At 42.0% G+C, this 144,179-nt stretch overlaps 1 long non-coding RNA gene across 1 annotated transcript; it reads left to right on the forward strand.

Moving 5' to 3' along the window:
* The first annotated feature begins 42,265 nt into the window (after window positions 1–42,265).
* LOC139076128 (uncharacterized) lies at window positions 42,266–43,529 on the forward strand. Its single transcript, XR_011527409.1, has 2 exons — window positions 42,266–42,468; window positions 43,078–43,529. It is a non-coding gene; the product is annotated as an uncharacterized lncRNA (long non-coding RNA).
* The last annotated feature ends 100,650 nt before the right edge of the window (window positions 43,530–144,179 follow it).

Genomic DNA, 144,179 nt, shown 5'->3' on the forward strand with positions numbered 1-144,179 from the left:
GCGTGTGTGGGCATTTTGTGTGCCCACGTGGCTCAGTTCAGCTGGGTGCAGTTTTCTGAGTTCACCTAGTATTCCTCGCAGACATAAGCAGACACCACATCTGTGTTATGCTCTCATCATTCCTCAATATATCAATGGCATTGCAACAAATTCACATTTTCAAAATAAGCATTATAGTGGAACTGACTATATAATGCAAGCCACAAATGTGAGCCATATATGTGATTTTGTTTCCTATTAGCCACGTTTTAAAAACTTAAAAGAAACAGGTGAAATCAATAATACGTTTAACCCAGAAGATTCAACATATTATATCAATGTGTAATCAATTTAAACAATTATTAACGAAATTGTGTTCTTTTTTTATACTAAGTCTTTGAAATCATGTTTCTATTTTACACTCACAGCACATCTTAATTCAGAGTGGTCACATTTCAAGGCCTCCATGACCACACATGGCTCGTGGCTACCATATTGGACAGAGAAGGTATAGAAAATAAAAATGTTGGGCGGTGAGACTATAGAGAATTCGAAGAATCTGCAGGGGCACGTGGAAATCCGTGGGAGGATGTAGGATCTCCTTCTTTCTGTTGACCAAAACTAAAGATTAGGCCCAAACTCCAGATCTTAAAACAAACAAACAAATACATATATATTTGAGAGAGAGACTGAGACTATGTTAGGAAAAAGATCCCTATGCTTCATCCACATTACGAATCTACTTTATTTATGCCTCACTTTGGAAAATAGTCATTTAAGTGTCAATCACAGTCTTTGATGGTCATACAAATGTCACTTGCCTTTGTGAGTTTCTCCAGGGCAAAAGCCAGATCTACAGATCTACTGTGAATGCTTAACGTGTGCTTGGTATGTAGTAAGTACTCGATAAATGTTTCCTCAGTTGCGTTTAACTCATTTGTCGAGTTGTCATCTACTATATAGTTTAAGTTCTGGAATGGCAATACTAAAGGACTCCACGTGTTAGATTCGAATTGTCTTCCTTTTGGCTTGTGTCTCCCAGCACCCATTCATTCATTCACTCATTTATTCAATAAGCGTTAATTGGCCACTTAAACCTCCTCTCTCACCACCTCCATTCTCATACCCCATGCTTTGGCCAGACCCAGAGTTTCATTCCCCAAACACACCATGCCCTTTTCTCTTTGGCCTTTGCACATGAACTTCTGTATCTGCCTAATCCCTACTTCCCCCCAGGCCTCAGCCTACACATTTCTTCCCCTGGAGAGTCCTCCCCGGCCTCCTCCAGGTTTGAGTTTCCAGTCTCTCCGCCGCATCAATAGCATCCTCCACCCTCAATGCACTGTGTTCTCTCTACCACTTACTCTTCTGTCCCTGGATTATCTTCTGAGCTCTGCAAAGGCACAGATCATAGTGGTTGTGTTTTGCCTGCAGCTTGCACACCTTCAAGGGGAGATTTGGACTCTCTGATAACACTATGGGCAAGAGATGACGTGAGTCGGAATGAAGACTGAGTGGGAAGACAGGTCAGAGTCCAAGAACCTCTGGGCTTCCACTCTTGCAGGTTCCAAAATATTCTTTAAATAGCAGTCAGGGTGAATTTTAAAAACCCAAATCATACCATGTCACACTCTTGCTTAAATCCTTTCAGTGGGTCTCATGGTTCTTAGAAGAAAATCCAAACCCCCAACCATCGCACAGAAAGCCTTCCATAGTCTGGCTCCTGCCCACCTTGCCCCCTTTGTCGTATACATTGTCCCTGTACTTCACCTGCTCTGATTTCCTTTCCTGTCCTTGGACACACATGCTCCTTCCCACCTCCAGGCCTTTGCCTGTGCTGTTTCCTCTGCCTGCAACGCTCTTCCTCCGCCCCCGAATCTTCATATATTTGTCTTATTCTCCAGCTCCCAGCTCAAGTGTTGCCCCTAGCCCTGACCACTCCGCCTAAAATGGCCCTTCCTAGTTTCTCTAGCTCGTTATGCTGTTTTATTTCCCTCGTGAAACTCGTCTCTACAGACAATGCTATCATTTATGAGTTTCTCTACCTTTCTGTCTCTCTTGCTCATTCAAATGTCAGCTCCTGGAGCCTGGGGTCCTGCCTGTTTCATCCACAGCTGTATCCCTGGAACCTAGCGTCTTAGTTCTGGATAATATTTTTGAATGAATGAGTAAAGTACTATTTGTGTGTGTGTGTGTGTGTGTGTGTGTGTGTGCGTGCATGCACGATCTATTAGACATGGGTGTAAAAGAGAGGGAGTTAAAGATTTCAAGCTGAGGGTGAGTAGTCACTTTGTCTCCGTTTGGGTTCCTGCATAAGCAGCCCTGAAATAAGAGTTCCTGTCCGAGTAGATTACTTGGAGGGTGATACCAGGAAACACTGGCAGGGTTGTGGAAAAGCGAGTCAGGCTAGGGAAGCCAGCCAGTTATCAAGCCCCCTCCCATTGTGGAAACTGGAGCTACCGCTGGGAACTCTGGGAGTTAGAACATGTGCCTCCATGGGATCCCCTAGGAGGGTGAGGGAGCTGGGGACGTGCCGACAAATCTTCTACAGCCATTGTTGGAGGTCTGAGCCTTGGGGAGTTAATTCTCTGGCACTTCTGGCCTGTGGGGTGGAGTGGGCTTCAGCTGCCACAGCAGCACGTGGGCCGCTGGAAGTCTGCAGAGTCACCTATACAGGTAACACCTGAGGGAGTATAGACAAGACGCCACCAGTGTCCACTACACATGTCATTCCCCAAAATAGGGCCCACAGAGAGGGAACATCTGGATGGCAGATCATGACTCGGGCTTGGGGAATTTGAGCAGGAATCACCTGCTGGATATCCAGGTGAAGCTATCCAACAGGCAGTTGCAAATGTGGGTGCAGAGCTTAGGAGAAAGGACAGGCTTTATAGTGTATTTAACAATCATTGGCAGAAGAGGGCGTGCTAAAGCTATGGGTTTGGATGATGTGGCCCCTGCTTCCTGAGCCCACATGGCAGGAATTGCCATAGTTGACCATTTCATTCTTCTTGGAGCAGCCTTTTCATATGTCCTTCATGACCTTACCAGAGGCTGGGGCTGGCTGGGTGGGTAGGTCCACCCTACTTGTCTCTCATCCTCCTCCTGGGACCTTTGGGCTGGCCTGGGTGGCTTCGGAAGCCCAAGAGAACGTGCCCAATCTCACAAGTGCTCTTTGAGCTGTTGGTCACGTCGTATCGGTCAACATCCCATTGGTCAAAGCAAGTTACATGGCCAAACCCAAAGTCAAGAGGTTCCCACTCTATCTAGGGAAATGATGGGGGTAGAAAGTGAATATTTCTGTGCTATATTCTAATCTACCACACAAGAATAAGGGTCCGAAAGAAAAGAAATCCAGGGAGTCCCCATCTCACTTCTTTCCTGCATTATTTTTCTCTTATTCTTCACTTTTCCAAGCCCTAGCAAGTGGCTGTTGACTTAGCCAGCATCACTGGTGAGAGTGGCTTGGACAGAACTGACAACAAGGCTTGGCTGGGCCTCTTCAGAAGTATCATGATAGGGACTTGGGGGTCCCCACCTCACAAGAGATATTCGCTCTGAGCACTGAGCTTTCTCATACCAGCATCGTGACTATAATTTGAGGAGGCCTTGCAACGTCTGACTATAATCTCACCCTCCCCATGGCTGAATGGTTAAGAGAGAAGATACGGGAAGGTGGAGAATTACGGTGAATCGATGACTTTGAACAGTTGTATCTCCTCTTTGATCACTAAGGTTCACAATTTTGTATCTTCTGAATCTTAAGTTTATTCATCAGCATGAGACAAGGAGATAAAAACACATTGCTGCAATTACAGGGGGTGAGCCAGTAATTATCATCGAGGAGTACAATTGAAAACACATTTTATTTAAATATTTCTCTTAGAGAATTGCGGTTTGCAAGTTTACAGCGCTTCTAGTCAGCACAGCGGTTTGGGAGCCAGTGACCTCTCGTTTCTGGTTCTTTTGATGACTGTCAGAGCCCGGAAGGTTTCTTCCTGGACTCCATTTTCCCCATCAGTGCCAGGCACATGGGGATGACTCAATACGTTTTCATGGAGCGCATAAACTATAAAATTGTAGCAGAACAGCCCATGGAGATATGAAGGATATGAATGAAATGACATTTAAAAGAATCTTGAGTCTTAAAGACAAAAAACTCTGGATTATCCCCACTTTAGATGGAGTATAAATTCAAGAGTATGTGATTTTGTGCAGTGTAGGGATTGTAAATATCCCCAAATTACATAAATATGCTTTCTTCCCCTACAACCTCAGGTACAGAATTTTGTAGGCTCTTCAAAATAGAGCATGTTCTATGGACAAAGGGCTTTGTGCTTGGTATTATCTTTTTTTATTGACAGCTGGGGTGATGCAGGGCCGATTCCTAGGTTAAGAGAGTGTCAATTACTTAGCTAATTGCATTTATCACCCAGGATTCTTTATCTGTTGATAGCAACTGAGAATTTGGAGTTTTTGTGTGCTCTGCATACATTTCTTGAGCTGCAGTGAATATGGTTTTTATATTTATGTGAAACTGCTAATGTGTTGCTCGCTAGATCATGAGCAATGGGCTTCTGACAGCTCTGTTCATTAGTCAGCTTGGGGGAAAAACTACAAGAAAACACATTGGTATAGAAACAGAGTGTGAGCCAGCAATTACCATCAGAGAGCACAATTGAAGCCACATTTTATTTAAATATTTTTCTTGTGAATTGATTCATACAAAGCAAGAAGCCGTTTTTTCCTTTATGAATGACTTCACTGCTGAAATTTGAAGAGCAAGATGGCTATTTGGGATTTGTTGCAGTCCACGGCTTACAGTACGAAGAGTTAAATAACATCAAATTATTCATTGTGATGTATCATTAAGATTGCTATGTGTGAATGTGCAGAAAGATGATAACGCTGTGCAGCTGTTCACTTCGGAATCCCAACTTTGCATAGTAAGAAGAAGAAGAGGAAAGCTTACAGATAACTTTTAGTACCAGTAATAATAATAGCAAATGCTGACAGATGCTAACTATCGGCCAGTCGCGCTTCTCAGGGCGTTAGATGTACTAACTCTGTGAGGTGAGTCCTGTTCTTGCTCCCACTTTACACATGAGGAAACAGGCCCACAGTGAGATTGAAGGGCGTAGCCAAGTTCACCCCAGAGCAAACGATGCAGCTTGTAGGACAGGACTTCTGGAGGTCCCACTGAGAGACACGACTCCTTGCTGGTCTCACTTCCTGTTTGGTACCTCTTGATGGACATTGCCCACTATGGCTTATACATCAATGGGGCCAAAACTGGGTCCTGTGTCTTCCTGGGACATCCAGGGATGGCAATTCCAGGAATCTTCCAATTAGGTGGCATCCATTTTATTAGCCCTTCTAGGAGGTTTGGGCCATAACTGATGACGCGGGGACCCACCATCCCTCTCTCTCCTTCCCAAAACAGGACTGTTGGCTATTTTCCCACCTGACCTCCCCCACCACCCCCTACTCAACACGCAAGGAAGGAAATTCAGCTCAGCTCTGTTCGAGAGCGAGATTGAGGACCAGAGTTCATTTGCCAGTTGCATTATGTAGGAATTTGCATTATTGTAGGTATTTGCTGGACTATAGGTTTTTTTTTCACTGATCCTCTATCATTGGACCTGGGGGTTATTTACAATTTGCCAACATTATAAACGCTGCAAGCATCTTTGATCAGACAGCTTTGCATACTTGTCTTACTGCTGTTTTATTCTGGCTGCCGTTGATCTTTCCTTGCTGTTTTTGTTTGACAAATGCCTGGATGCATCATTGTTGGCCGAAGGTTCCTTACACACATGGCTTTTGCCCTCCAAAGAGTCCGAACCTGTTTAAATTCCAACCAGCAGGGCGTGTGAATGCTGCTCCTGTTGCTTTTCCAGGTAATGGAGTGAAGCACGCAGCCCAGGGAGTGTATAGATTTAGGAATAAATACCTAGGGAGGGGTGTTGTTCAGATGATGGGTGTCAACGGCAGCAATTAACTTGGGTAAACTGAGAACTCTGGAAAGAAACGGCATCATTTCGGCGAGTTGTATGTAGAGGTGAATGCGATGCAGCAGCAGATCAAGAGGCTTCAAGCACCGTTTACGTGAGACCCGGGGACCGGGGAGAGCAACCTGAAACAAAGTCTTACAAAGAAATACGGGCTTAGGGAGGGGCCGGTGAAAAAAGAACACCGACTGTAGATAGTTTATAGATCATAGGAGAGGGAGGACAAGGAACAAAAAGAGATAAGCCTGATGTAAATAAATGAAGTTACAAATGGAAGGAAAGGAAAAGTCCAACTTTCTATTACATGTGTTGGAAGGAGATCTATAGACCAGCTGTTTAACCACTTTGGCTATTTGAAGAAGTCCTGCCTGAAAATAGTAAGGTATGGGTATGACATCACTTCATTCCAGGGACTGGTTTGGATATTTAGTTTGCTAAGTATACCCAGATATGTGAAAACCTGGACGCTGTCTCACAGGAACCAAACTCACAAGAGACTGATGTATAAAGCCAGAATGCAATTCACTTATAACGCTATCCATTGCTACAAAAAGGACATAGTCTCATGTCACTGAGCTCTATATTGTCTCCCTGTGGACAGAGCTTCATGGAAAGCCACATTAGCATTAAAAGGTTGCTTCATGAAAATAGTGACAGGGAGGAAAATTAAGTCTTGTGACCTTAAGGGTGCTGTGTTAGTTGAGACTCTCTCAGACACATGATTAGAAATCAAACTTAAACTGTCTTAAGCAATGACAGACCTTATTTGCTCACTTGGTGGGGAAGTCAAAGGGTTTGGACACAGCTGGGTCCAGGAGTTCACACCATGTCATCCAGACTCTGCTTCTCTACCATGCACTGTTGCACTGTTAGGCTGTGAGCTCTAGGCTGGTAAAGAAAACCTGTGCTTGTGGCCACTTGTCCCCAGGCCAGTGCTCAATGAGGATTTGTTGAGTATTCAGAGAACGAGTTATTGAGCCAAGACGTCCTTTCCCCAGGCAGTTCTGGAAAGTAACTGCTAAATTTTGTACCTCTGTAGAAACACCGTAGAGTTTCTAAACTTTCCTGATCATCAGAATCACTTTAAAATAGCAGTTCCCAGACCTGCCTCCTGGAGAGTCGAAGCGGCAGGGTTGGTGGAACCGAATGATCCATGAGGTTTTTTGTTTGTTTTTTTCCTCCCCAAAGCCCCAGTGCATAGTTGTATATTCTAGTTTTAAGTTCTTCTGTGTGAGCCACTGCCACGGCATGGCTCCTGACAGACAAGTGGTGTGATTCCACCCCTGGGAACTGAACCCAGGCCGACAAAGCAGAGTGCACCAAACGTTAACTGCTAGGCCATCAGGGCTGGCTCGATAACCTGTGTTTTCAACTAAAGTTGCAAGGATTCCTGTGTTTAGGGGAGGATGGAAGAGCCACTGATATAGAGCAGTGCTGCTCAAATTTTAATGTAAATATGAACCCTTGGGGATCTTGTTAAACTAGAGGATCTGATTCAGCAGTTCTGAGAAGGGGCCCAGATTCTGTATTTCTAACAAGCTCCCAGGTGATGTTGATGCTGCTGGTCTGGGGAACACACACTGGGAACCACTGATCTACAGATTGGTGGTCCTTAAGCGGAGTCATTTGCACACCAGGGGACATTTGGCAATGTCTAGAGGGATTTTTGATTATCAGAACTGAGAGCAGTGCCCTACTGCATCTAGCGGGTAGAGGCCAACAATACTGCTAAAAATCCTACTGTGTGCAGCACTCCCCCCTCCCATGACACAGAATTATCCAGCCCTGAATGCAACACTGCTGCTGTTGAGAAACGCTGCTGAAGAGCATCTCCTTTGTGTAGCTCATAAGATACTTGATTAGGTACAAGCTTTTTTTTTTGAGGAAGATTAGCCCTGAGCTAACATCTGCTGCCAGTCCTCCTCTTTCTGCTGAGGAAGCCTGGCCCTGAGCTAACATCTGTGCCCATCTTCCTCTACTTTATGTGTGGGATGCCTACCACAGCATGGCTTGCCAAATTGTGCCATGTCTGTACCCCGGATCCAAACCAGCGAACCCCGGGCCACCAAAGCAGAGTGTGTGAACTTAACCACTGCGCCACTGGGCTGTTCCCAGGTACAAGCTTTATTAGCTGCCACCACAATCTAGTCTGACCTCCCCAGGCTTCCACTCATGATTCCTTGTTTGTATTTTAACTAGTGTGGAAGCACTTTAATGATATACTAGCCATGAAAACAACAGCCGGTGCAATCACTCCTGAGAACTTTCTGTGCCAGACACTGTTCCCAGCACTTCCTGCATTGTATGTAAGGATCATGCAGTATGCGGAAGGGAGTTACTGTCATTATCCCCATTTTCTGGATGTAAAGTCGGAGACTCCAAGAGGTTAAGCAATTTTCCTGGGTCATTTCTTTCTTTCTTTTTTTTCTTAGTAAAGATTGGCACCTGAGCTAACATCTGTTGCCAATCTTCTTTTTTTTCCTTCTTCTTCTCCCCAAAGCCCCTCAGGACATAGTTGTATATTCTAGTTGTAGGTCCTTCTGGTTGTGCTATATGGGACGCCACCTCAGCGTGGCCTGATGAGCAGTGCCATGTCTACACCTGGGATCCGAACCGGTGAAACCCTGGACTGCCAAAGCAGAGGACGCAAACTTAACCACTCGGCCACGGGGCCAGCCCATCTTGGGTCATTTCTGCAGCTGACCCACACTATATTTTAAAAATGACAATAATTGTAAAACCGCCAATTTTTTAATAGCATGTGAATGTAGTACAAAAGTCAAAAAGTACAAAAAAGCATGCAGTGAAAAATAAATCTCTTCCTCCCCTCGCTTCCAGCCAGCCTCTTCTCATTCCCAGAGGCCATGGTCGTTCTCAGTCTCTTGGATCTCTATTCTTTCAGAAGGAGTCTCTGTATTAATAGATAGGTGGGGAGGTAGGTATTTCCACAAAATGATAGGCTCCTGTATTAGTTTCCAGGGCTGCCATAACAAATCACCATAAACTGGGTGGGTTGAAGCAACAGAAATTGATGTGCTCACAGTTCTGGAGGCTGAAAGTCCGAAATGCACTTGTTGGCAGGGTTGGTTCTTTGCAGAGGTTCTGAGGGAGCGTTTATTCAGTGCCTCTCTCTTACTGCTGTGCAATCCTTGGTGATCCTCAGCTTGTGGATACTGCATCACTCCAATCTCGGCCTCCGTCTTAAACGGCGTTCTGTGTCTCTGTCCCAATTTCCCTCCTCATGTAAGGGCACCCGTCACTGGATTAGCGCCAACTCCACTGTGGTGGGAACTCATCTCAACTTGATTACTTTTGCAAATAAGGTCACATTCAAAGGTACCAGGGGTAAGGACTTCAATGTATCTTTTGGGGAAATACAATTCAACCCACAACAGCAACCAAACTGTTTTGTGTCTTCCTTTTCTTACTTATCAATATGTCTTGCTTGTAGGTCTATGTCTGTACATAGAGAGCTGCCCTATCAGTGGCTGTATAAGATCCCAATGCATGGACGCACCATAATTATTTAACCAATCCTCTGTCCATGGATGTTTAGGTTTAACCAACTTTCTGCTATTTCATCCTCATTTCAACTTGTTCCCTTTTCTTCATTTTTGGAGAATAACCAACCAACATGGGAAAATAAAAGACTCCTCATATATTCATCTATCTAGATTCCTCAGAGTCAGGACTGACCTGGAAGAACCTAGTCTAGATAATCCAGAAATCTCTTCTGTTTCCCAGCATGGATGGGCATCGTTTCACGAACTGTGAATGATGTATTGAGCGATGACTGTAATGGTTTTCAACCCTTACTGGACATGAGCACCACTTGGGGGGCTGCTTAAAAATGCAGATTGTGGGGGCCGGCCCAGTGGCACAGTGGTTAAGTGCGCACGTTCCGCTTCTCAGCGGCCTGGGGTTCGCCGGTTCAGATCCCAGGTGTGGACACGGCACCGTTTGGCAAGCCATGCTGTGGTAGGCATCCCACTTATAAAGTAGAGGAAGATGGGCACGGATGTTAGCTCAGGGCCAGTCTTCCTCAGCAAAAAGAGGGATATTGACAGTACTTAGCTCAGGGCTAATCTTCTTCTTCTTCAAAAAAAATGTAGATTGTGGGGCCCCATCCCAAACCATCTCCAAAGGTGGTGTGGCCCTGGGAGGCTTCTTTTGAAGAACTTGCCAGTGGTTCTAGCAGATAATTAGGATTGAGAGCCCCCAGACTGTGTGCCTTGAACTGTGCCAAGTGTTGGGAAGATGGCAATAAGTACAGCTGAGTCCTTGCCCTCAAGGAGCTTGTGGTTTCTTAAGGAAAACAGACCCTCGAACAGATCACTGCAATCCGAATCAACACGAGGAGGCATCCACACAGCCCAGGTGTAGGAGTTGGACAAGATGCAAGGGAGGGAGGTAACGCCTCCGTTGAAAGTGATAACGTGAGTAGCAATTAGCTGAGCCAAGAAGCAGGAGAAGGGCAACCTAGGCAGCAGGCACAGCAAAAGCAAAGATGCAGAGCAGAGCAACACGTGATGTGTGTGGGAGAAGCTCCAGCCTCCGGGTGTTGTTGAAACGCAGCGACGGAGGTGGGAAGGGAGGCGGCGAGTCTAGGGAAGCCCGCCAATGTTACATCACAGTGGTCTTTTGTATTCTTCCTGGTCCTCTAATGCCTAAAATTAAGTTGCAAGCTGATAAATGCTTTGTCCCCAAGGTCTTCTCAGGCAAACGCTCACCCAGCAAGACAAACCTAGTGGTCTGAAGAGGCTGATGGAGTGACTCTCAGCCTTACCCCGGGCAACCTGAGAGCAGGGACCAAGATGGTGACAGAGGAGGAGCCCCGAGGACCTAGAGCCAATAAATGTTAGTGGACAAACAACTCGGTTGCCACTGAGAAGAGAAAAGGAACGAACATGGGAACACTGCTCCTTACAATCCCATCCTTGTATTTTAAGAAAACTGATGATGCAAAACTTGGGAAGAGGCTGGGGGAAGGTGAGAAGAAATCTGAACCATGGCTGCATGGAGGCTGGCCATCTGGAGCCGGGCCTGCCTCATCTAACAATCCCTAATTGTTTTTAATAAGGTGCGTAAGTTATGTTTGGCTTCCTCCGCTCCTTGCAGTCTCCCTGTTGAGACTGTTTTTTATTTTCTTATGAAACAATAAGACCAATATAATTAAAAAGCAGGGAACATGTTCACCTCCCAGTGACTGGGGCAGGTAATTCTGAGCTCCTTCTTGGAGGAAGCATTGTTGTTTTGCTTTCTTATGTTGCAGTTTTCATAAAGAAGGAGACGGCAGGGGAAGAAGAACACTGGTGCAGTTCCAGTCTTCGTTTCCCTTCCATTTGCAGAAAAGGAACTGTCTCAGACTTGAGGGTGAGAGCAGAAACATGTGTCTGCTTGGTTCACTGAATGTCTTCAAGCCCAGCACAGTCCCTGGTACGTTGAAGGCACTAGATAAATATTTGTTGACTGACTGACAGCAAGAGAAGGAAGGACACAAATCTTGGATTGCCCACTCGGCCCCAGGCACCATGGAAGGGTTCTCACAAATGTTGTCCCACTGAACTTTCTCCAAAATCCTGTAGAGTTGGATACGCTTTTTAAATGACCAAGATTGGCAAGTGGGGAATAAAAAGAGGAAAGTTGGGTGCCCCAGGACAGCATGCTCAGGGTGAGCATTATGGGGTAAAGGAAGTAAAAGGATGATAGAGAAATATTTTAAATATTCATTTTCAGAAAGAAACAAGGGAGCAGTATAGTCGCCTGAGATGGAGAACTGACATTTCCAGACCTAGGAAGAGATGAAAAACAACTAAGCCCTTGGTAATGTAATCCTCAAGACTAGGAGGACTGGCGAAATGGGAGGGGCAGGAGAGAATCGTCGGGCACAGGACACAGGGTCTCAGACATTTCCCTTTGGCTGCTGCTTCCTGCACACATACGACATGTCACATCGTGAGTTCAGTGCTTCGCATATGCTGGAATACTGACACCTCTGGGGCACCCTGTGACATGTGTTCTAGGAACCCCCTTTTACCAATGAGGAAACAGATTTGGGAGGCTGAGAGACTGGCCCAAGACCCCACAACAGCTGCAAAGCCAGAATCTGAACCCAAAATGGGTTGTCTCCAAATACCGGGCCCCGATCTCTGTGCTATGTTTACATGCCATTTCACCCAAACTTCCCACTGCATCTCAGATGCCGGCAAAGTGGGGCCTTTTAACCGAGTCTGTGCATCCATGTCTTCATTTCCCTATTGGCAACATAAAAACGGATGTTGTTTTTAATAAGATAATAGCAAAATATCCATATGTACTTATTCATTCAACAACATATGTTTTCAGTGCTACAAGGGAAATAGGGATGAACGGGGCATACACCCTCAAAAGACTGACACTTTAGTCGCTGGACTGAGGAGATGGGCATAGAGAACCAAGTCATGTGTCACTATACTTGTGATGGTAGCATGTTCTCGAATGCCTGCTGTAGGTCTCCGTGGTGCACCACACTTCCCTGTGCACAGACGTGTCCAGGCAACGAGGTACAGGCGCTCAGACAAGGAAGACTGTCATTGAGCCAGTGATATCACAGAAGACTTGATGGGAGGGGTAACATTTGAGTGGAGACTGGAAGACTGGTGAGACCCTAGGATGGAGGAGAGGATGGACGAGGCCATGAGGGGGCGGAGAGGGGATTCTGAAGAGGGCATGGGCAAGGGTATGATACCGGAAGGGAGGGAGTGGGGAAAGGGTGGCCAAGGTGACTCACACCAGGTTACAGCAAGCTGGAACTGTCAGGCTAAGGAGATTTGAATTTAATGGGTGACAAGAGGCTATGGAAATCTGTAACTATCTTTTATAGGAACCCAAAGAAAAGGATGTTCGGAAATATCCAGTGAACTGGTGAACCGCAAATGGTTGATTATCAGAGGCAGCCCCGTATCTCCTGGGGCTCGTCGGAACTGCTTCAATGGCCGGTGACAGGAGCTTACCCCAAATTGGTTTCAGCATAAAGGGATTAACTGGTTACAGGAAGTCAAGAGTCCAGAATAAGCTTGGCAGCTTAGGACAGGCCTGGATTGGAAGTTCAAGCCGGGCTGTGGGGTGTAGGTCACTCTGTCTCCACCTCTTGGTTCCTCTCTCTCTTCTGCAGGCTTCTTAGGTGGCTCCTCTGGCCCAGCCTGAGCCCTATCCTCTCAGCAATATCTGTTGCAGGAATCAGTCTCTTTCAACAAAAACGCCAACCCTCCTGGAATCCAGCCTCTTGGCCCGGATAGGCTCATTGGCCCATCTTTGAACCAATCTCTGAAGCCAGAGAGACACAGGGCTCCACTGAGCCAGGCCTGAATTCTAATCCCACACTTGGGGTTGGGGGAGGAGTCAGCCCCACCTGGACCTTGAAGACTGGGCTTAGGGAGGAGTGGTTCCTTAGGAAAAAAGCAAAAAACGAGGGTGTTGTTACCAGAAGGAGGAGGAACGTGGGCCTGGCAGACAAAAACAACAGATGTCCACTACAACACCTTGGAGAAACCAGGCAGAAGGACGATTGGGAATGCATGGTGATGGTGTAAGTTCTCTGGGGCTCAAGGATCAGACGCGTCCTCCACGGTCCCTTACGTTCTGCCTGCTGTACTCAGGTGATGGGGCCCACGGTGGGAGTTGTGGTTGCTGAGAGGAGTCCTCAGAAAGAGGGAAGGCAGGGCGCTGAGTGGGCGGGGGAAGTGAAAAGCCGCTTGCAGGAAGCAGGAGTTCTGGTTTCTCTCAGGGTTTAGGAGCTGAAAGCCAGAGGAAATGGTTGATGTATTCATTTCTGTGGTGTTAGGCCTGCAGTTGCCAGCTCAAGGTTAAATTTGCATGCCCAATTTTCCATGCAAAATGTTGTTCTCATGCAAATAGAGTCGCTACCAACACACATCTGCCCAGCTTATGAATAAATCCTCTATTTCAGCCAGTCTGCTGCTGTTAGGCACTAGGATCACCCAGGCCGCCTCCTAAGGGTGCACCGAGAAGGGAAGGATGGGGGCTCTTTGCTTGACCCAAGGTATCTTAGAGAGCCAGGGACTGGCTTTGTGATAATGATCTTTTCACCCTTGGGAAAGGAAGTGGCCCCTCTCGGTCACAGACAGATCTTGGTGAGTAGTTCTTCCTAGAAGTCATCCACACAGGCTCTGGGGCCACCAGCAGGTCTTCAAGGCTCTAGTCTGTAGTGCGTGTCCCCCCAGATCCATCTCTAGCCCAGCCCCGGCTACTTCTAGTTGCAGCTGGGGAGTACTTTTGAAAACAGTACCAGAGCCCATGCCTCCTCTCCAGAGATTCTGTTCAGTTGGTTGGAGGTGAAACCCAGGCTTGAGTTTGTTTTCTTCTTTAAATCTTCTCAATTGACTCTAAAATGCAGCTGGGCTGAGAGCTATGGCTTTCATTGGAGTGTGTGTGTTTGCTCCTCCTGAACCACATCTCAACACAACTGTGCTTCAGGTCATTGTTCATTCCCTCTCTCCTCCACCCGTACCTCTTTCCCCCGCTCCCTCACACATCACCCTTTCTCTGGCTGCTGTTAAATGGAGTAGTTGGGTTAGGCAGTTTCTCAGCTTGGGGCCTCAGTTTCCTGATCTATAACATTGATGTGGCTAGGCTACCTAATTCCTCTTGGTCCTCTCTGTGTATAAGTTTCCTGAGATTTGCATTTCTAAAGTGTAGCCAACCCATCTACAGGATCCCAAGAAGTCTGTGAGGCTGAACTAATGGAACCATCACTGAGCATCATATATAATCCAAACTCATGCCTTGGGTCAGAAGTTCTCGTCTGGGAGTGATTTTGCCCCCAGGGGACACTTCACAACATCTGGAGACATTTTTGGTTACCACAAATGGAGAGCTATGGGTGTCTAGTAGGTAGAGGCCAGGGATGCTGCTAAGCATCCTACACCACCATAGAAGGGCCCCTGCACAAGAATTATCCAGCTTGAAATGTCAGTACTGTCGAGGTTGAGAACACTTGCTTTTGGGTGTTCAAGTTTGACCTCCAAGGTCAAAACCCCAAACAGCTTGACATGTTATCCTCAGTCTAGTCATCTAAGGCTCATGCCTACTTGGTTCAGCTGGGAAGCTTCTAGAAGTTGTTTTCTGACTTGTTGATGCTCGTGAACCAGCTACATATTTTCTGGCTTTTCATTTTGACTTTCCCTTAATATATGAACCACTTTCTATACTGTGACACATGGTTCCCAAAGCTTTTTTTCCTTTCTTCTCTCTTGTGTTTCTTCTTGCCACACCAGTTTGAAGTGGGGGCGAGAGGGACATCTGTTTGGGCCTGAGCCTCTGGAGGAGGCCCTAAAAATGTCTTGAGAAGAGCTGAGTTGGAGACCAAAGAGGCGGCTATGTGTGAAGGCCCTGGGCAGCCCTCTCCGCTCCAGAAAGATGATGCTGAAAGAAGTGTTAAGTGCTTCCATCTTGTGTTTATACTGTTCCTATTTCATAAAGTGGGAAAAATTAAATTAAGAGGTGCTTACCAGCATTTAGGAGTTGGAGATTTAGATGTAATTTTTCAGAGCCAATTGGCCAACTGGAGGGCTGTGTCATTTACCAGATGAACACCATGTACATGTGGACTGATGGTGTTTGAATTACTAAGATATTTGTTTGATTGAAGTTTTCCCTATTTCCTCCAGATGATAAAATGTTCATGCATCACTTATCTTGAGTGTGGTTTGACAAAGTCTGTGTGTGGATAGAGAAGGAAGGAAGGAAGGAAGGAGAAAAACAATCGATGAGACAGAGGGCTAGATCTACAAATAAACCACCTCCCAGCCTGTGATTTTAGGAGGTTTGCATCTGTAAAAAGAGGTGGTGAGGGGCTGGCCTGGTGGCATAGTGGTTAAGTTCACATGCTCTGCTTCAGCGGCCCAGGGTTCACGGGTTCAGATCCTGGGCATGGACCTATACACCGCTCATCAAGCCATGCTGTGGTGGCATCCCATATACAAAATAGAGGAAGATTGGCATGGATGTTAGCTCAGCAACAATCTTCCTCAAGCAAAAAGAGGAGGATTGGCAAAAGATGTTAGCTCAGGGCCAATCTTCCTCACAACTACAACAAAAAGAGGTGGTGATATTGCAACTTTAGTTTAAATACACTTTGGAGAGATTATGTGAAGTAAAGAGATTTTCTCTAATGGACAAATAGAAGCACCTTGTAACTTCAGCTTCTGTGACTATTCAAGAAAAAAATTTCTAAGCTTTTCTAACAAGAAGTATGTATGCCAAATCAAGCTCTCTGTGGAGAGCTTGTTAGATAAAATAACTAAGAATTTGAAGGACTCTAGAAGGAATATAATTGCTGGGAACCATTCTGAAATCAAGACATAAAGTGAGAATTCGTTTTCTGTTTTTTAGAGTAACATACAGTCTCTGCATCGACAGATCCCTAGTGTAACTTGCCTTTACTGTCGTGGAGGCAGGAAGGAGGGAGTTTGGCAGAGATGCCAAAGCCCCTAGATGCCCAGGTTATTCTGGATGAATGAGTGGGGATTCCAACTTATTCATTTATCTGAAACAGCCAACCACCCAAGACCTCTGCTCGCTTCCCTCACAAACCACAAAGGCAACAAGCCCAGTCTGCCCATCTCAAGAGACACTGGCTCCTTCTTAATGGATTTCTTTCTGTGCACTCTCTTAACCAACAGTTTTTGATAAAACCCCAATTTTGAAGGTGTCTGGTCCCACAACCACATGATTTCCAAGTCAAATATAAGTGACATCTATCCTGATCAATTTGCCTAAGCGAATGACTCGTCCCGGACTGGTGACAGTATTTGCTTAAGTATTTGGGAGGGCTTTCTCCAGAAGAAATCTAAATAGGAAGCGGAAAATTTTCTTTTAGAAGGAAATGAGGGGAAAAAAGTGAAAGAAGTAAAAGAGACGAAGTAAACGCATAATTGAAATTTGGCCAGTCAGTGGGTGAGCAACAAACATCAGTTAAAGTGTTGGGTATGTTAGAGATGTAGGAAGGTGCTTAAGAAATCAAAGATAGAAAAATTGTTGGGAGATGTTGAACTTGATGTTTGGGATCAGACTGGCCTGGATTCAAGTTCCCACTGTGGCAAATGGCACAACCTCTCAGAACTAGAGTTTCCTCATGTGCAGAATAGGAATAAGAGGAGGAACCTCATGGTGTTGTGATGGGAAAATGCACAGAAAGCCCCTAGTGTGTACTTGGTGTATTGTAGATGCTCAGGGAATGGGAGCTGCTGCTGTGGCTACAGTTATTTTTAATATATAATACTACCACTCACAATATCATGTATTATTGTTTTTAATAGTGTTTGTGATAGGAAGAAGAATGCCCCATCCCCATCATGTCCACACCCTAACCCTGGAACCTGTGAATATATTACCTCACTGTGCAAAAAGGACTTTGCAGATGTGATTAAGGCTAGGGACCTTGAGGTAGGGAGATGATCCTGGATTCTCTGTGTGGCCCCAATCTAATCACGTGGGTCCTTAAGAGCAGAGAATCTTATTTAGGTGAGATGAGAGGGAGATGTGATGACAAAGAAAAGGTCGGAGAGATTTGAGGTTCCTGGCTTTGCAGATGGAGGAAAGAGGTCATGAGCCAAGGAATGCAGGTGGACACAAGAAGCAAGGAAAGGGATCCCCCCTAGGGCCTCCAGGAGCTGACATCATGATTCTAGCCCACTAACACCTGTGTTGGACTTCTAACTTGCAGCAATGTAAGATAATAAGTTCATGTTGTTTTAAGCCACCAAGTCTGTGGAATTTGTTACAGCAGCAATAACAAACTAATACACTGATATTGACACCGTTAATAATGTTACTTTTTTTTTTGCTTATTTATTACTAATGTGCCTGGAGTTCAATTGAAAAGGTGACTTTGCTCTTGAGAGATGAAAGGGCAACCCAGCCCTAGAAACAATTTCCAAACATGATAAATATAATCCAGCATCCTTAAGAACTCAGGAAAGAGAGAACTTTTATTGAGTTTTTACTTTATATCATGTAAAATTACAAAATTACAAACATCAGAAATGTAGAGAGATGAGTAAACCCATCACCTAGATTTAACAGTTAACTTTTCCCCAAATTTGTTACTTTTCCTTTCTTTCTCTTTATTTCTTTTTCATTTTTGGTTAAAGTGTTTTAAAATAAATTACAGTCATTGTTACATTTTAACCCTAAATACTTTACTATGTATCCCTAAAAACGACATAACCACAATATTATCAAAGCTCACAGAATTCGTATTAATTCTCTAATATTATCTAATACCCAGTCCATATTTAAATTTTTCAGATGTCCCCCAAAGTTCTTTTTTAGCCTATTTATTCAAACCAGAATCCAGTCAAGGACAGTGCATTGCATTAGGTCATTTTGTTTCCTGAGTCTCTTTTAATGAAGAACATTCACCCGCCACACCCGACCCCACTGCTTTATTTCACTGCATTGACTGTTGAAGAGAGTCAGTCCTCTTATATATGGTCTCACAGTCAGGATTTGTCTAATTTAATCCTACTTGGTGACAGTTTCTTCAGAAAGAGTGCAAAGGAAAAATATCACACTCCAACTTCAGATTTTTTTCTGACTCTGCACTATTTTTGATCCTTTCAACCATACACTCATTTATCAAAACAAATCAACCAACTTTTATTGACCACTTGGCACAATTTCCTGAGTACCTACATGGAAGAGACTCACTCTTCATCCCCTGGAATAAGTAACTGGCTCTTAAAGAAGGGAATTGTCTATGTTTCTCCTGAACCTACCTTTGAAACATCAAGAATCCTAGAATCATTTTTCTTGTCAAAGAAAATCTAAGAGAGAGAAAATGTGCTGGGCAGCAAAGTTTAAATCTACATGATGCCGTTATTATTACCACCATGAAGACTACTGGCTGCATCTTTATAGAGCTTCTATTAAGTGCCAGATGCTTGGCATACATTATCTCTGAGCCTCAGCATAACACCTGCAGGGTAGGTATCATTATTCACTTAATAACGTTACCGTTTTATAGATGATGCAACTGCGCCATAACAGTCAGGTACTCGTCCTAATGCCTCACATCTGGGGGTGGCAGAGGTGACATTCTAACACAAGTGTGTCTGCTGCGGATTCTGAGTCCCTTCACAAAACCACTATTGGGCTATTGCTTGGCTTGTTTAGTATTCACGTTGATTATTCTGTTTGTGATGACAAAACAACCAATTTTGGTTTTTTATTGGTCTGTATGTGGTACAAAGAGGCCAGTGAAAGTTGTTTCAGGCTCTCCCTTCTTCTTTCATTTAACAAAGTTGGCCAGCTGGTCTGCCGAGAATGATCAGAGATCCTGGGAGAGTCTATCAGTTTCAAGACCTAAAACAAGGACCAGCAAACGTTTTCTGTAAAGGATGAGATACCAAATATTTTAGGCTTTGTGGACCATATGCTCTCAGACACAGCTATACTCAACTCTGCTGTTATTAGTGTGAAAGGAGCAGAAGACAGTAGGTAAATGAATGGAGGTGGTTATGTTCCAGTAAAACTTTATTTACAAAAATGGACAGAGGCTGGATTTGGCCTAAGGACTGTGGTTTGCCAACCCCTGCCTTAAAGTAGAGACAGCAAAGTGGTCCCCAATAAGCCAAACTTGGCCAAAGATGTCTATGATCAGCTTGCACAGTGTTCAGCTTTTTAAAAAGTTAAATGTCAACATTTAAAAATCAGGATAATTCATGCAAGGAGCCAGATGTTTCGGACTCTGTTGAGAAATTAGAAGACCTGGTTTTAGGTTCTCAATCCCATGATGGGAAGGAGGTGGACACCTGCTCCCTTGAAGTGGTCACGGTCTGCCCAGCATGCCACAGTCCTTACCCTTCTCTATTACTTTCCTGATGCCTACTGTTTGTTTTCCTTGATCACCTTTAACCTGGCCTTGTTTTCTCATTGCTCTCATCTGCCCAGTCTCTCTGCACACTTGCACTTTCAACTACCACAATGGGAAAAGATAAGGAAAGGTATTTGATGGTAAGAGGGTCTTATTATAAACAGTCTTGGAAAGTAAAGGCAGAATGATAAAACCTGGCTGTAATATATGCTTGACGTTTTTTAAGTACAATGACTTGCCCATTATCAGACAGTGAAGGATAATTTGCATCTAGCATAGCTTCCCTTGGAAGATGCAAATCACTTAGCCATTTAACACTGAAATGATGTGAACAGGAGTGGCTCTAGGCCTAAGTGTAGAGTGTGTCAAGGTGGCTTTGTATTGCCTCCAGCAACATTTCCCTCATATTCCCTCCTTCCCACCTTAATAACTCAGTGTCCTTACTGCTTAATCCTCATCCACCCATCTTGGGTGTAACTGTTTTTTTAATGATCTTTCTCTAAATTTAAATGACACCATTAAAGAAAGATTTTTTACTGGAAGGTATCTAATAATATCCTTCATACTTAGAGAGACAAGACTTAAATCATCTCCTGTTGCCTCTATCCAAGGATATTAACATTTTAATTCAAAGGAGAGACCTAAAGCTTACTGGAAGTGTAACTGTGGAAGTTGGGGATGGAGAGGGGCAGTAAGGACCGTTCGGCAGGGGTGTTGGAGCCTTTCAAATATGTGAAACCATCCAGGTAGCCACCGATTCTTAAAGTTGTCCCTCATTGTTGCTTGAGCCCAAACGTGGAGCCATATTTGACCAGTGCAGATTAATTACAGTGCATCTGAACTGGGGTCTTTTTCAAGATTTTCTTTGACCAGTGGGGATAGTAAAAGCTTTGGTTTGCTAATCTGCCGAGTGGAGGGGTTGGGTTAGATACAGCATGACAGACTCAGGTACTTGTGCTGCTCAGCTCCAATCATTTGCTCATCTACCAGGTTTCCTTGCAAATCCCACCAGCTTTTCATCATAGACCTCCAGGCAGTCAATATCAATCCATCAGAGTTGGCAATTATGGTGAAGCAAATATTGCATTCCCGTGAGATAAATATAAAGGTCCCTGTCTGCTATTACATTCCATGAGTTCAAGGACCATATGTGGGTCATGTTGAATATTCAACAGGTAGAAAACATATGCACAGACGTGGGGCTCCTTCTGGAGACTACAGAAGTTTAAGCAATGCTTTTCCCTGAACACAGAAGAGGGATCTCTCATCTGAGGCGGTCTCACGCCCGAATGAAGTGGTCATGTTATTTGGATGGGGTTATTATGCTCACAGGGTGGGCACCATTAAGACCGGGTCTTTCTGACATCACAACTCAACAGTCTTGAAAATAGGGCAGAAACAGCCCTAAAGAGCTGGCTTATATTTGGGGTCCTTTTTAAGGCTGATGTGAACTGTTTGGGACAGCAATTGCCTCAAGAGACTCCAGCGAGGCAAAATCTTTGGGTGCTACCAGTGGTTGCTTGATGTTTAGAGCCCGTCACCTGGGGATTTCAGGGTGAACAGTGGCGACAGGGGTGTCTATGACAGAGAGATGTCAGTGAGTGATCCCTGAGCTGAAATCTGACACCCTGTAGCCTCCATCCCTGTGTTACTGGTCCAGACATTTCTCCTCAGAGTCAGGGAATGGCCCTGCACAAACAGGATTTCAGATACTGGAAGCACTGCTGGGTCTTCCTGAGAGCATTTTAAGATAGATATTCCCAGCTCTGTTTAGATTTCTCATTTAATGCATTTGCAAAAATTGTTGGACCTTGTCACTCTGTTGCTCAAATCCCTGCAGACACATCCGTCTCACTCCAAAGCCAAAGGTCTCCAATGGCCCACAAGGCGCTCCAGCATCTGGCCCTGGTCCCTTCGTCTTACCTCTTGCTGCCCTCTCTCTTGTTCCTTCTGCTCCAGGCGTACTAGCCTTTTGGCTGTACCTCTCACACAGCAGGCCTCAGGGCCTTTGTACTTGCTGTTCTCTCTGCCTAGAACGTTCTTCCCCCAGGTATTTTCATGGCTTGTCCCCTTGACTACTTCAATGAGGTCTCCCCAGACAAATACATTCTGTCCCCTTCCCACCTGTATTTTTTCTCTTGATTACTTTGTACCAGAATACAGATTTTTTTTCCTTTGTCTTATTCACTCTCTGTCTCCACGATTCCAATATAAGCTTCATTAGTGCAGGGATTTGTTTTGGGTTTTTTTGATGATTCACTGCTTTATTTCTAGCAGCTGGAACAGTGACTGGATACATAATAGGAGGCAAATAAGTATTTTTAGAATGAATGAACGATTTGGAATCCCTCAGGATCTTTCTCAATGACTTTTATAAGCTTTTTTTAGTTGCAAGGAACAAAACCCAATTCATACCAGTTTTAAGCAAAAGTAGGAATTCATGGGCTCCTGTTATCAAACCATAATAAAGGCGTGTTGCCTTGATTCTTCTCCTACTGTGGATGGGCATTCTCCATGGAGTATGGAGTATGTTTGTCAGCAGCTCTAAGCTTACGTGCTAGAGTTTTTATCCAGAGGGAATAAAGGGCTCATCTTCCAGCTAAAAATCAGTGGTCGAGGGACTTCTACAGATTGGCTCAGCCAGGACCACATGCCTTGGGTCAATCCCTGTGGGAGATGCTGAGCCCAGCCTGGGCCAAGGGCTTCCCTTACCGCCTGGAGGTTAGAGCTGCTTAACAGAAGAATGGAAGAAAGGCATGGTGTAGATGTGGTCACTGGGATATTGGGAGCTGGGTACCCACCCCATGTGTGTCTGCCATAGTCACTCTCTTCGTAACTTGTTCTAATTTGTTTACCTCTCTCCTAAAACAACCCAATATAGCCTTCCAGAAATGGGCTGAAGGGTACGTTCTCTATGCATGGTCTCCAGAGTATGGTGTACTCACCCCACAGGGCATACGGTATAATACATTGGGGTAGAGAAGGAAATATTAGAACTTCTCTTATTTGTATTTAATGTCATTCTTTGAAATATTCATTTTTATGCATGGTTTATAAGGCTCACATCAGCATGGTTGTTTATATGTATATATACATATATAATTTATAAATAAGTAAAAAGACATACATTTGAACAGGCTTGAAATATTTTAGTGTTGAGTGTACATGATCACAAAAGCTTTGGCCACTGTTCAATATGATACATTTTTCTAAATGGAGCCCAAGATCATAGTATCTTTCTTAAAAACTACAGTGTACTACTGGCCTTATAAATAATTTTTTAAAAAAGATAAAGCAATTTTATCTCTAAATTCTTTTTAAATGTCGCCAAATGCCTGCAGTAATGTGTTGTCCAAACGCCTGACAATGGGTGTGGGGGTCACAGGTTGAATCTTTTGTTGAAGCTCTCAGGGGTAACACTTTTCTTTTATGATTTTTCTCAAAGTATGAATGACAGCATTACAAACAAAGTCTTTCCAGATTAAGCCATGTATCTAGAATCCTTGAAATCCAAAAATATTTTTAAAGACAAATATAATAATATAGCAAAAGAGAAATTGTGGATGAGAAGAAGAACCAAATAAAAGGAGAAAAACAGCTAATGAAGGCCGAAAGCAGAAAGCAAGAAATAATTCCAGAAGGACAGCAAATGTGGTTAGAGAACTACCCCATATTCAAGTCAGGAATATATTCTGAATTATTGAAATCTGAATGACTCTCATATTCTATTAAAGAGGAAAAATGGTATTAGAATAAATATTAAAAGGAGTCAAGATCTAGGGGGCATTAATCTTGCCTGAATATTATTAGCTTCCTTCAGTGTGTGTATCCATCCTTTTCCCATAAACTCTTACATTATTCCCCATCCTCCCACCCACCGGCACTTTGCACAGAGTAAACTCCCAATAAGGATTCATAACAAACTGGTAAAAAAAATATACTCAAGGCTGAAGCTGTTGCTATAGCGCACCAGGACCACGGAGTGAAAAGTGAAAGTTAACCTGATATTTTATTAAGTTGGTACCACTTAGTCTAACTTCATTTCAGCAAATGTGATTTCGGTACTACTCAGTGCCAGGCAGTGTTTGGCACTGGAAATAGACGAGACCCAGCCCCTGTCCTCAAGCAGATGACCCTTTTGTGGGGAAATGGGTTGGGACATAACAGCCCCACAAGATGCTGAGTTTTACCCCCAGAAGAATGGAAAAAGTGCCAGGGGACTTTGAAACATTCTGCCTGGGAACATCAGGGAAGGTGACATTCGAACAATGCCTTAGCGGATGTAAAGAATGTTTTCAAATGAAAAAGAAAAGCTAAGAGAAGGGAACTGCATGAATAAGTGAGGAAGGGCAGGGCTAACTTGAGGTGTGAAGAGATCACTGTAGGAGGAAAATGGAGGCAGCATTTGGACTTTATCTTGGAGATGATGGCAAATCATGGTAGAATATTTTTAAAAAAATTTTTAAGTGAAAGATTGACACGCACAGATCTGATGACAATTCAGAGGACAAATTGAAACTGGGAACAGGGAAACCATTTAGGAAGCTACAGAAATAATTCAGACCACAACTCCTAAAGTATAGAACTGGGGAAGTCATAGAGGGTTTAGTAAGGAGAGAACCAATTCAAAAGACATTTCAGATTCAAAAATCAAGAGAAGTTGATGCCCTTAGGCTGAGATGGTAGAAGAGAACATGAACTCAAAATTGGCTATCAGTTTGGACTGGATTAATCATTATAGAATGCTGGGACAGATGGATGCGTTGTCTTTTGCTTTTGTTTTATTTTGGTGGTGGGGGTAGCTATTGTTAAGAAGATGATGGGTTTGATTTATTTCTATTTTATTAATTATCATTTCTATATTCATATACCATAAATTTGACTTTTGGGGGGACGTACCATTCTATGAGTTTTAACACATGTATAGATTCATTTCACCTCCACAATCAGGATACAGAGCGTTTTCATCACCCCAAAACACTCTCTGGGACTGCCCCTTTGTAGTCAAACTTTCTCCTCACTGCTAACGCCAGGCAACTAATGATCTGTTCACCATCCCAGCAATTTTGCTTTTTCCAAAATGTCACATAAATAAAATCATATAATATCTAACCTTTGAGATCAATTTCCTTCACTCAGCATAATGCCTTTAGGATTCAGCCCAACTGTTGCGTGTATCATTAGTTTGTTTTTTTTTTAAATTGTTGAGTAGTATTCTATACCATACCACAGGTAGTTCATCCTTTCACTGTTAAAGGACATTTAGATTGTTTCCAGTTTTTGGCATAGAGCTGTTATAAACATTTTTTTCCCCTCTCAGAAAGCAGAGGTGAGGTATTTTCATTATATTTTTATTGAGGTAAAATATACATAACATAAAATTAAACCCTTTTTAAGTGTACAGTTCAATGGCGTTAAGTTATAAACATGTTTGGACAGGTCTTTGTGTGAACATAAGTTTTTGCTAATCTAGGGTGAAAACACGGCAGCGAGGTCACTGGTCATTTGAGGGAGCATGTCTTTAAATATGTAAGAAACTCCTGAACTGTTTTCCACAGTGGCCGACTGCACCATTTTGCATTCCCACCATCAATGTGTGAGAGTTTCAGTTGCTCCATATCCTTGTGAGCACTTGGTATTGACACTTTTTATCCCCATTCTAATAGGTATGTAGTGGTGTCTCATTTTGGTTTTAATTTGCGTCTCTCCAATTGCCAATGATGTTGAGTATCTTTTCATGCTCTTTTGTGCCGTCAATATATCTTCTTTGTGAAGTGTCTGTTCAAATCTTTTGGCCATTGTAAAACTGGACTGTTTGCTTTCCATCTGTTGAGTTCTCATAATTGTTTATATATTTTGTATACAAGTCCTTCATTAGCTATGTGATTTCCAAATATTTTCTCCCGGTTAGTAGCTTGACTTTTCATGTCTTTTGCAAAGCAAATGTTTTAAATTTTGATGAAGTACGATTTATCCATTTTTCTTATATGGATTGGGTTTTTGGTGTCATAGCTAAGAACTCTTTGCCTAACACAAGGCCACAAAGACTTTCTCCTCTGTTTTTCTAAAAGTTTTATAATGTTACATTTATATATATGATCCATTTGAAATTAATTTTTGTATAAGATATGAGGTTTAAGTTGAAGTTCACTTTTTTTTACACATATACATTTATTTGTTCCAACATCAGTTGTTGAAAAGACTATCCTTTCTCCACTGAATTGCCTTTATACCTTTCTCAAAAATGAATTGGCCTCGTCTATTTTTGAACTCTATTCTGTCCTACTGATCTATGTGTCTGTCCCTCTGCCAATACAACATTGGCTCAAATGCTATAGTATTTTAAGAAGTCTTATAATTCATAGTGTGAGTCCTCCAACTTTTTTTTTCTTCAAAATTTTTTTTGCTATTTTAGTTGTTTGCCTTTCCATATAAATTTTAGAATAACCTTGTCTGTCTGCAAAAAAATCCTGCTGGAATTTTTATTGAAATTGCACTAAATTTATAGATCAATTTGTGAAGAATTTACATCTTAACTATATTTAGTATTTCAATCCATGAACATGGTATGTCTCTTTATTTATTTAGGTTTTCTATGATTACTTTGATCAGAATTCCATGGTTATCACCATATATATGATGTAAATACTTTAGTAGATTTATAACTAAGTACTTTTTGAGCTATTATAAATGGAATTTTTTTAAAAATTGGGTTCCAATTGTTAATTACTAGTTTATAAAAATACAATTGATTTTTTCCCTCTCTCTAACCATATTTATGTAGAGAATTGGTGAATTAAAATCAGCAAGAAATACAGTATTTTATCCATTCAGCTCTGTAGCCATCAGTTATATTATCTCTAAAAGCGTTACTATACCTGCCTTGTTTTTCTTTTTTTAATTGAGGTATAATTGACATATTAGTTTTGGGTGTACAACATAATGATTTGATATTTGTTTATATTGCAAAGTGATCACCCCAATAAATCTAGGTGACCTCCATCACCATACATAATTACAAAATTTTTTTCTTATGAAGAAAACTTTTAAGATTTTCTCTCTTAGCGACTTTCAAATATGTAATACAGTATTATTAACTGTAGTCACCATGCTGTATGTTACATCCCTAGTACTTATTTATTTTCTAACTGGAAGTTTGTACCTTTTAACTCTCTTCACTCATTTCACCGAGCTCCCCACCCCCCACCTCTGACAACTACCGATCTGTTCTTTGTACCCATGAGCTCAGGTTTTTGTTCTTTTGGTTTTTTTACATTCTACATATAAGTGAGATCATATGGTATTTGTCTTTCTCTATTTGACTTATTTCACTTAACGTAATGCCCTCAAGGTCCAACCATGCTGTCACAAATGGCAAGATTTCATTCTTTTTTATGGCTGAGTAGTTACTCTACTGTGTGCGTGTGTATCACATTTTCTTTATCCGTTCTTCCATCTATGGAGACTTAGGTTATTTCCATATCTTGACTATTGTAAATAATGCTGCAGTGAAAATGGGGGTGCATATATCTTTTCAAGTTAGTATTTTTGTTTTCTTCAAATAAATACACAGAAGTAGAATTGTTGGATCATGTGGTAGTTCTATTTTTAATTTTTTGAGGAACCTCCATACTCTTTTCCATAGTGGCTGTACCAATTTAAATTTCTACCAACAGTGCACAAGGGTTCCCTTTTCTCACATCCATGCCAACACTTGTTATTGTCTTTTTGATCATATCCATTCTAATATGTGTGGGGTGATATCTCATTGTGATTTTGATTTGCACCTCTCTGATGATTAGTGGCACTAAGAATCTTTTCATATGCCTCTTGGCCATTTGTACGTCTTCTTTGGAAAAGTATCTATTCATATCCTCTGCCCATTTTTTAATTGAATTGGTTTTTTGCGTAGTTGATTTGTTTATGCTGACCTTGACTCCTATAATCATATTCAACTCACTTATTAGTTCTAAGAGGGGTTTTTTTTGTAGATTTCCTGAGATTTTCTACATAGACAATCATATCCTCTGTAGGTAGGCACCGTTTTATTTCTTCCTTTCTGAGCTGATCTTTTATTTCTGCTTTTTGCTTTATTGCACTATCTAGAACTTCCAGTATGATGCTGAATAGGAGTGGTAAAAGTAGACATCCTTGCCTTGTGTCCAATCTTAGGACCAAAACATTCATTCTCTTACCATTAAGCATGATACCCTTTGTCAGGTTGATGAAGTTCCCTTCTATTTCTAGTTTCTTGAGTGTTTTTTATAATGAATAAATTTTTAATTTTATCAAATGTTTTTTGCATCAAGTGTATGATCATGTAGTATTTCTTCTCTAGATCTTTGATATGTGGTGTTTCTTCTCTAGAACTTTGATATGATAGATTACATTGACTATTTTTGAATATTTTAAATGGGCTTACATTCCTCGTATAAATGCTATTTGGTGGTGATGTCTTTTTCTTTTTATATATTGCTGGATTTGATTTGCTCGTATTTTGTTGAGAATTTTTGCAGCTATATTCATGAAGGATATTGGTCTGTAGTTTTCCTGTTCTGTCTTTTTCTGGTTTTGGTATCAGGGTAATGATGGCTTCACATAATAAGTTGGAAATTGTTTCCTCCTCTTCTGTTTTCTGGAAAAGATTGTTTAGAATTAGTTTCATTTCATCTTTAAGTGTTTGGTAGAATTTGCCAGTGAAACCATCTGACTGGAAGACATTTTTTGTTTGTTTGGGGGGCAGACTTTTAACTGTGAGTTCAATTTCTAGAAATAAATGTAAGATTATTCAGGTTCTTTCTTTCTTTTTGGGTGAATTTTGATAGTTGCTTTTAAGAAATTGGTCTATTACGTCTAAACTTTTTAATTTATTTGCATAGAATTGTTCATAGTATTCCTCATTGTTTCAATGTCTGTAGAGTCTGTAGTGATCTCCTCTTTCATTCTCGATGTTGGTAATTTGTGTCTTCTTTCTGTTTTTCTTTGTCAGTGTGGCTAGCAGTTTATCAATTTCATTGATCGTTTTAAAGAACCAGCTTTTCATTTCATTGGTTTTTTTCTGTTATTTTTGTTCTCAACTTATTAATTATTGTATTTATTAGGTCTCCCTTCTGCTTGCTTTGGGATTATTTGCTCTTATTTTTGTTGTTTCTTAAATTGGAGGCTTAAATTGTTCAGTCAAGACCTTTCTTTCTACCAGGCATTTAGTGCTATAAATTTCCATCTAAGTGCCACTTTAGCTGTATCCTACACATTTTGATATGTTGTATTTTATTTTTATTCAATTCAAAATATTTTCTAATTTCCCTTGGGACACTGTTACAATAACTCGTAATGCCTTTGCCTGATAATTCTAACATTAGTGTCAATTTTGGGTTGGTTTTGATTGATTTTTCTCCTCCTTAAGGGTCCTATTTTCTTGCGTCTTTACATGCCTAGTAATTTATGATAGGATGCCAGGCATTTTGAATTTTACCTTGTGGAGTACTGGAGATTTTTGTATTCCTATAAACGTTCTCACACTTCGTTCTGGGTTAAGTTTCTTGGAAACAGTGTGTTCTCTGTGGGTCTTGCTTTGGAACTTTTGTTGGGTGAGACCAGATCAGCATTTTGTTGGGGTTAGTTAGTCTGCATTCTTGTGGAAAGACCCTTCTGAGTACTCCACCCAATGCCCTGTGAATTAGGAGGTTTTCCACTCTGGCTGTCAAGATGATCTGCCATTCCTGGTAGTATGTGAGCTCTAAGAATTGTTCCTTTTAATCCTTTGGAGTGTCGTCCTCCCCCTGACCCCTGGTTTTTGGTAATTTCTTTAAATGCATGTCATATCCATTCTCAGCTGAATCATCAAGGGGACTCCAAATCTCTGGAGTCCCCTCTCCATGTGGCTCTCCCCTCTGGTACTCTGCCCTCAGCACCTTAGCCTCCTGTGCTTCCCTGGACTTCCACCTCTGTGTCCACAGCTAAGGGAGTCTGCCAGGCTCTGCCTCAGTTCCCCCTTCCTGTATCAGTGGCCTGGAATATTTCTCCAGAGAGTAAGCTGGGAGTGATCCTAAGGCTTATCTTGGTTCTTTGGATGATATAAAATACAGGTTTTATGATAAAAACACCTAGTAGGTGTTTGCAGAAGTGTTGGAAGGGAAGGGCAACTGAGTACGGGAGAACAAGGTTATACCAGGTTAACTCACCAATAAGGATTTCGCAGCCTCAGAGCATGATGGCGGCACGTGAAAACTGTGAGTCAAGTTCCAAAAACCTCAGTAAAATGGCAAGAGTGACATCATTGTCATCATCATCATCTTCTCTACCACTATTTTATAGAGCTCTTAGTCTGAGATGGAGACTGGAGCTTCATGTGCATTATGGAATTTGATCCTGGTGGTGGCCTTGAAGAAGCTCTTCTCAGATCCCCTACGGAGGGAAGCATTATTGACTAATGGTCCCACCTGCTGTCCTCTGAATTCACCGTTGTGTTCTCCGCATGTACTTCCCACAGCCTTTTCCCAACCAGTGACCCAGGGCAGCAGGGATACGAATGCAGGCCAGTTACTGTAAGACACAAGTGATTTTGGCTCCAGGACTCCTCAGTGACCCTGCTGAAACCTTCTTAGGACTATACCACAATCTAAGACTTTCTCTACCCAAACTCCCCTTTCTCCCCTTCTCCCGCAGCCTCAGTCAGACCTACTTTTTGGTCTGACAGCTCTTTTAGCCTCCTTCAGCTCCCCCATTTCCCTCAGGGCCTTTGTTTTGCCCAGTAAGTCTCTTGCACATGTAATCTGTCTTGGTGTCTGCTTCTTGCAAGATCTGAACTAGCACATTCTTCAAATAACTCTAGGAGGCAGGAATATTGTTTGTTATAAACTAAATTGTGTCCCCCTAAAATTCATGTGTTGAAGTCCCAATCCCCACTGTGAATGCATTTGGAGATAACAGCCTTTTTGGGAGGTAATTCAGGTTAAATGAGGTCATGAGATTGGGTCCTAACCTGGTGGGGTTGGTGCCCTCACAATAAAAGGAAGAGGGGCCGGCCCAGTAGTGCAGTGGTTAAGTTCGCACATTCTGCTTTGGTGGCCCGGGGTTCGCTGGTTCGGATCCCAGGTGCGGACATGGCACCGCTTGGTGCGCTATGCTGTGGCAGGCGTTCCATATACAAAGTAGAGGAAGGTGGGCACGGATGTTAGCTCAGGGCCAGTCTTCCTCAGCAAAAAGAGGAGGATTGGCAGCAGATGTTAGCTCAGGGCTAATCTTCCTCAAAAAAAGAGAAGAGGAAGAGACCCCAGAAATCTCCCTCTCATCGTATGCACAGAGGGGAGGCCATGTGAGCACACGGCGAGGAGGTGGCCGTCTGCAAGTCAGGAAGAGATTCTCACCAGAAACCAACCCTGCTGGCACCTTGATCTTGGACTTCTGGCCTCCAAAACTGTGAGAAAATGAATGTCTCGTTTAAGGCACCCAAGCACATGAATACAGTATTGTTGCATCCGTTTTACAGATGTGGAAACTGACGATTGGAGAGGGGAAGTCACCTACCCGAGGTCACACAAGTCATAATTGTGTGACAAGTCATAATACTGGCTGAACACAGTATCAGATCTCAGGGCAATGTGACTATAAATATAGCTTGTCATAACCATGCTGTCCTGTCACTCCTGGGCCATAGAGGATGGGGAGATGTTGGCCTCAGTGCTGATGGAGACTTCAAACAAGGATGAATTATTAAAAAAGGCTCTGGAAGAGGTGCAAGGGGGCATGGAGAACTCTCACTCTGCCTCCTGGCTGTTAAAGACTTGGGACCTGCGGGAGGAGCAGCCTTTCCTTACAACTGAAGCCACCTCTCTAGGTTAAGATGGGAAGAACATTTGGAGCAAAAGGAAAGGGTTTGGATATCCAGGTGATTTTTCTTCCTTAACCCTTAGAATTGTCATGGCAGAGTCATAGTCTTTGACTGAACAGAAAAAATAGTTTATCATTAAGGAAATCCCCAGAGACAAGAATTTGGTTCTATTCAAGTGCACCATTAGCTGTCAACAAGTAAGGGCAGAATAGACCAACAGAAGTAAGTTACCAAACGTGGCCATGTGGAGGCCTCCATGGAGCGCAGCGAGGAGCTCAGGAGGGCCAGGGGCCTGTGAGCTGACAGAGAGAAGTGGTGGGAAAAGCCCTGCTAGGGAACTTCTCAAAACGCTTAGAGAGAGGGAGCCAACGCTGAGGAAATTCCAGCTGCTGGTGACTAGACATAATATCTGAGCAATTACTGACCTTTTCTTTTCATCGCAAAGTTTTGGTGCCTTGTAGACACAACTGAGATGTCACGAATGTAAATAATTTAGTACAGTGTTGTCATTTCTTGCTGAGTTGCCTTAAGCTCGACATTAGCCAAATTCATCTTATTAAGTAGAGATTTCAATACTTACTTGCTTTTGAGTTAAAGGGATGGATTATTTTGCTTGTAAGACAATTTGATAAAAAGAGAGTTTCTTTCATAAGAAAAAATTGTGTATCATATGTTGTTTTATCTCCACATGCCTTGGAATCTTTCAGGCAGACAGAAATGTGATCCCTTAGAATCAGTTTTCTACTCCCAGGATAAAAGCTGCCCCAGTTCATCCAACAACGATAGAGGTGGTTTAGGAAGAAATTACGTTGCTTTTACTAAAGAAGTCCAAATGCTGTTTTATTTAAGTATCTAGCTTCCTGGAAAACTTGATGTGGGTAGTGTGTGTATGTGTGTGTGTCTGTGTACACTTGCGCACGCATATTATTGTTAGTAAACAGGAAGCCCTTGAAATGATGCACTACAAGGATAGAAATCCAGGTTTCTTTGTAGGCTTTTTTTGGATGGGTTTTATTTTGTTAATTTTCTTTTTTCCCTTCATTACAGAGTCCTATATTAATTACCCAGCTCTTTTTTTTTTCCGGAAAATATTCTGAAGTGGTACCCCACAGACATAATGTTATGACAATGGAATTTCAGTTTTTTGGTTGACTGCTTGCAAAGAGGTTTTATTTGGACAGGAATGCAGGACATTGGCTTTTTTTAACAGAGTATAGCTTTTCTTTCTTTTCTTTTCTTTTTCTCTTAAAGAAATTACTTGTGGGAAAATAGTTCAGAGTGTCTTATTAATGATTTTCCCCTTGGACTTTTGTTTATTTCCCAGCCCATCCCTCAGATCTTTGTAACTTAAAACGAGCTTCAGTTCCTCATCTTGGTTACAGCGGTTGAAATGTTTGTTGGTATGTGACTTTGTTTAGTAAAGTTTGTATGATTCCTTTTCTTTCTTTTTTTTTTTCCGCCTAGTGATCTCAGTTTGCTAAACATTGCATAATTTTTAAAAAATGTAGTAGATTATTATTTGGCCTCCCTACACTTCATAGATTTTTTTAAAAATGTTGTAGATTATTATTTGGCCTCCCTACACTTCATAGTCATTGCTGTTTTTTGCTTCAGTCACTCAGATTATTTTATGAAATCAGTCCAACCCCCAAATTTGTTTGTCCTTGGCTTTGACTCTGGGTGGAGGTGTGCTGTGATTTTCAGGAACTTTGATGTTTTCTGTCTCATGTAGGCTGGGACCTGAGAGTTTTCAGCAGTTAACTTGCAACCAGGGACAACTGTCTATTGAATAAGGCTCTTGCAATAGACTGCTCAGTCCTTGATTCTCTTTGATGTGCACAACTCTGCAAACGGCTCTTGGCCAAGAGCTATTGTGCTGTTCATGATGGGGAACAGAAAACATAGGAACATAGATGGTTGGCTCTTGGAAACACCTTAAATAAGATCATTTAGTCCAAAGATATCAGATACGTGGCACAAATATCACTACTCTTCCCTCCCACACCCATAGCAGATATCCTTAATTGATCTTGGCTTTCTTTCTCTTGAGCCATCCATGGCCACACAATCTTTCTTAACATGGTCCCAGGCTTCCATTAAAATGCCAGTGGAGTTGGAATCTCTATCAGTAAATCATAACATATCGCTACGAATGTCTAGAGATATGGAGAAGTTCAGAGTGAGGCAGAAGAGTGTTGGAGTTAAGAGTGAAATGACAGGAGCTCAAACTAAAGCCGTTCCACTTGTTAGCTATGTGATTTGGGGCAAAGTTCTTTTTTTGAAGAAGAAGAAGATTAGCCCTGAGCTAACATCCACCGCCAATCCTCCTCTTTTTGCTGAGCAAGACTGGCCCTGACTGTGCCCATCTTACTCTACATCATATGTGAGAAGCCTGCCACAGCATGGCTTAATAAGCAGTGCATACATAGGTCCACACCGGGGATCTGAACCAGCAAACCCTGGGCCGTCGGAGCAGAGCATGTGAACTTACCCACTACGCCACTGGGCCGGCCCCTGGGGCAAAGTTCTTAATCCTTCTTGGCCTGTTTCCTCCATGATAAAGAGTGGGTAATAATAGAGGCTACATCATAAGACTGTTGGGAAAGAAAAACCAGAATAATCCACATGAAGCATTTAGCACAGTGCTTGTCAGCAGTGCTCAACAAATGTGAGCTGTCATCAGCAGCAGCATCACTATTAGGGAAAGTCACTAGGTAGAGATTATAAAGCTAGTTAGGACTAGACAGGGTTTCTCAACTTCAGCACTACTGACATTAAATGGACAGATACTTCTTTGCTGTAGGGACTGTCCTGTGCATTGTAGGATGTTTAGCACGATCTCTGGCCTCTACCCATCAGATGCCAGTAACCCCATCCCCCAAATTGTGATGAATGTCTCCAGATATTGCCAAATGTCGCTTGGGGCAAAATTTCCCCTGGTTAAGAACCACTGGACTAGACACAACTTCACCTATAGAGCTTTTTAAATGTTTGTTTGATAAATTTATGCCTGAACCCACTGTCAAGGATGCCAATTCCGTTAGTTTTGTCACTGAGCTCCAAGGAACCTTTTTTTTTTTTAAATTCTTATCGGTAGCTTTGACATCTCTGCCTTCATATCAGGCTACAACCTTTTCTATTTACCAACCTATGGACAGTTTTGAGTAACAGAGTAGTAGCTCCAAGTATTAATTATGGTTTTGTAATAGAATTTAAAATAATGTCAAGGAAAATGCTCACAATATAATTTTCAGTGATAACAGCTACATTCCAAATTGTATAATAATAATAATAATATGGGTATAATGAATTTGAGTACTAATTATGTGCTAAATACTAGGCCACGAGCTTAATGTTCCTGATGCCATTTAATTGTTATGAGGCATGCGGCAAGCGTTAATATTCCCATTTTACAGATGCCGGTACGTTGCCCAAGCTCCCACAGTTACTAAGTGGCAGCATAGGCCCTCCACCCTAGACTATGTGTCTCTAGTGCACACAAGCTCATATGTACTAGAGAAAGATCTGCAAGGATAGATGCCCAGATGTTTACCTTGATTATTTATAGATGATGGGATTATGGGTGTTTGTTACTTATTACTTATACTTACCATTTTCCAAGTTTTCTGCTTTAAACATTCATTATTTTTTAAAAAGTATTAAAAAACAAAGTTATAATTATGCAATCCTGAGACTTTTATAAAACAAGTGATGAATTATGTTTACAACAGTCTACCTCCTATTCATTTAATCCTGTTTATGATTGATGGAAAAGCAACAGGAATTATATTTTAATCTTTCATGTTGGATACCAGACTGGAGACACACAGCCCCTTAAACGTAACACACAGCTCTTTAGAAGTGGGGGTTGTACACATTTGCAAGCTGCTTTTCCCATATAAGGTTGTTCTGTAAGTAATCATAAGGGATTTTTAAATAAACATATTACATGTTATAGATCCAAAAGAATGTTGTCCTTCAAGATTTCCTACCTTGGGAAATTATACGCTTGTTGTAATGATGCTACCAGTGAAACATCTTCTTTTGAGTTTCACTTTTGATTCTTGACTTTAAAGCTATTTTCTGAACCAGACAAGAAACCTAGGCTTCATTATTGCAGAAAAACACCAGGAATTACCCGCTTGGTTGCCGCCTCCCACCCCGAGGCATACTCTGAATTTCTCTTTGGTTATTTAAAAAAGTCAAACAGAGCCACGTGGATAAAATTTACCATAAGAGGCAATGTTTTAACCAGTGTCTTAATTTTCTCATGGAAATTCCTAAAAGGGAGATCCAAATGTGGTTTGATGAATGGAATCATTGTTGGACTAAGTACAGAGATCCTCAAGGTGACCACTTTTAAATGTACTGCACACATTTGGAACCATAAATTCAGATTCGTGTGTGTTCACTTGTATTATTTTATAGTTATGCATCATGTGTTTCGATTCTGAATGTGATATTTGCCTGGCTTTATTCCCTATGGCATACGTTTCCCATTTTAAATAACTTTGAAAGATCTCCTGTGTGTTTGCTCATACAATTAAGAGGTCTGGGTGATTCTGGGGTCCAGGTGAAACTTTAAGTCTAAAAGAACACATTTAGGGGCCGGCCCGGTGGCGTAGTGGTTAAGTTTGTGTGCTCTGCCTCTGTGGCCCGGGGTTCAGATCCCGGGTGTGGACCTACAGCCCACTCATCAGGCCATGCTGTGGCAGCATCCCACATAGAAAACAGAGGAAGATTGGCACAGATGTTAGCTCAGGGACAATCTTCCTCACCAAAAAAATAAAAAATAAATAAAAGGACACGTATAAATACGTATGTTGGACTAGGAGACATAAATGTCACCAGATGCCCAATGCCACACTCTTGTCTTCGGAGTCCCTGTAAAGAGAACCTTCATTTCCATTTGAATCTCTCTTTTCTGAGCTGGGTGTCATTATCACTATTTTACAATGGAGGAAGAAAAGGCCAAAAGAGATGGGGTCTCCTGATGGCAGAGCGATCTTGTCACCTGATCATTCACTCACTCAAATATTTAAGTGCCCCATATATGCCACTGATGAATTTCTAGTGAGAAAAAGAAGGAAGGTCCCTGGCCTCATGGAGCTTATTTCTAGGGAGGGAACCAGACAATAAATGAGTAAATAAGAAACAAGTCAGGATTTTAGATATTAATTTTGAAGGAAGAGGAGGGGAGGGCCGTATGGCTGGAAGAGGCCAGGAAGGTTTCTCCTAAGCCGTGACATTCCAACTGAGACTTGAAGATCTAGCCATGCAAAGAGCTTGAGGAAGAAGAGCGTGGCAGGTAGAGGGAACAGCAAAGAGAAGGCTGACAATGCCTCTGGCACAGCACTAAAGGCGCAGCATAATTGTATCATCAATACATAAAATGGGCATAAAATAATATTATCCTAAATAAGGCAATCCTGACAGAGGTGAATTTTAGAGAGAATTTGTAAGGACATTAGAGAGGATGGAATTCTAAACTATATTTTCTTTCGTTTTATTCGAGAAATGCCAATTTTAACATTGCCACATAACCAGGGAGCTGCTGTAATTTTTTTAACGTGTTACTCAGCACTCAGCCTGAGATGAAACTGTGCAAAAGCTATGGTCTTCCTCTTTAAGATTCTCCTTGCCCTAGAAAAATCTGGCTTTACTGGGCACAGGAGCAGAGTATTTTTGAGAACATGTATGTGTTTGTTCTACTCTCATTATTTCTTTTCCCCAGAAGGAGACCAAACTGTTTAGAGGGTAGATGGAAACAAACAAACAATGGGCTACACACTTCCAAACATCCAGAAACATGTGACCTTTCAGCCAGCCCAGAGATCCACCAGGCAAACAGCAGGGCAGCCATGCTTGATTCTTTTGGAACACAAATGCTGCTGCTTCCTTGGGGGTGACAATATAAATTATACAGACCATTATCATCTCTTCCTCAGAATTCTAACCCAGAAAATACACACTTTGTTCCCCTCGAGCATAAGATTCATGTTGCCCCAGCACCTGCTGGAACAACCAAAGAAGGTTTCATGGGCCTCCTCTGCCTTCTGCCATCCTGTGTCCTAAGACGAGCATCCAGAAGAGGCTATTTGCTGTTGCCTGGAGGAAAGACTGGTTTTGTTGTGCCAATTGGAGTCTTGTAGGTATGCCAGAATCATAATCTTCATCCCACCATTTCTCTCTGGGCCCTGAACTCTTTTCAATGGAATGCCACAGCTCACTTGCTAAAAGATGTGTTCTTTCTCTCTCTCTCTACCTCTCCCTCTCTCCTTCCATCCCTCTCTCCCTCCTAAAAACACAAATTTTGGCATCAGTCCATGCTCTGAATCTTTTTAGGGCCTGTGTCCTCCTTCTAGCTAAGCTGGGGCTCAGACGTGTTTTCAGAGTGGCCTGATCTTTCCACTGTTGGTAAATTAACCTTCAAACTTCTTTGTGGTAGGTTCTTAACCACCATTTTACCATTATGATTCATTTGTTTCTCTACTTTTATCCACTGCCTCAAAATCGACAGAAGGTTTATTTGTATTTCTTATAGTTTAAGTGATAACCTTAACAAAATACATCCTTTTTGCAGACGTGTTCAAGTTTACATTGGTGGCTACTGCCTCTAGTTTCTTGTTAAAAAAAAATGCTCAGCTGAAAAATTGTACTTAATTCACCGAGAAATTCACTAGACTGGAAGCTCCATGAGGGCAAAGACTTTTGTTTACTACTCTTCCCTAAAGTCTAAAACAGTGCCTGGTACACAGCAGCATGCAATGAATATTTGTTGAATGAATTATTGAATGAAATTGACATCAGGCTTGCTTGTGTGAGGGGCTGTGGCAGATGCCCACTTCTGCTTCTCATGAAGGTTCCTCCTAGAAAAAAGAACAAAGCTGGAGGTATCACACTCCCTGACTTCAAAATATACTATAAAGCCATAGTAATCAAAACAGCATGGTCCTGGCAGAAAAGCAGTGACACAGATCAATGGAACAGAATTGAGAGCCCAGATAAAACCATACATCTATGGAAAGCTAATGTTCAACAAAGGAGGCAAGAACATACAGTGGAGAAAGGAAAATCTCTTCAATAAATGGTATTAGAAAAATGGGACAGCCACATGCAAAAGAATGAAAATAGACCATTATCTCACACCATGCATAAAAATTAACCCAAAATGGATTAAAGACTTGAATGTAAGACCTGAAACCATAAAATTCCTAGAAGAAACCATAGGCAGTATGTTCTTTTACATTGGTCTTAGCAGTATATTTTTGAATACCATGTCCCCTCAGGCAAGCAAAACATAAGAAAAAATAAACAAATGGGACTACATCAGACTAAAAAGCTTCTGTACGGCAAAGGAAACCATCAACAAAATGAAAAGACAACCCACCAACTGGGAGAAAATATTCGCAAATCATATATATCTGATAAGGGGTTAATTTCCAAAATATATAAAGAACTCAGACAACTCAACAACAACAAAAAAACCCGATCAAAAAATGGGCTGAGGATTCTAACAGACATTTTTCCAAAGAAGATATGCACATGGCCAAGAGGAACATGAAAAGATGTTCAACATAATTAATTATTAGGGAAATGCAAATCAAAACTACAATGAGATATCATCTTACGCTCATCAGAATGGCTATTATTAAAAAGACAAGAAATAACAAGTGTCAGAGAGGATGTGGAGAAAGGGAACCCTTATACACTGCTTGTGGGAATGCAAACTGGTGCAGCCACTATGGAAAACAGTATGGAGATTTCTCAAAAAGTTAAAAATAGAAATACCATATGATCCAGCTATTCCAGTACTGGGTACTTATCCAAAGAACATGAAATCAACAATTCAAAGAGATCTATGCACCCCTATGTTCATCACAGCATTATTCACAATAGCTAAGATGTGGAAGCAACCCAAGTGCCTATCAATGGATAAATGGATAAAGAAGATGTGGTGTATATATACACACACACACACACACACACACACACACACACAATGGAATACTACTCAGCCATAAAAAAGAAAAAATCATGCCATTTACAACAACGTGGATAGAACTTGAGGGTATTATGCTAAGCGAAATAAGCCAGACAAAGACAAATACTATATGTTTTCACTCATATGTGGAAGATAAACACATAGATAACGAGAACAGATTAGTGGTTACCAGAGGGGAAGGGGGTGGGGGAAGGTGAAAGGGTAAAGAGGCACACAGGTATGGTGAGGGATCAAAACTAGGCTATTGGTGGTGAACACGATGCAGTCTATACAGAAAACTGATACATAATAATGTACACCTGAAATTTACACAGTTATAAGCCAGTATGTCCTCAAAAAAATAATTTTTAAAAAAGGAAGGTTCTTCCAAAGTGGAACTGAATCCTTAGAGTCATGTTAGAGGTAAAACCACCAAAATGCCAAGGTTAGCAAAAGTCTTGGAAACAAATAAATGCTTGTTTTTTCCAAATTGTTCTATCAATCATTCAGACATTTCCATTGTTCATCTTTAAAACAGCAACAACAAGCTGGGCTCCATAAGCTATTCAGGAGCCGCAGAGAGAATGGATGAGTTAGTACTGAGAAAGTGGAGTGAGTGACAGGCACTGACCCCTCCCCGTGATACACTGTCCAGTTAGTTCCAAAGCTTCCCACACCTGAGATGCAAATGCCCTTGGACTTCCCAGAAGAAGGGGAATTTTAATTAGAACATCCAGATGAAGTTTCTGCTTAATTTAAATCCCATGCGTCATCTTACAAGATGCAATATCCTAAAGTTCTGATTCTATTCGTTGCCATGTCCTTTATTGCATTTTGTTTTTAGACCGAGGGCTCTGAGGCTGACAACACATCTGACGTTGTTTATGGAGTCATGGACTCTAATAAAGTCTGCTTAATCATGATGGAACAAGCTTCGCTGCCAGGAGCCGCTTCAGAACTGAAAGGGGGTTGGTGGTGGCTGACCATGGTCGTGGAACCCATCTTGAGCTCTGTTCGACTTACAAACAGCCTCCTCTTAAGCCAGTATGTTTTGAAAAGAAAATGATTTGGTTACTGAGTTACAGATAGAAATGAGACTTATTTCTGTTTTTCCTAATGGGAGAAGTTATCAGATAAATACCAGTGGCAAGGAGAGGAATGTTGGGGGCTCAAGAGAGTTCTGCCTGCCTGCCCTGAGGGCATCTGGAGTCTTGATTCTCACCTGAGGGCAATTTTGCCTCCCAGGGGACATCTGGCAACACCTGGAGACATTTTTGGTGGTCATGACTGGGGAGTGGGTGGGTGTCACTGTCATCTAGTAGGCAGAGGCCAGGGATGCTGCTAAACATCCTACAGTGCATAGGACAGTCCCCCACAGCAAAGAATGATCTGGTCCCCAAAGTCAATAGTGCTCAGGTTGAGAAACCCTGATCTGAAGGAACCCTGCTCAGTTCATGAGAGTGTTCCTGCCTGGGAAGGCGATTCTTCTGTTGCTGTTTTCCAGCTCTGACTTAAAATAAGTATCCCCATCTTACTCTTGCATCAAGAATGAGTGAATTGGTTGGGGCCGGCCCAGTGGCGCAGTGGTTAGGTGTGCACTTTCTGCTTCCGCGGCCCAGGGTTCGCCGGGTCAGATCCCGGGTGCGGACAGGGCACCGCTTGGCAAGCCATGCTGTGGTAGGTGTCCCACATATAAAGTAGAGGAAGATGGGCACAGATGTTAGTTCAGGGCCAGTCTTCCTCAGCAAAAAAGAGGAGGATTGGCAGCAGATGTTAGCTCAGGGCTAATCTTCCTCAAAAAAAAAAAAAAGAATTAGTGAATTGGAGGCTGACCTGAGTTCAGAAGTGGGCAGGGCAGGCAGCTGAAGTGGAATGATTTGAAAGGCACTGAGAAAATCCAGACTTAAAATGTTCCTCTACCTCTGAGCTCCAAGGCCTAGAATTCCTGCAGTTGAAACCTGGAGGAGCCCTGAACAGAGAGTCAGGATTCCTGGATTTTTGAATCCAGCTCTGCTATTTCCAAATGCACTAAGATCTGTTGGACATTTACTCTGCGCTCAGGCCTGGGCTAAGCAATGCACGTGCATTCTCTCATTCCATCCTCCCAGCACGTGTGCTGTTCTATTGCTATTTTCCGAGGGGCAAATGGAGGCTTGGAAAGGGTCAGGAACTTGCCCAAAGTGACACGCTGGTAAGGGCCGTGCTGGGATTTCAACCAGTCATGTCTGATGCCCAAGACTGCCAGTAACCAAGACCTTACCCTGTGTGGCTCTGAGGCATTTCAGCCAACCTTTCTGTGCCTGTTTTCACCTGTGGAAAACAAGGAAGTTAAACCTCATGACTTCTAGGAAACTTTTACAATGCTGCGATGTCCTGATTTGTTCCTTTCTGTCTTGCCCTCTTTATTTTTTTACTGAATATATTTGACATAGAACATTGTGTAAATTTAAGGTGGACAACATGTTACTTTGATATGTTTACATATTGTGATTGCCTTTGTAGCTATATTTATCACATTACATAATTATAGTGCAATACTGTTGTCTATATTCATTATACTGTTCGTTTTGCCCTCATTAAAGGTCCCCTTTTTAAATGGAGAAAGTCCCAGGATAGGTAACAACTGGAACTCCCCATGGAAGGATTCCAGACCTCAACGTAGATCATAACCAGCTGCTGAGCTTCTAAAAATACCTGTTTCCACGGTCCCTCACCAACATTCTGATTCAGCAGGTTTGAAGTGGGACATCCTGGAACCCTGATGTGAACCACCCCCTCCATCCAGGTGATTCTGATGCACAGGGTCTGAGAACCACACTGAAGTATACTATTCTAGCCCCTTTGGGAGAACTAGAGTTTAATCCACTGGTTTCCTTCGAGGAAAGGATGCTGGCTGGCCACAGTGGAAGTCTGGAGTGTTTGGGGTGAATTGTGGCCCCTGAAACCTTTACCCTGGCAGAGCTCGTGGTGACTCCAGTCCTCAGACTCACCCCCGGTCAGGGGTTCCCAAACATTGCCGCACATTAGAATCAAACTGGAAAGCTTTTAAAAATCGCCACACCGGATTATATTCCAGGTCAATGAAATCACAATGTCTGAGACCGGGAACTCACCTCAGTACTTTTTTTTAAAGATCTCCAGATGATTCCCATGCACAGCAGTTTGGGAACCACTGTGGTGGGTGTTACAGACTCCACACCTTCGCAGCTGCTGAATTTTCACCTGTAAGGCAATTCAGCTATCTTAGCCCCAGGGGCCAAAAGCTTATCTACCCTGTAAGACGCATCTGCTCTTTTCCCTATTGTCTTTTCCAGAGGCTCCCTGCTCACTCCTGCTTTTTATGCTTGCTTTTAATGTATTCATCTTATCACCTTGTTTGTACTATATCTTCCAGTGAGCAAGATGGCATTTTCCTTGAGGGCAGGGACTCTGATGTATGTGGCCCTGGACTGATGGAAGCAAAAAGAATAGATGAGGGTGGATGCAGAAGAGACAAGACAAAAACCAACTGGACTCTCTGCCATGGCTTTCTTCATGACCAACCACATAGAGAGCAGTAGGAATGGTTATAGGAGGTCACCTGGTGTGGACTCCTTGAACAAGATCTCCTAGTAAAACTTCTGAACTCCCTCTTCTGGGGAAAAACAAAGAATCCTTCTAAATAACAGCACCTTTTAAACCATAATGTTTTGACTAATATCTTGAAAACGTGAATCTTTGCGGACAAACGATTCAGAATGTAGGAACGATTCAGAATGCAAACTAGCTTTCCTCACTAGGATGTTCGGGCTGACTTGTTAATGCTTGGGAAGGAATGTAAGCCTAAGTAAAAGTACTCTCCAAGTTTCCCTTCTTCTCTTTTGGTTGTTTGCACCCTGCTCACTTAAGAAACAAACCCTATCATCCTGGACTGGCATGGCGACTCAGTCTCCCCAAAGGCACGAGTCACAGATGCGCCGCCTGTGGCCTTGATATTCCCTGCAGCTCTGCTTTGATCAGCCCACCTAGAATTTTATTTTATTTATTTTATTTTTTATTTATTTTTTTAATTTTTATTTTTTTCCGATGTACATCATATTTCGAATTCTGTATACATTACATCATGTTCACCACCCGAACACTAATTATAGTGCATCCTCTCACATGTGAGCCTAATCACCCCTTTTGCCCTCCCCCCTCCCCCCTTCCCCAATGGTAACCACCAGTCCAATCTCCAATGCTATGTTTTGTTTTGTTTTGTTTTTCTGTCGTTTTTATCTTCTACTTATGAGTGAGATCATATGGTATTTGACTTTCTCCCTCTGACTTACTTCACTCAGCATAATACCCTCAAGGTCCATCCATGTTGTCACAAATGCCTGGATTTCGTCCTTTCTTATGGCTGAGTAGTAGTCCATCGTGTATAAATACCACATCTTCTTTATCCATTCGTCCCTTGATGGGCACCTAGGTTGCTTCCATGTCTTGGCTATTGTGTATAATGCCGCAATGAACATAGGGGCGCAGGTATCTTTATGCCTTTGTGTTTTCAAGTTCTTTGGATAAATACCCAGCAGTGGAATAGCTGGATCATATGGTAGAGCCATCCTTAATTTTCTGAGGATACTCCAAACTGCTTTCCATAGTGGCTGCACCAGTTTGCACTGCCACCAGCCGTGGACAAGGGTTCCCTTCTCTCCACACCCTCTCCAACATTTGTTGTTTCCTGTCTTGTTAATTCTAGCCATTCTGACCGGCGTGAGGTGATATCTCATTGTAGTTTTGATTTGCATTTCCCTGATAGCTAATGATGTGGAGCATCTTTTCATATGCCTGTTGGCCATCTGTATATCTTCTTTGGAGAAATCTCTGTTCAGATCTTTTGCCCATTTTCTAATTGGATTGTTGGGTTTTTTTGTTGCTGAGCTGTATGAGTTCTTTGTATATTTTGGATATTAACCCCTTATCTGATATGTGGTTTGCAAATATCTTCTCCCAATTGTTAGGTTGTCTTTTCGTTTTGTTGATGGTTTCCTTTGCTGTGCAGAAACTTTTTAGTTTGATGTAGTCCCATTTGTTCATTTTTTCTTTTGTTTCCCTTGCCCAGTCAGACATGGGACTTGAAAATATGCTGCTCAGACCAATGTCATAGAGCGTACTGCCTATGTTTTCTTCTAGAAGCCTCATGGTTTCGGGTCTTACATTCAAGTCTTTAATCCATTTTGAGTTGATTTTTGTGCATGGTGTAAGGGCACCTAGAATTTTAAAACAGAGGACTTTTTGGATAAAAATCTGGATTCCTTACCTCTCTTGAAAATTCAAAAGCTCTTCCTGCTGTGGGCTTGCTTTCTTGGTGACAGCAATCAGCATCTGCCCCTTTTAGTTGAGGCCTGTGTGTTGGAATTTGTTACAGTCCCCGCTGCTCCCTAGTTACACGCAATCCACATCAGAATTTAAGTTACTTGGTTGAGTTCTCCAGGCCGGGGCATCAGCATCACCTGTTAAAACACCAGTCCCTGGGCCCCACCAATCTTCTGTAAGGAAGAGTTGTTACTTCCCCATTTACTTATGTAGGTAGACGTATATACATATATGTGGGTGTGTATATATTTCTCAGCATGGACTTAAATATATTCATTTCATTCTTTGGGTTATAATCCAATTCTATTATTATTTCTTTTCTTGCTCAAGATGTCTTGACTTTGGGCACTGGGGAGCTCCTTCAGGTTGGGTCCTATTCCTTTTCAGTAAGTCTCTCCCCACCCCACCCATCTTTTTTTGTTTTTTTAGCACTTTCTGGCACCACAATATGCTCCAGGCTTATCTTGTATTTTCCCTACCCCACCCCTGGAATCAGCTAGTTCTCCAAGGATCTCTGATTTCTTTTACTGGAGAAAGGCATTTAGAAACCAAGATCTGAGTGCTAAGTGTGCTCAGTCGTGTTGGGTTGTCACTGCTTATAGCCCCTCTCAACAGACAAAGCTAGGAAATATATGTATGTATAGTAAGTCATGCATACACACATACACAGATGTATTTCTGTATCTATTTATGCATGTGTGTGTGTGTGTGTGTGTGTATGTATATATATATATCTCTTTAAAAACTGTCCATATGGATACTTTCAACTCTAATCCATTACCATAGGATTCATACGAGCCTTGGGGATATCAGACTTTTAATCTTTGTATGGCTTTTAAATTCTAACAGTGGCTCAAGAACATGCTGTCCTGGGGGAAAAAGAGAAGCTTCTCTTGATAGCTATTTTATAGATGTTACTAAAAAAAAAAAACAAATCCCAAGCATAGCATAACAAAAATGTCAGCATATCCCCAAGCTTAGTATCCTTCAGTCTCTTCTAAAATCTTCCACAATTTGGAACACACAGTCTCACTGTTCCTGAAGGTGGGCAGACCTGCCTCATTTCCCTTCTCATACAAACACAGTTTGTCTCCAGCCTTATGGAACAATGCCTATTGTAACTCTGAGTTGGCACTTGTGGGTTCTACATATAAGCCAAGACACTTTTCAGAGATTACAATCAGAACTTTGCTTTACATGTGAATCATATTTTGAATTCAGGTACTCAATTACTCACTCAGAGACTTAATTATACTGCCTTAGGATAGTATTAAAACAATAGTTTTAATTATTTTTGGGGGGTTACAAAAGTAACCTGCTGTCTTGTTAGGGAGGTGAAGTGACAACAGTCTTTTTGAGAACTTCACAGATACAAATTAACCATCGGCTGTGAGGTTTACCTGTGGTTCCTTCATGTTTATTCAGGAAGCAGCCATACTTGGATGGGGTCCCTCTTCCTCTCATTATCCTCAATGTAAATCTAGTGGTGCTTGGATGTGTCTTTATGAACTGGAAAGAACTGGAAAGAGAATCCAACCAGGATGGCTCATGGGCTGCTGGAGGTGTGGTCCCTCAGTGGTTTGGAAAACATTCTGGGTTTTAAACAGCAACACCTATAATTATGGAGGCGTCATCCCTTCCATAAAAAAGAAAACAAAACAAAGAAAGCAAAGCCCTTCTACTAACAAGGTGTAGTCATAGCATGTGTTCAGCCTTCCCAAAACCTGTCTGGCACTTCTATCTGGCCTGGTGGGGAAGATCTTCCATCTTTCTCTGAGCACTCATAAAACAATACAAAGGTAAACAATTGGAGGGCAATTAGCAGTCTCTTTGGGGCAACAGGAGAGAGAAGTCACCCTGCTATTAATGTTAAAGGGATTAATCATGGTTTACATAGGTGATTTAGTGGCTTAACTTTGCAAGTGGTTGAAAAACAAGGAACCAACAAAGTTTACAAAAGACGCCAGTTTGGAGAACCAGGTACAGCAGACAGCTTACAGGACGGTCTGTCTAGTAGTTTAAGGCTGTAAAGATGACTGAGATGGTGCCTGTTGTATAAGAGGCTGTGTGCACAGCGCATCTGTGTTTCTCAAACGTGGATGTGTGTGAGACTTAGCTGGGCAGTTGTGTTAAAATGCAGATTCTGATTCAGTAGGTCCAAGGAGCGGGCTGAGATTCCGCATTTTTCACATGCTCTCAGCAGGTGTCCATGCTGCAGGTCAGTACATCTTATTTTGCATAGCAAGGATGTAGACTGTGCTAGTACCTGTGCCTGACAGGATCGAGCCACTCATACTCCCTTTATGTAACGCCAAATTACGAACATGTTGCACTGTGAACTTTCAGGGGTTAGGGGACTAGAATAGCTTTTTGGAGTGGAGGTACTTGGCCAAATCCTTCCCTGTACATTGTAGTTTAAGAAGGATTACAATCCATTGGGGCCCAACAGGGCAAAGAGCTACAGAGCACAGTTATCAGCAACCTCTTTTCCAAGGACCAATTTACAAAAACATAAAAATATTTGCAGGCCATGTTTGTTTATGTTTATAGAACTGTGCTCTTGAAAGAAAAAAAGCAGGAAATGCAATCTCTGTAACGAAGGCCTGTCTCTGTGGTTAAAACATCAGAAAATGCACTATTGTCTCTAGTTTTAATACCGAGCCTCTGAACAAGTTTTGTTGTTGGGGAAAACCCTTTTAAAGCTGGAGTCTTTCACCATTCCTTGACTAGCTCTTCAAGCCACTCAATTATCAAAGTGGTTTGTCTCAGAGTGCCTGATAATGTTGTATACTTCAAAATAACGGAGATCCTCTGCTGATTTCCAGTGTGGACATACAGCAACATCAGAACACAGAGGACACAGGCTCCTCTTGCCACTTACTGTGAAACACATGACTTTCATTAGCCCTTTTTCTCTTCTGGGAAGGAAAGTTAGGAGTGTAAGTTTTCATTTAGAGACAAGTCTGCCCACTTTTACTAACCTCCTCCATCCCTCCCCCACTGCCCTCTCAACTCAGCTTCTCTCCTCTCAATTCTCCCCCACTTTCTTTGATGCTTCTACCCCAACCTGGATGTCTGCCACACTGAGGGGAAAGGAGAGGGCGAGTAGGGGGTTGAACTTGATCTTGACCCTTTGTGGCCTCAGTTTCTCCCCTGTCTGTAAAGGGATACATGGGTTGGCTGTTTCTGAGAAGCTAGGCAGGCCACATAATGTCGGAGGAAGATGGCACATCACTATTGTGAGTGGAAAGTGTGAGATGGACACAAAGGCGCCAAGTCAGGACACCTGGATCCTAATCCTTGTCCGGCCACTAACCAATTATTTGGCCTTGCAGGGCATTTTAACCTGCCTGGGACTCAGCTTCCTAGTCTGTAATTTGCTGTACTTGGTTATGCCCATTTTTCTCAAAGCGTAGGATCCTTGCCACTGGGATGGCATTAAATAACAGGGAATCACATATTGAGAACGGTACTCCCTCTGCAATCACTTTCAACCCCTTGTTGGTCACAAAGACAAAGAGAAAACAAAATTCTCCATCGACACTCAGTTCATTAACACTTCTCAACACATGCCACTCTCCTTTTTTAAAAAAATATTTTTAATTTTTTTTCCACCCTCCCTTTCTAACAAAGAGAAATCGATGACTTTGTTTTTGCTGTGCTTGTTTTTTAATTTCTTCTGGAGGGCAATACCAATTTCCCATTTAAGGCAGTAATAGAAAAGTAAATAAAAAGTAGACTGGTTTAAAGAAAAATATTTAGTGCAATTACCATAATAATTGTACTCCAATGAGTGCAGCATATCAATTATTCAGGAACTGTTATGTTATGTAGATATGGCATAAATTAGAAAGATGGTAGCTGTAGTTTAAGAAACACCGAATTAGGTGATTTTAAAGTTTCCATTTAATTCTAAACTTACAAGAGCATTCAAGTATCTCATTAAGTGGTAAATATCCACTCCAATTTCCATTCCCCAAAATTTGCATATGTTCATTGACACACGATTTTGGAACAAAGTTGGTATTTGACATATAGTTAATAGCATGCGACGGGGCACTAACAAGTTCTGATGCCTTTGGGGAAATTTTGGCCACAGTTTACCACAGTTTGCTAATTTTGCATTTACAGTTTTTTCCTTCTTTTTCTGTTACTTAAAATATAATGAAATGGGGACAAGCACCTTTGTCTTGGTGTAATTAAAAATGAAATTATGTCAGGAACATCTGTTTCAAAAGGGATTTCTATGTGTTTTACCACCAAAAGGTGGCGTCCTACCCCCATGCCCTTTATTTAAAAACCCTTCTTGCTTTAATTTAACAAAAAGAAACTTCCAGTTGATTACTGATAAAGAAATTAAAATGTGCTCCCTACGAATGTAACGTGACAGTGTTGAAAATGAACAATATGTTAAGCTGCACTTAAGTTTCCCTCTAATGTAAGCCAAATGGACATGGAGTTCTTTAATAAGGCGGCACATTAGACAGTATTATATACAAAATTGAGTACAATATATCATGGGATTTACAACCAGGATTTCCTTTTGTCTGCAAAACTTGTTGCCAATCTGACTTTGGCCCCCACTTTCAAGTGAATGTAGAATTTAAGGCACTTAAAAATGCAGAATAAGATCAGTGGCAAGCTAAAGATCTTGTTAGTATGGCAATACTAATAATTTTTTTTAAAACTCACCGTTCAATCTGAAAAACAAGACTAAAGCATGGATTGTGTTTTTTTTTTACAGACTATGAATAAATTTGTCACATTTAAATAAACTGCTATTCCCCTGAGTTACAATTCTGCAACCCAACATATACCATAAACCTGTTATATCTGGCATAAACATTTCATAAACGAAAAACAATTACCCCCCCCAACAGACTGGCTGCTTTGTAGATTTCCATTTAATTTCATGTGGCTTCAGCATATGGAACATCGAGCGATAGTAAAGAGTTGTGGGGAGCATTAACTGAGTTGTCATGAAGCTTTTACATCAGTGCCTACGTCACAGTAAGCATTCAATTAATATTAGATGTTATTCCTGACAGCTGTAGACTGTGAGCTCCTCAAGGGCAGGAATTTTATTTATATTTGCATCGCTCAGTGCCTACTATATGGTCTAGAGCATAGTCGGTGTGTTATTGATCTTATTGTCTTGAATCAAAGACAACATGAACCCTAGCCTCTAGGAAGCTAGGAAGTTCTACAAGAACTAAAATGCATTTTCTTTTCCTAGAGTCTAGTCTAAAAGATCCGATGGATGGCCTTGCCTGGATAGCGCGGAATCTTGCGCAGCATGCATTCAACATGAATTCTGCTATGCTGAAATTAGCACAGTCTCCCTTTCTTTGGCTTTAGTCTGTAGCACCAGTGAATGGCTTTATTTTTTTACTTGCAAAACAGATACAATTTTAAAGTGGTAGTCTTATGCTATTATTGAAATCGAGATTTAGAATTCTTCTTTAAATGAGTGTTTAACACTATCTGTAAAAAGACATTATCCAAAAGAATTTATGATAATCTTTTCAGGATATTTATTATCTACAACTGTGCTAGTCTCAAGACCAAAGGAACAGTACTCCCCCACCCCAACCCCAAAGTACTTTGTAGGAATCCACAGGGGTGGCTTTCAATATATTCTCATAAAGAGTCGGCCTGGTACACTATCCAGCCAGTAGCTGGAAATGCTGGCTTAGGAGTTTGGTAGCATCTGGGGTGATGGGTCTGAAAAAATTATTTGTTAACAACAACTGCAAGCCATAGAGTCTTATATCTTTCTAAGTCACATTTTGGACACAAAAAGTCTTCCTTCTCTCTTTGTGTTGATAAAAGCGAAAGAAACACTAGTGTCTTTTGTTTTATACATGTATATGTATATTTCAAAACGTTTCATTCAGGCTCCTAATTTACTCCTTCAAATTTCTAAATTCCACCAAACTTCAAAAAAGCAAAAAGGAAAAAAAATCCCTCACTTTTTCAAAGAATCGGACAAAGCTTTTTGCATGTGACTGATCTCTGGGACATCAGGTAATTTGTGTTAAACAACTGATTGACATGCTAGCCCCTGGGCGTTTTGCTAAGAGAAACCGTGGCAAGAACACAGCTCCTGTGCAGCCACTTTCCCCCAAAGTGGATCTAACTACACATTCCTGCAGTGACTCTGGCAAGGAACGGGGGGGAGAGCTTGTCCCACGTTACACTCTCCCGATTCAGAAATACAGGGGGAAAAACCCCTCGCTGGCGGGTTTCTGTTTCCTTGCAACCAGGGGTTTGTCCTTCTGCTGAACTTTCACCTCCCGAACTCGCCTTCTTTCATTGGACAAAGTGCAGAAAGAAAGAGGAGAGACCGGGGGAGGACGGGAGAGAAGGAGAAAAGGGGTTGAAAACACCACCCCCACCTCTCCCTCCTTCAACTGTCACTGATGGCAAAACACTTTCACTTTTAACTGGAGGAAACTCACATCCTTGCCTATCCTCTCCCCTTCCTTCTGTATTTTTAGCTCAGAAACCAAGCAAATAGCCATCGCATTCCCATCTTCGTCCCTAGTTGTTAACACTCTCCCTCTCGTTTTTTTTCTGGTGTCTGAAAGGGCCCCCCTTTCCCCATCTCCTGAGGAATCCCTCCTCCCCCATGCCCCTTATTTTCCAGGTCTTTCTTGCCAGATCCCTCTTTTGCCAGGGACCGCTCTGGCGTTCCCTTCCTCTCTCTGGTCTGCCGGGCTCTGCCTCCTTCTCCTCTTCCCCATCCAGGCTGGAAGCCCCTCACTCGACCCCCCCTCCCCACAGTTCGCGGCCCCCCCCACCTCGCTTTGGCAATTGCGTTTTTTTTTCCTGCGAGCCTTGTTGTTTACCCAGCAGGTGGATGTGACGTCAGGGACGCACAACAGCAAAAAATAACAACATCTCCCTCCGCGGCGTGTTGGCCTCTCTCGCGCGCCTTATTTATTTATTTGTTCCGGGAGGCCGGGGGGAGGGGGGGTGTGCGCCAGCACCCGAGTGGCCCGGGGAGTGGGGGGTGGCGGCTTGCGCTCTGGGGGCGCTGGCGGGCCTTGGGGGTGCGTGAGGCGGAGAGGGGGCCCTGGCAGGAGGCCGGGGGCGGGCTGGGGAGCGCCCCCGGCCCGGCTCTGTCCGCGCCCCTGCCGCCGCCACTGGCGCTGGCTGGGCTCCGGGAAGCTAGTCCGGAGCGGAGGAATCTATTGTTATTTATTGTGTGGCGGTTGCATGCTGTACTCGCGGCGGCCCGGCCCTCGCCCGGGAGTGCGTGTGTGCGCGCGTGTGTGCGCGAGTGTGTGTGAGCGAGTGAGTGTGTGCGCGGGGGTGCGCGCGCGGGCGGGAGTGGGCGCGCGCGGGGAAAGGCCCGAAAACACCTTAGTTTGCACCGAGAGACCATTTGCAGCGGGTGAGTTTGTATTTTTCCATTTCTGCTCCACTTTTTCCCAAGCCGCCTCCTGCCTTGTTTCCGCCACTTTAAACAACAACAACAACCAGCACAAAAAAAAAAGGAAAAACAAGAAAAAAAAAGGAAAAAAAAAAACTACTTTCCACCTCCAGGCTCCACGTGTACCTCCCCCAGCCCTCCCCTCTCAGCCTCTCTCCCCTGGGTCGGGGCCCAGGCTCTGGGGTGGGTGCGGGCTGCGGGCCGGCCCGGTCGGGGGCGGGGGTCGGGGGCTCCGGCGGCGCCCGCACTCTTGGGTTCATTTGCATAAGTCAAATGGGGGGGCGGCGGCGGCAGCGGGGCGGCGAGATCGCCTTCCCCTCGGCCCCTTCACGCCTCGCTCTGCGCTCTCCGCGATCGCCGCGGGGAGAGAAATCAATAAGCCCAGGCCGCCTGGCGCAACTTTCGGTGTCCGGCGTCGGGGTGCCTGCAGAGGAGCGGGGCGGGCGCGGGGCCCGGGGTCGGGTCTGCGGCGAGGGGGCGCGCTCCGGGCGTCTCTGGAGCCCAAAGTTTGGACTTGGAGCAAACTTTTTCCCTTCACTCTCCGCGAGTGTGTGCCCCCTCGGTCCCCCTGGGCTGTTCCGCGGGCCCTGGTGGAATGACTGGGGACGCCCTCGCCCTGGGCGCCGCGCCTGGGGACATCCCCGGTGCCACGCACGCCTTGCCCCCGAACCTGGCGGCGGGGGCAGTCCACCGCCGCCCCCCGGAGCCCGGAAAACTCAGACACACACCTTCGCACTCCCAGCTAGACACGCACCCCCACGCGCGCTCGGCCTGGTGAACCCAGCCTCCTCGCGACGGGCCCGCGACAGCCGTGGCCAGCTCCGCGGGTGGCAATGGGAGCAGGGTGCGCTGCGTGCAGTTTCCGCGCCCGGATCCCCCTTTCCTCCACCACACTTTCTGGTTTTACTGTCCTCTTAAGCTTGAGGAACGGGGGGATTTCCCAAACCCTCATCTGTCGGGAGACGCGCGCGAGTCGCCGCGTCCCTCCAGCCCCGTCCTGGCGGCCGATGGCTCTCTGTCCCTCGCCTGCGCGCCGCTTTCCTCCCGAGCTCTCCGCGCTCCATTCCCGTCCCGCAGAGAGGACTCAGCTGAGCCGGCGAGCCAGGACGGTGTGCGCTTCGGCTGGGGACCGCGGCGGCGGCGGCGCCGGGAGCCGAGGAGTTTGCCAGTTGCAGCGGGGTCGCGGTCATTCGCTGCCTCCGCCCTCCCTCGCCCCCGCCTCCTGCCCCCCTCCTCCCCAGATACTGCCGCGCTCGGAAACTTTGATTCCTTCTCCTTTTTGGCCCTCGGCGAGTCCCCCTCCCCACCTGTTGTCAGCTCCGCCTCGGTCTCCGGAGACTGGCGGCGATAACACGCGGGCGCCGGGGAGCTCCGCGCCCAGAAACAAAGTCGCATGCCCCCTCCCAAGTGTTTGCTTCGAAATCGCTGCAAGCAGCCCCCCCATTCCCGCGCAGCTCCCGCCCCCTGTGAGAATAAGGACTAAATAAACAGTTGTAACTCCAAACCTTGCGCCTGAGATCGTATCCCTTTCCCACCCCCTTCCTCCTTCCCTCCCCCTCCTTTTTTGTTGTTGCAACTTTGTAAGATCCCGGGGAAGGTGGTGAGACTTTGGCTCGGGGCGATTTCCCCATCTCGGGATCCTTGCAGGGATTCCCTGAGCCACATCCTCTCTTCCCTCCACGCGCCCTCGCGGGTACTCCGAGCCCGTTGTCCTCTCTGTCTTGGCCCCCCAACCTACTCACTCATCCCGTCTCCCTCAGTTCTCCCCAACCTGCACCGGGAAGACTTGCTGAGGGTCGCCCCGGTTTCTTGTCGACCGCAGAACCCGAAAGTTTGCAAGAGGAAGAGAGCGCGCGGCGAGCAAGCGGGCAAGGGGCAGCGGCAGTGGCGCCGGGGACCATGGTGCTGCCGGCGCCTCCTCCGCGGGCGTGAAGGCGGTGCTCCCACTGCCTCCCCGGACTCCGCGGGTAAGTCGAGGCGGCCGCGGGCGCCGGGGCGAGGACGCGGGCGGGGGCGCGAGGGCAAGGGACACCCTAGAGCCCTAGGCTGCACCCGGGGGCTCTCTGTGCCCAAAGCGCCAGCATGAGCGGTGCGAGCGCAGCGAAAAGGCGCCCGGAGCCAGGCGTGTGCCCATCCTCAAGCCGGTAGGTGCTTCGAAATAGTGGACTTTCGCTCCCCCCCCCCCTTTTTTTTTGCCCTTTCTTTCTTAAATCCAAAAATCTGGAGATCAAAGTTTAGCGTGGAGTGTAAAGTGCTCCGGTAAAATATGGTGACATCCCTCGCCCCCCTTCTCACCCCACTCCCCCCCTTATAACTATTAATTATTTCCAAGTCATTGTGTCCAAATACCCTTGCCGGGCCGATTACAAAGTGTATTGATTTAGTCTGGGCTCATCCTACGCGTTCGTTTTAATTCATTTTCCTTTTGCTCGACCAGAAAACCCGAAATGAAACTTACTTCTTCCTCTTCCCAAACTCCCCCACCCCTAGTCGTCCTCTGGGAGGCTTGGGCAGAATAATGAAATTAATATAAACATTTCATTTGGGTGCCTTTGAGCTTCTCCAGCCCACTTATGCGGGGCTGGTGTTGCTCTCGTGTCCGCTCACAGGTATTTTCTGAGTTCGGATTTCCTTTTTTGTTACTGCTCCTTAAGCAGGAATGCTGGCGGGGCGTTCTGTATTCCCTTTGAAAGGAGCCTAGACATACCTTGAAACCGTCTACACTTTACCTTTCATTGTCCGGAGGCTTCAGGATTTAGGGCTTGCACAATAGCGAAGTTGAGAAAACCTGAAAGATATTTAAGGGATTTTTCTACTGCTGAAAATATATTGAAGAATCTCTGCAAAATTTTTACCTTCCATCTCCCTGCCCTCTCGTTTTTCCACAGTGAGAATCAGTCTGGGGGGAGATGTCTTAGCTAGAATTTGAAGAGAAGTGGAAGAATTCAGGTGTTTTCTACCAAGGGTTATCCTGCATAATTCAGACAGGAGTTCCTGTCGTTTTCGGTTCCAGAGAGAAATGTATCAAATCTTTTTTAGAATTCCACTGGAGTTTTGATTCTCAAAGTGGAAATACCCATCTCTTTGAGTCCAGGAAAAGAAAACTGGGCTCACAGTTTCAGAGATTTGGAATGGATTTTTTCCTCTCTGACTTTTCTACTTGCAATGTCTCATAATTAAAGAGCATTAAAAATATAAAAAGGAACTCAACTAGTTACCATTCAAAAGGTGTCAGCTAAAACTCTCACTGCAAAGGGGGAAAAGGAGGTTTAACATCTTGCCACTGGCTGCATTTTCCCCCCTTAGACTTTGGATTAGTCATTGTATGAGAGAGCGAGAAAAAAAAAATCAGTTTTTTTTTTTTTTTTTGGAAAAAGTAAAGTAAACAGCCTCCAACTGCTGAACCTTGACAACCCAAATTAAGGAAGCAGGAGAGATCAAACAGAACTGCTGCTGGGTTGTTGTCAGGAGGTCTACATGGGGAACCCTGGACTATTCGATCAAGCAGCAAAGCTATATATTCACTAATGCAGAAATGGACCATTGCAAATGCTGATCTTTGTTGTGCAGGCGAAGGCTCTCTTAAGGAGATGGTCAGCCCCTTTCTAGGCTGCATTTGAGTTCCTTATGGATGCTGAGTTGCTAAAGAAGTTATTTTTTTTAATGCCTTCTTGTTTATAAAGAGAATGCACCCAGAAAGATATTAAAAGAATATTGGGTCTTCCAGAGGCTTTCTCGCTATCCAGATCTGTGCAGTGGAATTCTTTATACCAACATTAGACTCCTACACTAGAGTTAGATAACGTTTTCTCACATCAAGTTTAGAAGATCTGCCTTGTCAGGGGAGCCAAGGTTTTGTATGTGAGGGTTTAAATCTGATGTGAAGCTCAAAAAAAAAAAAACATCCCTGGTGATGAAGTTTTGTGTCAGCCCACTCTTGGAATTTAAAAAGGCAAGAGGGAGCATTCTCCAGATTAGACATAACCTCTTTTTTTAGATTGACATTCAACATGACCATGTTACTACTTTTATTCAAGTTCTCCGTAACTTGTCCTTGCTTGTTGTCTAGGAAAATTGAGCTGCTTTACATTTTTAAAGGGAGTAGTAACAGTAATTACTTTAGCATTTTGTTTTCACAGGTTTATCAAAGTATAATGAAAGAAACATCAACTATTCAAATTAACTGTCTCAAATTAAGGGGGTTATATTGCTGGAGATGTCTGTAAGATTTTGTGTTTATATTTAAATCCTGGAGTATAAACCATGTAGCGCTTTTTTTTTTTCTTTTTGCTATAAACTATCCCCAAATTAAATGTCATTTTTAATTAAGTAGAACAAAGTAGGAAATAGGACATGTAAACACACACAGAAGAATAAAAATAATTGTCATTTAAGGATTGCATTTTTAATGATCGAATGTTGATCACGTAGTAAGCACTTTGGTTTTTATAAGTCAGAGTTTTATAACCATAGTGCCCAACGTGTTTCAAAATCTGTAGCTTTTATTGGATATACCTTTTATTGTATAATTAAACAATGGGAGTTAAACATACACATGGATGCTATTAGGCAATTTTCTGCAATATGTAATGTTTTTTAAAAAGCTATAAATATTTTCTAGTTAAATCATTTGTACCAACAATAAGAAAAGTTAACTGGGTTAATATTGAGCCTGGGCATGGTTTTCTGTTACTAAGTTTTTCCTTGCTCCTCTTACAACTATGCTTCTCTTCATAGGCTCTATTGAAGGATATGTCTGTTTTCAGCAGATGTTTAAATTAACAGAAGAATTGTGCGATTTCCTAAACAAATGTATTTATACCACAGCACGTCAATGCCAACATTAAGAAAGAGAAGGGAGAGCGTGACAGATCTAACAACTTCTGAACCCAGCCTCCTCTTTGCAGCCAATCTTATTGTGCTGTTTATTTAGTTTTCGTGTTTTACTTAAGACTCAAACTCGCTTTTGAAATGTTATCTTGTAAGATTCCACATCACAAAAAAATCTGTGTTTTCAGGCCCAAGTTAGGTGTTACAGTACTGATTACATTTCACTGGGTATGCCAAGAATATTTACAGGGCATTGCAAGAGTTCTGTCTTTTAAAAATAATTTTAGGCACACGTTAATAAAATTTAAATAGATTGCAGGCTGTCAGAAAATAGTATAAATTTTGTTTATGATTCAGTTACTTTAAGGTACTTACATTAAAGAAACTCATTTAACCCCTGACTGAAGAGCATTAAGTGGGGGGGGAGGCCCTCCGAAGAGCTCCCAGTGCCCTTTGCTCTCCCGATAATCTTAAATTACTACAATTTAATTGCAACTTCAAGGCATCGAGCATGAGCTGTTTCTCTATGGCTGAGAAAGGGTTTCCAGAGCTTAGCTGGATTTGCACAGGTGGTATTTTTGTTTTTCAAACAAATTTTTTTGCTAAGGGCTTTTTCTTTTCTTATCCTGTTAGGTGTCATAGTCCTTTTATAGAATTCAGTCATAGTAAATGCCATTTTTGCTAAGCCAGCAGTATTGCCTTTTTATTTTCTAAGTATGGTTTTTGGACCCAGAGTGTATAAAGGTCATAAGCAAGTAGGGGTTTGTTTTCTGAAGAAAATAACCTTAAGAGAGGCATCGGCTGAATAGACAGGTGAACTTTATACATGAGCCAACATATACTTTTACTGTTTGCTGGGGATTTTTTTTTTCTGTAGTTGATGGTAGTAATCCCACCAGGTGATCAAACACTGAGTTTGTGAGTCAAGCCGGCAAGCCAAGTAAGTCTGCAGTTGGGCCCATGTATTTTCTACACGATCTTTCTCATGACCTGTTACACTGGTCTGCGGGCCACTTTGCCCTACTATCCAAGGAGCCATCTTCAACTGATTTTTCAAAATATTTCTCTTCCATGGTGCTTGGATGAATTAAGATTACAGGTGCCAAAAACTAGAACCTCAGCAGGCCATGAGATAGACAAATTCCTGAAACAGGGGAAAACCTGGCCAAATATGGAGTGTCTTATGCATGACAGTTGGGTCCCTGGACACTTCCCCCCCGCCCCCCCGGGGACCTATATAGTTTATTTCAATGTGCATGTGATGATGTGGTTAATGGAAATTAAGCAGATTTGGCTTGTTTTGCCAACCTAAAAATAAATGTCGTAAGGAATGTTTGATTTCAAGAAGTGCCTTTGGTTTTGCATCCCATAGATAATGTTCTTGCAATTATGGCTACAAGGCTGGTATTCTGGAAAAAGGAAATACAGTGGGGTAAAGTGTATGGCAGTCGGGAAAGACAATTAGACAGTGTTCTTTGTTTCTTTAATAAATTATTCTTATTAATTACAGTCAGTTTGTGCTAAGGCATTTTTCGGGCCTTATTTAGAAGTCAGCTCCCATTCATGAGAAGGTTCCGCCAGAAGCTGTATCCTTTTCCTCGTTCTGTTTTCCCCACTCATGAAATCTATTGACCAAATTAGCTTGTGGATGTCTCTGCGAGGCTTGTTTTTCTTTTTGAAACCCCCTGACACCAGTGTTGAATATATGCCCTGCCTTGTGCACAGCAGGTGCTTGTTTGGTAGTTATTTTATGGGATTTAAAGTGAGAAAAACATTTCCTACCTAGCCAGCCACTGGGAGAACGGGCTGCCTGAAAGAAAGAACTGGCCACCTGAACAAGTGTAGATGACCTTTTTCCTTATGAGCCTCCCCACACGATTTTGTCTTAAAAAAGTGGGCAGGGGGAGCTCAGTTTAGTGCCTTGATATTTGCAATTAAGTTGTGTTAATTTAAGATGATTGGGAAGGTGTAAAGGGCAGTGGGGGATTTTTAGTGTTTTCATCATGATGCTTAAAGCTGCTCAGTCGTGGGGTTAAATTAGTTTCTTCAATCCGAGTACTTAAAGTAACTAAATCGTAAACAAAATTTATATTAGATCCTGACAACTAATAATCTATTTAAATTACATTAAAGTATCTGGGCAAAAATTTAATTAAACACAGAAGTACTGTCAAGCCCGGTAAATATCTTGACAGGTCTACTCAAATGGAACCGATATCACGAAATATTTACATATGTCTGCTGTGTTCGGGAACATCTCCACAGTGCCTGTGCAAAGCTAATTGCACTTTCTTTCCAAATCACATTTTTAATAAAATAGTTTTTTTTTTTTTTAAAAAAAGGAACATGAATCCATACAAAATTGTGTTCAGTGCTCTGTTTACTGTTTCGTTCTCTCTGCTCAGGACCATTCTGTGATGGGTTTATTTCCTCCAACTGCTGCGAATTCAGACACACGGCTGAAATGGAGGGATCATTGACTAGAAAGCTCATGTCATTCTGTTTTATTTCAACAGCTTGAAGATATCGGAGGCTAGTGAGTTATAGGACAATTGACTGAGGGGAAAAAAATGGATCTGAGGATGGCATTATTGGGTCCCTGTTTATATTATAAATGGAACAGATTCAGTGAGGATGGGACAAAGATTTTATCCTGAATTTTATATTTCGATACGTATTTGTTTATTAGTAGTAAGTCAGGTGGACATCCACATTTTGCCAGATTCTCTGATTTCAGCTAATTTTGTGATCAGCTTTCTTTATTAGGACATGGAATAATATTTCTAGCATCAAACTCAAAAACTAAATTCCTGAGGTTTCTTTTTCTCCCTCCCAGCTCTGCAGTTGAGTCATAATGTGACTTTCCTTGCTCCAGGTTCTCTGCCCATGAATTAAGGGTAGTATTTTAAGGTATGTTCTTCGAGCCTAGCAGTCTAATGGCACAGGTGGTGTGTTGTTACACTTTTCCCCTGTTCTTGGTGCTCTCAGGACAGTGACCGGAGCTTTTGGGGGGAGGATGTGGTGTGAGTTTTGCTTGAGCTTCTCCTGTCCCAGAGCCCCTCCCCTGAGCTGGCGATGCATGATCAGAGGGGTTGGCGTCCTCCTCCCCTGGGGATAGGTGAGCACAGAGATGGAACACAGATGCTCACATGCGAAGTGGAAAAAGGTTGCAGTTGATCCTAATTCAGCATGAATCCGAGTGAGGTCCCTTGCTTACCTGCTTCCAGATCATTGTATGCGTTTGTATGTGTGTGTGTGTCTGGGGATTTATTAAAATACAGATTCTTGGATCAGAATTTTTGCGGACTGATGCGAGAATGTACATTTTTAACAAACTTCCCCTGGTAATTGTGATGCACACTGAACAGAGACCCAGGGACGAAGTGATTTATGGTGCTAGAGATTCCGAAACTGAAATCTTTATCTTCACTTGGATTTTACTGATTCATTTTTTGTTTTATCTCGAGGCCTGTATTGTTTTTAATATGCTTGGATTTCTATTAAGAACCATAGCCGGTGGTTTTTAAGTGAGCACGAGTGTTGGAATCACAGCGGAGCTGTTCTTCCAAACCTGGACATAGTTGCTCTGCTCCCAGCTGTGCCATATCCGGGGTGGGGCCAGATTTTGCATTTTTAAAGAGCTCCCCACATGATTCTGACACCCACCAAAATGGGAGAACTGGACTTCTTAATTATCAGAGTTGGATGAAAGCCTTCAACTCTTCTCAAGGGCTTAATTAACCACTTGGCCTCCTGAAACCTAAAAGGAACGCAGGCTCCCTTTTCAGAGTCAAGCATCGTAAGAAACGTTAGATACTTAGAGAAATAGAGGCAGAACAAGAGCCTCACAGTTCCACCAAGTGATAGGAACAACCTGGAACCTCCATAGTTTTCACCAAGTACCAGACATTTCCTTTCAAGTTATGCCTTGCTTGCATCCATGTTTCCAATGGGCGTTGTCATGTTGTAGCTACCAATTAGTGTCAGATGGCTTCTGGAATTTTTTTTTCTCTGAGTATTTCATCTTAATTTTAAAATCTGAACTGTTTACTCATTAGATGAACCCTGCTGGCACAAGTATTTCAATTTCCCTAGGCATCTTGGGAAATTCTCTATCATTGTAGGTGATGGGGCCTGCAGGAATATTGATGGTAATAGCTTAGTCAACAATGCCACACAAATAAAAGCAGAATCCTAAAAAGAATGCATCCTACAAGATTATGAGATAAAGGAAGATAAAATGCTAAGGAGGCTTGTTTAAATATTCAGGGCTTCAACTAAAGATCTAACCACTAAGATCAAAAGAGTTATTTAAATAAAAGTTGTACAGACATTTTTCTTCTGTATTAGTAACGTGCCTTTTGAAGTTACCCAGCAATAAAGTGTTCGTCTAAAATGCCCTCACCTAAATTTCAAAAAAAATTTTTCACTTGACTTTGGGTGTGGCTTGATTTTAATAGATATCAAAAAGTTGGCAGTTGTTTTTATGTTTAGAACTTCACAATTGCTTTGCGTCTCAGTTCGGGCGGCGTCTGGAATATTCCTGTATTACAAAGTTCTTTTTTCTGTTCAGACCCTGAGGCACTTTAAAAAAAATCTCTGATGGGCCAACTTTTAAAACTAGAGTGTCTCTACCTTTGAATAAAGGGTTTCTATAAAAGATGAAAAACGGAAGCGATTGAAAAAATAGAAGGGGCAGTGACAGAGGACGCATAGTATTACTAACGGTCACCGGTTGATGAAATCTACAGCGCGATGTTAAATCACTTCACCTTGTTTGTTGAAAGGATGTTAATCATTTCATTAAGAAAGGTTAAGTAATTAACTGATTTATCATTAGGGAATCAATGACAGATCCTTTTTAGTGATATATGATAGAAATTTTCTCATAGAAACTTTGCCGCATTTAATTATTTGGAAAGGAGCTGGTTGGACCTTGAGAAAGGGGAGTGGGCATCTTTAGAGAAGATCGCTGTCCATATGCAACTGTAAATAATTTGGGTCTATTAAAAATAGTCTATTAAAATAGAAAATCGTTCAGTCTCAGGTTTTCTTTTATGGCCTTCATCAGGCATGTTGTTGCAGACCTGTTGTTTTGCATGCCTTCTCTGGGTTTAGGAAGGGTTCAACCGCTTAAATGTGTTCACCTTATTTTCTAAATAATGGCTTTTGTTGCAGTATGATGCATGTTGACAGTAAACTCACAGTCGTAACTTTGGTAAGCTTACAACAAATTCTTATACTTGTAGAAGCAAGTCATCCTCCTTGCGGCTGACTAGGGGTGCTCTCCCTTTTGTCTCACTGTTTTTATGGCAACTGCAGGGCAAGATTTAAATATTCCAGGATGGGGATGAGGATGGGCTCTGGGGGGTGGGGGGAACTCCCCGTCTGGCAAAAATTTACCTTTCTTTCATACCTCTTTGTCCAGAAGTTATACACGAGGTGTGCTGCCAGGCAGTTCTTCCTGTGCCTATATTCACATCAACTCAAAAACAGACTTAGAGATCTCATTTCTGTATTTGTTTTTGTTTGTTTCGATTGGGAAGCAGGACAGTCTCTCTTCCTACCTGTAGAGATCATTTCTGTGTCAGGGATGACTTTCCCATAGCAGAGTACTGAGGCGCAAGAATTCTTTAAGGTCGTAGTAAGCACTTTTGAAAACAGTGGAAATAGATTTCATGTTGGGATGCAGGGTTTTAATATTGTAACCAGTGCCCCAATTGTTCAGAAAATGGGATGCTCTGGCCTCAGCACTTTGATCTTTGAGTTGAGAACAACTTTTGAGGAGAGAAATCTGGCGGATGTTTACAAAGCTATTTCTCTTAAACTCTGTTCTTGTATCTTTCCATTTTTATTATGAAATATGTAAGACACCCAAAAGGTATAATTCAAAGAGTAATTCAACCAGCGCCCATCTACCTGCAGCTCACCTTCAGGAAGATCCAGGTTGAAGGGGCTCCTGGCATGTCCCTCCCTCATCTTACCCCCATCCTTGTCCCTGGAGGTGGCCTCTTCTCTCAGCTGGCTGTTTTTCATCTCCTGGATTTCTTTATAGTTTTAATACATATGCATGTATTTCCCCAAACACGGGGTTTTCTTTTGCATGTTCAGGAAATACATTGATGGCATCCTACTGTATGTATTCTTTCGTAACTTGCTTTTTTTGGTTCAGGAGAGTTAGTAAAATTCATCCATGTGAATCCACGTAGCTATAGTTTATTCATTTTTCCATGTGAACCTTTTGAGGTGCTACATGTTAATTCAAGACAAGTTCTTTACATCTGAACTTAAAACTCAGCAGCATTCGGCAGTATTGTACATTGAAAATTTAGGATTAATGTGAAACTATTAGTCCTGACTCAAACTTAATAATTTGTTCACTTGCCAGTTTTTTTTGGGGGGGAAAAACTTTAAAATCAAACATTTACCAGGGAATTTGATTAAGAAAAAATAATATATCAAATGACTGATCTCTTGCATTTAAGGGAAAAAAAAACCAGGCAAGGCATTCATTTGAAGGAGCCTAGCCATTTTCTCATTCTTATTTAAAGACTTGGCTTAGAACTTAACAGTTACATATGCAGGGTAGCAAGTTAAAAAGCGATGTTTAATTAACAGGCGCTTTATACTTCTGTATCCTTGTTATCATATAGCACCTTGTTCTTCAGTGGAGAAAGCGATTGCTGCATATTTTAAAGGACTGGCATCTTTATGGTAAGAAAGCCATATAAATAAAGATATACTTAGATGAAAATCGGAACATGTTTTTAAAATAGTGTGTCTACTTTCAGCTCTGTTATCAAACTTGCTGCATAAGCCGGAGTTGATGCTCTGTGATTATGCTAATGACCAAAAGAATCGATGATGCGAGACTAGATGAAATCGGTGGTATAATCGGAGAGAGTTATCAGTTTTTTTGTCATTAAATATTAGTGATAAATAATACACTGTTCATTTCGAGTAGATAGAACATATTTAATTCTGATGCACAGAGTTTCGATTTAGTCAGGCTCATTGCTGAGTAAAATGATAATCTTTTGTAATTTCAGGGGAAAGATAAAAGGCATTTGTGTCTATGTGGCTAACTGACTCGGGCCATAGAATTGTTTACCTTGACCAGCCAGGGAAGGTTGGAAAAACTTTTTTCTTCCTCCTAGACAACTTGGATATTTGCACTGATATTTTATTAGGAATATCAGATACTCAGTAAATAGCATAAATGACTGGAGATGTTAAATAAAATGAGTCTGAAGGTAGATAGTGTTTCCCTGAAGAATGGAGAAAAATATAACAAAGGGGAAATGTTTGGACAACGCTCTTTTTAAAAGACTGGTGTGTGTTAAACAGGGACCGTTAGAGTCAGTATTACCCATTAAACAATGGCTTTAATTAAAAAAAAAATTGAGTTTCTTATAGCAAATAAAATTATACTTGGTAATTGTTTATTTAAAGAGAAGTAACACTTGTAACTTAGCAGCTTTTTCTAGGTCCCCGAAACCTTGTGGGAAAACACTGACTCTGCCTTCTTTGTTGCAAAGGGGTTTCTACTGCGTTTCTCCCTAAAAGACATTCCTTCTGGATAGAGCTCAGTGCTATTCCACTACTGTGCCGCAGTACCAAGTGACAAGAGAGAAAAATCAAAGAATAATTAGCTATGTTTATAGGACATAAAGAGTGATTGAAATCTGGAAAAGAAGAAAATCAGAGCGCAGGCCACTATGATGTTATCTAAAAACAAATGCATTGTAAAAATGATTTTCTTGAAAGCAGAGACACCCACCCTCCCCCTGGCTTGCACCAGGCGTGTTCTTCCATTTTCCCGTCCGCTGTCCTGTCCATCCGTGTTGGCTTTTACCAGCAATACCATCTGCTGTTCCAGCAGTGGCCTTCTCTGTGGTAAGGCAGGCCAATTGGGTCAACTTTTGTGATCTGGCAGATGTCCACAGGGAGCTCAGATCAGGCCAGGCTCATTTTTATGTGTGTCCAAAGCCAAGATTTCAACTTGGTGAAAGGCTGTGGAATTTATTCCCCAAAGCGCTGCCCAAACTCTGTTCTTCTTTTCTTCAACTGCCTCGTTGGGCTGAGATGATTGTTTAATACTCTTAATTATGTTGGATCCCTCTGTATTTTCAAACACCTGTGCGTAATTCAGATCATGGGTGGTCACAGAGCCTGGCTCACCAAACAGCTTCTTTCAGAATGGGAAATCCCAAGGAGCCTGGCCGTGCGTCGTGTGCGAGGGGGCTGAGTAGAGGCTTAGAGAAGATGAAATGTTTCCCTTGAACTTTTATTGTGCCGTGTAAAAGAGCCTTAGTCCTTGAGTTAGGGAGAATCTTAACAATGAATACCTCAGAAATAACATCTTAGAAAATAAACTCGTTCACTGCTGGTGGGAGTGCAAAATAGTACAGCCACTTTGGAAGACGGTTTCGTGGTTTCTTATAAAACTCAGTGTACTGTTATCATACAGTCCTGCAATTGCACTCCTTGGTATTTACCCAAAGGAGTCGAAAACTTACATCTACCCAAAAACCTGCACATGAATGTTTAGAGCGTCTTTATTCATAATTGCCAAACTTGGAAGCAACCAAGATATCCTTCAGTACGCTAATGCACGAATAATAACTATGGTCCATGCAGACGATGGAATAGTATTCAGCACTAAAAAGAAATGAACTGTCATGCCATGAAAACATGTGAAGGAACCTTAAGTGGATATTACTAAAGGAAAGCAGCCAATCTGAAAAGGCTGCATACTGTATGATTCCAACTATAAGACATTCTAGAAAAGGCAGAACTGTGGAGATAGTAAAAAGATCAGTGCTTGTCAGGGCTTGGGGAGAGAGGGATAAATAGGTAGAGCACAGAGGATTTTTAGGGTAGTGAAAATACCCTATATGATACCATGATGCTGGATACATGTCATTAAACATTTGTCTAAACCCATAAAATGTACAACCCCAAGAGTGAACCGTAATGTAAAGTAAACTATGGACTTCGAGTGGTTATGATGTGTCACTGTAGATTCGTCACTTGTAACAAATGTAGCCCCCTGGTGGGACGTTGATAATGGGAGAGGCTACGCGTGTGTTGGGGGCGAGGGGTGTCTGGGCAATCTCTGTACCTTCCCCTTAGTTTTACTGTAAACCTTAAATTGCTCTAAAAAATAAAGTGTTAATGAAAAAAATCTTCCAGGATTGTAAGATATCCATAACCATTATCCAGATCTGTATCTTAAAAAAATATATAGTCTTTCCTTCCCTTTACCCATGCCAAATGAGCATTGAAGTTTGCAGAGAGAACAAGGAAGCAGGCAGGGGCCAGTTTGCTTTTGTGACTTGGAGTATTACTAAAGGAACTTTTTGGACTTCCCTGAGCCCCAGAGTGGGGACCTGCGAGAGCTGTGGAGGACCTCTGTGAATGTCCCATCCAAGCCACCCCTTTGTCCATGAGGAGGCTGTGTTCAGAGAGGCGACGTGATTTTTGCTGAGTGAGATAGCCCCTGGGAGCAAATCCAGCCTTGCTCCCCACAATAATATCCATACCTATATCTATATTTACATACACGTGTGAGTATAGGTATCTACATTGGCATACATATGTGAGTGTATATATCTAAATGCATGTGTGTTTGTGTGTATGCATATGTTTTGAAAAACTAAACGTCCAGATCATGCTCCATATATTTTTTTACATGCTTTTATTCCACACTGTATCAAGAACACTTTTCTGTATCATAAATAGTCTTCTGTACAATTGTTAATAATTACTTGGTCTTCCAGTATATGCATTTATATTTTCTTCCTCTGTAAAGAAACCCTACTTGAGGACAGCGCTATAAAGACCTAATTGTCTCTCTGATGTTTGTGACATTTGCGGCCTCTGGAGCTGCAAGTTTTTTCTCTGGATAGTTGTTCTGCCTGTGTGTGTGTATACTTGTGTATGTGTGCATGTTTGGGAGGTATGTATCTTATTGTAGATGAAATAGGATAAGGTTGAGGATCTGGAACTGAGTGGTTCAGATTTTCACAACCCCTTGAGGTTAGTGCACCCCGTCCCATCGCCCCTCCAAGAAAGCCACTAGTGACACATGTGTCTTGCTTTTCCGTGAGCTCTGACAGTCATGCAGAACACATTTCAGTGTGCAGGTTGGAGCATATATTAGGGGTGAGGTGAAGAAATGCTTGCTCTGTGCATTAAGTATCAATTTTTGAGAATTTAGGGCAACCAAGCCAGATAATGTAGAGTGTAAATAGCCCAGGAAACAAGTTCTCTGTGAAAAAGGAGAAGTAAAGCACAAGTCTTATGAGGCTTTTGAAAAGTCAAAGAACAAAAAACATGGGAGCGGACCAGCTGCACAAATTGTGGGGCCTGGTCCAAAATTAAAATGTGGGGTTCCTTGTTAAATATTAAGAATTTCAAGAGGGTGACAGCAGAGCGGTAAACCAAGTTCGGGGCCTTTCTGAGCACAAATCACACACCCATGCAGCTGGCCCTGCTTGGGACTCACAGACCGTCTTGAAAGACTTTGCTTCTTTGCATCAAGGTTTCTTCCTCTGCAAAGCGGGAGCCGGGGGCTGGGACAGGCATGGCAGGCGAGGCCCTCCTCTGCCACTCTCCCTCAGCGATCTTGACTTTCTCCCTATTACTGAATTCAAATTGGGCCAAAAATTCCTTTTAAAGCGTGTTCCTCTTTCTGGGTTGTAAGATCCAGTGAGTGTAAAAAGATTGGTCATTTTCTGGACGAGGTCTTGTCTGCAGACATTTCACAAGGCCCTGTGAGAAGCTAGTCCCGCCCATGCTTGCTCTGTCTTTCTTTTCTTTTTTCCTTCTGTAACCGTTGCCCCAGGATCTTGCTGCTTTGGCTGTACCTTCTGTCCCTGTCACCTTCATTGCTCTTCGTTGTCACCTGCCCTTGGCTTCCTTCTAGAAGAGGCTGGCTGGACCTAAAATTGGAAGGCAGCCTCAGAAAACAGCTTCCGCTCTTTTCCTGCTCTCATCCCCAAGTGTTCATTATTCAACAAGCAGATTCTCTCTGGAGGGGCACTGGTAGATTCACTGCCTTAAAGGAATTGCAAGCTAACCAGGCCCCAAGTCATGGAGATGTGATTGCCCCAAGCTGTGCAGAATGCAAAAAGCATTGTATGAGATCTTACACCTCTGCGGCGCACGGTCGGAGTACCCTCGTTGATGAAGATAACATGGGCTTCTCTAAGATGGTTCAAGTCCAACAGAGTTTGAAGAGAAGAATGGATTTTTCATTTTTGTAGTACCAAGTTTCAGAATTTTAACATAATTTGATGATTCTGTAATGTTTCACCTTGGGCCAGGTAGTTTTTGTTCTCTCCTGCATTGCTCACTGATTCTCTGGTCCTTAGTAGCTTGGGCATCCTGAGCAAGGGGCTGAGTCTCTGAGACTCAGTTTATCTTAGTGGCAATGATAGTGCCAGCTGTTTGGGTTGACATGAGGCGTAACTGAGCAAATATATGCAAAGCACTTAACAGAGCTTTTGGCTTGTCGTAAACACTTGATTTGTGGTGATTGTTTATTATTAATGAGAATGATTCCTGTTGCCTGAATTTGTGTTTTATAACAACAAGGTCATGGCGGTTCACTCCCTCCTTTCTCTTTAGAATGTGTGATGATGAAAGTTGTGAAGATTAAAAACTCATCTCCCTGCTTCATCCAGCTTTCCCCGTGTTCCTTCCCTCACTGGCCTCTTCTCTCATTCTCTCTTCTGTCCAGCACAATAGCTTTTCCTGACACAATGGCATGTGACAGTTTTGAGGGGGCTGTGAATGCCAGGAGGATGGTTTTTGAGTTGACACAGAGGCCATTTCTGGGAGCCCAGGAAGAAGGTGTATGTGTGTTTTTCTGGGGAGGGGGTCTGATGAGTTTATCAGGAGCACCCGAGAGGCCAGGCTGGGGGAGGAATTTTTCATGTCTCCGTGGCCTTTGTAGGAAGCTAAAGATTGCTGGAAGCAGGTTAGCGCCAGCGTCTGCCCACTGCCTTCAGGAGGATGCTCTTTCAGAATCAACTGAGGGCCTGGTGCTTCTTCCACAGAGAAGAGCATTGACTTCCTCCCACCCCCACAGGTCAGATATGGAATGAAGAAAAGAAGGAAAAAGAAGTTACAGTGAGTGATCCCCTGTCGGGCTCCTCTCCCTCAGACGGTCTAAGTTGTGAACATCAGAGCGTTCCTCTCTGGCTATTTCCCAGATTGCCATTGAATTGCCCTTTCACGACGACCTTAATTTTCACACTACAGGGACTGGAAATGATTCTTTAGTTAGGTCAAACGTTAGACTACACAGGGGTTTTATAGTCAGGTTTGGGATTTGAATGTGTTTACATAGTCTGTCTGTATTATTTTTCCCTGGCAAGGTGTCTGGTTGTTTAGTTCCTAGGGGAAAGAGCAAGCTGCTCAGGATAGCTCACCATTTGCAAACTAGTTATTAACTTGTAATCCATACACAGTTTTCTGTGTCTCTGTTTCCGCATCTCTGTCAGGGCAGTTGGAGAGTGAACTGGCTGCCTACTTAACAGGTTGGGAAGAAGGACCACACGTTTGCCAACTGTAATTCCCCACAGTGATCATGACCCATGTTAGGTGAGCTGTTTACCATCCATATAGCCACATCTGTGCTGAGTGTATGTGGGGTGGCTTGATCAGAATTTTTTTTTTTAGTGAGGAAGATTCGCCCTGAGCTAAGATTTGTTGCCCATGTTCTTCTTTTTTTGGTTGAGCAAGATTAGCCCTGAGCTAACATCTGTGCCAGTCTTTCTCTATCTTGTATGTGGGATGCCTCCACAGCATGGCTGATGAGTGGAGTAGGTCTGTACCTGGGATCTGAACCCACGAACTGGGCTGCTGAAGCAGAGTGCATGGAACTTTAACCACTCAGCCATGGAACTGACCCCACTGATCAGAATTTTTAATTGTCTCCATCATGGTCAGTGGGGGGGCATGGGTATTCGTGTACCTGCACATTTCTTAGTGATTTTGTAAAATAGAGTGGAGAATTAAGTTATTTCAATGGTCATCATGGAAGCAACACATGGATGCATTCATTTATTTATTTACTCATTCATTTACTTGTTTTCTTATTCCTCATTTGTTCTCCTCCTCACTCATTTGTTCATTTAATGACCTGTTACTACTGGGTCCGGAAGCATTATTTCCTGATGATCCCCCATTCCCCCATCTTATTTTTTGATATCCTCAGTTAGGTGTTCCAATATGACATCATTTAGATATCCAAATGTCATTATTCACAGAGATCTCTGTCAAGAAGCTTATGAGATTCATCTAGTTCCACCTTTTCCTTACTAAATATATGGCCCCCCCCAGAAGCAAATGAGTCATCTGTACACATAGATAGCATTTCTGTAACAAACACGGCTTTCAGTTGCATTTTGACCACCAGCGCTATACTAGGTAGTACACCAAGTGTAATCAGTGCCTTTTCTTTCTAGCCTGGCCTCTTAACCTCTAGATTGAATTTTCCATTAGACCAGAAGGCAGGTGTTGTCTTGAGCAATTCTTGATTTGAATTTCTTGTTAAGAGTCGGTTTAGCTCCCCCCATCCTCCAAATATGTGTATTTGGTGAAGACTCTCTTACATGATGAATTTTATGCAGTGAATTGGTAAAAATCAAAATAAAATATCTTAACAAGTCCTGTGAAAAAGATACTGATGTGGAATTGCTTTAATGCCCACTCTGTTCTTGGCATCTCCAGGGGAAGCTGCCCTTTGAGGGATGTTGAACGGCAGTCTGAAGTCCATGAAACCTACATTTCTCATCCGTTTTTACCCCTAATGCTCCATCAGGGACGGCAGGACAGAGACATTGGTGTCCACAGCCCCTAACCCGTTGGTGGATGATTTGATTTCTTTCCTTCCCTCTTTTCAATGTTCATCCTCCCCAAATGGCATGGAACTAACTTCCCAAAAGGGCTGTTTACCCATTTGTTGAAATATAAATTCCCACTTATAAATGCAAATGAAACAAAACTCTGCAAAAGCCGTTTACCTCTAGTTATAAAGAGTTTCGTTAGTGCTAAGGACGCCATCTAGGCGTGTGACACCGGTTAGGGGTGTTTCCAGATCCTGATCCACTGCAGTGGTGTCTATCGGTCATGCTGTGGCTTGGTGGTCAAGGGCGGGGTCTTTGGAGTTAGGCAGACTTGGTTTTAAAGAGGCTTTTTAACACTTGTTGGATGACTTAAATCTTATTAACCTTTCTAATTTACCGTCATCTTTCATAAATGTGTGTGGATATATAAAAGGACATAATACTAAAATTTACCTCATCCATTTGTTCTATGGATTAAATGAGATAAGCCACGTAGAATGTGACACATGGTGCCTGGCAAATATAGGAAGGAGCTTTATACGTGTGCGCTCTTGTGACTATTCTGTCTCTATTGGTTAAAAGTCACATTAAATAGCGAAGATGGATAAAAGATGCGGAACTTTACAGAGATCACTAAAAAGTGGAAGGAGGCATACCTCACATCTGTGGAGTGAGTCGGAACCTCACAGTAATTACCTTGTTGTGTTTTGGGGTTTGTGTTGATTGCATTGGTTTTGTCTCTTCGCTTTTGAATAAGCTCCGAAAATATGGTTTTGTTGGGTGTTTTTATTTGCTTCTGAAATTGGTGCAGGTGCAGATAACAGGAAGTGAAACCTTAGGTGGCCCACGGGAGCCTCATTCAAATTGCGCCAAGCAGGTATAGTATACAAGTGTTATCACCTTACTGATAATCTGGCATCCTGTGGGTATTCCACGTGACATGTGGATTACAGAGAGTGAAGTCATATGGCAGTTTGGCATCAACTTGCCTGGCTCCTTAAGGGTGAGAGAGGGAAGCCCTCACTCTGGGAGGCGGTGTTGAAGCTCGGCTTTACTTGTCCAGAGGCACAGGATTGCAGTTGCTGTTGTGTCTGTTGCTGTTTCATGTTCTCTTTGAGGCTGTACCTCTCGGGTGCAGGGAAGGTATCTTTAATAAATGAATCAGCACCATGTCTCTGGAATGAAAAAAATCCCTGGGTTTGAGACCACGTTACATATTGTCCCATGTTCTGACGTGTAGAAAAAATTGAAAATTGAAGACCCATGGTTAGAATATCAAGTTTTCCAGATGTTCAAATATTCACATAACCCATTGGTTATATCTAAAGAAAGTATTGTCTTTAAGGCTTCATTTGATTCTCTGTCCTAGAGGGTTTAGAGACCTGTTTGCCTTCCCTCTGTGGTAGGGAAGGTCTCTCTTTGTCCTTGGCCAAATGCTCGTCTTTACATACACTGAATTGAAAAAAATTTTCTGGCATGGCCCACCATCCTGGAGGAGCCACTCCATGTGTATTTCTTTGTTGAACCAGAAGTGGGACCTGTACCTATATGTAAGATGCCCATCTGTTTCTTGCTTTTGGTAAGAGAGCATCTCAAATAATTTGCCTGACTCTGTGGAGCAGCCAGCCTTTATATCTTACTTGGCTGGAACTTTGTTTCTTCTTGTTCATCTTGATTCTTCCCAGCCACTCTCCATCCACGTTCTCTCACACACACACACACTCAGACACCTCCTTGGTTTGTTCCCACTTCATCTCATATTGCCGGCCTGGCTCCTTCATTCATTTGCCCAACCTCACTCCACTCACATCCCATATTTTCCAGAGAAAGGCACTTGCCAGAGGTACAGTTCTTCTCTTCCCATTGCTCCTATGGGAAGGGATGGGATTTGGTGGGGGATGGGGGGATTACTTGAGTGAGAGGGAATACCAAATAAAACAAGGAAAAATAAAGACAAAGGAATGGATCCGCAGGTCCAGATCACTTCTCTGTGGGGCCCATAAGTCATTGTTCAACTTCCTATTTGAGGAACACTTAACTCCGACAATAGAAAAACCAAATTATTGCATGACTGACATGCATGGTCTCTGAACCAGACAGAACAAGATTAAGCCTCAGTGTGGTCTCTTAGTATTTGGGTGAGCTTGGCTAGGTTTCTTACCCTCAGTTTGTTTTTCTGTAAAATGGTTTGGTGATGATAATATGAACCTATTAGGATGTTGGGATGATAATTCACCTAATGCCCAATGTCTGGCACATCCAAAACCTTTGATAAATGGTACATAATATTAGCCCCTATTATTCTGATGCCTGGAGGCAGCCGTTTCGTTGTGCCTAGTCAAGAATCTAACCTAATGCATAGTACAGTGGATATTGCATCAGACAGTCTGGTTCAAATTCTTAGCCTTGCCACTTACGAGCCACATGACCTTGGACAAGTTATTAGACATTTTTGTGGTTCACTTGTCTTACCCACAAAATGGTATGATAGTACCTATCACATAAGGCTGGTGGTAAGAATTAGATAAGTTAATGCATGTAATTCACTTAGAACAGAGCAAGGAGTATGGAACATGGGGAGCCCTCAATCAATCATAGCAGCTACTGTGGTTGTCCTGATTATGCCTATAATGATTATTATTACCCTTTCTCTATCCAGGCAGAAACAGCCATAGAGAGGGCTCATGTAGAACTCTTTCAAATCCTTCCATTTCTTGACAGCTTGGGGGCAGACACTCAAAACTGAAACTTGGTTACAGAGTTTTGGTTTTAAACCCAAACTCCTCTCATCAGGCCTGAACATTTGGCCCTTTTTCCTCTTCGCCTGGGATGGAGCACGTGGAAGTCGTTTATAGCAGTCGGGCATCAGGCCTTGGCTTTACAAGTGGAAGATGAAAAACGATAACTTGCTACTTGCCATAACTTATTTGCATTTTCATTCTTTCTTTCGCCACCCCCCCAGGAGAAAGAAAAAAATGAAACTAAAGTGGGAATATGTCTTGGCGATTTCCTAAGTTAGCAGGGTAGTGAATGAAAATACTTCCCAAGGCACATACTGGTGCCTGATGATGATGCCTTGCGTGGAGGGGAATCTGATTTGCAGTGAGTGTATCTGGGATCACATGTAAGGGCTAGTCAGCAAATGCCAGCTTGCCAGCAGCCGGAGCATTCCAAAGGCTTAGTGTGTGTGGGGGCTGTTGTAATGTTTTATATGTATAATTCATTCTCTCAGCACAACCACCTTACAAGGAAAGTACTTTCATCTCCCTTTCATAGATGAGAAAACTGAGTTCCAGAGAGAGTAAGAGCTTGCCCAGAGTCACCTAACTAGGTCTTTCCTATTTCATCTAAAATACTGTAGAAAATCATAGCAGGTCATGGTGGCAAAGGACCTTGGCTACCATCTGGTTCCACTGGCTTGTTTTTTTTTTTGTAACAACTTTGAGATATAATTCATATACATAAATTCACCAATTTACAGTGTACTGACTTGTGGTTTTTAGTATATTCATACAGTTGTATAACCATCAACATAATCAATTTTAGATTGATTTTTTGGTTGATTGATCATTTTTACCTCCTACAGAAGAAATCTCATACCTTTTAGCATCACACTCCTCCCCACGCCCATTTCCTCCTAACCCCCTCAGCACTGGGCAACCACTACTCTGTTTTCTGTTCTTATAGATTTGTCTGGACATTTCATATAAATGGAATCATACAATGTGTGGCCTTTTGTGTCTGGCTGCTTTCACTCAGCATAGTGTTTCTTAAGATTTATCTATGTTGTAGCATAAATCAGTACATCATTCTTTTTTTTGGCCTGAGTAATATTCCATTGTATAGATATACCACATTTTGTTTATCCATTCATCCATTGATGAACACTTGACTTGTTTCACTTTTGGCTTTTATGATTCAGGCTACTATGAAATTCATATACAAGTTTTTGTGTTGACATATGTTTTCAGTTCTCTTAGGTATATACCTAAATGTGGAATTGTTGCATCATATGGTACCTTCTTTATTTAACCTTTTGAGGAACTGCCATTCTGTTTTTCAGAGGAGCTGTACCATTTTACATTCCCGCTGGCAATGTATGGGATTCTAATTTCTTCACCTCCTCCCCAACACTTATTATCTGTCTTTGTCATTAACTGTCTTGTTTTTGAAATTAGGCAACCAAGCCTGGGTGAGTTTGAATGACTTCCTTCAAGTACCACACTTAGTGGGATGAGCCTGGATTTTCTCTAGGTATGAAAGATCGAAGGATGAAAACCATAGTCTTTACTGCAGAAGCTCACTGTCTGTGGAGGAGTCAGACACGTCACAGTGTGTGGGGATGGTGGCTGTGTGGTGACAAGATTTCATGGGAGTCCTTGGAGCAGAAACCTATCTCAAACCTTAGGAAATGGAAGATTATGTAGGGGCTCACCTAAGGAGGAAGTCTGGTGGTGATTAGCTTCAGGTACAGGGGGATCAGGTGCTAAAACTGTCAGGGGCTGGCTGTCTCTCTCTTTCTCTTGTCCTTGCTCTTTGGTTGACTCCTTTATTCTTAGCCATCTCATTTTCCTTTTGTGGGAATATGGCTACCAGCAGATCTAGGCTTCTATTCTGCCATGTAAGCATTTCTAACAGAATAGGATTTTTTTTTTCGGCACAGTTCTAGCAGGGCGCTTATATAGGTGTCTCATTGGCCCTGTAGGTTAATGCACCAGCCTTCCAACCACTTAGAGGCAGTGTTGCAATTGGCCATCCTTGCTGCGCTGTCTACCCTGGAGCTTAGCCTGGGGAGGGGTCAGTCCCACCCAGACCGCAGGAAGTGAGAATGGATGAGGTGTGATTCCCAAAGGGAAAATCAAGGTTCCATTTATAGAAGAATAAGAAATGATGTTTGCCTGGTAAAAACAGCCGTTGTCCATCTACCAGTTAGGAAACTTTTATTCAAACATTACATAAATCCTTACTCAAACTGGCTCAAACAGTAAGGGAATGCATTAGCTCATTTAACTGAAAGTTCAGAGGTAGGGTGGCCTTTAGGCGTAGCTGAATCCAGTGATGTAGTTCTCAGTGATTCCCTGTCATTGCCTTGGAGGCAAAATGGCAGTGGCAATTCCTGACTGCCACAGTATCCAGAGGAAGAGAGAGGCTGTCTGGTCTAGTTGCCATCTCTTAAAAGTGAGAAACTGCCTTCTCAGCAGTGTCTCCACACACTTCCTCTTTGCTACCTTAGCATGAATTGTCCATTCCCATGACCAGGCTGATGTCATTCTTTGATTGGTTTAGCCTGGGTTTCTAAACCAGTCATGATCTTCATTCCGGCTTATCTCTCTGGGTAGAGGTGGGGCTAGCCTTCCCTGAGGCTCATGGGTCCTGTGGGAAGAGGGTCATGCCTGAATCAGATGAAGGTTCCCTTCAGGAGGAAGATGGGAATGGCACTTGGGAATCCAGTTGGCAACGCCAAGCTTGTTTTGCCTTAAAGAAATACAAGTTTCCGGGGAGACGCTATGGGCATGAGAAGCAGACATTTCAGGCTAAGGGAATAGCATGGGCGAAACCATTCTTTTCCAACATTGTATATAAAATTCAAGGTATCTTGGTTTATCCATACCTTTTATTGGATGAAGGACATGACGAGTGCAAAATAGGAGGCAGGGTTGGTACTAGAACTTTCTCGTCTGGTTCCTTCTCACTCTTCTGTGGAGGTGGGATGGGCAGTGGAATATGGCTGGTCAGACTCAGAGCTGCCTCGCTACTGTGTGTCTCACAGCAGAGTAAGCCAAGCAGAAGGATTTCTTTTATTTTTCATAGCTTTTGGCTCGTAGCTTTTTTCATAGGTTTAAGAACCATAAGAGTGGGGTTGATATTTTGTGCTGTGTGCAATAATTTAGGGACATGATGGACTTTTTACTTTTTTTAATAATTCAGATATTTTTTCAGGGTAAGTTTTAAGTTGACCGTTTGAGATGTGGAAGATGATATGGAGGCATACCAACATTTAGTTATTTTTCCCTCAAACATACATCTTACTAATTCTGTTTTTTTCCTCTCTCATTCATGTTGTAAGCTAGTAATTCCCCAATTATTCAGAAAGAACAAATGTGTGATATGCCCAACTTAGAAAATTGTGATTTTCTAAAACTTCCTAGTATATCCCCCACCCATAAGAAAAGGGCTAATATTAACATTTTTAGTGTATTTAAATCTAATCTTTTTTCCATTCATATGAACAAACACATGCAGGTGAGATTCAACAGTTTCATTTCCTGCTTATTTTCATTCAACATTATGTCATGAACATTTTTTTGTACCATTAAATATTCTCCGTAAGCCTGACTTTTAAAGGTTACTACAATTCCATTCTGTTTGTAGTGTACCATAATTTATTTAACTATTCTCTTTTTGTTGGATATTTACATTGTTTCCAATCTTTTGATACTGTAAATATTGCTGCAATGAACATTCTAGTACCTAAATTTATTTGCATCTTTCGTTATTTCCTTAGGATAAATTCTATAAGTGGATTTACTGGATCAAAGGATGGTGAACATTGACATTCTCTTGGCTGTCACAGATTTGTTTTCCATAAAAGGATATGGCAGTTTCCACTCCACTGCACCAGGCCAATGCTGAATAAACTAATCCTCCCCCCTTCTTATTATTGACAGTTTTCTAGGTGAAAGATGGTAAAGAATTATGATAATATGTTATTCTTTCATAATTAATGAAATTGTACTTTCCACACCCTTTGGTTTTGGGCTATTTATAGGACTTTTTTGATTTACCTATTTGTATTATGTAGTGAGTTTAAAAGTATGGTGTTTGTATTGATATTATTGATTTATAAGATGTCTTTTTACATTGTGGATTTTAATGTTTTTCCAAAATTTTCTTTTCCTTTTAAATAATTGTATATGAAGTATTTAGGGGGATAGTTACCCCCATCTTTATAAGTTTTTTTTTAAAGATTGGCACCTGAGCTAACAACTGTTGCCAATCTTCTTTTTGTTTTTTTTCTTCTTCTCCCCAAAGCCCCCCAGTACATAGTTGGATATTCTAGTTGTGAAGTCTCTGGTTGTGCTATGTGGGACGCCGCCTCAGCATGGCCTGATGAGCGATCCCTTGTCTGTGCCCAGGATACGAACCAGCGAAACCTTGGGCTACCGAAGCGGAGCCCTCGAACTTAACCACCTGGCCATGGGCTGGCCCCTGTATAAGTTCTTTATCTTTTCATTTATGCCTTCTAACTTTCTCCGAGACTTAGATTTTTCTACTTACATTTTTTTCCTTATAATTGCTTTTTAGTTTCTTCCTTTTCTTTCTTTTTTCCCTCCTCCTCTTTTTTTTCTCTTCTTTTTTAAAAAAAATGTTTAACTCTCAACCTGTCTTAATTTTATTTCAGTGTATGGAAAAGGGTGTACAGACGAAGGTTTCAATGTATCAAGTGAGACGATCATTAAAAAAAATAACTTATGGTTCCAGAATTATTGAATAATACTTATACATTATTGATTTAAAATACTTTAGTGTGCACTAAATTTTAATCTAAAATAAATGTTTCTGAACTCCTTGTGCTGTTTTGCAGAGAAGCAATATTTTACAGTAGTTCTGTGCTTGGATTCGGTATTAGTTCCACCAATATAAGGTTTGTGGCCTTGGACAAGTTACTGTACAGCTCTGAATCATTGTTTTCTCATCTGAAAATGGAGATGATCATGGGACATATAATGGGGATGCTGTGGGGGGTAAATGAGATAATTATATAAAGGGGTGACCATTTATATCCGTTTGTTAGGGACAATACTGGTTTTATAGCTGTTGTTCAAGAGTCCTGTCTAGTTTAGCATTTGTCTCAGATTTTTCATTTTATAACAAAGTATTATAAATAGTAGACTTTTACTTTACATGCTGTTTCTTCCTCTGCATGGTCACCTTGTAATGTGTGAGATGCCTGTGTCGTGACCCCTGAAAGATGACCGGCAATGACCCCTTTCTTTTCTCCTAACCCTTTCTAGGCACACCATCATATTAACACTCAGTTTCAAGGAATGTCTGCTCTGGGCTGAGTGGCTAGGGACCTGTAACTCCATCTGGTTAGTGGAGGTCAGGGGAAACATAGGAAATTTTGGGTTAGTTTACGTGAAATATATGGGAAATAGGGTCTGAGGAGTTGTGCCGCAGAGTGTAAGGAAGTTGTTTGATTCTTTTGCTACATGAAGTTTTATGGTTTTTTCGTTTATTAAATGGTGTAAATCTACAATTATTTACTGTTAACATTTGGTAAAGCTTTTAAACATGTATCGGTAATAAACTCTTTTGGCATCAATGAGCTTTAAAAAACCAGAACTTGTTTAACGAAATATTATATGACTGTTTTCCTATTTTCAAGAAAGTTGACCATGATCCTTTACTTCCATAAAGTACTTCTGATGTTTACCATCCGCTGGGGGTGATAGTAAAATCATTGAACTTAGAAAAATCAGGGGGTCCATTTGCTGAAGAAATACTGCATCTTTTTCAAAGTTAGTACTTATTTTAAGAAGACTCTGCCCACACACAGCTGCAGAATGTGCATTTATATTTTACTCTGTGAAGCATGACTTTTCATTTAGATCAAATGACTTTAAATTAATTTCATTCGTGTTGGAGTCCAAGTTTTCTTTAGCACATACAGAAGTGAATTGATAACTGTTACTATTGTTATACTTGCACAGGACTTCTTTATAAACAGAAAATGATAGCCTCAATTTCACATCAGTGTCATTGGATGCTTCAAATAAAAAATCAGTTAAGGTAATTCCAATAATAATTTGATTTTTTTCCCATCCAATTCATGGACTTTCATTCTGTTGAAGGTGAAACATCTAACATTGTTATAGATGATATTATAAATTCTGTTAAGTTTATCACTGAATATAACATTATTTGTTTTTGCAGTGATGATATAAGTATGAATTTTGGTGGAGAACATATTGTAAAATCTATTTTTAGTAGTGGAACAAATATCTGCTTGGAAGTGATTGTGGTGAACACATATTTCATAATTGTGTCTAAACAGAAATATAAATCACTTGAATAGAAGCTGTAGGTACCAAAATTTATAAATATTTGTATATATATACAGACAACCAAATTACAAAATTTTTCTGTCGAGGCTAATATTGGATACAAATACTTCAGCTATCAGGTAGATTTTACAGATTGTTTGAGACTTTGAGAAAATATTTTGTCAATATAAGTGTTCCACGATGCTATTAAACTTTTGTAAATGAATGCAACTTTTGGTATATTTTGTTTAAAATCAGTTGGAAATGTTAATAACTCAAAGAATGGAGTGTACACATACACACACAACTTTTTTGAGAGACTGTTAGCAAATTACAATTATTAGGAGCAAAGGATTGCAAATAGAACATTATAATTTTAATTCCTGCAGAGGCAGGAGAGTAACTGAACAAATTAAATAATGAGAGCTCAGAAAGTGAACAAGTTTTAAGAAATTCTATGACCGTACTTTGTAGTATTTCACCAATGGGAGATGGAGTGTCTATTTTATATCAGATAATGTGAGTTCTGTACAGAAATGAAATATAATTGATGACATGCAGTTTTGCAGTATCTATTTTTGGTCGAACATTCCAAGGAATCATAAAGCAAACTTATTTATTTAATGGGTTTTGTTTTGTAAAAATATTTGTTAAAGGTACTCGGAATGGAGCTAAAAAGATGACTTATGATGATATTTGGAGTAACTTTTCAGTATAAAATAATGAAATTGAGAATATCCTGAATTTAGTGGAATTTGCTGTTGCTAACGGGTACCTTGGTGCCCATAGAGAGTGTATTTTCTCAGTTAGTATTATGGACCAGAGATAATTGACATTTGGAGGTGTCAGAAGTTCATGTTTATTGGTTGTAAAATACAGCTTTGAAGAATGTTGCAGGCAATTTTATGAAAATAATAAAAATATTAAGACCAACATTTTTCCTAACATTCTTCCAGAAACTCATTGTTGATGTGCTAAAAAGACAGTTATAGCCAAGAAACTGATGAAGGTACAAGAAGATCTATTAAGAAAATTGTTCTGCTTGTGTTACTGTAATGTCAGTCAATTACAAAAGAATCTTGAGTTAGGGTGCTGAGTTAGTTGGTGACTCGAAATATAAAACCCTTGGCAAATAGTAAGCCCTCATATGTTAGCTGTCATTTTAACTGTCATCAGTATTATATTTTCGTTACTTTTTCTGCCTAGTTCTTTGCCATTCTCATGCTGTTTTAATATGGTTTTATAATATATTTAATATTAAATATTTCATAATCCTTATTACACTTTTAAATTTTATTTGCTTTAAAAAAATTTTTTTAAACCATATAAATTTTTTTAACAAAACTTTCCTTTTGCATTTTGATTGAAATTCAAAATAACTAAGTTACTTAGAAGAACTGATGTCTTTTCTGTCCATCCAGGAAAATAGCTTAATTTCCTTTTATTCAATATCCCTTTTCATTTCCTATGAAAATTTTGTAGTTGTATATTTGTACCCAGAAAAGAAAGACATATCTCATTCATATAATCTTACTGATTATGTTTTGTATGTAGACAAGTCTATATTTATGTATATTTTATATTTGATCACCTTGCTGAACTCTCACTAGGGCTTATGTTTTTATTGTTGTTATATTTCCAAAAACAAAGAACATTTAACATCTCATAACAATATTATCTCCTTTTTCCATATTTTTTCCCCTATTTTATTGCATTGGTTTTGCTTTACAGAGCAATGATCAATAGTAGCAGTGGTAGTAATTAGTTCTTTATACGGTTCTCTTTTGTGCTTGACTTACTTCTCTCCAGGGCAGGGCTTTGTCTTATTTCTCTGTGTATCTCCGTGGGTTCTTCATACAAAGATACGCATTTAGTAAAGGATGGATACATGTATTATAGAATATTGTTGCAGAGTTAGAATAAAATAAAGGTACGGACTGCTGAGCATTTACCCATTTCTGAGATGGAATGGTTTAGAGGTGATGCGTTTGATGAGATTAAATAATATGGAAAAACTTCAGGGGATTTGTTTTAATAGTATTTTCTACCCTTTGAATTCTTTCCATTTGAATTCTACTAGAAGCCCAGTTATGGGTGGTAGAGATCCAGAGATTTAGAGGTTTTATGGCTGAGGTAGTTTCATTTCATCATGGTGTATAATCAGCTCCACATATATAGCAATAATTCCTTCTCCATTTTTGGATACTTCCCCCCAAAACAGTTGTAATTGATTTTCGAATGGAAATGCAAAATTTCCTTTGAACAAGTAACTATGGATAGCATATTTGTTTCTTATGCCAGAAATGTATATATTGACTCTAAATGTAACTTGAGGAACCTGGAGACTTTAGGCATGTGAATTGTGGCTGTATCCTCTGTTAGCTGTCTGTCCAGGCATTGCCACATTTATTACTTTGGTTTTTGTTATGCTTCTAAGGTTTTCTTTTGACCAGGGAAATGCCACTCACCAAAGAGGAAAACAATTCTGTATGCCCTACTCTTGTATTTGAGTAATCCCAGAAGTATTTTTGAGGAAAGATAGTTATATGTTGTGCTCTGAATCAACAAATAAAAATATCCTATAATTTATGTCATTTTGTTTTATAGCACACCTTACTCTTATAAATGTCTTGACATTTTATAGATGTTTTTGTGGATAGAGCCTGATAGTTTTATGCTGTAGCAATTGTTTCCTTTGGAAAATTTATATTTACTCCTTTGAGAGTTTAAGCTAGACATGTACGCCAAACTCAACGCTCAAGCTATCCATTTCAGGCATTATTCTTCTCAGAATCTCATTCTGAAGTGCATAAATATTAGAGAAAACAGCTTTCTCGATGTTTGTTGGTAATATTTTTGAAGTGAGCGTGAGTTTTTGTGTCTTTAGTTATATAATTTGTCTCTTGAGAAAAGCCCAACGCTCTGAAGAAACACACGAACAATGGCAGCTCATCATGTCTATTCAGGAGCCACAAGCAGTCTGTTTGAAGGGGGGTCTTGAAGTTACAGTTGCGTAGCAAGCCTGCTGCTTTTACTCCAGCCATATGCGATAGAGTGGTAAATATGTGGTGAATACAGATATCTAGACAAATGCACTTCATTACCTGGCCCTTGAATGTATGAACTGCTGTCTGGGACTGATCGTTATGGTCTGAACCAAAATTTCAGGACGGATTAATGAAAATGAAGTCTTTGTTCCCATATGTGGGATACTTACGGGTTTATAGAAGCAGAATCTATTTTCCTCTCTTCCTAATCATTTTCTTTTTTCCACAAATTAAGTTGCCAGAGCACTTTTAGGCACATGTTTCTGTGGTTTTGCTTTTTATTCGTTAGATATTAATTTATTTAAAAAATATATTTAATGGATACCTAAATAGAACTTCTGTGCCCACCATTGTTCTAATTGTTTTATAAATAAATATTAGCTCAAGTAATTTACTTACCCCTCTACTCAGAGAGGTAAGTGCTTCTTGTATCCTCACTTTACACATGTGGAAACTGAGGCACAGAAAGGTTAAGTAATTTGTTAGCTGAAGGTCAAACAGCTAGTAAGTCAAATGGGTAGGATTCAAACCCAGATAGTCTTGTTTGAGGGTTTGTGCTGTTAATCAGTTTATAATCATTTTATTTAGGCAGAGGTGGGGGGGGACATGGGGATTGGCAAGAGCTTCGGCCCTGCAAGGCCCCCTTTTGGTACCATCACTGCCACTATGATGTGCCGCCTACTTCTGAAGAATAAGCTGTGTTAAGGGCTGGAGGTGGGAGGGCGAGGGAGGAGCACTCTTTTTTTTTGATTTATTTATGCTATGTTGTTTGAAACACTTTTATCCAGTCAACTTGTGTTACAGTTGTAGTATGGTTTAAAAATAAAAGTTGTCTTTGAAAAACAATCTTTTGATACATGCTTAGCTTCAGACTCTAGAAAGGTATGTTCTAAATATGAAGAGGCATAAAAAGGAATTTACCAGAGAGCGTTTTTTGGGGGGAGCAACTTCCACACTTGGAGTATTCTTTAATATAATTTACCGTTTCTTCCATCTTAAACGGCTTTCAGCAAGTTTTGGTTCACCTGAAGATTAGAAGCTATAGTCAGAGTTTGGGGCCAGCCTGGTGGCACAACGGTTAAGTGCGCACGTTCTGCTTCTTGGTGGCCCAGGGTTCGCCAGTTCGGATCCTGGGTGCAGACATGGCGCTGCTTGGCATGCCATGCTGTGGTAGGCGTCCCACATATAAAGTAGAGGAAGATGGGCATGGCAGTTAGCTCAGGGCCAGGCTTCCTCAGCAAAAAGAGGAGGACTGGCAGTAGTTAGCTCAGGGCTAATCTTCCTCAAAAAAAAAAAAAAAAAAAAGTTATAGTCAGAGTTGAGAAGGGGTTTCATTCCCATTATTATATGTAACTTGTGAAATAAAATATTCTGGATATGGATTATGGAAATGTATTTGTTTTGGGATCTAAAAAAATGCGTTTTTAGTTAGTACAGAAGTTAGAGATGAGACAAAATAACAGGGAGTGAGTTGTGGCCATGGAAGAAATACTAGGTAGGAGAGAAGGAGGCTTCATCTGTCATTCTTCCAGTTGTTAGCTCCGAGTGGTGTAAGCTTAGTATGTTGCTAAGACTTGAGCTGCATCATATATAAAGTCAGTGCAGAAATCTCCTGAAGTTAAAATTAACCTAGAAAATCCAATATACAACCAACTTGTGGACCCTTAGCAGCTAAAAGTAAAAAATTAACTTCTTTCGTTCAAACATCTTTGAGGCAGTAAATTGTGGTGGTTAACTTGCCTGGGTTTGAATTCTGGCCCCATCTTTTCCTAGCTGTGTGAGCTTGGATAAGTTACTTACACACTCTCTGTTAGTTTCTAAATCTGTGAAACGGGATGATTTACCTCATTAGGTTCTTGTTTTGAATAAATGAGTCAATACAATACAAACAAAACACTTAGTGCTTTTTACATAGCAAGTGCTGAGTAGATATTAGTGATGATTATTAGTATTTGCTTTGTTTTTTTTTTTCCTTTTGTCCCATTTCTTGTGGGGCATTAAAGGCCAAGTCTAGTTTGAGGGGAGTAGGGAATATAGGAGAAGGAATAAATAAAAGAGAATTGGAGTAGAGGAGCAAGTGTATCTGTTGAATTATTATAGCCTGTTACTTTCATGATACTATTTAGGAGAAAAATAATTTTATGTTTTCAACGTGAAAACTTACAGTGCGTGTGTCTCTTTTTTTAGTTTTAAGCTGGAGGTGGAAATCTGGCACTCATTGCTTACTCAGCCTTCGCTCACATTAGCCTTTAATTTAATAGGGCCAGTTTTTTTCAACATCCACGCTAATGGTGGTGATCAGTGGTTGAAAATAATATGCAAGTCACCCACTTTTTCAAATGTGTATTTACACATGGGTGTGCCCTCTGGGCTGGAATTTGTACGTCTTCCAAACAAAGAATGAAGCACCCTCGAGAGGCCCCAGCAGAAAAGGAAGAGCAGAGTTGCCTCATCTTCTCTCCCCGTTCGCTTTTCCAAGCCACCCTTTGGCCTCTTTCGAAATTGGCTGTTTGTACTAGCCCCTCCCCTGGGACTGGGCAAGTCAGTTTGGTTTAAGAGGCCTTTTCTGATTTGAGGAAGAAACCTCAGATCTTTTCTTCCAGCTCATATAGATGTTTACGACAGGGCTCAAACCTGTGTTGCCGAAGACCTCGCAAATAGGGGAGGTGATGATCACCAAGGGGTTGCAAAGTCCAGCAGCTGTCCTCTCTCTCTTTCCGGACCTTGCTGGAATGTACTAGAATGCTTAAAGGGTTGCTACTGATAAGCAGCCAACCAGGTGTTTGATGGAAGAGGATGGTGGGTAATTGTCAGAACTAATTCTCCACAAGAGCTTCTTGTGTCTTTAACTTATATTCCTCTCTACCTCAGGCCCCAAGGGCAGCAACTTGCCTTTTGATGTTGCAGGAGGAAGAGAATACATGTGGCCCCTTAACTGTGGCTCTGAGTGGCCCTTGCGGGGTAACTGGACTTCTTGGTGGGGATGTTGATCTGGGTGCACAGGAACACAGCGACCCACGGAGAGCCCGTCTGGGCCTCACCCTGCCCCACCCTGGCCGTACACTTGGATAAGGCCTGAAATGTTTGTCTACCTGCCAGACGCTCCTTTCTTCAAATAAAAAGTGTTTTCTTTGGATTTCCACAAACCTGCTCCCCAGTCCTGCACCGTTTGTGCCTTGAGCTGGTTGGTGGAGGCTGCTCTGGCTAGGTTTTGGTTGGCAGATTTGCAGTCCTCACGGTGTCAAAATGCAGGGGGAAAGGGTAAAAAACTAAACTACCTGTGAGAACTGTGTTGCCTAACCCGAATTGTTTTAGAAACCTGTAGATTTAATTTACGCAAAGCCCAGATGCGTGGAATTCCCCTTGAACCTTTCTGCCTTTGATAAGAGTTTTAGTTCCTAAAACTGACAGCAAAGACCAGTTGTGTTGGAATTCAGCCCTGAGTGTTTACTCCTAGATTTTGCAATTTGTTTTGTCTTCACAGCAAGCAATTTCCTTCTTTTTCCTCTCTCCTTGCTCTTCTCTCTCTTCTCCCTCCTTCCTCTCTTTCTCATTCTTCCTTTCTCCCTCTGTCTCTTTCTCTCTCCCTCCACCTCTCTCTCTCTTTCTCTCCCTCTGCACCCCCAGGCCTCTTCCTGTCTTTCTCTCTCCACGTCTCTTTCTCTCTCCCTCTCCCTTTCTCTCCCTCCGTACCCTCGCAGCCTCTGCCTGTCTGTCTTTCTCCACCTCACTCTTTCCACTTCTTCATCTGTCTCTCCATCTCTGTCTCCCTTCTTCCTTTCTCCCTTCCTTATTTCCTTCTTTTCCTGAGCTCCTAATGAAACTGGACCCTGAAATTTTATTTCAGCTGAAAGCTAACAGAACGAGTCAGCGCTTGGCTCCATTAGTGCCTGGGTTGCCCTCACAGGGTAAATGCCCATCACTGAATCATTGTCCGTGTGGAGAGTTCGCTGCACAGCCTCGGCAGCTCCCTGACTGTTGCCGTCCAGGAGCCTCTTAGGAATGAGCTGAGGAGCTTCTGTACCCTTGGTGAGCCGGGAGTGACCTCAGCACCAGTGCCCTTCATTCAGCCAGGCGTTGCAGGTGTACTTTGCTGCCTCACGGCGTCTGATCAGCAGCGTGTGGGCCGTCAGGGAACTTGCACCTAGGCTGGGAGGCTAACTTTCATTTTGCTGGGTGGACTGGTTTCAACCTTGAGGGCCTACATCCTAGTAGGAGTGGTGTGTGTGTGTGTCCGTGTGTGAGTGGTATGGCAAAAGGCCCAACTGTCCAACATCAAGAGTCTCTTTAAAGGAACCTTATGAAGAACCACATGGAATTTGTAACTTGATCACAAAATTAGTACCATTAAGGACCTGAAAATAGCTCTTCAGGTTTGTAGGTCACACCTTTCTAAGCTCAGTTAATGAGCAAATCTTTATTCTTTACAAGATTAGCCAGGTGTATTTGGCTAATGTTAACTTGAGTCTTGGCTGCCCAGCCCTCTTGCTAATGAGGCCAACGTGGGAATTCCTGCAACTCGTGGACCAGTTACCTTCACTCTCTTTCCTGGCCACCAACCACTAACCCTAGCCAGCTGGCTTGTGAATGTCTGCACTTGGATGTTGGAGTAGGGTAAGGTGTTATGCAAGGTGCTGTGTACATTAGCGCAAACCCATAGCTGCTCCTGGGGAAAACCCTCACCCACATACTCCACTGACCAAGGGTCAGTTGCATTGTCACCACTTCTGAAAGACAATAGAGTTTATTAAGGTTAACTGGAAAATGCTCATGTTGCCAGAATTTTGGACTTCTGCCAGGACACATGCACCATTTAAAGCAATGTAGGGAAAACCGTGCCATGGTTCATTGGTAGAAGAGCTTAGGAGGAATAAAACAATGGAAACCAACAAGGAGAGAATGATTACTTTTAAATATGCAGCAATGAAAATGAACATGGCGGTAGCTTAAACTATGTTTTCTAGGAATGCACTATTTTCCAAAATCTTAGGATGGACCAAACCATGTTTGAGTTGTAGGTTCTTTTAGACTTTTAACTCTTGGTTCCTCTCTATTGCTAAAATGATGGGCTGCGTCAGTTAATTTTATATTATAGTTGTTTATTAAGGAATTGCATATTAAATAGAAATCTTGCATTACTGGAAACTTTTTGGATTTTAAACAAACGTTGAGGAACATATAATGTTCTGGAAGATAAATATTTGCATAAGGCAGTTCAGTCCTTCAACATGTGTATTTTTAAAAACAAACAAAAACCGGAGCAATATTTACCCGAAGTGTAATTTGCAAAGTAAAATGAGAGTAATTTTGAAATCCTGTGTAACTTGGATTCATTTATTTTCATAGAAAGGATTCACATTTTGTAATGATAAATGTGCAAGAAAGAGCTCTTAGGAAAACCATTATCTGGCTTAGATTTGGGGATTTCTAGCCATGCCTTTGTTATACATTGCTATTTTCCAAGAAAACAAAATTAGAGCCAGAGAAATTGTGACTCACCCAAGGTCACACAGCTAGAAAGTAGCAGAGCTTTGGTGAAAACCAGTTCTTTGACCCTCGGGCCAGTATATTTCCATGACAGCTTGCTGATTTTATTGGGGGCGGGGGGGAGGTGTGTGTACATGTTTATGTGCATGTACATGTGTATATGTGTGAAGAAAATGACTCTTTTGCTTGCTTTTAACAAACTTATTATAGGCTCAATGACTTGGAAATATTTTCTCATCCTTTCAAGGAGCAAATTCAGCCTATTGCTTTATAGTCCGAACATCTTGATATGTCTGGATAGAGAAGTGACTTAGTCTTGTCTCTGCTTTGTAAGCTGTTTAGAGCAGGGTAAGATTACAATCATAAGCTGAATCTGGAAAAAAAGAAACTCTATTATCTTTCCTGTCTATCGTCATTCCCTGGAAAATAACTGTTACCGGAGTTTCGCTTAAACATGTGGTAACTTAACAAATGTTGCAGTTTATAAGATACGTAACAAATTTGGTCTTGCTGCCTTTTTCTCTCCTCCTCCTTCATGATTGCATTCTGCCTGTTTTAATGTACAAACACCCGACTGTGTTATTTTCATGAAGACCACCTGCTTATAAATTTGAGTGGTCTTTAATTTGTTTTGGGCTTTGAAAAATTGTTTAGCCTCCTCAAATGCAGAAGTCAGAAGAGCGGCAGTTAGATTTTGTAAACAAGTATTTGTGCCGGAAGATCCCTGTAAATGCTCTCATTTTCTCTTTTTTTATTTGATTGGTCAAACTGTGTTCACTTGTGGTATTTCCATGTCTTTTCTTTCCTGCGTTTTCCCTTTTTGTTCCAATTTTTCCTTTTGTTTCCATTTCTCTGCTTTCCTTTCCTATGTCTTTTGGGAAAATCAGGGCTGAAATTTGTAAAAGTGACCCAGGCTATAGCAATTTTTACAAGATGTAAATATATATGTCTTTTTAAACTACTATAGCCTGGGTCACTTACACATATTTCAGCCTTGATTTTCCTGAAAGTCTTAAAAAAGGAAAAGTTATGAATAGTTACAAGATAATATATTTTTAAAAAATTTCCATAGCCTATAGCCTTCTACATATTTTGGCTCTGATTTTCCTAAAGACATAGAAAAGGAAAGTTATATATATATATATATGTATATATAAAAATATAATGTATATAAATATATACACACACACAGTATATAGTAAATAAGAAAATAATTTCTTATTTTTTCAAATATATCCAAAAGAGAACCACTTGAAGCACGTGGATTTTTACGGAAGATCGCCTCTGTCTTTCTGTGGTAGTCTAGGTTTCTGGCACTTTCTTCCTTAGGCGTGTTGGAAGCAGTTGAGTAAACCAGAAGGCAGTGATGCAGCCTGACCGCTCCAGGCACAGAATTAGGGGCACAAGGGCAGGTAGCACTCTGGTTGTGGGCCTGCTCGCCCGCTCGATTTTGAGCAGAGACTTGGGGATGTCAGCTCTAGGATGAGCCTTGCCTGGCCACATCTGCCACCATGGCCAGCTGAGAGCCACATAGATGTCACTTGTCATGCACACCCTTGAATCTGAGCTTCTTAGGGGCATTAATGCACATCACAGCTTGGCACTGTGGCTCAGCATGGCCGAGTGGCTAACCAGGGCTTGGTGTCAACGAGGACACCTAAAGGACATGGAGACACCACATGGCAGAAGTTGCCACTGTTCACAACCAGGGATTGGTGCCCATTTCACCCTGATCCTCCTCAATCCCTTTTCAAGTGGAAATTTTGCAAGTCGACTTCTGCAGCATGCGTAGTACAATTTGGCTGACAGCAGTTTCTGGCAAAAGAAATAACCAAATTATTATTCAGTCATGGGTTTTTAACAGCCGCAAAGCAAGTGGATGTTAACTAAATGATGCAATTTATTCCCTTCCCTCTTATTGCCAGCTTGCCTATTACAGAACGACTGCCAGTTTTCAATAAGTGGTACCCAGATGGTATTCGCATGCCGCCCACTTGGTTACAGAGCCGAAGCGGGGAATAACTCGGCAGACACTACAAGCTGTGGGTCAATTGAGGGGGAATGCCTGTTGCTTCACAGTTTTGCATATGTAAATCTGTTAATGTTATGTCAGTATTGTGCGGGCTAAACACAAGCATTGCCTTTCTCTGGGGGCCTAGCTGAACTTGGACCACAGCCCAGTTATACCGAGGCTCGGAGAGCGAAGCTGCAGTTTGAGGATGCTGCACAGCCTGCTTCCCTCCACTCCTGCCTCGACGCTCTCGCATTTTCCGCAGCCGAAGTTGGATGCAGGAAGTGTCTGCCATAGGCTGACTCCATAATAGGACAGGCAGGCCCGGTTTTATGAGGTTGGATGCAGAGGGTGGAGGAGTGCGAGTGTGTGTCTATTTTTAGGCCAGCCTTCAAGACAGTTCCTTTGGCCCAGCCTGCGCCTGCCTGCCTCGCTCACACTCTCCTCTGTGTGTCTGCCACACTTCTGCTCTCCATTTCATCAACTGCAGATGTGGCACACAGCCGTCTTAGAAAAGTCATGAACTGTGTCGTCTGTGCGGCTTAACAGCCAACATCTGCTGCAGCAGGCTGAAGGGAGAGGCAGGGAAATAATTTTCGGGAATGCATTCAAGTGCCTCAACTTAGCCTCTTCTTTGGCCTGTGCAGACAATTATTTTACACTAATTGCATCAAGATAGCAGCTATAAAAACTAGGTTTGAATTGCTCTCCCCCACCCCTCTCGTGAAACTTGCAGTTACAAAGGGTAGTCCTTTTTTCTTTTTATTGTGGTTTGTTTCTTGTTCTCAAAAGCTTATTACATTGGGTGCAAACAACAACAAAAATGCTATAAAAAGGCAAGAATCGTAATATGCTTAAGAGCTAAAAAGACCTATGGTGTTGGTTTAACCAATGAAAATATTCCTGTAGGTATTGTAAAATTTATGTGCCATATGAAAAACATTAAGGGTGTTGTTTTTTCGTGGAGGAAAATGTTCATCGTTGAGCCATTTTGTAAATTATTTTAATGCTGCATTTCTGCTTAAACCTCATGATTTTGATATATAAACCAGTTTAATGTTTTCTGCACAGACCCTGGCTTTTCTTAAATTTTATATATTGGAAAGCCCGTGTTTGTATTGGACATTCTGGTTTCTTTCATATTGAAAATCCCTCTTGCGTGGCCCACTGCCATGTGGTGAAGGAGTAGTTTGACAAGAGTCAAATCTCAAGTGTTGACTTTTGAGTTCGAAAGACTAGGCAAGACTGTTAATAAATACAAAGAAATGGGTTTTGTTTTTTTTCAAAGAGGAGTCAATTGTTGACAATAAGAGCATCTCTACAGTATGGACCTTCTAATACATTGGTCTGTTCTCAACTTTTCATCTAGTTGTAATAGAGGCAACGTTGTGTTTAGTATCCAGGTCTTACTTTTTCAAAAAAATTCTCTTAGAGTAAATTTTGGTTAATTACGCATTCCAGCATCTCTGATTCTCTTGAAAGATTTGTTTCTGTGACATTTTGCAGTGTCTGTTGTGCAGCGAGAGTAGCGTGCTTCTCCCTCACATTTCAAGTCTCTAGACTTTGTTCTGAAGAACCAGATGGAAGTATGCAGATTGTTTTTATCTTTTGTCCTTCACACTGTAACCTGATCTCCAGCATATCTAGACATCTAGCAGAAAATTTACTATGTGAAAGCAAGGAAATGATTTAGAATATGGACCAACCAGGGGAGAAAGGGCTCAAGATGCACGTTATCAAAGCAAATGTTTCCCCCCAACCCCCATACCCTTCTTTCTTCTTTACTTAAGAAATGATTTTCTGATCAAGGGCACTTCCAAATATGCCCAAATATCCCTCTCTTTTAACCTGAGCCGAGAACTGTAATTGCCCGGTGGCTTTGATAAAGGTGTAAGTATGTGTACAATGAAAGTGGATTACGTAATAATTGAAAGCTTAGAAGAGAAGTGAATTGGTAGAATCATAGATTTGGCATTGGCCTTGCAGATTTGGGCAGGGCAATTTACTAAGACAAGGGACATTTCCGAAGTTACATGTATCAGGGTTGAGACAGATCCAGGACTCAAACCCAGCGTTGTCCCAGTGGCTGCAGGAAACAAGATAATCTCAGGCTTCATGATATGTGTGATTTCAATGGCAAAATATTTGCAATCTTTTTGTTAAAGATTTCATACCTCTTTAGCTTGTTGGCCTAAAAAAGACTAACAATAATTGTGTCTTTCCAAACTTTGATTTGCGCTTGGAATCAAATTAGTAGCTAGTGTGAGGGTATTAGAATTAGTAACTGTATCAGGGTATTTGATATTTGCCAAACCTCTGAGTAAGTGTATATAATATGTGCTTATGTCTGTATTTATTCATACCTCCAATTCATACCTCTGCTTTGGAGTTAGGTGACCTAGGTTTTGATACTAGACTGTGCAATAGGGAGATATGAAGCCTTGGGATAGGGAGATATGACACCTTGGGTAAGTTACCATCACATCTGTAGGTCTCTATTCTGTTCTAAAATGATGACAATAATAGTACCTGCCTCAGGATTGTTACAAGAAGTTAATGAGATTATGAACATGAGTCACTTAGCATGGTGCCAGCACAACACATGGTATGCTTATCCTTAATGAATGTTTATTATTTTAATTGATTATCCATTATCCTTGACAACAAAAGAAACCTATAGTAGTGATAAATATCATCTTTAGTCTTGAGTTCCAGCTTTTCCTTCTGCAGAGTAGGTTGTTTCATGCTTCTTTCCCCCTCTCTCCCTCCTCCCTCTTTTACTTGTCTGGCACCTTCTGTAGCATTCTTGCTTTACATTTGAGTGTCATTATACATTGTTTACATTGTCAAGAGGACCAGTGCTGTTTGTAAAATGTTCGGTGCTTCCTCTATACTTATCCTTATTGCCTTCCTTGTCTGGTGACATTTTCTTCAGATGGTTTAGCTGGAAAAATTAAAGGGGGGCTTGTCAACTGGTGGGGAGACATCACCAAACTTGATTTCTTGCATATGAATATTTTTCCTCATGATGGTCAGTAGTATCTGCAATCCACACCGTTAGAACCAACCTATGGCTTAGAGAAACTAAAACTTAAGGGTATATTTATTGCCTAAAATAGAAAATACAGATTAAGTGCTTTCTGCTAGTGTTGAGATCTTTGTTCATTCAGCAGGTGTTTCTTGAGTGCCCACTATGTGCTAGGTGCTAGGCTGAGCCAGAGAGACGTTGTGCCTGCCCTCAAGGAGCTTGAGGTCTGGCATGAATCTTGGCACATGATATCTCCTTGAAATCCAGCTTTAGTTTCATCTTTGGTTTCTCTTAGACTTTGGTCCTTGTTTCTTGCACACTCACTCATTGACTTTCTATAATTCCAAGTTAAAATTTATACTAAGGAAAAAGATATCAAACAATCCCATTTATGGTGGCATCAAGAGTTGCTCAAGAATAAATTTAATTAAAGAGGTACAAAACTTGTACGCTGAAACTACAAAACGTTGTTGAAAGAAATTCAAGAAGATCTAAATAAATGGAAAGATGTCCTGTGTTCATAGACTGGAAGACTTAGTATTGTTACGATGACAGTACTCCCCAAATTGACCTACACATTCAAAGGAATCCTTATCAAAATACCAGGTATCTTTGTTTTTTTTTCAGAAGTTGACAGTTTAGTCCTAAAGGTCATGAAAATGCAGATTGTCCAGAATACCCAAGACATTTTTGAAAAAGAACGAAGGTTGAAGCCTCACATTTCCTGATTTAAAAACCTACTACACAGTTACAGTAATCAAGAAAGTATGGTGCTGGAATAAGGATCGACATTTAGATCAATGAAATAGAATTGGGAGTCCAGAAATAAACCCTTACATTATAGTCGGTTGATTTTCAATAAGAGTGCCAAGTCAGTTCCATGGGGGAAAGAATAGTCTTTTCAACAAGTGGTACAGGGACAAACAGGATGTCCATGTGCGAGAGAATGAAGTTGTGCCCCTACTTCACAACATATACATCAAAGACCTAAATGTAAGAGCTCCGTATATAAAGCTCTTAGAAGAAATCCTAAGAGTAAATCTTCATGATTTCCAAAGGCACAAGCAACAAAAGAAAAAACAGATAAATTGGCTGTCATCAAAACTAAAAGCTGGGGCCAGTTCAGTGGCGCAGGAGTTTAGTGTGCACGTTCCGCTTCTCGGCGGCCCGGGGTTCGCTGGTTTGAATCCCAGGTGCGGACAGGGCACCGCTTGGCAAAAGCCATGCTGTGGTAGGCGTCCCACGTATAGAGTATAGGAAGATGGGCATGGATGTTAGTTCAGGGCCAGTCTTCCTCAGCAAAAAGAAGAGGATTGGCAGTTAGCTCAGGGCTAATATTCCTCAAAAGAAAAAGAAAAAGAAAACTAAAAGCTTTTGTGTTCAGAGAATACTATCAAGAAAGTAAAAAGACAACCCAAAGAATGGGGGAAAATATTTGTAAATCATATATCTGGAAGGTAGTCTAGTATCTAGTATATATCAAGAACTCTTACAACTCAACAATAAAAAGACAAATAACCTGGTTAAAAGATGGGCAAAAGATATGTATAGGCATTTCTCCAGAGAAGGTATACAGATGGCCAATAAGCACATGGAAAGATGGTCAACATCGTTAGTCGTTAGGCAAATGAAAATCAAAATCACAATGAGATACCACTTGGCACCTACTTGGATGGTTATAATAAAAAAGGTGGACAATAACAAGGGTTGATGAAAATGTGGAGAATTTGGAATTCTTGTAAGTTGCTGGTGGGACTGTAAGATGGTTCAACTGCTCTGGCAAACCGTTTGGAAGTTTCTCAAAAGGTTAAACAGTTACCATCTGACTCAGCAATTTTATTCCTCGGTATGTACCCAAGAGAAATGAAATCATGCCTACACAAAAATGTGTATTTCACTGTTCATAGGAGAATTATTCAGAATAAACAAAAAGTAGAAAAGACCCAAATGTCCACGAACTGATGAATAAATAAAATTTGCTATGGACGTACTATAGAATAGTCTTCAGCCTTAAAAAGGATTCAAGTACTGATACATGCTACGGCATGGAAGGACCTTGAAAATATTAACGCTAACCGAAAGAAGCCAGACATGAAAAGCCCACGTATACTATAATCCCATTTATATGAAGCATCCAGAACTGGCAAATCCATAGAGATGGAAATTAGAATAGTGGTTGCCAGTGGCTGAGGAGAAGGGGGAGTGACTGCTGATGGCTACAGGGTTTCTTTTTGGGGTGGTAAAAATGTTCTAAACTTAGATTGCGATGGTGGTTTCACAACTCTGAATATACTAAAAACCATTTAATTGTACAGTGTAAAAGGGTGGATTTTATGGTATGTGATTATATCTCAAAAAATATTTCAATCTTTCTGAATTTCCTAACTTATAAAGTAAGCCACAGCTAACAGTTATTGAATGCTTTCTATCGGCTGGTGCAGGAGTTGGCAAGTGTTTCTGTAAAGGGCCACATAGTAAATGTTGTAGGCTTTGCAGACTATGCTGTCTCTGAACTCTCTCAGTTCTGCCATTTAGTGTAGATGCAGCCATAGACAATATGTAAATGCATGAGTGTGGCTGGGTTCCAATAAAATTTCATTTTTGGACACTGAAATTTCAATTTCATATAATTTCCATGTGCCGACAAAGACGATTATTATTTTCTTTTCTTCCCATTCAGGTAAGAATGTGGAAATCATTCATAGCTTGTGGGCTGTAGAAGACAGGTGGTCAGAGGGATTTGCCCATCGGGCTGGTCATTTGCCAACCCCTGTGCTGCTGCCATACTAAAAGCTTTCGATAAGTTTTTAACAGCCTCTCGAAGGAGGTATTATTCTTGTCCCCATCTCACAGATGAGGCAGTCGAGGTTCAGGGGCTGAAGCAAGTCACACGGATAGAAGTTGCTAGGGCTGGACCTTGATCTGGTTTGGTCCCAGAATCCATGCGCATAAAATGCCATGCACCATCCCTGCCTGACTCATCCAGATCACTTAAGGCAGCTGAGACCCTTTTGAGACCCTTCTTTGACCCTTCAGGCCTCGCTGACTTTGCCTCTCTCCCTTCCTGGTGCCGTCAGGTATTTTGCATCCCCCAGTCTTTCTGGAATGGCCGCCCTTTATTCTCTTCTAGCGCTCTTTTCCAAATTGCTAAGCCAGGACCCACATTGGGCCTCGGGAAAAACAAATCCACCACCTTGCCTCCCTTTCAGACTTTCCTCGTGACTCACTTCTTCTGGGAAGGCGATGCCTCAGCCCCCTTTTGACCCTAAATCCAGCTGGAACCGAGTCCGCCTTGCTGGCTGCTGTGCTCTCTCCCCTTATCATCTGTCTTTTGGCAGGCTGGTTGGCTGTGCACCATTTAAACCCTCTGCAGTGACTATTTTTTGAGCCTCTTTGTTTAATTTAGTGCCCAGAACTTGGTTAGGACCTTCAGGGAAGTTAAAACACCAGTGGCGCCTTCCATTTAGAGGTCTCTCACTCACCCAGGCTAAGTGCTCTGTTTGTCTTTGCCGCTCTGCATCTCGTGTGCTTGGATCCTTGCCAGACCATCCCTCCATGGCTCAGGTGGGCAAGAGGCAGAGGCCGTGGGGAGGTAAGTCGCTTTTCTATCTCTGCATGACCATCATGCTTACCATTCAGTACATGTGCTGCTATTGGGGAAAATGGAATGTCGTGTATAAGGCATCTCCGCCTATTCCGTTCTCTCTTACTCCCATAGACAAACCATCATCACAGTGGGTTTGCATCATGACGCAACAAGAACGTGTTAAATGGGACTATAGAAGCTTTCCCACAGGGTGGCAGAAAGCTTTGTTCTGCCTCTGCTGGGATTCCGTTCATTTCTCAAACACCCATGCTTTACCTGCGAGGATTTTCCTCTGGAAGCTATGTCTTCTGTATTCTCCTGAGATGGAGCAACAACTCCAAAAAAAAAATAATAAATAAAAGGAAGAAGAAAGAAAAGAAATAGTTTAGAAGTGCTTAAGTGATAATGTGATTGAGAAAAGAGTCCTTCTGACTTTAGTACTATTTCAATTCCAAGTAATCTGGACTGTGTTGAGTATGAAAATTCGGAGTGTAACCAAAGAAGTCTGGCCAGTCGCAGACTAGGGTGACTGGTCTGGAGGTGAAGACGCTGATCATCTCAGCAGTTGGGTAAGGGATGGTGAGGGTGGGTGAATTACGTTCTTCAATTCCTAGGTTGCACGTGAATTATTGAGAATCTGAGACTTTCCTTCTTTAGCCTAAAATATGTAAAAAAATAATACTCGGATTGTTTGGTTATAAAGAACAGAGGGGAAATTTGTTGGAATGACTTAGAGTTGCATCACGGAATATATGGGGGAAATTGGGAGCTGGAATCCTCAGGAAACAAGGCACCTTCTCTCTGTGTCACTCTTCTCGTGTCTCATTGTGTCTTAGCTGTGTGTTATTTTTCTCTCTCTCCCTGCAGACTGCCTTGACAGCTAGTCTGCAAATGGCCCATCTTGACTGCCCCCAAGAGTCGCCCTTGGTCCCTGAGACTGGAAGAACAAGGAATCTGTCTTACTTATGTCTATGTACTTAGTTGTTCTTTTTAGGAGTCTTGGTGTTGCAGATAGCTGACAGACAAGCCGAGGAGAGGTGTGGAGGCATGGTGGTTATTAAAAGGATGCTGGCGTAGCCCTGGGATGCAGCCGTATCTCTGAAGGGAGCAGACCCAGGAAGTAGAATCATCAGGAACTTGGGCAGTGTCCTCTCGTTTCTCGTCTCTGATTCTTACTGTGCATCTGCTTTGCACTGTTCTCTGCAGACTCCCTCTCTGCTTCTCAGACCACAGCCTGCTGGCCCTGAGTTCTTGGTGGACCTGCTATGTTCTCATCTAGTGAAATTGCCTCTTACCTGGAGGTTAGGTTCTGAAGTCAGCATGTCAGGTGAAAATTGCTTATGGTTACAGTTTCCTTTAAAAGTCCTGGAAGTCACTGGTAAGTGAGACAAGTTGCTCACAGTCTGTGGGGATGTGGGAACAGAGACCCACTAAGGGAACATCAGATTTTCAGCTCCTTTTGCTCTATTTGTGCATAATTTGCACCCTTAATAAACGTGCTTTCTTTTCCCCCTCCTCCTCCAAGCACTGGTAGTTAAGTTTGGTATCAGTCAAGCTTGAATATAGTGTGATTTCACTGTATCTTAGTACAGGTTCATTGGGGAAGAATGTAAAGCATCTGCTTGGCTGGGGTGGGCCGTGCGCATATCCCTAGCCTAGGCAGCTCTGGCTTAGAGTTGTCTGTCGACTACATTCAGGAAATGTTCATACTTTTAGTTTAGGATTGCCTCCCACCCCCCCAAAACAGATGTGGAATAAATAATGAGAATGAGACAAAACCGCAACCTAGAAAAATGACAGTTGGAGTCTGGTCCCTGGCTCTGGTGGGACCTTGAACACAGTATTTTCCAGGGTCAGCATCAGAACTGCCTGTATACCATTGTTCAAATGCAGATGCTCCTGGACAGCCACATGCAGAAGAATGAAAGTAGACCGCTATCTTATACCATACGCAAAAATTAACTCAAAATGGATCCAAGACTTGAATGTAAGACCTGAAACCATAAAACTCCCAGAAGAAAACAAATGCAGACCCCCTGAACCCCATCCCACGCCTGCTATATCTGATTCCCCAGAGATAGAGCCTAGAATCTGCATTTTTAATTAGGCAAACCAGATGATGAATCTTATCCACGCTAAATGTTGAGAATTACTGCCTTTAAGAGAAAGCTCTCAGGCTCTTTCAACTACCTTTAGAGTAAAGCTTTCTAATCCTAGAGACAAATAATCAAGCTCTTCTCTTTTTGGGTCACTTGGCCTTCATGTGACACTGAGGGTTAGTGCTTTTTCTCCACTAATTATGGGTTAAAACCACCTTCAATCTGTTTTGAGCAAGGTGGGTTCTAAATAAGAATAAATTTTGAATTCTGTTATTTCTTGTATTTCTTGAATCTCTCTGGAGACTTCCTTCTTAGTAGCCGAAAACTTTTATTATTCATTAAAAATAGAATAAGACTGTGCCTGAAATTTGTCTGGAAGGTGTTTGCATATCTTCCCAACCTGTGCTATTGTCCCTTCAAAAACCAGAAGGAGGGGAGGTGAATTTGAAAGTGCTCATAGAGTATACATATCTTTAGAATACGTCTTGCCTAATTAACAGTTGTGAAATATTGAAACAATGTTGTATTTTTATTTCATATCATGAAAATTAAAAATATTTTTGTAGCAGTTGAATTCTCATCGGCTGCTGTAAAAGTATTTCTTAAAATAGGTCTGATAACCTTAGCTTCTAGTAGATTCTGAACTCTATATTTCTGGTTACACAAGCACACTGTATTGCCAGGGTCCTATGCTTTGATTTGAATTGTTTAGATATGACTCATTTTTGTTTCCTTCAAGGATGAAGTGTGTATATCTCAGTATATCCCACCCTCTCCCCCGAAAATTTATGCTTAAAAACACATCATGAAGTTTTTGCTAGATATGTGGTTGGAGTGGCCAGTGTAAACTTAGTTGTTGCTTAAGGCACTTTCTGTTCTCTCTGTGTAGAAGGGCGGGGCAGGTGGGGAACTGGGAAAAGAAGCTTCCCTTTACTTTTCCTGCCAAATTCAGTTAAAAAAAAAAGTGCCCCACCTTCTTTTCAGCTCCTCTGGGCACAGTAGGGTATGGATTGGGAGGAGATTTTGGCACCATTGAGAATTTTAATAAGCAAGTTATTTTTGTAGATGTGCTTTTAGATTTCCTACCTTAAGAAGACTCAGACTGACACCAAATTAATTTCTTAAAAAAGTCATTCAGCTAGGACCTGTCTTGCCAACAGTTTTGGGTAGAAAACGAATGGATTTAGTCATGGGAGCATCCACTTTTCTGATGTTTGAGTAGCTGCATTTAATAGTTTCTTTACTGTATCGGGCGGGTGTTGGGGAGGAAGTTTTGCAAGAGAGGATAAAAAGAAGGCTGTCCGTAAATTCTGTGGAATCCTGTAGGACCTGAGACTCCATCAAAGTAATCAAATGAAAGAGAAGGTAGAATTGAGCACGTGCAAGTCACCTACGTGAGTCTCTATAGTATTCTGAAATGCTGTTGTACACAAAGCACATAGTTGGGCTGTAAATGTCACGCGTCCTCCTTTTACCTGCATAATAATGTGGAGTCACGTAAAATATTGGGTCTAGAAGACACTGTGGTTGAAGGATCTGTCCACCTACACACACGTGTCTTCCCAGAAAAGCCCTTCCCATGTGGGTTTCACCTTTTTGGCCCATGCCAAACACTTTTGGCTTGAAGATTGTTACCTTTACTTTTACCTTGTCAGAACTGATAAGTCATTCCTGTCCTAATTGGTCACACTAGAGATAACCCTATGGTTAGATAGGGAAGCAAAAGAAAAAGGGAGAATTGTCCTGAGAACATTGGCTATTATGTATTCCCCTCTCTTTTCTAACAAGACTCTCCTTCCTTCCTCTGATCTTCCCTTCTTCCCACTCTCCCTCTCTGTTCCTCTCTTTATTTCTTTCTGTGCCTTTTTTTTGTTTGTTTCTTGGCCAAGTTGTTCCTCAAGCAGAATCTCCTGTTTATACCAGGGTGGACTGGAAATGTAATGCTCTGAGCCCTTTCCTGTTGAGGGTTCCCGTTTCTTCCCTAGAACAATAGTAGTTCTCAGTTGTAACTAGAGCCAGGCGGGTAGCTGAGTGGCTTCTTGCTCAGAGCTGCTGGGCTGGTGGTGAAGCTGCAGGCCCTTCCCAGGTGACCTTGGGAAGCAATACCTTTGTAAATGCCATCTCATCAGGGTCCAAGAATGGAATCCTAAGCCTTGGTTTAAGCTGCTCTCTCCTGCTTTGCCTGAGCCTCGCACTGAGCTCTGGGCCCGGAAGAAGTTATTTATGTGTTTCCCTCCTCAGAAGTGGAGATAGTGGAAATAAAGAACAAAGGTTTTATTCACACCTGAACTCAGAGTTAGACGTAAGGAAGTGAAGAACAGGTTTGAGCTGTGCTGTTTAAATTGCGCTGGAGGAAAGTCTTGTTAAAAAGTCATGATTTTCATCAGGGAAATGCAAATCAGAACTACACTAAGATATCACCTTACACCTGTTAGAATGGCGAAAATATCCAAAACCAAGAGTGACAAATGTTGGAGAGGTTGTGGAGAAAAAGGAACCCTCATACACTGTTGGTGGGAACGCAAAATGGTGCAGCCACTATGGAAAACAGTATGGAGATTTCTCAAAAAGTTAAGAATAGAAATACCTTATGACCCAGCCATCCCACTACTGGGTATCTATCCTAAGAACCAGAAATCAGCAATTCCAAAAGTCCCATGCACCCCTATGTTCATCGCAGCATTATTTGCAATAGCCAAGACGTGGAACCAACCTAAGTGCCCAGCAACTGATGATTGGATAAAGAAAATGGAATACTACTCAGCCATAAAAAAGGACAAAATCGTCCCATTCACAACAACATGGATGGACCTTGAGGGTATTATGTTAAGCGAAATAAGCCAGACAGAGAAAGACGAACTCTGTATTACTCCACTCATAGGTGGAAGTTAACATATAGACAAGGAGAACTGATCGGTGGTTACCAGGGGAAAGGGGGAGGGTGGGGGGAGGGCACAAAGGGTGAAGTGGTCTACTTACAACATGACTAACAATAATGTACAACTGAAATTTCACAAGGTTGTAAACTATCATAATCTTAATTTAAAAAAAGTCACAATTTTCATTTCCATGATGGGGGCCAGTTTGGGGACAAAATGGCAAAATCAGTATATGTTAGCTCAGCCCTCTTCCTTCTCCCTTCCTGAATGGTGGGCTTGATCCCATCCTTACGTACGATGTGGAATCACATGGCCCTGGGTTCGAATCCTACTCCTGCTAACATACAGCACATTTTAGCTCAATTGCTTCATCTTAGTCTTTCTGTTGTAAAGTGAATAATGAACATATTTGCCTTGTATGGTTGTGATAGTTGAATGCGATAGTGCTTATAAAGCACTTAGCACAGGATGTACATCATAGTAAGTACTGATTTTGTGAGGAGCTAGCTTGTAACTAATGGCCTTGGGTCTGACAGTTCTCCTTCCGATAGAGAGTTTGATGTAATTTCCCAAAGATGGCAGAGGAGATGTGGGCAAGATAACATCCAAATTCATATTTTCTTCCAGGCTTGGATTTAATTTAAATACAAATGGGAAGAGAATATTGTTTTGGCTGTTACGCGCATGAAGTATTGACACACAGTCAGAGGCTGTAGTAAATTAAGGATGAAAACCTGTAATTTGATTCTCAAACTGAAAACTTTTTGTAAAGTCCTGTCAGTACACAACCCAAATCACTAGGGCCAAGAGCCAAGAGCGCTGATATTCCGACCTGGCTGAGTCATGGAATCTGATGTTGGAGGTTTGGTTTTTGGTTTTCTTTTTATCGGTCACAGAAAAGCGTCCTGTATTAAAATCTAAGTTATGTCTTGTAATTACACTTGGGGCAAAGTTTCGCCTTATATGGCATTCTCTTTGAAAACCAAGAATGTTTCTTAGCTTAGCACTGCTCGTAGGTAAACATTTCACAATCACCATTTGTTGTAGGTACTGAAGACAGACTTTCTTAGAAAACAGCTTGTAAAGAGCACTCTTTTGTCTTCCTTCTTCTACACCTAACGCTCCCCCCACCTTCAAGCCCAAATTTTGACTTTTTAAGTTCTGCGAAATTATCCATTCCTATTTCTTTTGGGTAAGCTGTCATAACTACCCCACATGTTTTGCATGCCTGCCCATCATATTCCTCTTTTTTTCTTATTCAGGTAGTCAACCGCCTTATAATTTTGTTTGTCCAATTTAAGTGTTTCTTCAAATTGTACTCTCTACATAAATCAGGGTAAATGAGCCTGAGTCACTAACTTCAAATTAATCTGTGACCTCTGTGTTCCCTGACAATATTGGAATGGAATGCCAGTGGTCCACACACTTGGATATTGCGAGTAATTTTTGAGGACATTAGAAGGTCAAACATTATTTATTATTTCTCTGAGTTTGCTTGATGGCAATCACAGCTCCTTAGAAGTCAATCAAGTCTCTTGATAATTCTGTTTAGGCGGTATATAATTAGACGTTTAAAATTAGTTAAGTGTCGGTTTTGCTATGCATTTCACATTCTCGTTGCGAAAGCATGTTTACCAGATGACTTTGGGGACATCTTTTGCTTCAGCTTTTTCTTTTCCCCTGAGCTGAGAGTTTGAAAGGTGGGGAATTCTTTCTACTTGTATTACCTGTTTGTCAGCAATTTACTGGAGTTGTTTTTATTTAACACTGAACAAGTGCCGCGAGGTGTAAGCACAAACATGTTTTTATAAAGAGAACAAAAAAGAAACCACAATAGTGCCTGCATTGTTGGGGATCTGCATTTTTAGGCGTGTGAGTATTTTTTTAAAAAAACTATGCCTAAAGCCCTTTCACTTTTTTCTTTTTTCTGGCATCTCAATGTCCTGAAAACACCATGGTCTTTCTCTTTGAAGGACCCAAACTTTGTATCACTATGGCAGAATTGCCATTGATAAGAAAAGGCAGGATAGTGAGCAAATATGGCGAGCTATAATTTAAAAGGAAATGAATTTTTATTTGAAATAAAGTGTAGGCAGTACAGGATGAATTGTTTAAAAGTCAGGGTGATTTTTGAGTCTTGAACAACAGGCTTCCCCTCGGCATTCCATTTTGGATCCTTTGTTAAAGAATGACCTAACATAACACAAGCATATTTTTTTTTCTGTTTGTTTTTTCCCCCTGTGGCACGGATTGTCCTCTCATGAAAAAAAAATCTTTTATTTAATTATATTGTGGTGTAAGGCCTTTTGTTTCTTAGCCTCAAAGAAGAGGAGCAGACTGACCTGGATTCTGGTTTCTCGCCTCCACTTTTGTGTTAGTCATGATGGCAATTGATGGGGTTGGACTTGAAACCAGGTCTCTATAGAGCTTGAGCTATTGTGTTTTGTTTATAGCTTTTAGCATAATCTTTGCTTTTTTATGAGATCTTCTGGTCAAATCTACAGCTAGAATGTGGACATTGAAGGTCTTCCTTGGTTAAGGACTTAATGAGGGTCACTCATTTTGGGGGCAGATTTTCAAAACGGGGTTCTTTCCAATCTGCTGGGTGAGGGTGAGCTTCTGGAAGGTGAGTAGTGTGTCTTAATTTCAAATTAGCTGGTCTTCCCAGTGATACTTGAACGAATCATTAGCCATTGTTAATTTAATAAATCTTTGCGGGTGGAAAGTTGCCCAACAGTCATAAATCACCTGTTACTGTTCTGACAGGCTGCTCTGGTGTGAAATTGGGATTGTTCATTCACAAGTGTGCCCGGGTGAGGAGGTGGGTAGGAGCTGAAAGCCTACCTTTGCTCTTCTTGGCAGGCCCCAGCCCCTGTCTGCATCAGCCTAGAAAAGAAGGAGCCTTTAAAACATTTTGCATATAGTGCCTTCTGCTCCTCAAGCCTTGGGGGGCTGCCTCCCCACAAGAATGGAACTCTTCTAGTTGACATAAATGCATGGACGAGATGGCTGAGGCATGGGAGGTGATGCAGTACACCATCATAGCACTATATCAGGGCTTTTAAAATAAACATTGATTGAAATATAAGACCCTAAAATGATTCATTTCCTTCTTAGAGCCCCATTTCTGCTTTGGATGGAATTCCCTTACTATATTAATTTTTCTCCAGTTTTTATTCCTTGCAGGCCTCTATAAGATATGTAGTTTGTATTTAGACTGTTTTACCGACTCTACACTTTGGCAGGGGTCATTTGTATTTATTGGCCTAGTTTTGAAGATTTCTGTGTCAGAGAATGTTCGCTCTGTCAGCCTAAACTCTGGATTCTTACTTCCTGTGCATCTCTGCGGGATCTTTTTAAGTGACCCAGAAGGAAGGGGCTGGCCCTGTTGTTCTTAGATGATCATGTGTCATTGTCCACCTAACTTTGGTCATTGTGTCGACTGACATCAAGTACCATGAGTACTCTTATTTTTTAAACTAATTTCTTTGTTTTACCAGATTTTTTAAAATGTAAGTCATTTTACATCCAAAAGAAACTACATTTATTACTGTAATTAGGAAACAATCACTTGCCATAAGTGATTGGTGATGATAAAAGTAAATGCAAGGGCCTCAGCAAGACACTGAGGTGGAGGGAGACTAAGAAGGAAGACGGTGGTGGGGTCTTCCTCATTTCTCCGCCATTTCATAACCTTGTCCATGGTATGTGCGAGGGCTCTCGAAAGTCGTTGTGTATGAGAATCACTTGGAAGTTTTAAAATAACATGACTTCCTAGGGCCACAGATCCAGTTGATTTAGAATGAAGACCTGAAATCTGTGGTTTTTTTTTTTAAGTGTCCTCTGTGATTGGCTGGTTTGTTTTTATCTGACGTTAGCGAATATTAGGGATGTTCTTAAAATAAGTTACCATTGTTTTGTAGCAGCCTATATGCTCTGTTGCTCTCTCTAGCCATGGAAGAATAGGTGTTTCATCCAACATTGATGTTTCCTTTTATTCCTAAAGCTAATTTTTTTTTCCGCCCCAGTTTTGGCGAAATTATGTATCACTTGTGATAATTCATTTTAAAAATTCCTGAGCTGTGTGGCGCACTTTCATGAAAATTCATTTAGATAAAATTAGATATTATTGTTTAATGAGGTGGCATTTCAATTTAGGCCTTGCATCAGGCATATACCCAGAGTTTTTTATGGAAGAGTTAGGTTCATTTGAGTAATAAAGGCTGAATCATGGGGGCTTTAATTCTTAATCGCTGTGAGGATTGTTATCCGTGGGATGTGAGCTGTCTTAGTGGTATTCAATCAAGTGTCCACTTAGCCATGACTGGAAGTAATTGCTCCCAAGTGGGCCGCACGGTGACCTGTTAATACTCGCTTTGACCCTGTGACCTTGTCTGCCCCATTGTTTAGGATTTTATACCAGGCGAGTCTGCATTTCTGTGGGGTCAAGTAGATATCTTGAGGTCAAACATTTTCTGATTACCGCCTCATCCACACTGTAAGTCGGCCAGAAGCGGTTGCATTGCTAATAGTCATTGCTTTGTAGTGGAACATGAACAGTTTGAAAATTGTCTTCCCAGCCTGCATGTAAACAGTTTAATATTTTACGGAAAGAAGTTCATCTTGTAAATTAGGTATGAATAATACATTTGTAATTACTCCTTGTGTCTTTAAACACTTGTGTCTTAATTGGCTTGCTTTTTTTTTTTTTTTTTTTAATGTATTTGCATTTGCCGGCAAGTTAAAATTAACTCCTGTAGGAACGCAGCAAAGTTAGGACAGTGCATCCCAGGCCTCTCTGGTCCTGCCGAGCCTTAAAACTTGCTGGGGTTTTTAATGCACCTGAGAGATGTGCTCCTTCTCTCTTTTAAACATTTGTTTCTGGCTGCACGGTGAGTTGAGATTGTTGCCTGTTTTTGCTTTTTTTTTTACCCTTTGTTGTTTCATGTCACAGTGTTACTTTGTGTTGCTGTTTGTTGGTCGGTTACATGATAAATTTTTTCCCCTAAAGTTACATGGACACATTCCCCCTGTCTATGAGGAGTTAAGCAATACAAGTTAGCTACATCTCTCTCAGCTTTGTGGGTGATCCTTGCTGCTGTGCCCTCCCCCACCCAGTTAGCAGAATCGTTAAATGCGGGAGAGAGGGAGGGAAGCTTGAAAGATGATCTCGTCCATCCTTGAACTCACACACAGTTCAGTTACATCTGAGTCATCTGGGGCCCGCCATCACTGTCCACTCCTTGTCCCTTCATCTCCCTCTTGAACCATTCACGCAATGGATTTTCTACAAGTGCTCATGTGGAAAAGTACAACCAGAAAAAACCAAAAAGGGAAACGTACAGTTAGAACAGCTGACAAGTAGTGAATTTAAAATGTCACCTAAGGTGACTCTGGATGTCACCCCAAAAATAAAATATTCATCTTCAGAAGAGAAATTAAGTGACTCTTCCTGCTGTTTTGAATGTATTACTCAATATATTGGCCTCTTGACTGTTTCTTATTAATCTAAGGTTAAAATATTTACATATGGTTTGGCTTAAGAGAGAAAACTTTAATTGCTAAGATTTAAGGGCTATTGTTTATCTTAAGGTAGGTAAATTGCTTCTTTCTAAGTTGGAGGTATCTGTGCCATTGTGTTTAAACTCTTTTTGGGCCAGTTTCTTTGTAAATTAAGGGTAGTACCATTAAACACCAAACAGATCGGGTAGATGATTTGTTAAAAAATTTGTGCCCTCCTTGGCTTAACATGAAAAAATTCATTTTCTAGTGTGGAAAGGGTTAGTAAAATCCTGAAGGGATGTGTCCGTGCACATACGTGTGCGAATGTAGAGACAGGAAGTTCTCAAACTAGTGCTCAGGTACCTGGCCTGCAAATTCACGGGGGCTGCTGGAGGGAAATGCAGTGGTCTGCAGCGTCTGTTGGACACTGTGCAAACTTACTAGGTTATTCACAGTTTTATTTTTAGATTGTGTTATATTTCTATTGGTAGTGTTATATTTTTGCATAGCTGAGTTTTTGGCAGTTGCCATGATAAAAAGCAAACGTACTATTTGAAAAATCAACATCGAACAGAAAACGAGGATGGCAGTGTTCAATCTGATTTCAAGGCTTTAAAAGTTGTGCAGTATGCAACAGGCACATATAGCCTCTTCGTAAGTATTGTGTCGTTGAAGAATAAAGTAAAAATATTTTTTTCTTTCAATTTATTTTTTTCCCAAATATCTACTAAGTTGTTAGGGCTAATTGTAGTTGTTTGGATCTAGCTAGTTAATAAATAGAATTGTTAGGCATTTCTTTGGCCTTGTGGGTTGGAAGGGAGGGGGGGATGACTGCCATGAAAAACTTGCTAAAACACGAAGAGTGCTATAAACCGAGAAAGTTTGGGAACTTCTGGCATAGATGCAAGAAATATATCTGTATTAAGAAAGAAAAAGTAGTCATGGAAGGCAATTTAGAAAATGTAAATAAGCCAAGTGGAGAAAATAAAAACTGTCCTTGATGCTGCTACTCAGAGATAGACATTCTTGATATTATGGTGAAAAAAATATTTTTGGCTTGCAGAAACCAGAACTAGCTAATTTAAGAAAAAACAGCACTTATTTTAAGAATAAATTGGTGTCCCATGGATCCTAAATGCAGAAAAGGACGAGAACCAAGATCTAGAAGGCTTGTGTGCTACAATTCCTCTAGTTCTTTTTTTTCCCTTCCGGTAAAAATTATTTTGTATTTTTAAAAATGAAACTTGTTTTTGGTGGGAAATAGAATCCAGTTTGGACTATTCTCCTGAGTTCCTCTCTCACTTCTACTCAATTTGCAGTGTCCAGGCTTCAGCTTTCCTTGGTGTCTCTTCCCTGTTCCCCGCACTATTCAAGCCCTGCGTTGCCTTAATAGAAATTACCTGTGGTCAACGTTCTCTGTCCCCTTCGCTGTCAGCCGGCTCTGGACTTGGTCAGGGCAGAGGATGAAGGATGCTGGTCATTCTCCTTGTTACACCCTTTCTTTCCCTGGCAATGATGGGGAGAAGGGAGGGGCGTGGTCCGCAATGGAATCATCCCGTGGAGGACAGCATAGCTCTTGATGTGGCGTGGTGGCCATTCTGAACTCATTGCTTAAATTATCACCTTTCCCCCCTCCCTCCCTCCATCACTCGCTCCTTCCTTGCCTCTCTCAGCTTGAACAACAGAAATTTGTTTGTCTGGCAGTCCTGGAGGCCAGAAGTCTGAGATCACGGTGTGGGCAGGCTTGGTTCCTTCTGAGGGCTGTGAGGGAGAGTCTATTCGATGCCCCCTCTCTTAGTTTCTGGTAGTCATTGGTGTTCCTTGGCTTGTAGAAGCATCACCCTGATTTCCGCTCATCTTCACATGGTGTTCTCCCTCTGTGCATGTCTGTGTCCAAATTTCCCCTTTTTATAAGGACACCATCCTATTGGATTAGGGGCCCACCCTACTCCAGTCTGACCTCATCTTAACTAATTACATCTGCTGTGACCCTATTTCCAAATAAGGTCACTTTCTGACCCACCTTCTCTTTCTGCTCGGCTCGTAGAGTTGAATTTAGGAAAATTAAATGTGCAAATGCTGTGACTCCTCAGACTATTATGGAGCAGAATGCAAAACCCATGGGAATTTGAAAGGAAAACCACGAGGAAGAGATATGCCAGTGTCTCTCCTGACTTGACTTTAGGTCCACTCCTGCTTGTGACCACCACATCCTCCCTCTGTGCAAACGCCAGACACTGATATGTACAGTAGTAGAGCCCAGGTCAGGGGTTGTATTTCTTTCTTTTCATATGACATCAGTGCACAGTGTTTTGATGAATTTATAACAGTACATGAGATGATTGACAGGGGGTGGCATTGGCCCAGAAAGATCCTGGGTTATGGTAGCAGTCTTAAAGCTCTCTAGTGCCACCTGCTATATTTGAGGCACTTTATATAAGTTGTATTTAACCCTCACAATCAATCTGGGCAGTGTCCAATCCCTTTTCCACGTTGGAGATGATGGCATTGAGGATCAGGAGAGCCCGTTGCCTTCATCAGGGTCACATAGCTGATTCAGGATGGAAACACAAGCTTTTCTGAATCCAGAGCTGGTTTTCTTTCTGTCTCTCTGTCTCTGACTTACTAAGTACCCCAATTTCCTAGCCTCTCTTGGAAAACACTGTCACAGGAAAAGCAGTCTGGTGGTATTTCCTGTCTTTTGGGTCTGTCTGTCTCTCTTTAAACAGAGTAGAGTTTACCCAGAGAAATGTGAATATTATGAAAAAAGAAGTTTCTCTAGATTGGATGTGCCAATATGGACAGACGAGCCTAGGGACCCTTGCCTTTGTCATTGGACAGCTGCCTGCTGGGAGCTCAGTGTTTCTGGTGCCAGTGTCTCTCTCGGAATTCTTGCCAGGCCCAAGGGTTTGCTTGCAATTGCTGGTGCGTGGTGTTTGGGATGTTTGTGGGTGGCTGTTTTTTATTTTGGTTTTGTTATCTGCCCTTTGTAGTAGTAACGCTGGCATCATTTCTTGCTGCTCAGATGTTCTGTGCCTTTCATGCAAAGAGACTTGAAAATGGACCAAGTCAGAGGGCTTTATAAAAAGTTTGATGTCTTGGAGCCAAGGCCAAGCTTCTTGGGGCCATTGCTGACATGTTAACATGTCCTTTGGGCCTTTGTATGTGGAATTTCCTCTGCCTAGAAGGGGGTTACACAGTCAGAAGTCGACAGGGGCAAGCAGATGTCTGAAATCGGTCAGTTGGGATGTTCAGCCTTACGCCTTGTTGCTGTGGGAGAAATGTTGGTTGTTGATGTGGCCAGATCTCCTCTTCTTGTATCTTCCGAAGAAACCAGAAAACTTAAAAATGTTTAGTCTTGACTACTAAATGTTGCAAACTAAACAAAAATAAAGTCTACCTAGTCTGCCCAAAGGAAGACATGTCTTTGGACCACGCCGGGCTGTCAGGCCATCGATGTGGAGTGTTAGGCCTGCAGCAGAGCCTCTAGTCCCCAGCCACCTTCTTTTCATTTCAGATTACAGTTTCAGGACAATAGGCTTCCCTAGTAGTCTCTGTCCGTCCCCTTCAGTCTAAATTAGGAGCCTTCCTCTGCTTCTGTCCCCCCACAACCCTGGCCCAGCATTTCTTTCTCTGTATTTTAATTGTCCTTTTATTTCTCTGTCCTCCCCCCCGGACTGTGGCTCCTTCCCCAGTATGTCCGTGGTGTTGGCACACAGTGGATGCACACTGAGTGATTGCCAAGTGGACATTGGTGCAAGTCAGGGGACGGGGGTGGAGCAGGGAATGGTCCTCATTTCTCACCTGGTGTGTTTTCTTTCTAATCTCATTTGCATGCTTTCTGCTTGGTGTGGGTGGCAGAGTCGGGTCATCTCTTTAGTCTCACATGGCACCTGTCACTGTTGATTATGCTTGTGACTCTACCTGAGTTGCTTTAGAGAAAAAAAATAATAAATGTCATAGAAATTTCAATTGACTTGTCAGTGCCAACCTGTTTTGGTTCCTAGAGGCTAAGTGGAGACACAGACCGACAGGTTTCTGATCTACACTCTTCTCAGCATTGGAGGATGCCTGATTTACTCATTCCTTCGCTAGAACATTTTAGATTTGAAGCCATTTTCTCCAGGGCAATCTCAGGCTGACATTTTTAGGCCAACTGGAATAGCATTTTGTTGCTGTTCTGGGAAATGTGGGAGAAAGGCCCCCTTATATCCTTGTAAAGATGTCCTCAAATCTAACCTTAGTGACAGACGGGGACTATTTCTAATGAGCCGCCAAGAGGTTTGCATCTGATATAATCCTGCAAGGATTCCTGTGGCGTTACATAACATGGGTTTTCCCTCCTGTTTGGAATGAGAACATTTAAAGGGGTCAGCCAGTTTCATGCTGGGAAGTCACTCTGCACATATGCTAAGAAATGGATCTATGTTTTTCAAAAATGTGAACTCTTTTCCATCATTGGAAAGGAATGTAAAGTGATCTATTTTTCGAGAAGGTGTAGAAATTGATGAGGCAAACAGAAGTCTATGAGCGGTTCATTTATGGGTTAGTACATGTTCTGTGTTTCAGACACTTGTAATAAGATGAAGAAATGTCCCAAGATAATTGGGGAGACGGATGGAGTTAATAGGGGATAGCGTGTGTGGGGGTGTATGCACGTGTGCTTTTTTTCCCTTCTTCCTGTCTGTCTGTGTGGGTTTTCTTCTTCTTCTTCTTCTTTTTTTTTTTGCTTTTCTTCTGTACTTGGTAGTAGATGTTTACCTAATTTAATGTTAAATAAAAGATTGTCTGGTCACCTACCTGTCCTAGGAACGTTTTGACATGTGTTTGTTGCATCTAACACATGCTCTTTTATGGGAGATAGTGTACTCGGCAGGGCCTGGCCACCACATTTATGGGGAAGTATTTCGGATGCTGGCAAGAACAAAGCGTTTGCTTATATCCCAGTGGAGCTGGTCAGCACCCTTACGGAGATTCAGCAGCAAATGCACATTTTATAATTTAAAGCGCGTATTCCACAGTATCACTCTTGGTTTCACAAGTTGGGGAGGCACTGGGCTTTTGATTTGTTTCTTTGTGGCATTCCAAAGACTAAGTCTTTAATTTTTTAAGCCAAAGAATACAATTAAAGTTACCCCAAATTAGGTAAATATAAGGATCCATTGCATGAAACCAGAGAAACCATGGGAAAATGATGATGGATCACCTAGGAAGGAGGAGAGATGGGGTCCAAAGAAAAGGTCCAGGGCTTCTCAAGAGAGTTCTAATTTTAGTTATCAGAAAGTTAGAATGCTCTGTGCCTGGCATCTGACATGGAAGATTTATAGAGGTTAGAGGCAGTTGATCTGCATAGCAGAGAATAAGGCCTGGAGTCCGACATCTGAGCTACAAGGCTGTTCTGTGATGTAGAACCGCTCTTCAAGAACAAGCTTTACCTTTCTTTGTATCTCCAACCTTTGGCACAGTTCACACATCTCTGTACACTCACTCTTTCATCCCGTATCACATCGCTACCTTTATATACACAGAAAGCCTGCCAGTTCTTTCTCCTCGTCTTATCCCACCGATGCTTTGCACAGAGCTTTGCATTTAGTATAAGCTCAACAAATGTTGGTGGAATTGATTGTAAAGTCACAGAGGGAAGGAGAGTGTGTTAGCTAAGGGAATGCTGTCTGCTGTAACAAATAAACCCAATAGATATTTTGCTCCTGATTGCCAGGGCCTCTCTCTTCCAAGTGTTGATTCAAGTGCCCTTTCTCCATCCATCTTGTGGCTCTTCCATCTTCTACCTGTGGCTTAGAATTTTGGAAGCTTGAAAAAAGAACAAGGAGGATCACATAAGTGAAATTTGTATGGACCAGCTCTGGAAGTAATGGACATCACTTCCACAAATATTCCATTTATACAGGTGAAAGCCATTCAAGAAAGGGGAGAAAAGGGCCCAAGAGTCATTTATGAATTTACATTCTCTTATAGAACTAGATTGTAATTGCCTAGAGGGCAGGGATAGTGTTTTGTATATATTCTTTCATGGCGTTTAGCACATTTCTAAGCAAATAACAATAGTGGGAAGATTTTTGGTTGACTGACCTTGAGTTTGAGTTTTCCAATCTGTCGAAGAATTCTGTTTGCCTAACGAGGGTAGAAGTTCAGAGTCAGGGAATCTTATTGCTGCCGGTGATCTGATGAGATCATCTGGTCCAGCTGGCTGTTTGTATTAATTAAGTTTTTGAGAGTTCTTAGATGCATGTACTTAGATAAAATGCAAAAAACACTGTAAAATGTCCAGCAGGATTCTCTCTGATTTCTCCAAGTTGTTGTTCATTAAGAGGAAAAGTTGAGAGTTTTTCAATGAAGTGGGGGTGGGGGGATAATTATTCTAATGTGCCATTTCTTAAACAGCTAGTTACTGAATGAATTTGAAATTTTGGGGTCCTATCCAGTGTGCCTAATGGATTTCTAGGTGAGAACTAGTATTGCCACTTGAATAGCAGATGGATATGATGTGGGTGAGATGAAACAATTACTCAGTGCAGGTAATGGTAGCTTGACTTTACTTAATAATTTCTTTTTATCTTTGCAGTAACCCAGTGAGGTTGTGTTCCCATTTTACAGTTGTGGAAACTGAGGCTTAGAGAGGTTAAGTAGCTCCTTCAAGATAATGAGCTAACTAAGGGGAGGAGCTGGAATTTGACCCAGGCAGCCTGCTGAGCCAGTACTTTGTAAAAGAAACAGCCTTTTCTTCTCTCTGATATGAACAACATTAGACTTAAGGTAAAAGAGAAGCGATATCATCAACTCACAACATTTATGGAATGCTGGCCACTCTCTGGGAACGATGGATGGAAAATCTCAATTTGATTGGCCAAGTTGCTGTAGGAGTAGTAAAATAAACATCATTTCACTGACAATTATTATAATAGACATTTCCCTGACAGTTAATAAAGTGGTATAGATACTACTTGATAATATAATCCCTGTTGCCAGTTTGGCTGCTAAACCCAAGAAACCCCTGGGCAATGGTAGACGAATGCATTCTCGCATTGTTACTTATTTAGCTCATGTCACACATGACTAGACAGCATTTCCATCATTTGAAAGCATTTGGGTATTGCCCTCTCTTTGACGCCGTGCGTCGATACGGGCTTGGACGTACACATGTGTTGTGAATGTCGTCTGTGTTTTGCATAGCCACGTCTAATTTTTTTTTTTGGCAGATCACCTGCAGGGCAGGTTAATATTTTTAGTGAAAGGAAGACATAGTATTTTGATCCTCCTTCCTGACTACTTAAAGCTCTGTATTAAAAAATGGATTATTTTCTCAGTACGAACTAGCATGGCTGACTTCATTTCCAAATTGGGAAGCCATGTTTCTCTCATATCAATAATGCAGCATTTGAAATTCACAGGGGGTGAAACAGAAAACACACAGTAAGCTCTGATAGGAGGGCCATGCGTGCTTGGAACTGGGTAGGTGCTTGGCAAATATTTGTTGAGTGACTCAGTGAATGCATGAACAGAAGAATGCATCGTATTCTGGTTAATTTCTTTCATTTTTTCTAGAAAATAACCAAGATAATATATTTCACAAGTGAGATTAGGATACAAAGTATGGGCTTATTTTTCTTTTGATATAATTTCAAATTTACACAAAAGTTGCAAGAAAGATGTGAAGAATTTCCGTATACCCTCTAGCCAGATTTACCAGTTATTTATACTTGGCTCCATTTGTTTATCATTCCATCCCTCTCTACCTCTCTCCTTCTTTTTCTCAGATACACACACACACACACTTGTATGTTTGCATATAACTTTCCTAAATTATTTGAGAGCAAGTTTGAAACTTCAGACACCTTTAGCATAAAATACTTCAGTGGGTATTTATTTCCTGACAATGCTATCCGCTTACATAACTACAGAACACTTATCAAATCAGGAGATTTAACATTGATGCAAGACTGTTGTCTAATTTTGTCAGTGTGGCGGTAAAGTCTTTTATAGCTCTTACTTTACCCAATCCAGGATCCAGTCCAGGAGCATGCATTGCATTTAGTCGTCATGTCTTTTTTTATAAGTTGGTATTTAATGAACATTTGATTAAACAAAATCTATCATAGAATCTGAAATGAACTACACTGGCCATCCTTCTAATCCATTCTCTTGACCGCAGACACAATAGTTTCTAACTATCAGAGGCACAAGGTATTCTGATCCCTTGTTCCTTCCTTAAAAAGATGAGGGATTTTTGTTCTTCTTGTTGTTTTTGTGTGTTTTGGCCACTTTCCCTAGTAATCTGTCCCTGAGTCTCACTACCCTAGAGGCAGAAATGTTTCCCTTGTGTTGAATCGGTAAAGGTGAGTTAGATGGAACTTCCTTGAAGTGCTGTTCTCTTCACAGTGTTACACACCTGTGTTACTGTTTTTCTCTTCTGTAGCCTCACAGCACAAAATTTTCCCTTTCTCCTCCCTCCTGCTCTTCTTCCTCCTCCCTAGACTTCTTTGATTTCACAATGGGAATTTGCAGTAATGTTAGATTGGCTCTGGCAAAGGCATTTTGATGACCCCGTCTCCGATCATTATGGTAACTAATAAAAGCTTGAAAATGACTGTTACTCTGCAAGCGTGATTCCAATGGCTTGTGGCGAGCTCAGCTGTATAAATATGCAGAGTTTTTTTGCTGTGTAAATTTTGATCAAAGGGAAATGCGTATACCGTTTAGTTGACTGTTTCTTTTAAATTTAATCACGTCTGAATGTAAATGAACAAGCAGAAATAAAATGGCACTGGAAATGTGAGCTTAAGATTTGGAAAGAATAGAGGCATTGGTCCACATAGAAGCTTTCGATACCACATTCCACAGAGCATTTTGGTTCGATACAGAAGGTGGGGGTTAAGGGGCATGAATACTAAAGCTGGGTTTCTATATTCAGTCAAGAGTCAGGATCCTAGGCCGATATTACGAGGACATCTTGAGATACCAGCTTGTACCAAGGAGAATGATGCTTTGTCCTCAAATTCACCAACTGAACTTCTTGAGTTAAAAGAAAACTTCAAAGTATGTAGCATGATGATCTTCATGCTGTTGTAATAAAATTTTGACTTATAGAAAAAATAGCACTTTTTATATTTTCCCATTGAAATTGCCTGCTGTGGATCAAATTTAATTTTTCTTTTTGGTGAGGAAGATTGGCCCTGAGCTAACATCTGTGCCAGTCTTCCTCCTTTCTGTATGTGGGTTGCCACCACAGAATGTTATGATGAGCGGTATGTAGGTCTGTGCCCAGAATCTGAACCCGCGAACCCCAGGCTGCCCAAGTGGAGTGCACAAACCTAACCACTAGGCCACCAAGCCGGCCCCTAATTAATTTTTATTCAGTTATAATTTTACATGTTCAAACTGTGTTTTTCTTGTCTTAGGATTGAGCATTCTGTCAGCAAGTGGAAGGGCACGTTGAAGGAAGGGTGATGGAGGGCTGGGGTGTTCCATCCCTTACTGGGAGTAGTGTAAGTGAGATGGAGTCTGTGCCTGGACCAGTGGGCAGGAGAGTTGAGCTGCTCCCCCGAGTCTGCTCCACGTGGAGGACATAGAGCTGCGGTGCCTGTGCCAGGTGTTTGCTGAGTACAGATGCGTCTGTTTTTCTTTCTTGCATCTGGGAGGCAAAGACAGCACACTCTGCCCTACAGGGGAGAGAGCCTTCTCAGAATATCCACTCCTCTGGATTCATGCGTCCACTCAGTCATTCGCTCAGCAGATATTTACTAAGGGCCTGTTTTGTACTTGGCACTGTTCTAGGAATGTGGAATAAATCCATGAACAAAACAAATTCCCACCCCTGTGGATGCTCATATTCTGGAGACAAGGGGCAGAAACAGGCAGATGTAATAAGTACGTTATATAGTGTGTTAGAAGGTGTGTGCAAGGGAAGACAAATCAAGGTAATCGGGATTGGCGGTACTGGGGGCTGGGAGTGGGTTGTCCTTTTAGCTAGTGGGGCCAGGTTGTCTCTTTAAAGGTGCTCTTTGAGCAAAGACTTGAAGGAGGTAAGCGAGTTAGTTCCACCCTACATTCCAGGCAGAGGGAACAGTTAATGAGAAGACCCTTTGGCGCAGGGCGTGCCTGGATTGAGAGACAGTAAGGAGGCTAATATGACAGGAAGTGGACCAGGAGGAGGGTGATGGGAGGCGGGCTCTGAGAGCTAACTGGGGCTTCGCCATTAAAGGACTTGCCTTGTGGTTGAGTGTCCTGGTGCCATGATGGACCTGATTTAAGTTGTAACAGCATCCCTCTTGCTGCTGTGGTGAGAATAGAGCTGGGGTGGGGGTGGGGGTGAGGGAAGAAGCAGGGGGGCCTGTTAGGAAGCTTGTACGGTGATGCAGGGCAGAGATGATGGTGGCCATGAGCAGGAGGTTGGTGGTGAAGGTGAGGAGCAGTGGGTAGATTTTAGATCTATTTTGAAGGAGCTTCCCTAAGATTTCCTAACGGAATAGTTGTAGGATCTGAGAGAAAGATGAGTCAAGATTGACTCAAAGATCATTGGCCTGAGTGTGATTAGAAGGATGTGGTTGCCATGAATTGCAATGGGGAAGGACGTGTGTGGAGCTTGTTTCAGGGGGAAGGTCAAGTTCTGGATGCGTTGAGTCTAAAACGTCTAGACATCCCAGAGGACATGTGGTGGGAGCAGATAGGTACCCAGTCTGGAGTGGAGGATTGAGATGTGGGCTGGGCTGGGAGCCTGGGGCAGCTAGAAATGCCTGCTAATCGTTGCCAGGGCAGATGGTGTTCACGTTGCCCTAAAACTGCCCTGCTGGTGATTCAGGGATCCTCCTGTGCGCTGCTAATCCCAAGAGCTCCATTAAGAAGATGCTTGGTTTAGCTCTTGAAGGTGACGTTTCCTCGGTGTTAGGTGTTGGCGCTTGAGCTTGGCAGGACTCGGGTGCTGGTTGGCTGCACTCAAAGGAAGCTCACAAAGTCATAGAAAGCCTCAGATAAATCAGACTTGGAGATTGTCTTTCTCACCCTTCACTGTGGGAAGAGGAGACTGGGAACCCAGATGTGGGGCAGAGTGGAAACTGAAATCCAAGTTGGCTGACACCCGGTCTCCTTCTGCTCTACTGGGCAGGGACCAGCTCCTGTTGGAAGAGGCATTCAGAAAAAGGGTAATGCAGCACTTTGCTGCTTTCATCCCTTTAGCCATCGTTTATCACCCAGGCACAGTTAGGTTGCATTCTAGAAAGAAGAAGACTGCTATTGCTTTTCTCCTGGATATGTGCTCCTTGAGTGTTTCTCAACAGGGGCAGACTAGACTCTTCAGGAACATATGATGCTTTTGGTAATAAGGCAATGAGGTCATAATTGGGGAAGCTTAGGGATTCATTTTCGGGTAGGGATTTCTTCCTCTCTGTGCCTCTGGGAGAGACGGGAGGTAGCTCTTTTCACTTTCTACCTTGCTGGCCGGGTGCGTGTCCTCTTGGATCTTCTCCTGAGATGGGGCCTAGGCTGTGCGGCCTGTCCCTAGCCAAGATAAGAGGTCATTTAGGGGTCAGGTATGTGACCCTACCCTTAGCCAGGCCCTATCCTGTCTCTGAGGCACCACTGGGAGGCAATATAGCACAATTTGAACTACACTCAAATCCTGGTTCCTGCACTCGATTGCTATGTGACCTTGAGCAGGTGACTTAACATCTCTGAGCCACAATTCCTTATTTGTAAAAGATGCATTCCTTTGTGAGAGCATCGTGGTGAGGAGCCAGATGAAGACAAATGTATGTCAAGGGCTTGACACTGCACTTGGCACGTAGTAAATGTTGAATTAGTGGCAGCTATTATTATCATCATCGTCACAGGCACTTCCTCCGGTTTCTACCTGACGCTTAGGCCAGTTTTGTTAAGATTAATTTGGTTTCCAAAAAAGATGTGCTAATTGGATTATTACATTTTCATGCATTTATATTTATATATACATGCATGGTTTTGAAATCTACACATGTATATATTTATCCATTCAAGTTTCTCTTCTAAAAATCTGTAAGAATGATATTTTTGAGTCATTGAACCGTGATGAAATTATTCTCCAAAAACAGCTTGCTATAAGTGATCATTATGTAGGCCATCAAAATGGAGAATAATGTAAAAGTGGAAGTTAAAAGAAAAAAAACAGAAAAGAAACCTGATGTTAGTACAGGGCCCCCAGTTGAGTACATATTTTTATAACCTGGATATTTAAAAATGTTGACACTTGCCTGCATTGTTTAGGGTGAGATGGCACGGACAAGGCTGTTTTGGGGTTGGGATAAATATTTTTTTGGTTAGTGCTACAACGTGTGGACTTGTAATCAGGAGTGGCTTATCAGCAGCTTTTCAAAATCTGACATTCCACACGGAATGCCCCGACGGAGGCAAGTGAGCGCTCTGTGAATGCTTTTACAGTCGAATTCCACACACATGAATTATGACAAGTGAGGCGACTACTCTGTGGTTTGTTGTGTCTGGTCTGGTTCCTACTTTTAAAGTTGTAGCTGCGTTTGGTCATTTGAAGCTTATTTTCACAGTCTGGCCAAGCCAGCAGGGTCCCGGGGCTCTGCAGGGGACGTAAACCGCTGGCCTTTACGTTACAGTGCTCAGTAGATAAGCATTTCAAGACCTCATTGCATCATACAAAAGGACTTATGGGCTTATTTAACATATACTATTTGACTTAATTTAGATATTTAATGGAAAGAAAAGCCTTTTATTATCACCGAAGGAAAGAACTGCCAAACATCGTGGGGCTCAGTTGAAATATTGTAACGGATGTACAGAGTGCAAATATATTTCGCTGCCTTACATAATGGGGTGTTTAATAATAGTTGTTTCTTTAAATTTAGCACACGTATCTTAGATATTTGCACTTTGTAAATTATACGCTGTGGCTCAAGAAACTCCGTTTTGCGTGTTTTTTTAAAAATTGGGTTTAATGAAGTAAGTACTGATTTTTTTAAAAATGACCTTCAGCTGTGATTTATGTTTATTTCACGAGCCCAGATTAGGGGAGTCCGTGCCAGGAATGAACACTTTCCATCCTGTCTTTTGACAGACAGAAATGTGAGCAATAGCTGGGTCTGCTGACCTGATCGGCCATGGCTTCGTTGCGCAGTTTGCTTGACAGTCATTGGCCTGGGGTCTGGGAGGACGGGGGCGGTCACCTCTAACACTGTGGGGAGGGTACACATGGTGTCTAAGAGGAAACCCTGCCATCTTGCTACGCCCGTATGCCTGCATCTTCCCCAGGAACCGTCCCTGCTCAAATTGCCAAGGCCCAAGGTAACTGAGTCTTAATTTGAGGTCTACTCCTCCTCTTCCAGGACGTGGGGAGCTGTTATGGGCTGAACCATGTATCCCCCAAATTCATATGTTGAAGTCCTCACCCCCAGTACCTCAGAATGTGACTGTATTTGGAGAGAAGGTCTTTCAGGAGGTAATTAAGTTAAAATGAAATTATTAGGGTGGGACCTAATTTAATATGAGTGGTGTCTTTAAAAGAAGGGACTAGCACTCAAAGAATTAAAACAATGTATAGTCATTCTGTCAATTGAGAAGAGACTTTCAATTTTGGTTAAAAAAAGTCTGTCTTTGTGATGAGCAGAATAAAGAAATGAAATGTAAAAAAAAAAAAAAAAAGGACTAGGACACAGACACACATGCGGGGAAGGCCACGTGGAGACACAGGGAGAAGACGCCATCCATAAGCCAAGGAGAGAGACCTCAGAAGAAGCCAACCCTGTTGACACCTTGATCTCAGGCTTCCAGCCTCTAGAATTATGAGAAAATAAATTTCTGTTGTTTAAACCACCTAATCTGTGATACTTTGTTGGCAGCCAAAGCAAACTAAGATAGGAGCCACTCGGAATGTACAGGAGGGCATATGTCATTTGCAAAAGTCTATTCCATATTATAATATAATGTTTAAATATGGAAAATGATGGTAAGAAGACCTTTAAGGGAAGAAAACCTGTAAGGATTGACCAAATCCACGTGGCGAGTAGAGCTGTGTTAGTGGATGGTAAAGTAATAATATAGGTTAACAGTTCTTGAGAACTCACAGTGGGCTGGACACAGGGCAAGGATTTTGTGTACGTTATCTCTTTCGGTCCTCACCACAATCCTGTGAGGTAGGAGCTGTTGCTGTCTCTGTTTTGTAAGCGAGGCAAGGAGATGAAGTGACATTTCAGAGCCAGCCAGGGTCGGAGCTGGGATTCTAAGCCAAGTATTCATGCTCCAGGCCTGTCTACGTTGATGCTTTGCCAGCCCTGGGAGATTGGGGGCTCAGGAGGGGTAGTTTTTGCATCTGTTAGGATTATCAGTTAAAAGATATTGGGACATGCTGTCTTAGATCACGTTTTGGTTCCGTCTCCAGAGAGAGGCTCTAAAGTGTGTTGAGTGTGGTGAAGATGTCACTGGGAATAATACTAATCACTAGTGTTACCGAGTATTTAGTACGGGTGAGCCTGATCTAAGCCCTGCGCGTACCTGCCTTTTGCAGCCTCACAGCAGCCCTGAGCAGATTGGCCAGAGCTTCTGATGGTCCACATCCAGGCTGATCTGACTCCAGCACCCGAACCCCTCACCACTGGGCAGCACTGTCTCCCCCACAAGCCCAGTGCTTGCTAGTGTCTGCATCTGTCACAGGGAAGGGGAAGTGGATGGCTGACATTTGGGTTTTTAAAACAGAAAAACTTTGTCCCTTATTACGAAAGTGATTTATGGTAAATGTAAAAAATTTTGAAACCAAAGCAGAAATAAATAAAAATTATTTATATTTTCACCCCCTAGAGAGAATTACTGCTAGTGTTTTTCTGTCTACCTTTCTAGTCTTTTTCCTACGGAAATATACTTACTGTAACTATAAATATACTAATACTTGTCTGAGCAGCAGCATTAGAAAAGAGCAAGGACTTTGGAATAAGACTTGGGTTTAAATTGTAGCTTTCCCTTATTAGCTATGCGACTTGGGACAAGTTATTTAATTTCTGTCCGTCTCCATTTTCAGTCTTTAAAATTGGAATAATAAATAAATAAAACTTACTTCATTGGGGTTTGTAATAGCTCAGTGTATATAATGTGCTCTTTTGTTGTAACTGGCAAACGGTAAATATACCAACCATAACTTTCAAAAAGAATCAGTTTTTGTAGCACATCTTTGTTACTTAGCAACATCTCATTCAACAAACATTTGATGAGCAGGTATGATTTGGGGGTCATGTGTCACATTCGGTTTAATTTTACAAACCTTTTTAATGGCTGCGTAGTATTTCATCATCAGTAGGAATCATAATGTGTTTGAAATTTATCAGATGTTAATTTTTCCCAGTTTTTATATGCCATAGACGATGCTGCGATGTGTTTCTTTGCAACCTTGTAAACTAAATTTTCACCACTGGTTACTACAGTCATGCGCTGCATAAGGATGTTTCGGTCAATGTTGGACTACGTATATGATGGTGGTCCCATAAGATTAGTACCGTGTAGCCTACGTATGTAGTAGGCTATGCCATCTAGGTTTGTGTAAGTACACTCTAGAATGTTCGTGCAATGATGAAATCGCCTAATGACACATTTCTTGGAATGTATCCTCATCATTAAGTGACACAAGACTGTGTATCATTAGGATCAATTCTGGAGAGTAAGGAGTGAACAGGAAGAATGGTTTTAAGGCTGCCGAAGCTGTGCCAAATCACCCCCTGCAAAAGCTGTGCTAGCTCACCCTGAACCCAGCCATGTATGAGCATGCCCATTTCTATTTGTGAAAACTTCAGTGTGGTGTTAGATCGATGGGCTCAAAAGAAAAATGGAACATAATTATGCTCTATGGGTCACTAACCTAAATCTAGTATCACAAAGGTTGGGAAGTGACTCTCAGAATTGAGAGAGGAGAGACCAGCCAGACGCTGATGTTCCAGTCATTGTGTGGTCCAAGCAGAGGAGAACAGCAGCTCTCCTTTGGGGAGGCAGGTGTTGTGTGCAGTGCTCTTGACCTGTCTAATTTAATCTTCACAGCAACACTTTGAGGTGGGGACTCTCTTTGACCCCATTTTATAGATGCAGAAACAGAGTTTAGAGAAGTTATGTAATTTGTCCAAAATCAAAATTAGGCGACTTTCTGGCAGAGTTGGGAGTTGAATCCCGGCACCTTGTCTCTCCAGTTCCTGCTCTTGTCCTGGGATGTTGGAAATGGGGAGGGAAACATGGATGCAAGAGCCAGCGTGGAGACCAAGGGAGAGGTGAGCATGGAGACCAAGGGAGAGGTGAGCATGGGCACTGGCTGGTACTGGGGAGAAGGGCAGAATGGAACCTCATCAGGGTTTCTAGCTTGTTGGAATAGAAGGCACGGCTTTGGCAGACACAGGGATGTCGGGCGGGAGGGCCGGTGGAGAGAGAATGAAGAGAGAGAGTGAGGATTCTGATGGTGCATACAGGACCGTGGAGACTGGAGCTGGGGAGCTGCCAGGAGGTATAATAACACCACTTACCCTGTTTTAAGGCTTACGTGCATTATCCCACTTAATCCCCAAACCACTCCATGACGTAGGAACTGTCATTACGCCGTGTACAACTGAGGAAACTGAGGCCCAGAGAGCTTGACTCACTTGGTCCGTGAGTGTCCCAGCCAGAATCAGATGCCAGGCAGCCAAATTCCCATGCTCTCAGCCAAGGCTGACCGGGAACTGGAACTCAGGGGAGAGTTTGCAACCTAGGATGTATTTGTTGGAAGTGATCTCTCCCTCCTTTTGAACTTTGCAGCCGTTATTGTCTGTAGACTTCATCTGGCAATTAATCATGTGCTCCCCGTGACACGACTCTCATTGTTGTCTTGAAATGTTATTTAAATCACGTATTGTTATTTAACTTCTCGTGCTGGGAAGACGACTGCGCCTGGATGTCACCCCCCACCCCCAAACGTGTGTACCACAGTTAATCAGAGCAGGACTCAGTAAACGTTTGACTGAATTTCATTTGAAGAGTCTCATCCTGGAGACACTAGCAGGCCACATTCGTGGAGGGGAAGGGGGAAGGCTGGAAGGTGGGGACAGTGCCCAGGATTATCAATCAGAAGGAAATAGGAGAACAGAGAGGGGCTTGAGAGGAGAGAGCATCCCTTTTGCACAGGAGACAGGAGGACTGAATGGGTGGCTCAGTTGCCTACATAAGCCCCTCTTCTCCTGTCTCCTTTCTCAGTGGGGATGTCCCTTGTGACTTCCAGGAGACACCTCCTGGGCTCATGTGGCCCCTTGCTTCCCTCCTTCCCAGGATTTGCCTGACTGCAAGTAAGAAGCCAAGAGATTTAGACTGTGGGAGGCCGCGTGAAGCTCCCAGTAGAATTCTACCCCTTGTATCCCAGTCAATCTTTATCTTGGGAGCCTTTCCAAAGGTTCTCCCGTTTCCCGTTGGAGCTGTTGGAAGAGTGGCACGCAGTAGTATTCGGTGTCATTAAGGGAGGAGACTTGTCTCTCAGGTATCTGTGGCTTTGTCACTTACTAACTGTGGCCCTGGGTAAAGGGCTTCACATCTCCGAGCCTCAGTTTCCTCCTCGTCTGTGAGATAGTGGTACTGACTTGCGCCACTGTTGCAAGGCTTATAAGAGGGATGAAAACGCTTGGTATGGAGTGCCCGGCGTGCAGTCAGGGCTCTGTACACGTTAGCTGGTCTTAGAACTGACTGTCCTCAGGAGATTGTCCAAAGACCTCCCATGGTGAAAGGCCAATGAGTTCCCTTTTTCTTGTATTTACAACAGGCATTTCACCACTTTAACTCTTTGACACTTTTTCTTGATGACGTGGTCCTCCTCATCAGCTCTTCTCCGGTCTCCTGAGGCGTTTCCAGACCATGTCATTCCACACCCTGGAATGTGCATGCCTCCCCTCTCAAAAGGACGTGTGGCTGTCAGACACTGGACAACTCTGAGCTGGGTCATTTCTTCTTTATCTACTCACCGTTGTGATTACTTTTTCTTTTTTCTTATTTTTAACTTTGTAAGAACTGTCTGGAAGTTCTTCTTCAGTCATTTCATTAGTCACTTCACTTTTTTGGTTTTTAAGATTGAAGACAAATTACTTTGAGGCCGTGGGTCAGATGGACGTGGCTGGCTGGGTAACTGTATTCCCGCTGAGTCAGCTGTCTGCTCAGACAACTAAAGGCTGAAGTATGCTTGATGACTAGTCACTGGCCAGCCAGCGTCACATTAACTTGAAATTCCATTTCTGCTCCTCACTTGTGGGAGCTTGGATGACTTTGTGGCTTGTTCGAAAGCACTGTAAGTATTGTATTGATTGGATTATGGAGCCTGAAATTGTCGGTCATCCCCTGAAGTGGCGTTTGTGATTTGAGGCCGAGGCATAAAATTGTGACGTGGTGGTGTTCAGAAAGGTGGCATTCAATGTGGTCAGTTTATAGGAAGGGAAACCCAGGATCTGAGAAGGTTCCTGACTTGCAAAAGCTCTCAGACATTTGTTGGCTAAGCTGGGACAAAGTTTGCTCTTCCTACTAAGATGGGTCATGCAGTGCCCACCGCCCTGGGTTGTTGCCCTCTGCTACAGCTACCTGGGAAACTAGTGATTTTGGTTCTCCTTCCTTGATTGGAATGTCCTGAATGTCAGGGAGGTGGCCGTCTCAAAATACCCTTGGCTCCTCCTCCTGAGCCCCCGTCCGACGCATCCCGGAAGCACGTTATAACCTTGGAAAAGAAGTCTGTTTAGTATATTTGTTCTCTGATGCCTGTGTGTTCTATACGTCATCCATCTTGAATGATGATAAAGCGCCTTATGGGGTTACTCTGCCTTCTCACGTCATCCCCTCCCTGCAGCACCATTGGTGATGAAATAATAACGCTTAGTAAATGAGGGTGTTTATCTTATTATGCTGCCACAACCTTAACTTTGTTGTTGTTTTTTAACTTTAATTTGGGTATGAGCGGAGAAGGTGATTTGAGAGTGGGGGAGTATTATTTGTTTTAACAAAGAATTTGGCTTCTGTGTTTTTATTCTTTTAAGTATAATTTGTAATTAACCTCCAAGGCCTGTGGTAAGATGCTTTTGTTTCTAGTTGGAATATTGGGACAGAGAATTCTCTAGAAGAGAGATTTGGCCCAAGTGTGGTGGGACTTCATGCCTCATCCCACAGAGCGACTCTTGTAAATAGCACTTTTAAATCCTGCTTTAAGACCATTGGTTTCCTAAAAAGGCACCCCCCCCCCCAACCCCTGCCAAACTCTTGTTTTTTTTCCTTTTCCAGTAGTGGAGGACTTCTCCTTTTTATAGTCGAAGCCACCGCCTTTTTCTTAATTGTAAAGCAGGCAAAAGTCATCCCAGAGAACAAGTCTCAGAAGAATTGCAGTTAATATAGTGACCTAGTTGGTTCTTCATTCTTTGAAAAGTTGTTTTATTTTTCCCCTCCATGTCAGCTCTGTATGCTGGCTTTGTAACCTTAACTTTTCGTAGCGAATATGGATCCCATCAAGTAACAAGACGACCTCTGTTGTCACTGCGGCTAGCTTCTCGTAGGATGTTACTGCTGGGGAAACTGAGGCTCAGGTTTGCTACTCTCCTTCTGCAGGACCCGCCCTTGTAAGTTTTTCTTGTTAGTCATGTCATCACTATGAATGTGCTTCTTGTTCTCATCCAGTAGAGAGCCTTGGTTACCCACAATCCAGTTCAAGCTTTTGAACAGACTCGTAGGGATTACCTCTCTAGTGTGAAGACGAAATAGTATAATTTGTTTACCACCTTGAGTTGTTTACCACAGGCTGTGAAAAATATGTTTTGAATTTAAAAGTGTGAAAAAATGTGTGCTGGCTATCAAAAAAGCTCTCCCCTTGAAGAAACATGTTTATAGAGCAAGACTCAAAACAAAATACTTGATCGTGATAAGCCCAGCCAATGAAAAGAAAGTAAACATGTTTACCACAAAAGCCTTATAAAGAGCCCAGATGGCAGCCAGCTATCTGTTCACTTGACTGTTCTTCCAGGGAGCTCCTGAGGCTCCCCTGGGCCTCAAGGACAGGGAAGCCACTTGCCCTGCCAGCAGGCGGCCCGCCTTGCGCAAGGCCCGCTCTCTGAGCTCAGCCCAGTTTGCCACTGGGAGTGGAAGGTTTGTATTTTGTGCTGTTGAACTGAACCAGGAGTGGAAGGTATTTGTGAAATTGAGCCTGGAGGTCCCATGATTCTTAAATAGCAGCTTGTTGTAGATTGGGTGCCAGGTAGTCTTATGGGGACTCTTTCTGGCTCCCTGAAAGAGCTCCAGATTAACGTGACACATAACAACCTTTGGTGTGCCAGGCACTGTATGTAGACATCCAGGCTATAAAACATGAATCACACCCAGCCCCTGCCTCACCCAGCTCACTCTGGTGAAGTAGCTGGAACAGGAAGTTGGTAGAAAAGTCAAGGGCGTCCTGAGTAATACAGGGCTTTAAAGGGGTGCTGGTCGCCATGGAGCGAGCCTTAGACGATGTAAAAGGGAGTTCAGAAAGGGCATGATGGACTGTGCGCGTGGTGAGGAGTCATGGGCCGGAGGTGGTGGTGGCATGTCTCAGGGCAGTCCAGGAGCAAGTTCAGGAGGAGTGACCCAGTGAGAGGTGGCTCAATGGGAGGTTGGTAGTGAATTTCAGAATTCAAAGTCTTAGAGGTGGAGCAGTTCTGAGGGATGATGAGATCCAAGTTCTGGCTATCCCCTCAGGTACAGAGGAAGTAATGAGCACTTAATGAGCCCTTACTGTGTATGGGCAAAAATTATCCTAATTTTCGGGTAGGGAGGAACTTGCCTAAGGTTGCAGCTAGTAAGCAGCATAGGTGGGATGGGACACAGGCAGTGTGTTCCACAGCCCATGCTCTCAACTGCTGCCTTCTACTGCTTCTCTGATGGGCTGGAAGCTTTCAGGGTAAGGAAGTTAAGATAACCAGGTATGTATTCACTCATTCAATAGAAAATTTTTTTGAGTGCTTTGTCTGTAGCAGACCTGAAGTAAGCCTTCGCCAGGCTGTTGCAAGGACCATCTGCATGGCTATTGAGGTGATAGAAGTGGCCACCCTGAAGGGATCTAGACAGAAATTGTGAACCAGATACTAAAACAGCTGAGAAAGGTGTAGAAGAGCATCCTTGACATTTAGAGGTGAAAGCCATGTGACTGGGCTGGGAGCAGTGATTCCCTCACACGTGGTCATCAAAAGAAGGGTTTGGAAGGATCAAGAAGTCACAGTAGAGAGGGACAATGGGGTTTTCTTTGGGGGAGATGACAGGCAAGGTGGGCTGTTAGCAGAGCATTAATTTGGCTCTAAGAAAAGGAATTAAGGAGAGGCAAACTCTTCCCTCTTTATTTGCCTGAAGTCAGGGATGTGGAGTACATGGAACAAGGCAAGTCTCCAGCTTCATCATGATGTTGCTAAATAGAGGCAGTGGGAAGAAGTGCGCGGTGGAGCCAAGGTGAAGAATGAGTGGAATCGCTTCAGTACAGAAGAGGGATTCTGGGATGGCCAGACAGGAGCAGGATGATGGTACATCTTATCTTGGAAGAGGGGGTTACAGTTAATTCATTCATTTTCTATAGCAGGGTTCAGACATTAGCTGGGCTATTTATCAAAGAGATGGGGGGAGGGGGCAGACGAATGCGGCAGGAAAAACTCACCAGCTTTTAAGTTTTAAATGGAATGTTAAGATTTTAGTGAAAAAGAGCAATAAACAAACAAAAAAGATTTCTGGTTGTGCCTCAGTGAACTAGAAAAGTAATTACTTAGAAACCGTATTCCCCATGCGTTCTAATTAATCTAATGGGTTTACTTAAAAACTTGTTTTTGAGCATAGATACCGAAAAAGTCCTCTGGTGAATTGAAAGAAATCTTACTGGTGAACGTTAAGTAAAAGTAATAGTGCTGAGTTCTAGGGAACTAAACTGAAGTGAAGTCAAGTCGGTTCGCCAAAGCCACACACATTGGTGTAGTGACCCATTTGGTTAAATCCAGGTGATCATTTTTACTAGAACTTTCGAACTTCGCTGTTCAGACAGATGCTTATTTAGGGTACCTTCAAGGTTATTATTATTTTAAAAACAGAAGTATTATTTGTTCTTCTTTTCCAAGCCTTATTAATTGAGGCAGATTGGCATTTTATTTGTGAGCTGACAACACACACCTTTTTTTGCAGCCGACGTGCTTTTTGAACTGGGTTCAGCATTGTCAGAAAGTTATTCACAGGAGTTGGTGATGGAGCCTGCTCCACCCACTTCTGTTCCCTTTCTATTTTGGTGCTATTTGCAACAAAGGAAACTAAGTTAGTAAATTAGAGAAGGATTGAAGTTCTCACAAATGCCGTCCTTCCTATCAGGTTGTATAACTGATTAGACAAAGTAGGCCCACGCTTCCCGTGGCACATGGGACCTGAGGGAACATCAGTGCAAACCACATGAGATGGCCTTGGCCCTGGGGCTCCCAGGTCTTCTGACCAATCTGATTTAGCTACGTTAAAAAATCTATAAAGATGTACATGTATGTACATTCATAGGTACGTATATATGTGTGTATACATGTGTATATACACATATCCATACATGTTTATATTATGTGGGTATATAAAATTCCAGATTTAGCATTCTAAAACCAAGGGAGATTCATTGACAACACATTGAATTTGATTTTTGTGTCAGGGTCCCTGCAGGAAATAGGTGGCTTTTACCTCTCCTGGGCCTGAAAGGACAAGAGAAGGGTGGATGGTGGTTACTGGCACCTGGAGAGAGTAGCTTTGTGGAGAGGGCTGTCTGGCAGAAGCTGTGACCCTTCATAGCCGGACTCAGTCAACTTGCAGTGCCCTGGTGAGGAGGGAGCCTGGGCGATAAATACCCCATCTTTTTTGTCCTCTGGAGAGGAAACCTCCATTGGTTGGCGCAGCTGGAAACCAGAGGACAAGACTAGGTGTTGACGTAGTTCACACAGGGCAGCCTTCCAGGACACAGAGGAGGGGCTGGGGGGCTGGTGTGTGGAAGATCTGAAGAAGCACATGGAAAAGGGTCCCATGCATTTTGTTCTGTGAACTCCTTTGGGCATGACACTGCCCTACTCAGATAATTCATGGGAGAGGTCAAGGTGCGAAATGAGTTCTCAGATCTTCAGGATGGCTGGGAAGCACCTAGCTTGAGAGCAGTTGTTCTCAAAGCGTGGTGCATGGACCAGTAGCACCAGCATCACTTGGGAACTTGCTAGAGATTCTCAGGCCCCACCCTGGACCTACTGAATGAGATGCTCTGGGGGAGGGGCCCAGCAATCTGTGTTTTATTAGCCCTCCTAGAGATTCTGCTGCTTGTTCAAGATTGAGAGCCACTGCTGGATGTCTTGAGGTGTTGGATGGTCAGCAAATCGTGTCAGTTTGCTAACATGGCCACTATTAGCTTGCTTGGAAATGTCAGTGACAAGCATGTTGTCTGTATCAATCCACTGTTTTGAAATTCTGCAGACTCCCAATCCTTTTTTAGGATAGGCACTCTTCAAAAGAAATGGAATAATGGATTACATTTAGGCATGGGATCTAATAACCAATGCAGTTCATGCTTTTAATTTCTAAGTTCTCCTCTCAGCCGTGCAAGGAAGTACTAGGGCAGGCCCCAGACTTGTGGAGGTTGTTTTTGAAAAACAGATGCAAATGCTGCCTGTGCTGTTGTTGTTTTCCTGGTGCTTGGCAGTGTTTGGTAAACAACTTGATTGCTAGGTCTTGGCCTCAGGGAACCACAGCTGCTCTTTCCAGCTCCCTGCAGACTTTTGTACTGAACGAGGATTGCTTCAGGGAAAAGTAAACAGGGGAGAACAAAACAAGAAAATATCGCTGTTGTTTCGTGGCTGCCTCTACCTGTGTTCCCGGAGCTGTTTTGCAACCATGGGCCCTGGGCTTTGGTTCCCTTACTTTCAAGAACAAGGCAGGACCCCATGGCATCCAGGCTTCTTTCTCCATGGCTAGACTGTGGAGTGGCCATGGGACTTGGAAAGCCTGTGTAGTAGCCACTGCAAGAATATATGCATTTTTAAATATGTAAATTGAAAAGGGAGAAAGCTTCATTCTTTCTAATGACCCCCAAGATGGTAATCTGGCTTTTCAAATCTCTAGGAAAACAGATTGAATATGGCACAATTAATGTTTCAGCACTTCTAGGCTTTTCTCTAAAATATTTTAATGGGCTTTTAATTTATTGCAGCTCCTGATTAGCAGGGTTGAGGCAGGGTTGCTGCTGACCCCCTGGGCCACGGTGCCCTCTGGGGCTCTAGTGAAGTGGAAAAGAACAAAGACCGGCTGGTGTGTCAGCTGTGACTTCCCCGGCCTGAGCCCCCAGGATCCCTGGATTCCTGGCCCCAAAGTGATGGAGAGCAATGCAGTGCTGTTCAGAGTGGAGGCAGGGACCCTTCTTCATCAGAATTACCTGGAGTATCTGGTAGAAATGCAGATTCCTGGGACCTGATTGAGAATCTCTGGACTGTGGGCGGGGGGTGGGGTGGGGGGTGGGAACCTGCATTTCCAGCTGGTGCCCCAGTTGCACACTCAAGTTTGCAGTCCAAGCCTTGGTGATTGCTACTGCTACAGCGTAAAGCGTGAGGTTGGGTAGGGAGCCAGGGAGCCAGGGATGGTGTGGACAGACTTTTTCTTTTCTTTAATTTTTGAGACCTGCGCATCACTTTAGTGCATTTACTGTTTATTTACGCACAAGTTCTCCATTATTTTGGCTCCGCCTTCCTTCTTAAATCAGAGAACCTTCTTCCTGAAATCATTTTCTTTTGGTCTGAAATATACATCTCTCTAAATGTCCTGGTAGAGGTGGTGAACTACTTCTGTTTGTCTGAAAAGATGTTTATTTCACCCTCATTTTTGAAAGATAGTTTTTCTGGATATACAGTCTAGGTAGACAGTTTTTGCCTCTCTGGGTGGTGTTCTGGATATTTATTTGCATATCTCGTCTCTTCAGGTGGTTTTTAAAAAATTTCAGTTGCTCTATTTTTCGTTTCTAGAGCTCAGAGTTTTGGTTAGAGTTATAGAGCTTGTATTTTATAGTGTATATATGTATGTATATGTATGTATTATAATCCGTGTATAGTATAAATTTTATAGTATACATACTATAAAATACATATGAAAACGATAGTATATATAGCTTATGTAGTATTTTGGTTAGAGTTATAGGGCTTGTATTTTATAATATATGTTTGTCTTTTATAGTATACATAATATAAATACATATAAAACCTACACTATATATTGTTTATATGGTATTTTGGTTAGAGTTAGAGAGTTTGGTAGAGATGGAATTCGATCCCGGGCCTGTTGGACTCTTAACAAAACACCCACAAACACAAACAAAAACATTTCCACAGGCCACAGTCATAGTTTATCCCTTATTTTTGGATATACCTGATGACTTTAATGTTTTAGGAAGTCAAGCAAGACAGCACTAATGGTCATACTCCTTGATCATTGTTTGACCAACTTATGTCTTAGCTAGAAACCTGCAGCTGCTCCCATCCTGAATGGAAAGTAAAGCTGCTACATGAATACGTGAACTCTTCCCCCAGCTCTCCCCCGTCACTGCTGTTCTTTGGGGTGACCTGCCTACTACCCACCTTCTAAGTGCCTACTAAGCCACCAAAGGCTTCGAAGCCTTTGAATACCGTATTCTGATTTTGTCGAATGCCTGCTTCACCCCTTCTTCCAGTTCCTGCCCAAACTTGCTCGGGACAATTTCTCTAGAGAACCCTTATCTGTCCAGAGACCCCTACTGTGTTCACTTGTATAACTTCTCTGTGCTTCTGGATCCCTCTAAGAATCACAAACCTAAAGACATGGTGTGACCTCAACAGTCATTTGGTTCAAGGATTGCAAGTTCTGTTTTTCTTTCTTTCTTTTTTTCTATTTTAATGTGTACTATTAAGATTAGCTATTCTCTTTGAAAAATTATGAAATTTCCCAAAATAGTAGTCTGGATTACTGCCTTCGTTTGTAGACTTGAAAGTTCTTGTAGTCCTGAGCTTTTGTTCCCATGTGGCAGTAATTGGCCTCTGAGTGCACTGGCTCCCTCTTCAGCCAAGAAACCCCTGGTCTTCCAGTTTGCCACATTCCTCACCGCTCCCTATGCGTTACATTTGGCCTCTTTCATTCTCTTACATTATCTACTTGGTCACTGTGGGGTGCCTTAGCTTTCCCTGTATAGACAAGGATGCTCAGGACCAGAAAGGTTAAGTATCCTCCGTGAGGCCTTGCAGCCAAAACTCACTTGAGGAAGCTTGAGTTGGAAGTGTGTCTGGTACAAAGTGTAGGCACTTAAAATTTTTGTATTAGTCTATTGACCAGAAAAATACGGAGTTCTTATGAGTGCAAGCTTTGTAGAGTCAACCCCCTGCTACTGTGCAATCCTGAGCAAGTTGCTAAAACTGTCTGTGCTCAGTTTTCTTATCTGCATATTAAGACTATAAGAGTATCTACTAGGAACAGCAAAGTAAGAATAGAATTAAATGAAATAATTGTTGTAAAATACTTGAAAAAAGATTCTGCACATAATGAGTGTTCAATCAATGGCACTTATATCTTTATAGGATGCTGAAGAATTAATTCTTTTAATTGTTGATTGATTTGTTGACCCAATAAATTTATATTGAATGCTTGCTATGAGTCAGGCATTTTTCTGAAGTTTTGGAATATACTGAGAAATACAACAGAGAAGTTCCCTTATCTTATAGAGCTTATAGCCTAGTGGGGGAGACAAGTGAATAAATGAGAAAAAGAGTATAGATTACAACAAGAGCTCTGGAGAAAGCAAATAGGATGATGTAATTGAAGTCACTGGGAACCTAGTTTAAGGAGGTAAGCAAGACAGCCTTTTGAAGTGGCCTTTGCCCCTAAGACACAGTTATGAGAAGGAGCCAACTGTGTAAGGAGTAAGGTTATAGCATTCCAGGTAGCTGGAAAAGCAGTGCAGCAGGCCTGAGACAAGAAAATACTTGGCTTGCTTGAAAGGGTAGAAAGGATACTGTATCTGTTCTGTTGTTGGAGATTGGATTGGTAGCTGGAGTGGCATCAGAGAAGTAGGAAGGGACCCGATTATGCAGGCTTTCTAGGTCATAGAAAGAAGTTTGGATTTTATCCTAAAGATGGTCCACAGTTTAGCCCCGTTTTTGCTGTGTGACATCAACTCATTAGCCTTGGTGAGTCTCTCTGAGCCTTGGAAACGCTGCTTGGGTCTCAAGGCTGCTTGAGGCTTAGAAAATGGGGCTTTATCATCTGGACTCAAACTGTGGTCCCCGATTGGTGGTATGAGCATTCCCTGGTGGTTTGATGGAAATGCAGACTCTCAGGCCCCACTCCAGAACTACTGAATCAGAATTTCTGGGGAGGGGGCCCAGGAATCTGTATTTTAAAAAGCTCTCTAAGTTATGCTTATGCATACCAAAGTTTGAGAAACAGTGATCTGTGATAGATTGGGGCAGAATTCCTTCCATAAGAGTTGGAGCTGTACTCTCTGGAGAGGAGTGGAAGCCTTACATGAGCACCCAGGGGATGCTGTCAGCTGCCAAGGGTGGCAGCTCACCAGGGTTGGGCACCAGCGCCAGGGTGAGAATTTTTCTACGTATGTGCAAAACCCTCTGCCCACAGCACATCTTTAGTGTTGACGGCAGATCAACATAAGAGTGATAACTGGCAAAAATCTTCTTTTCAATCAGGAAGCTTAATAGAGAAGCTAATAGTTTAAGTTCTTAATTTAGGATAAGTAAGCTTTATCAAAGAAGACAGAAGTAGGAGGTAGAAGAGACTTGGGGAACATCGGTTTGCAGATCTGACTTTGCAGATGAAGAGACTGAATCCTGAGGTTTTAAATGGCTTTCCTGGGGCCACACAATTGATTGGTGACAATAGTGAGTCCACAATTCACACTTCTCCATTTTGACCCCTGCACGTTATACAGTATGTTCTCTCTTGATGGAAGTATCTCCGTGAGTCTTGCTCATTAGGTAATTCAGAGACATTTTTAGAATTATTTTGGAGGAAAAAATGAGATGGTAACTTCTCTTACTAGTTTTGATGTTCATTATTGTTTTAAAAATAATTTTAAATTATAATTATTTAGTATTTTCATGTTTTTTCATCCTCTGGAAAGGATAATTGCTTAATAGGAAATGGTACATTTATCCATGTAAGATTTGAGTTAAAACATCTTATTCTTACCTGAGCACTTTGTAATGGGATGTGATATTTTTGCAGTGCCAAAATATGTAAAATATTTGGCACAAAGTCTGCAATAAACAACAACTTTTTAATATATGTCTTGAAGTAATTGGTAAATGTATCTTTCAAAACAGTATTTCCGGTTCATATTTTACAGCATCACACTTGATGTATTGACATACCCTTGTCTGGAAGGTGTTTTCCCCTACCTCTAGATTCTATGTCTGTCTTGCTGTTTTCAAGTTTAAGGAAGTGGTGGTTTTAGAAGTTACATCTTAGTTATGTGTAAAAAATATTTGTGTATTGCAGTGTCCCAGGAGCTTTTGCTGACAATTCCAGTTTCCAAACGAAACATTTGGGCCATGGTGAGGGCTTCGATCCCTTCTCAGATTTGCTGTCAACCATGAACGGGTGGATGTGATGCCTGCTGGCCAAAAGGGTGAGTGAACGTTTATGATTATTCATCTGAAAATTCACAAAAGTCAGCTGCAGGGGTCCTACACGGTGCAGGAAATTGATGAAAGTCCTGAGTTCATCAGAACAGTTGCGCACGGAGGATGAGAGAGTCTCATTTCGAAAGAAGGGACAACTCTGTCATTGTTTTCTGGTATAACCTTTTTGGATAACTCCTGCAATGATCTGAGGATTTATGCAAGGCCTAATAGGACACAGGAGAACTTTTTTTGTTTGCATGTTTCTTTTAATCATACTCTGAAGGATGGACTATCTAAATTATAAGCCACATGCACAATTGAAAGAGTAATTGCTTTTTAGGTCCCATTACAACTCGGCAATACAATGAACCACCGTGAAATAAAACTATAATGACCTCATCTTGAATTTTGGAGGGAACTTAAGTCTGATTTGTTCATTGAGAAGGTCCTGTCCCAGGCCTTCCACATGATTAGGGCTCTTGAGACAGCTACTTCAGACTCTCAAAGATTTTCAGAAAGACTTATGGATATTTTTTTCCATCATTGTTCTCCTTGTCAGGTTATTCATTGTAATTTTTACGGGGAGGTTAGAAGGGACATGATGATCTCTTTCTGTTACCTTTGTGTTCCACATTTGATGGCATCTGTCATGTTCCTCAGAGATCGATGGCTCCCTGGTAGTAATGAGTGAACAGTTATGACCTGCCTTTATCAGAGACAATAAGGGGTTGAAGCCAGGTGTTTTGGGTAAAAACTCTGACATCATTCAATGGTAACTTTGTCATAGAATGAGGTCAACTTTATGGGGAACCATTTTGTTTCAGGTTTTGTATTCAGTGACGCTGGCATAAGCTCATCTTGTTTGTCTTAGTGGTGTTGTACTTGAAACAGATTCTACGTAATGATGGGAAATGTAGTGAAAGAGAAAGAGCAATTTATTGGAAATTAGGAGACCTAATAGTTACCTGACATGGGGCAAGTTAGTCTCTGTTTTGATTTCCTATATTTAAATTAAAACAGGTAGGTTAGAGTGTCCCATTTGTTAGTGCTAACAAGAGCCTAGAAGTGGTCTATTTAAATCCCCTTGGTTTATAAGTGGAGCAGCTGATGCCCGTAGAGTCTAGTTGAGATGTTTAAGTCCCTGGGTTTGGTCAGAACTGAGCCTACTTCTTTTGTCCTCAATAATGATTCTTTCCAGTTTATTTCAATTACAGAGATGGAGAAACCCTGCCCATGCAGCTTAGTAAACTTTTTTTGTTGACAAGTGTCTCTATAAGACACTGTTATACATTCAGCTATTTGGGCCAGATTTTTAAAGATTTTACAACTAGCGGCCATTTTGGCCTACCCAATTCACAGATTAGAAAAAAAAAAGGAGCCATGGTTAAGCAACTACCCCAAATAGTAGATACCAGATGATCCTCAGTGCCTGTGGGCTCTGAAATTCATTTCCACCCAGGCTAGTATGTTATACCTGACTACTTGTACTTTGCATTCCGTTCTGCTGTAACCTTAGACAGAGGAAAAACAAAGTCTTCTACCTTACTTACCATATTCTTTCTTTCATTGGCAAGAAATATGGGAAATAGTAAATAGGAACACGTAAAGCAGGGATGTCCACAGTGAAAAGAAATGGTTAATGGAGTTGTGGGATTTTAGAGCTGTTAAAGGTCTTGGATCATCTTCCTGGGCCACCTTGACAAATCCTTTGGATCTTTCGCCTGTGAAGTTCTTCTGAGGTTTTCCATTGCTACACACCTGTGATAGACTTTTGTGAATGGTCTGTAGGTTAGTGAGCAGATAGCATGCATTATGAAAAATTGTATCTTTGGGGATCCAGGTAGAGTTGAGAACAAAGCCTAGTTCTGTCTCATATACACATGAGAATTCATAGAAGTGGTTGGAATTCTGAAGATACTGAAATAGCAACAAACTCAGGTTTGAGGTTACCTGTCATCTCTGTCTTCAGTATTGAGTCTGACTCAATCTCACTATCATAAAATTGATGTATGAAATTTAACAAAACCACATGAATGGACTTATTGAAGACTAGGTTCATTTTATTCATTAATTTCAATTGAGTAATGCCTGCTATTCAAAAAATCAATCTGAAGAACTATAATGAAAATGATCTCTCTTGTAAATTGATAAAATATAGTTAGGCCCAATTGAATATCAGTTTTTTATAAATAAGGAAATGCTTTGTATTTGTCAGATCATAGTAAACCCCCTGGGCCTGGCCCCGTGGCTCAGTGGTTAAGTTTGCGTGCTCTGCTTCAGCAGCCTAGGGTTTCGCCGGTTCAGATCCTGGGCACAGACATGGCACCACTCGTCAGGCCATGCTGAGGTGGCGTCCCACATAGCACAACCAGAAGGACCTACAACTAGAATATACAACTATGTACTGGGGAGCTTTGGGGAGAAGAAGAAGAAGGAAAAAAAAGAAGATTGGCAACAGGTGTTAGCTCAGGTGCCAATCTTTAAAAATAAATCAACAAACTTCTCTTTACTATATTTTTCTAGCAAGTAGAGGTCCCTAAAATCTGATGGGCTGTAACGTGTGTTCTGATTTTCTATCCTCCCTGTTTTTCCTCAAAGCACACCTCAAAGGTTTGCTCAGAGGACTAATTCTCTTCCTCCATGATGCAATAACCTGATTTTCTGTGCATTATGTATCTGATAGCTAGTTAGTCCTTCCATTGTCAAAAATGTATTCACAGTCCTATGGTTTTTAGAACTTTACAGTTTATTGAGTAACCAAAAGAAGTGCCAATTAATTGTTACAGCTGATAGTTTGGAGTCTTTAGACTTGCAGTAAACTCTAATTCGAAGTGAAATGTTTCACGGTAAGTGTCCTCATGGTAGAACAGGGTCACAGTCACAGGGGTAGGCAGCTAGAAAAGCAAATCGCTTCTCTCAAATGCAAAGAACTGAAACCGTACGAGAAAAGGTTTCCACAATAGATGATTATGGCAAGTTTTTAAGGTCAGAAAATGGGTAATGTTCTCAGTTTATGTTGGTGATAACCATGCCTGCAGAATAAATTAACTTAGGGGCAGGTTCCAGAGAAAGAAGTGCTGAGTGAGCCCTCTCTGTAGTGATGTGGTTCTTCAGTGCCACCGTTCGCCAGCGGGGCATCAGGCTTGGCCCCTGTTTCCCGGGTGTGAAGCTTTAGTTGATATCGGTGCCTATCTGATGCACATCACGAGACTCCAGGAGTGAAGAGCGGCTAAGTCTGCTGCATATTTAATAGGCAGTTAGCCACAGTGTTATTAATAAATGTGATAATAACAGTCTGGATTTGCATAGAGTTTTCCTGAGCAGAGTTGACTATAGATGGTGAATATGCTGGCTTGTTTGTCAGTCTTGGCCTTGGCATTGCTCTCTCCTTACCAATAAATTGCTCCTTGCTGGTGGATCTGGTGTAAGAGTGTAAGCATCATGTGAAATTTTTTTGGTCACCAATTGTTTTTCCTTATTTGCCCACAGTTCCTCTTTTGATCTCTCTCATAATCAGACTCCTAGCTTTCAACCTACTAGGAAGAGGTCGAAACAGGGAGTATAATTCTTTTCAAGACTTGGCTACTTTTTGGCTGCGAGTTCCTTGCTTTTTTGTGAAAGTCGAGAATGTACTTTTTTGTCCTCGGTTTTGAGGTGGGGTGGTGGGGTGGTGGTGGTGGTGCAGCTTCCTGGAAGAGGTGGGGGCAGGGAGCAGGTGTTTTGGGTCAGGAAAGCCGGCCGATGGGCTCCCCTTCTGGGCTGCGTTGTGCTGGAACCCGTCAGAGGGCCGAGCGACTTTGTTGTGCTTCAACTTCTAGTCCCTGGAATTTTGACTTTGAAAAGTAATTTTAACAATTTAATAAACTACATAATACGTTTTATAAGCTGGAGCGAATGATCTTAAGTATTTTGGTCTCTTTCATAACACAATGAACCTAATATTGGTAAAAATACAGATCTTCACTCACGCCATAAAGAGAGGCTAGATTTAATAAGCAGTTATGAGTGCTGGCAGCTGCCTATCAGATTGTATAACTTGGGCTCCAGCATGCGAAGACAGTGTCAACTTACATTTTATCTCCGAAGTATTTTCAAGGCGTTTATTTTGCCTTTCTCTCCAGTCCCTAACCTAATATAAATAATGTAATTGGCTGAATATTTTCCACATAGCTAATTGGCTAGGGGCCAAGGTGGAAACCATTGTCTGGCTTGATGAGGATCAGAAATTAACATGACATTTACGTGGAGGTAATGGAATATATTAGTAATGTAGTAATTGAGGATGGTGAGAGCGAGCGTGTCCATCCTTTTCCCACCCATAAGCAGCAGGAGGAGTTCTGAAGATGATGAAAGAACCTCCAGCCACCCCCCCTCAAAACCTCACAGCCAATCCCTATGTCAAATTTACTTTTAAATTCCTCAGACAGAACTGTAAGACAAACTAATGAATTATTCCATTTGTCAATTAAAAAAGAAAATCCACCAACTACTATTGTAAGATTAAATTCCAATTAGAAGATTGCGTTTAATTCAGAAGCTATAACATTGTTTTAATGAATTCTGTTGGAGGTGACAGTTTATGTGAGATAAATTTATATGGTGTAGGTAGATATAAATTCATTGGATAATGTTAAACGCGTTACTTCATATATATTAGCTGTGAAATTTATTTCTTCTCTAGTTATGTCCCCAAGGAGGTAGAGTCAGAGGGAAAAACATATCTTCAAAGAAAGAACCCTTTCTGTCCTTTCAGATACTTGCTCTAAAACAGGCTTTTCTTACTTTTATTAAAAAAATTCTGTTAAATTTCTGCATTAACTGAATTTATGATTCTTGGTGTATGCTATTTATAAAATTGAATATAGGTTTTATGATATAGGAAATTAGTCTAGGAATGAGAATATGATCCAATTTTGTAATAAAGGTAATCTGCATTTATATTGCAGATATTTTCCATTCCTCTTGAAGCCCCTTATGGGATTATACACGCATTTTTCTGGACATACAAATTCACAGTAAACTTTTAATGTATTGGGCAGGTTTTTGTTCTCACAATATCTACCCAAAGCATCCAGCCCTTTGCCCAAATCAAAGGTGGCAAAGATTTTTGAGACACTTTTGATCTTACATTCCCTCCACTCTTACCCATTCCTGTGCCCCTGGCAGACATCACTAATTGATCACATTCTCTCTTCTGCTGAGTGTGGATGTGGCCTCAGAGTTATTGCACTTAAATTCTTGTAGGCACACTTACAAATTCACTACTTCCATGGGTATGGGCAAAATAATGCCAAGCAAGTGACTTTTGACCAGTCTTTCTAGTTTTTCTTGGTATACCCAATACTTTCCCCAATATCTGGCACCCAGTGGATAAAAGTACATGTTTATTATATTAATGAGAGAATCTCACACGCCATTCTGGCAATTATCTGGTTGTGTAACAGTTGGACTTTTGACATCATGTGTACGCCATATTTGTATGGTTTGTTAGATAGTTTATTTTCTACCCTTCAGTTGGTTTTGGTGTTATGTGTGTAAAACATTATACTTTTGTGGAGTTTCTTTTTTTCAATTTCTATAACTTTGGGAAAGACAAGAAAGAGACTATTCTCGCCCTCTTGTTACCTGTGCATCAACTGAGGCTCAGACATAGCAAGGAAGTGGCGGGGTGAGAAGTAAAGGCAGACTTTCGCTCTCCGAGTACAGTTTCTTTCTCAAAGGGAGGGGCACACACATGTACCAGGTGCTGACCGGTGCAGGGAAGTTTCTTGCAATTTCCTTTTGCATATTAATCTTGGTTTTTATCAATATACTGAAGCAAGCTGTACCAGGGAGGAAGGCATTCAGCTATTATATTTCAAATGATATCTTCCGTGATGTAAAATTCTAGGAACTTAAACTACATTGCATGTTGTTTTTGAAAATATTCTATTTTCTGTTAACTTGCTTCAAGTAATGCACAGAGGCTAAGAGAAGGAAATTTCCATTCACTCTGTATGTAGGCTGCTGAGCTCCCCTGTTGAGAATTGCCATCGTTTTAATTCCTTCTTAGGGAAACATGAGCAGTTAACGCATTTAAGCACCATTTAGCCAGCGTATGTTTTAATTTCATTTCAACATATTATTTGATTATTTGTGTTGGTTATGGTAACTAGAGTTTTGGAAAGTGATTGTGGGTGAACATGTGAATTGTTAACCTCTTGGCCCATGTTCATAGGACGATATGGTTGGCCTTGTCAAGGATGACAAAATCAGTGAGCCCCATCATGGTCTGTTCTGATGGTGGCTTTCGGATTTTTTCTACAGTGTTCTATGTAGCTCCAGCCAATTGACTGAAATAGGCTCATGAGATAAAATCTTTTTCATCTCTCCTTGTGTTCTTTGTGATCTTGGTAATATTGGTAACATAATTCTAGCAGCCATTTGTTAGGCATTTATTTTTCCTACGGTGGTTTGGATATCACATTAGTTATCTCATTTAATCCTAACAGCATCTTTGTGTTCTAGGGATTATTATTATCTTGGTTTTATTGTTGAGAAACAGAAGCTTCGTGCCTAAGTCACCTGCTCAAGATCACACAGCGAGTTTTACAAGTGAGGTTTACCTCAAGTTGGGCCAATTTCAAAGCGTGTGTCTTAACCACGAGGGCATGCTACCTTCTCATCTTTGAATAGATTCCATGGTTCTTTAAGGCTTTTTGTTTGATTTTGGTAGGGAAAATTTTGTATCTTATAGCTGTCTTTATGGAAGAAGTGGAATCCAACTCATTTAAAATTGTAGCTTAATCCACAGACAGGATTTTTATAGAACCAGTGATAAAAAAGGGAATAACTTCTTCCAAAAAATTTTTCAAAAACATTCCTTACTTACTGGCCTCTTCGTCAATCTAAAACTCCCAGAATCATGCGGTTGGGCTTAGCATTGCATACGTCCTTCCATCCTCTTCTAAAGTAAAGATGCTCCTGGTGGTGGAAGCTCACGGAGTCCCTAACATCTGAGCAGATGAGTGTTCTTCCTTGATACAGTATGAACAGACCACAGAACAGACCAGCTGCTCCAGAGGATGGGTGCAGGAAGCGCAAACCTTGGCTCCTGGGCCTTTGCGCTGAGGGTGAGAGCCAGGCAGTGGGAAGATCGAGCTCTGCCACGTTGTCAGGTTATTTAGGCCCCTTTGCTATGGACTGCAGGGCCTCCTGCCCATCCAGGATGGACTTTCAGGCTAGATGGCCAGGAAGCTGGTTCAGGTATGCTCTGGAATTTTTTTACATGTGTATTCAGTTATTATTAAAGGGATTTTTCTCTCCATATTCTTTAGAGTGCCATATGGGATTGTGTAAGGGTGAAATGGCATGCCATCTGTAATTTCCTTTACAAATCTTCAGAAGAGAAAAGATGGAGCAGAATCTTGATATTCTGGAATCTGGGGAATGGGTATATGGGGTTCGTTATACTATTTTCTCTACTTTATGTATTTGACCACTTTTATAATTAAAAAAACAATATATGAAGGGTTGAGGGACTTATCTAGCTCATTGTCTAGTCTACTGGTTGGTGTGAGCAGTGTTTGGAGGGGTGTAGAGGGGACCTGAACCCAGGGCCCTCGGACTTTCTTCTCTACCTCCAAGTCCTTGGGGTCATCTTTTTCAGAGTGTGATCCAAGGGCTGCCTGGGAGGCATGTTAATTACAGATTTCCCT

The sequence above is a fragment of the Equus przewalskii genome, chromosome 15 (assembly GCF_037783145.1).
Source record: "Equus przewalskii isolate Varuska chromosome 15, EquPr2, whole genome shotgun sequence".
Lineage (NCBI taxonomy): Eukaryota > Metazoa > Chordata > Mammalia > Perissodactyla > Equidae > Equus > Equus przewalskii.